This window comes from Amborella trichopoda, chromosome 5 (genome assembly GCF_054954075.1).
Source record: "Amborella trichopoda isolate Santa Cruz 75 chromosome 5, AtrichopodaSantaCruz75HAP2 v2.0, whole genome shotgun sequence".
Classification (NCBI taxonomy): domain Eukaryota; kingdom Viridiplantae; phylum Streptophyta; class Magnoliopsida; order Amborellales; family Amborellaceae; genus Amborella; species Amborella trichopoda.
Window position 1 is genome coordinate 4,888,456 of NC_142340.1, and position 144,179 is coordinate 5,032,634.

At 35.4% G+C, this 144,179-nt stretch overlaps 8 protein-coding genes across 28 annotated transcripts in view; 6 read left to right on the forward strand and 2 right to left on the reverse strand.

Moving 5' to 3' along the window:
* Positions 1-1,650: 1,650 nt before the first annotated feature.
* LOC18443464 (early nodulin-93) lies at positions 1,651-8,302 on the reverse strand. 2 transcript variants are annotated; one of them, XM_006853653.4, is made up of 4 exons: positions 7,990-8,302; positions 7,776-7,837; positions 6,838-6,913; positions 1,651-1,895 (listed from the first exon to the last, which is right to left on the reverse strand). In XM_006853653.4, exons 1-4 carry the CDS (start codon positions 8,120-8,122, stop codon positions 1,804-1,806), a joined length of 363 nt encoding a protein of 120 aa, XP_006853715.2. In that variant the 5' UTR covers positions 8,123-8,302; the 3' UTR covers positions 1,651-1,803. The 2 variants fall into 2 exon arrangements, with proteins under 2 accessions (XP_006853715.2, XP_088723164.1); XM_088867038.1 differs by lacking the exon at positions 1,651-1,895 and adding an exon at positions 5,447-5,713 and having other exon boundaries at positions 7,990-8,269.
* Positions 8,303-11,548: 3,246 nt separating this feature from the next.
* Positions 11,549-42,201, forward strand: TOC34 (translocon at the outer envelope membrane of chloroplasts 34). 7 transcript variants are annotated; one of them, XR_016055714.1, is made up of 8 exons: positions 11,549-11,668; positions 16,700-16,816; positions 19,150-19,257; positions 19,613-19,737; positions 20,005-20,269; positions 41,216-41,284; positions 41,398-41,786; positions 41,876-42,201. XR_016055714.1 is itself a non-coding variant. In XM_011628458.3 (8 exons), exons 2-8 carry the CDS (start codon positions 16,718-16,720, stop codon positions 41,984-41,986), a joined length of 939 nt encoding a protein of 312 aa, XP_011626760.1. In that variant the 5' UTR covers positions 11,549-11,668; positions 16,700-16,717; the 3' UTR covers positions 41,987-42,201. The 7 variants fall into 7 exon arrangements, 3 of the variants coding, with proteins under 3 accessions (XP_011626760.1, XP_006853716.1, XP_088723165.1); XR_016055716.1 differs by having other exon boundaries at positions 16,712-16,816; positions 37,545-41,284; positions 41,398-41,559; XR_016055715.1 differs by having other exon boundaries at positions 16,712-16,816; positions 41,134-41,284; positions 41,398-41,559.
* A 2,555-nt stretch (positions 42,202-44,756) lies between these two features.
* LOC18443466 (glucan endo-1,3-beta-glucosidase 13) lies at positions 44,757-61,714 on the forward strand. Of its 2 annotated transcripts, XR_016055712.1 has the most exons (5): positions 44,757-45,106; positions 58,284-59,555; positions 60,493-60,523; positions 60,668-60,976; positions 61,256-61,714. XR_016055712.1 is itself a non-coding variant. In XM_011628459.3 (4 exons), exons 1-4 carry the CDS (start codon positions 45,058-45,060, stop codon positions 60,789-60,791), a joined length of 1,476 nt encoding a protein of 491 aa, XP_011626761.1. In that variant the 5' UTR covers positions 44,757-45,057; the 3' UTR covers positions 60,792-61,248. The 2 variants fall into 2 exon arrangements, 1 of the variants encoding a protein (XP_011626761.1); XM_011628459.3 differs by lacking the exon at positions 61,256-61,714 and having other exon boundaries at positions 60,668-61,248.
* Positions 61,715-65,287: 3,573 nt separating this feature from the next.
* DER1 (DERLIN-1) lies at positions 65,288-81,063 on the forward strand. 12 transcript variants are annotated; one of them, XM_088867041.1, is made up of 8 exons: positions 65,288-65,614; positions 73,250-73,385; positions 74,883-74,956; positions 75,527-75,620; positions 77,061-77,189; positions 77,313-77,473; positions 77,924-78,062; positions 80,855-81,063. In XM_088867041.1, exons 1-7 carry the CDS (start codon positions 65,598-65,600, stop codon positions 78,033-78,035), a joined length of 723 nt encoding a protein of 240 aa, XP_088723167.1. In that variant the 5' UTR covers positions 65,288-65,597; the 3' UTR covers positions 78,036-78,062; positions 80,855-81,063. The 12 variants fall into 12 exon arrangements, with proteins under 12 accessions (XP_088723167.1, XP_088723168.1, XP_088723170.1 ...); XM_088867042.1 differs by having other exon boundaries at positions 80,872-81,063; XM_088867044.1 differs by lacking the exon at positions 80,855-81,063 and adding an exon at positions 78,855-79,292.
* Positions 81,064-85,787: 4,724 nt separating this feature from the next.
* Positions 85,788-88,623, forward strand: LOC18443468 (profilin-4). Its single transcript, XM_006853657.4, has 3 exons — positions 85,788-85,970; positions 87,032-87,169; positions 88,155-88,623. The coding sequence occupies exons 1-3, from the start codon at positions 85,848-85,850 to the stop codon at positions 88,287-88,289; spliced, it is 396 nt and encodes a 131-aa protein (XP_006853719.1). The 5' UTR covers positions 85,788-85,847; the 3' UTR covers positions 88,290-88,623.
* An 11,083-nt stretch (positions 88,624-99,706) lies between these two features.
* On the forward strand, positions 99,707-105,681 carry LOC18443469 (profilin). Its single transcript, XM_006853658.3, has 3 exons — positions 99,707-99,870; positions 100,946-101,083; positions 105,227-105,681. The coding sequence occupies exons 1-3, from the start codon at positions 99,748-99,750 to the stop codon at positions 105,359-105,361; spliced, it is 396 nt and encodes a 131-aa protein (XP_006853720.1). The 5' UTR covers positions 99,707-99,747; the 3' UTR covers positions 105,362-105,681.
* A 17,183-nt stretch (positions 105,682-122,864) lies between these two features.
* LOC18443471 (uncharacterized) lies at positions 122,865-127,974 on the forward strand. Its single transcript, XM_020672966.2, has 2 exons — positions 122,865-123,891; positions 126,549-127,974. Exons 1-2 carry the CDS (start codon positions 123,350-123,352, stop codon positions 127,543-127,545), a joined length of 1,539 nt encoding a protein of 512 aa, XP_020528625.1. The 5' UTR covers positions 122,865-123,349; the 3' UTR covers positions 127,546-127,974.
* Positions 127,975-128,516: 542 nt separating this feature from the next.
* Positions 128,517-144,179, reverse strand: part of LOC18443473 (putative glutamate carboxypeptidase LAMP1) — a 21,662-nt gene continuing 5,999 nt past the window's right edge. The window contains exons 3-12 of one of the 2 annotated variants that reach the window (XR_016055717.1): positions 143,114-143,195; positions 142,536-142,618; positions 141,813-141,965; positions 137,653-137,721; positions 136,807-136,894; positions 135,765-135,848; positions 133,261-133,349; positions 130,783-130,899; positions 129,969-130,112; positions 128,517-128,805 (exon numbers count right to left, since the gene is read on the reverse strand). Coding sequence is in view for 1 of the 2 variants with exons in the window: in XM_011628463.3 (XP_011626765.2) it covers positions 128,623-128,805; positions 129,969-130,112; positions 130,783-130,899; positions 133,261-133,349; positions 135,765-135,848; positions 136,807-136,894; positions 137,653-137,721; positions 141,813-141,965; positions 142,526-142,618; positions 143,114-143,195 (1,102 nt within the window). In the remaining variant the exon portion in view is untranslated. Of the gene's footprint in view, positions 128,806-129,968; positions 130,113-130,782; positions 130,900-133,260; positions 133,350-135,764; positions 135,849-136,806; positions 136,895-137,652; positions 137,722-141,812; positions 141,966-142,525; positions 142,619-143,113; positions 143,196-144,179 lie in introns of both variants that reach the window. The other variant, XM_011628463.3, reaches the window with a different exon arrangement.

Below are 144,179 nucleotides of genomic sequence, written 5' to 3' on the forward strand. Positions count from 1 at the left end.
AGTCCATAGGAACATGAGTGATTTGGGTCTTAAAAAGGATTTGGTTGGGTTTGGATTGATACCTCATTGGACTTTGGTTTGAAACATTGATTTAAACAAAGATGAGATTTGCATAAGGTGCCCACCTCATACTATACAAGGAAGGTGTACATCTAAATTTTAGAGGAAATATATGGTTCTGATGTAAAAAAACCTTATTATATCTTAAAACATGTGTTCAACCACACTCATTATAGGCAATGAATTCATGCAACAGTTGTATTATAATATGATGCAACAACCTTAAAAATCCATCTTCATGGTCATTTGTTTGATATAAATTTTAAAATATGCAGTTTTTTTATTTTAATGATAACGACAAAAAGGATAAAATTCAAAACACAACTTAGAAAGTATTTTTTTAACTCAATTAACATATGTCAATTCATTTTGGTGAGAAGCTTAGATCTAGACCTCAAAAGAATTTTTTTTCATTTCAAATTTTTTTGGATAGCTTTATTATTATTAGATGAATAATATTAAAAAATAAAAAAATGATTTTGAGTTTATAAAGGCTAAAATCTTGCAATTCACAAAATGAATGGTCTAAATTCATTTATAGAAAAGACTCATTTTGACCATATCTAGGACTCGAATTGAATTTTTTTATTTTTTTTGAGATTGATTATTGAGATGAAAAGAGTGCGTGTACAAACTTTGAAGTCATAAAAATACCACAAATATAGTTTTCTAGAAGTGTCGTTGCATTATTCTATGATACAACCGTTGCATTTGATCATTGCTCATTATAAAATCTCAAATTCCAAAAACATTACAAATCGATCAGATCTACAAAATATCAACTTGTTACAAGATACACCATTTTTAAAACTTAAAATTCTTTTTTTTTTTTTAATCTCCATATATCTCAAGGTTGAGATTACGATCAATTAGAAGGGTCTTCCACGTCCAAAAACTCTCAATCTCATAAAAACTTCCCTTCAAACAATCCTTTCATTTTCTAAATGCATTAAATCTTCTATGGTAAAGACAGAATCCGAACGTCTCAACCTCAAAACGACTTGTTGCATGACGACCAATTATAAATAGAAAAAGCAAAGCATCCCTACACCAGTGTTGAATGGCATGTGGACATCCACCGCCCATTCCCAACGACGGATGGTGGAGATTACTGGGGCTTACATCGTAAATAATGATCAGTTTTTACCTGGGGGAAGATGCTGGATGTGCCCCAAGTTGTAACATTGCCATGGACCACTGATATGGTACAGTGACTTCTCCAAAAATGACTATCATGCCCCCCAATATTCTGAACTAATAATTATTGTTGCAAAGAGGTGCACTTTTTAATGGGCTTGTACTATTACAAAGAGGTCACAATTACTCATAACAATTAGATGTCAAATTGGATTGTGTATCATGATGTTTGATAATTTTTTTCGGACTCCGATTCTGGTCATCGATATTCTCACAATCACCTAATTTGAAATCTAACAAGCAGGAGTAACTGTAACTACGTTGTATCAAAAGTAAATGGTCTTTTAAAAAATAGAGCGTGTATCCATCCCATAGTCCTCGGTGTGTGATTTAAATTTTTGCTCAATTATACGAAATTCACGTAGGGGTCCTTAAAACAGTTTAACCTGCTGATTTACCAGGAGCGAGAAAGCAACCTTTGGGATTTATTCGGCAATGGGTAACAGCTATCCATGTACAAAATTGATGAGAAAAAACAATAACATAAGGGAATTGATCCAAGCTTTTGCACAATCTCAACATTACAGTATGGGCCGAAATAATCATTTAAGTGGATCTATCATATTTGGCGATGCTGTTTCTCCTTGCACACTCCAATATGGTCTTATCAGCAGTAATGAAATACGCCGCAATAGAAGCTGCAAATCAAAAGAGGACAATACTTACCAAGAATGTATTCCGAAGGACGAAAAAAAAAAAAACTGAGAAGGTAGAAAAATGAATAGGTTTAATGGGCATTACCCACACACTTTGGCAAGTTATCGTGTTTTTTACTTCTAAAATTGACTTGGTTAGATGTTTACCATGAACAGGGACTCCAGATTCAGACAGCCAACTCGAGCAGGGGTAAGGCCAAGTTTTGAGCCAAGTCCTGATTTTATGACTTTGCCTTTACCTTATATAGCAAGTATGCACACTAGATCACTCCATTTTAAAAGTCTCCAATGCTAGATGAGTCTTGGTGGTTCATCATTGCCCTTACTTCATGGATTGACCGAATCCCTTAAGCTGCATAAACCATAGCCTGCAATCACACGGCGAAACCGTGTGGCTAATAAACCACCCTTTTGGAACCCAAACTTTACCATAGAATATGGTCACATGGCAACCCAATGTTTCGTCAAATTGAGTATCTCAAAAACATATTCTAGGTTTTCATATCATTCTTGAATGCCACCCACAAGCGACCCATCAGTAACATTCAAACAACCATATGTGACAATCCCAAATGCACACGAGGTGGAGAAGTCCATAAGCAAAGAGCAACACCCACAACCGGCTGGTATACCAGTAGGAGGACCTATAAGTAGCCACCAATGCCAACAACCTAGTTTAATTACAGGATCTGATGTACAACCAACAAATCCCACTAGTCTAACCTGTAAAACCGACTGACCTGTAACTCATGGCCAGCAACCTATTGATGCTTTCTGTAACGAGACTTCATCAATGTCTAAACAACTCAAGGAGGCCTTCCACTCAATAAATCATCGATGTACAGCACAAAAGAGTAAGTGCTTCGCGGACCTATTTGTTAACCAAGTGGAGCTTGGTCTTGTATAATTAATCATCCAAATAAGTTCAGATCAAGCTCCCCTACATATTGGGATCGAAACCCTAGATTTTAGGAAGCATGGGCTGCGATCCCTACCACCAAAAGTATCATGCTTGTCACAATCCTGCGTTCCCCGTCCAAATCCCAGTTCCAACAACTATGAAATATTTCCATTGGCTCCACCCAACTCATGCAGAAGTTGAGTAAGCAGAGGAATGCAGTGAAAAACTTTAGGGCTTAGGAAAATGCTCATATAGTCAATTTATGTAACTCGGGGTGGTGAGGAAGAACTCCTAGGAAGGAAGACAAAATTGCTTAGGGAAATCATGGGGGCTGGAGAACAATTCCATAAAAATTCGACGAGAACAATTATCACTCCAATACAACATGGTACAAGTGCAACCATATGAGAATGCTACAAAGTAGGTTCACAAAGTGTTTAGGGACTCAGCCGAGTTGACTCGGACAGGTAACTCAACCTCGGCCTATAACCGCGGTGAGTTCCAGTGCCCAACTAACTCTTGCTATAGATTCTTAAAAAATCATTAGTTTTGTTAAAGAAATCACTAATACATGATCTATAAAACAAGTTTTTATATGATTTTTATGCTTTTTATGATAATTTGAGAACTTTCTTATTATGTGATCCAAGTTTTTTTTTTCCTTAAATATTTCAAGGTAAAAAACAAAATTTTCAATAATCCACACTTTATATACTTTTTCATCTTACCTAGACTTTTCCTGATTTATATTGCTTATTACTTTTGCTGATTTTTAATTATTTTTTAACTCTTTTTTTTTAATCTTTTTTTTTTTTTTTAAATATCTTTTAGCGTATTTTGGGCTTTCAAAGGACTTGGCCACGTCCACTCGAATGCGTCTAAGTTACTAGGCTCGAGCATGATCCAAGTCTGAGGCTTGACCCGAGTTTCAAAATATCGGTTTAAAGTTTACAACATCACGAAGAAGTGATGCAAACACTCAAACTAGTCTTCTAAAAAAAACATTTTAAAAATGTGTAAGTACTAATCCAGCAATTCTTGGATGCTCGTTATCATTATGAGGATGGAATCACCCAGGGAGGGGCAAAGAAAATCGCTATGGTTGTGGCAAAAACCGATGGTGAAATGCCATGGGTCATGTCACCTAATGAGTTCAATTCACAGTAAAAACTAAAAAAGCACATGGATTCTTTCTGGATATCAATGACAACCCTATTCCATGGTTACAAGGCTATAGGTTAAATGGGTAGCTACTGCACAATCTTGAGTTTGTAGGTTCAAAACCTGTTTACCTATCCAAATAATAATAATAAATAAATAAAAGGAAAGGAAAATCCACCTTCAAAGTCTGTTATCCAAGAGGTTACTAACCATACTACAAGAAAATGGAACTATGGCAACACACAGATAAATGTGACATTCTCGATTTTGCAATGTAATAAAAAGAAGAAGACAACACAAGTGACAATAAGCATGTAAATAGAATGTCGTGCACACACTATATGCATCACCAGTTAGAATATTATTTTTTCTGCAATCAATACTTTTAGATCATTGTTAAATCAAGATATACCTATATATAAATGAATCCTATGATCAATTAGATCATAAATACCTTTTCGTTAACTGACTTTGTTGAATGAGGATGTAATGGATGTAGCTCACATGTGGAAGTTACAATAACAGGAAAGACTTTCATAGCCAAACCAATCTGCAGGACCTCATTGCATTAAATAAATCATCTTATTGGCTTCCTTTAAACAACCTACAAGAAAACTCAAGTGCAGTTCACTAATGTCTCATCTGAAACATGCGTGGGGAACTTTGTGCCAACATAGTGGATTCCCTTTTATCCCAATTGCACCTTCTCCACTCCTCAAAAGTCACCGCTATATAACCGTATGATGCTAAACAGAAACATGTCACTAAAGGAACCAACACCAAATTCATGCTTAAGACCCCTTTCAGGCACAGACCGTATCCTTGACCCTCTAATGAGGGACTTCACATGCTTGAGAGGTATTCAACCCCTGGACACTAAAACTCCCCTCTCACAAGTGCCCATGAATTATTCTTATCTTCAGGCATTCAGGCCTCATTTGGACCCCTTAATAGCCATATTTAACAAAAAGCTGACATTTTCTCCAAAAGAGCCAAATTTAACAAATAACCCTGCCTAACTATATAGGCAATCCTAAATAACTGCAGTCTTAAGCGATCATAGTCACACCAAAGAAGTCCAACTCTGGAGGAATGGAGGACAAGCATGTTTTTGTGTACTGTAGTTTTACGAGAGTCTAAGCTGTGTTTTGGGAAACAGGGGGGGGGGGGGGGTGGTTACAAGTAATATAGTCTTTCCCCGTAGATTATGACGAACGACACTGCGACGCCGGCGAATCTTAAATGGGTACAAGAAAAAAACAGTGGTGTTGCTGAAGAAAAGTATGCCCAAATGAGGCCTCACTCACAACCATTATTCTTCCACTAAAAAATTCATTGGCTCTCTCTAACAGACAAAAACCTCAAAAGAATCATGATTATGATATATTATGGGAGTACCTTTACTTGGATATTTATCAGGCAGATGTAGTCAAAAAAAGATATTAGCAGCCTACTTAACAAACCAACCAAATAGCGTGATACTTCCACTTCAATATATTCTCAACTTTACCAACGGTCCATGGATGGTTGGAGACTTGGAATAGACAATCAAACTAAACTAGCATACCAATAAGTACATTTTTTTCTAATGGAGGAAGTACCAACAAGTACAAACTGCAATCGCTCTTTCACAGAGGCCAACTACGCATATCTCAGGGAAGAACTCCAGGGGTTTGAACACTACCAAGGTTCTTCACTTATTAGATGCTTTGCGTTGCACATTTGAAGCTACTTACGACTGCAGTGATAGCATTAAGGAACAGGAGTAAGAAACATAACATCTTTGACAATATCAGACTCAAGCCTTTACTCTCTTGGTAACCCAAAAACCTTGATACCTAATATGCAAAACCATGGTTGTAAGATTGCTTTAACTTTGGTCGAAGCGGCCAAAGTCTTTGTCTAGAAACCAAAGAAAGTGAACACCACCCGATATTTCCAAAATTTTGTGGAAATATTGGTAATATTTTAAAATTATCTCAAAATATAGCCAATATTTCAGAAATAACATAGAATTCTTAGAAGAATACGAACTTAATCATAGTTTTTTTAATTCTTAGAAAGTGAAAAACAGAAGCCTTTCCTCAATTGTCCAAAGAGCCAAAGCAATGCTCTTCCCCTGGCAAATACAAAGAGGACTCAAAAGCAAATCTAACAACATTATGCAAAACAATGATCAAACTCGGCTTGACAACATAGCAGAACTCAAGTGAAGTAAACACTAGGCGTTTCCAGGTTTGATCTAGATAAGAACCAAACTAACAAAACATGCTCAACAAAATATATTCATGCAACCCCCACTTATTTGATGGGATATAAAAGATACAAATCATATATATGAAGTGCTAACAAAAAGCCACTTCTGCCAAAAACACGTTAAACCAATACAAAAGCAAAGTTTCTATACTCAAATACAAACCATGTTACCATGGAAACTTCCCTTAACAAAATGAATGCTTTCTAGACCATTATTTGAAAACTCGAGCAAGATCAGGTGGACTAGTCCGAGCCATTCATGCTTGGCGCCCTACTAAGACTTGAACCAAACATACAGGAACCGACCAAATAATCATTTAATGTTTTTTAGTTTTTATTTTTTTATTTATTTTTGGCTTGGACACTGCCGAGTCTTGATAGACTTGGACAAGTCTGTCGAACCTGATATGGGTTTGGGATCATGGCAATTCTCAACCTGAGTCCTTGTTACCAACTATTGCATTGGACAATGGTTCGATATTCTAGCAGATTTGCTATCAAGCAGGAAAGATATAAAAACCAGAGCAAGGAGAAAAGACGCATAAACTGCGGTAATCAATAGAGGAACAAATCACACAGATTAATCAACACACATTTTTAAAATACCTGCTGATATGATTAGTGCTTGTGCTGTATAGTTGAGATTAGCCTTTGCCCAAGGAATAACGCGTACACCAATCAACTGTCGATATCCAAAACAAATACCAAAAAATAATAATTAATGTAGAGGAATACACGTTCCCTATAAACTAATTCTAAAAAAAAATGGACTCATAGGGAAATTGGCTTGATCACAAGAAAAGTCGAATGACCAAGTCTTTAAACAGAAGCGAAAAGATTATTTTCTGGCAAGTTCAGAAAACATCAATGGGAAAATATTACGACCCAATTTGGGATTACCTCAGGCTTTTAAATTACGCAGCCCAAGTATTCAAGTCTTTAAACCTTGTTTGAAACATCAATATTCTCTTACCTTTTTTTGTTAAGTAATGAAAAACTGATTTTTACAATTAAAAAGCCCATAACTGAACAGAAAAATGAATAACCATGTGGGAAAATCAATATCACAGTCACTATGAAATGAAAAGCGAAAAAAGGATAAGTCTTGTCAAATATTTGCAGTAAATGAAAGGGTATGGATGAGTATTTGATCTTCTCGACAAAGAACCATCTTACTTTTTCCTTGTTGACAATTAAAACCAAGCTAGATAGTACATAACATTCCCAACTCCTGCTTTTCCCCTTTGTTTCATCTACGATATGTATAGCATTAACTCGAAATTTACACGATTGAAACAAATAACAAGTTCAATTACAGAGACAAATTATTAAGCAGCGAGAAACATTCAAGCCATTTTGTTAGCGATATAGAGCATGAGAATGAGCATGGTGAGGATTCCCATTGTTTATTAAAGAGCTCAAAATTCACAAATTACTCGGCATCATTACCCCTAAAAGGTTTAAAGCAAAAATAATCTCATACCAGGAAGAAAACCCACATCATAGGTAATAAGAAGAAAATAAGATATGAGAGAGTAACATACAGTTGGAACTGCACTTGCTACACAAGCAATGGAAGCTGCCTTGATCCCAGCACGAACCCCTTCTGAAAATCGAAAAAAAAATCCCATAAATTAAAAAACAACAGAAAGGGAAAAATGAAATGGTCATTTTGATCAAGTGTTCCGGAGAGAGAAATAAAAGATGAATTGATTTAAGAGAGAGCAGGGATTGAAAGAGCAGGAGTGGAGGGTTCACCTTCTGTGCATCGCTTCGAATTCAAGGCTCTCTGCTCTGCTAATGTGAGAGTGGATGGCTCCTGAGGAGAAGCGATCACAAATGACTCTCTTCGCCTTCTCCAAGCGTCTCTCATATCGGAAGGAAGACCCATCTCTCTCTCTCTCTCTCTCTCTCTCTCTCTAAAAATAGTAATGAGGCGCCCCCTGCTCTCTCTAAATCGCGGCGGGCACTACTTAAGGCTGCTGCCACATCTCAACTTCAAAAAGAGGCGTGCGCCAAGCTCTCTCTCTCTCTCTTCAAAAGAGGCGTGCGCCAATCTCTCTCTCTCTTCAAAAGAGGCGGCCCCAACCAAGCGCAACCGCAACCGCAACCGCAACCGCAACCGTGGCAGCAGGGCCAGCACTTGTCTCGATCTTCAAGTGTGCGATAAATCTAGGGGTGGCTACGAGTCGGGCAAGACCCGGACCCGGACCCGGACCCGGACCCCGACTCGGACCGGGACTTGCACTCGGTTCAGGTTTTAGATTCGAACTTGACTTTTTGGGTAAAAAAATTGGACTCATATCCAGATCCATTGGTTCTTAGGTCTGGTCGGGTCCATTGCCATCCTACGACTATAATTTTTCTTTTTTCCTTTTTTACTATCATATACTTATATTCTTGGCAACATTTAGAGTATTACATGACATTTATAAATACCCACGTATACCCACATTTCTTATTGTTTTAACTAATAACGGGATATTCCTGAGAAGCAAAAGTATTGGCCGCATTTATGAATACCCACATAACCTATACCCATATTATTTGGGTCAGGTTCAGCTGGATCAGGACTCGAATAGTATTTGGGTCCAAGTATTGGATCCAGACCTGACATTTTGAGTCCAAAATTTAGACTCATATCTGGACCCGAAATCAACTTTACCAATGGTGTTGGGTCCGGTCAGGTCCATTGCGACCCCTAAAAAAACAGAGGATGTTCCTTATAGTGCGCAAAAAGGCCTTCTGTGATCTCCGCTTTGTGACCATCCAATCAATTGATGGATGGTGATGGGAGCGATAGGAGAGAGTGGGACCCATCAATCCAGCTATACCGTGTTCGCTTAGGGCCAGACTCTCCATCACCCATCTGTCAAACAAATGCACGAGGACCCTTCTGGCTATGGTTTTCGTATGGTCATGTGCAGTACGCTGTAATTTACACAAATCTAATGAAGGATTAACTTTTCTGGCATGGGTTAGGCTGTTGAGATCGAATAAGACCATTTATCTATGATACAAGAAGATTCTCATCGAATGTGTAATTTGATGGCTTGGGGTATATCATGAAGCTTGATAAATTTTCTTTTGGACTTTAAATTTAGCCAATGACACCCTCAACAACTTGATTTTACATCCAATAGCTATAAGCAGCTATGACTTTCTTGTACCAAAAATAAATGATCTATGATCTTATTAAATATTTACCCCTAATTTTCTGGATATTTAAGAGGGGATTGGGTCTTCTACCAAATACAACTCAAGACATTCTATTATAATGTCCTACCACACGGACCACCTAGCTTTGAGCATACTCATGAGATTGGATATTTATTTGGAGATATTTACGTACAAAATAAAAATAAGAGTGGGTATCAGAAAATGTTATTGCACTTTTTGACAATTTAGAATGAGGACAAGTTTATATAGAACCGAGGCTATAAATAATCAAATTAGAGCCTACCTCAACAAATTTACTAGAAGAGATTGTTTTGATGCTTAAATATCCTCAAATTAATCATCTCAGCACCAAGATACGAGGACATGAGAAAAAAATGGATTTCAAGTTTTGGAAATAGTATATTTTATAATTTATTTTTAGGTCTTCAATATTCCCAAGTTTTCATAGATCTTGCGATCTACACTATTTTTTAAGCTTCAAACTTTATAAATAAGTATGAAAATATATTTTAAGACTATTATAAAGATTTATAGTGTTGAAACAACATTTCTCGACAAATATTTGAAAGTTGGCTCTAATTTGATTATTTAGAGCCTAGGCTCTATACAAACCGCACCCTTTAGAATGTGATGTGAAGAGTTTATTAACTTCGATTTTAAATTTAATTTTCATTTTCACCCCAATGAAATTGCACCCTAATAAAGTTGGAAGGCTAGTTGGATGATACAATTGTGAGACTAACTTTGCTTTATGGGATAATATTGTATGGTCAATAAACAACATATCCATAAGATGAGTGTAGTTGAGATGATGAAATTAAAATCAATAAGTGGCAAGACAGGAAGGGATAAAATTAAGAATAAGCACACTTGGGAGAACATAGGTGTAGTTTCAATAATCAATAAGATGAGAGAAAATAAACTTAGGTGGGTTAGGAATGTCAATTAGGGGATTTCCCACCTGTTTTGCGATGGAAATGTCAGATAGGTGGGTGATTTTTTTTTAAAAAAATAGGAGCAGCGGCGTGGGGGTGGTCTCTATGTAATATTTGCAAAATGGTGAAACATTTTGTGACAAGGGAGAAAAAGTGTATCTATTTAAATTTTGGGTGTGGTTTGTATAGAGCCTAGGCTCTAAATAATCAAATTAGAGCCTACTTTCAAGTAGTATCGAGAAATATGGTTTCAATATTGGAAATCTTTTCGAGATGATGAATTTGATGATATCTGGGCATAAAAACAACTGATTTTAGTGAGATTTTTGAGATAGGCTCAAATTTGATTGTTTAGAGTCGGGCTCTATATAAATATTTCCCTTAATTTTTTGTTCCAAATGATAGTTTTTATGAGTCCATGTAGAAATGAGTGGACTCTTAAAATTTTATTTTTGAGATGGATTTCCGAACCCAGTTTTTAAGGACAAGTAATCTCTAACACGAAGATGATGAATATAAATAAATTTCAAGAAATAAAAATAATGATTTTATGAAGAAAACATTTGGACCGATAGTTTCAATTGTTTTTAGATGGAGTACCTTTTGCATCGATCTTAAAGATGGATGCTTATATTGTAGAAATGTGGTCCAATCCGCGTGAAACAAATCTCCTTTTAAATTTTTGTTCCAAATCTCCAAAAACTTAGCAAAGGGTGACGAAATGGGTGCGGTTTGTATAGAATCGAGGCTATAAACAATCAATTAGAGCCCACTTTCAAATAGTACCACGAAATAATGTTTCAACACTGAAAATCTTTGTGATATTTTTTAAATATATTTTCCATATTTAATTATAAAATTGTAAGCTTAAAAACAATGTAGATTGAGTAGATTTATAAAAACTTGAAAATATTGAAGATTGACGGTCAAAAAATGTATTACAAGATGCACTATTTTCAAAACCCGAAATCTATTTTTTTTCTCATGTCCATGTATCTTGATATAGAGATGATCAATTTGAAGATATTTGAGCATCAAAACAACCTCTTTTAATGAAAATTTGGAGGTGGGCTGTAATTTGATTGTTTAGAGCCCCGGCTCTATATGAACTTCTTCCTGAAGAAACTTATGGCCTTATCCACACGGGCAAAGCATTCGTACAACCCGCCGCTTCAAACATCCCTCAGACCTTTTGCGAGCACGAGCGGTTTGAGCATCGAACTTTGTTACTTTCGCATCTCTCAAGTGAGAGAAAAGAGAGAGTCAGAGAGAGAGAGTTAGAGGAACTAAGGTTTGGCGCTCTTGTTGCAGTGGTTTTCGAGGTAAGCTTTAATTTTTCTGAGAGGTTATTTAGGCTTCTAGGGTTTGTTTTCATGTTGAGATTCTTGTTCATTTTGATTAGGATTTGACTGTGGTTTTCTTTGGCTTTTGGGGCATTTTTGTGATTTGGGGCATATTGCAGGTATCTTTGATGGTTTCAATTATTTTATTTTTGAATCAAGGTTTGACCTTTCTTAGTTTTCAGGGGCTAATGATGTTTTTGTTAGTTATTGGTTCTTTCTCCCTGTTAAAATTTTCCACATTTATGTAGGATTTCAGGTTCTGTGTTGCTATGTTTATCTTGGGTGCCTTAGTTTATCAGGGTTTCAGGCTTGTAGCCATTTTATAGTCTTCAAGAGTAGTGAATTTTATATGAGGACACGGTTTTGGTGAGTTAGCCGACTCACCAATTTAGGTGGTGGCCTTATGCATCCAACGTCCATCTCTAAGGTGGATTTAAAAAATGGTGCCTCAAATAAAAATCAAACTGGATGAAGGAAAAAAAAAGAACTCTTCTTATTTTTCAATGAATATCCAGATTCATGATCATTGTCGTGGTTGAGATTGAAAAAGACCTAAAATTTTGGTTCCGCAGTCCGCCTTAATATGGATTTTGGAGGGGGGATGTACATAAGTAGGCAAATTGGCTGACTCACCAAATACCTTTCGTCTATATAATGTACATTATCTGTTTATGTTAGGTTATTTTATTTTATTTTGTTTTCCTTTTCTATTCTAGTTTCAAGTTTTTTGGCATTTATTTTGTTTATCACCTTTTTCTTCTTCCTTTCCTTTCTTTATCTTTTTCTCAGGTTCATGGGTATGGATATTTGTTTTTGTGGGCTTTGAGCTTATTGTTGATGCAAGTGAATCAGACGGCTTCTTATTTTAATGGTTGGATGAATGGGTTTCTTTCTGTGGGTTTCATGGTCCTAGCTATTTTCAAGATTCTTCTATTTGTGTTTAGGATGATGTGAATTGTGTGCCTTTGTAGTTTGTGCATGTCCTCATACTTGATTTTTCTTGCATTCCTTTTCCTTTAGGGACCGTTTATGGATGTTTTATTGTTACAATTCGAATTACAACTTGTTATTTTGTGGTATGATGGTGGTGGTGATAGTGATGGTATGATGGTGGTGGAGCTGGTAGAGTGATGATGATGATGGTAGTGCTATGGTGGTGGTGGCAGCGGTGTAGTTGACAGTGTTGGAGCGGTGTTGGAGGTGGTGGTGGTAGTGGTGATGACAGAGTGGGTGGTGGAGTAGTGGTAGCTAGGCGATGGCAGTGGGTCTGTGGTTGTGGTGTTGCAATGGTGATGTGAGAGAGAGTAGTTTTGCAAAAATTCAATTTGGGAGCCAATTGCAGTTGGGAATCCATTTAGATTTGTGAATCAGACATCTCATGAGGTCAAATTGCTTGTGACAAATTTTCAGAGAGGGTCCACGTTGCACTTTGGCTATGAAATCAAATGGTGCCTTAAGGATTTCAAGCATTGGCTTTTCTCGACAGGGGCTCTGTTGTATTTGTTCTAATTCCTTGGTTTCGAAAGACGCCTGGATTTTGGTATTGCAATGTTTATTTTTTCATGTATCTTAATGTGTTTTAGGCTCTTTACTTGTGTTTCCTTGAGCCCTTTCTTTTTTGTTGGCTTTTGCTGCATTTGATGGCTACGAGTAATGATGGTAGTCTTCTATGTGGTCATGATATAATTAATCATCACATCCTAGTTTCTTAGGAGGAATGTTTTGAATTTTGTTTAGGATGCAGTTTCTATGAGTCCACGCACTCACATGTAGAAATGCGGGCCCCTTAATAATTTATTTTGAAATAGAATTTAATACTAATTTTTAGGGAATATATAATCTTTAATATATTGATTATGAATATGTAAAAATAAATAAATTTTTAAAGCTAGAAATGATATTTTTTGGAGAAAATATTTGAACTGTTGATTTTATTTTTTCTTTTGGGGTGTAGATCTGCACTTTCTTTGGTGGATGGTGTAGATCTCCACGCCCGCATAGTAACAAGTACGGGCTTGGACGCACTAAACAATTCTCCTTTTGTTTACTGTCTGTTTCTTTTTATCTTTCTCATACTCCTAAACAGTTTTGTGTTTGGGCAAGTTATGAGTGTTGAGTCATCTGCATTTTAACTTCAAATTTATCATTTTAGTTGAATTTGACTCTAGTGATAATCAATTTTGTAACGTCAATTAATTTAACCCAGGCATTCCCCAATTAGTCTCCCACAATGCCTTTCTTCTTCGAAATAGAAATGCTCTTCTACCCAATGGTCCTTTAGAGGTTTTAAGAACAATGAATTTTACTTGTTTTTCCTCTATGACTAGAACTTTATGAACTTTGTTTTGTGCCCAATAAAGATATTTCATATGCAATAAGTTCTCTTATATTTTATCTTTCAATACCTAGTAACCTTTACTACTCTATCACATGTACCAATGAGTGTTTGAAGCCTGTTGATCCAGATTGGGAATTATTTATTTGGATCGGTTATTTGGATAAGGAATCAGTCTTGGACGAACTAGTTCTTAGTTGGAACCAGGACTCGGTTCGGTTTGAACTGACTCGCAGGGTTCCCTTTGGGTATCAGGTGATCTAGTTAGAGAACTGGTTGATCCGGCCAATTGCTTGGTTCCCTAACATTGTATTTTTATTAATATTTATTTTTAAATTTTTTTATCTATTGATTTTCACACTGGAACATCGGTCAGATCACTGATCCGGATCGGCAATGCGCCGATGCGAACCGGTTTCTTGGGTGACCAGTACGCCTTGCCAATTCGGATTTTAGAAAATTGGTACCAATAACTAATGATGTTCCATACTCAATATTTCAGAATCTCTAGTTTCTAATAATTTATGTAAGATCATGAAAACAAAGAGGTAAATTATTAGAGTTGTGTTGTAAGTTTCTTTTTACTTGTGTAGTTTCTTAAGTCATGTAGTATAAAAAATACAACTATGAGGAAAATAACGAAGAAGAATTGTATTTGAGGTTCTTAGAGATAAATTGCAATTTACCTCTTATCAAGAGAGATGAAAATATCCGAGAGGATGGTTCCTAGATTATATATACTCTTTAAGGTTGGGAGCAAGATTGCCAAAAGCATGGGTTTGAGATCCCTAAAGGTCAAGATCAAGATCCCCAAGAGGTTGGGATCAAGATTCCTGATATTTGGGGATCGTGATCCCTAATATATGCATTATACAGATGACACTCCCAACCATAAGGTTCTTATAGCCGTTGACAATCCACAACTCCTGATCTCAACCCCACTCCCGATCTCAACAACTATGCTTTTCACCGAAACTCAATACAACAACTCTGTCTCCTAAACTCAATTCAATTTTCTGTATTTACAAAGAGCAATATATTTATTTATGAGAAAAAAAAAAACCGAATAGCTAAGCTGATTCTCTTTTGCTAAACATTAGCCATGACAAAAATACCTTTTAAGTTCTCTACAACAACGACATAGAAAACCCTAAAATATCTACAAAAAAGAAAAAATAAAATTGCCCCTAATTTCAAACTTCTTGAAACCTAAAAATAAACTCTAACAACATCATAACCCAATCTATCAGAAACAGGAGCATGAGGGAAAGAAATTAACAATTCATGGTAGAAATTTGTTTTTCATGTCCTTTGAGCCTATCTGCTTTAGTTTACCTCATAATTCCAGTAATTTGGCTTGAGTTGCAATAGCATATTGTTGAATTCCTCCATTCTTGATAGGTTAGGTAGCCACAATGTTCTTATACTTCTAGCTGTAGGACGTGAATTGGATGTTGTTTAGAAAACCAAGTTGTGCATTTGTTCCATGGCTAAAGCACCTCATTATGTTGACCTGGAATCATCTCAAAGCATTTTTGGTGCATCCCAAGATCAATTTGGAAAAAAAATATATTTTAAGCCGAGTATGGAGATATCTAGCATCCATAAATCGGAGAGAAAAGATGATAAAAGAGTCATGGGTCCACATAATCATCCTTATTAGGTGTTTGACATGTAGAGCCAAATGAGCAAGTTCTATTGGTCCGCCTAATCTTTTTCAATTATTATGTTTGTGGTGGTTTTGTAATTTTTACAATATTTTAGTGGTTTCTCTTGCCCATATGAAGAATTGTTTCTAATATCTATTGGTGTTAAGTTTCATGCTACATTGTTTGAGCTATTTGACTTTTATTTCCTCTTTACATACTCCAAATAACATGCCAGCTATAACATAGTGATCAATGCAAACTGCACATTAATCCGTACAACCATACTGAACATGCAATCATTAGATCGTCACCGTCTATTCAAGGAATTGAGGACGGTGAGGAAGGGAAGTGAAGCTGTCTATTCAAGGAATTGAGAATGGTGAGCAAAGGAATTGAAACTATGCTGGTGTCATATTTTCTCATCATAACCATCTACCCTATGATTGGACAGCAATAAATCTGATGACAAAATATTTATTGTGATCGTATATAGCATAGTATATACACTAAGAGGGGGCACTAAGGACTATTATAAGTCCCTCTTTATTATCAAGAAAACCCACTATATCCACTCTGTGTAGAGGGAAGTAATGAGTCAATGAGGCTTTGTGAGTGAATGCCCAAACCCTAATTGGTTGTCCATTTTCCTCAAAAGCTTCATACTTTTTTGAGTTGGGGTTTCTTGAGTTTACTTTACAAAAGAGCATGAAGCACTCTCTTACATATGCTCGAGTCTAATGTGCTTTATCCTTTAAGTTTGGGATTTTTGTTATGTTTTTATTTGTTGTTACTGAAGTGAATTTACTTTGTTCTCCCACATGTTTTCTCTCTCTTTTTGCTGAATTCAACTTACTTTGGTTCCAACCACTTCTAGGGTTTTTTTTGTTTAGTTGCTGATATTACTGAAATGCAGTGTCTTTGGTTCCACAAAATTCTAGGACTTCTATTTCAATACTTTTCTGGGGTTTGTTAGCTCTTTCTTGTATTTTTTTTTCATGTATTCAAGGGATTGTACTTGATATGCAGTCTCTCTTTTAGGACACTATGGCTGCCCAACTTATCAGAGAATGGTCTGGAATTCAACAGTTTCCTACTGCTACGCAAACCAAATTATTGGAATTATTGGGTAAACTAAAGGAGGAGGTAAGCCTGAAGGACTAGGATCAAACTTTTGTCATGAATTGTTAATTTCTTCAATCATGCTCCACTATTTAATGGATTAGGGTTATGATGTGCTTATGGTTTATTTTTAGGTTTTTAGAAGTTTGAAATTCGGATCAACTTGGTTTTTATTTTATAGAGATTTTAGGGGTATTTGTGTCTTTTGTTGTTGTTGAGATTAAGGGTATGGCTAATGTTTGGCAAGTTGAGAGTCAAGTTAGCTATTATTGTTGTGCGCTTTGTTAAGTACAGAGAAGTTGAATTGAGTTTAGGTAAAAATTGTTTTTGGGTTGGACTCTCCTTTGTACACCTAGAGGGGGTCAAATTTCTTGATTTGGAGTGGAATCTCTATTTTTTGATGAATTTTTCTATTTTCTCTCTTTTTCCTACATTAAATACTGCCAATTGGCTGCTCTTAGTCAATTGGGTGAGAGACCTTGATGCTGCTATTGAGGAATTACCATGTGGAGGTGTTGGGCTTCTTGAAGTTCCGTAACCACCACAATAATCTGAGTGATTCACACAACTGTCTAAGCTTCATTGATTGAATACCACTAAATAAAATTGATGAATTTGAGTGAGCCTTCTTATTCTGCCTACTGACCTATTGGGATAGTAGCCTTTGTCCCTTGCCTGCCCTTTCTAAGAGATCTTGTTCGACTACAGGAGCAAGGAAGGGGAAGGGGTTCTTGCAGTTGTTGTGCCCACTGAGTGATATTTGTTGCACCCACTGAGAGAGAGAGAGAGAGAGAGAGAGAGAGAGAGAGAGAGAGAGAGAGAGAGAGAGAGAGAGAGAGAGAGAGAGAGAGAGAGAGAGAGAGAGTATACGCTCTCTCAAAGGTTTGTAAGAGAGAGAGAGAGTGAGAGAGAGTATACCCTCTCTCAAAGGTTTGTAAGGGAGTCTTAACTCAAATTTGAGTGATTTAAGCCTTTCTTTGCAAGGGAGTCCACTCCAAAAAGTCTTTTTAGGAGACCTTAAGTCAATTCATCTGCTCTGTTTTTATAGAGCACGACACATCTTATAAGTAAACATCCCTAATAACTAGAATCTCTAGAAACCTAATCACTAAGACAATGTAGCCGTTCATCTTGCCAAATATTAGCCATGTCAAATATATAAAATCATCACAACAACAAAAGACACAAATATCCCTAAAATCTCTTTAGATAAAATGACAATGGGCCATAATGTCCAACTTCTAGAAGCCTAAAAATAAGTGGTAACTACATAATTCTCCCAATTTGAGAGAAGCTTGACCTCTTGTATGATTTGTTCACCACTTCCATTAGAGGCCCCCATAGTCTTTTGTGATGGGGGCCCACCTTTCATCATCTTCTCCACTTAAATTGTTCAACTATAGAAAACTTAATGTGGAATTTGCAGCAAAACATTGTAATATCAAGCATTTCTTGATTTTTCTTTCTCCTAGGGTTGTAATTTATGTGAAACAGCTGTTGTTTATTTTTCTTCATAGTCATTGAAATTTGTGGTGGTTTTGGGTTGATTTTGTAGTTGACATTTGATGCTTGTCTGACAGGATTATGCCCAACCTCTTTTCCACAAAGATTATTATCTAATCATTCCAACGGCTAATTTAGTTTGTCGATCACTCCTCGGAGTTTGCTACTTAGTTATTCTCTTTCAAACTCTCCATGGCTTGATTCAAATTCTTCTTGAGTTGTTGAATTGGATTCTCCCAAATCGTTGCAACATATCATTTGTTGCAGGAGTGGTTTCTTGTGAGATCTTGATGTAGGGATCTTTTTGTTGGTCTAATACCTAGATAGAATATGGAGAGAAAATAGAAGATAAAGAAAGATGAGAGAATAAAGCCGGTCTCTAACGTGTGTAAGGGTGTCCAAAAATTCTGAGAAATTTGATCCTCTATAGGTTTGCAAGGGAGTCCAACCACCCCAAGAGAACTTTTCAAAGGCCTCAACTCAGTTCTACGTCTCTATATCCATAAAGCACAATACATTCATTTATATGAAGAAAAGAACTGTGTTAGCTAATTTGACTCTAAAGAAACATGGTTGCCATTAAATCTTAGCCCTCCATTTTGTCAAACATTAGCCATGACAAAAATCGCCCAAAAATCTCTACAACATCAAATGGCACGAATACCTGTTTTATCTCTACAAACAAAAAAGACCAATAAGACTCTAATTTCAAACTTCTAGAGAACTAAAAGTTAACCCTATCTGTATCAGGTTAGGATTTACAAGATTTGAGGAGTCATGCATGACTGGAATGGCTTTTTGCTTGTAATTTTGTTTGAAAACATAGTTCTTGACTTTGTGATTTGCCATCATAGAATGTGAGCACAGTGACCATCCTTGTAATGGGAAAGGGGGGCGTTGGAAAGTCTTCAACTGTGAACTCTCTCTTGGGAGAGCGGGTGGCTGCAGTTAGTGCTTTCCAGGTTTGTTATTTTAGTGACCCATTTCTTTATTGATTTGCTATCTTGGATAGCTTTGTCCTATTGTTATTTGCATTCGATTCTCTCTGGGAATTACTTGATGAGTTGCCTTCATTTATGGGAAGTACATCATGCACCAGTAATTTATGATGTATTGATCAGAAGGCTGGATGCTGGAGATGGACTGTAGTTTCCGGTGATGGACATTCACTTGGAACAGTTCATCACTAACATCCATCATCGAAAGCAGGTGTGTTAATTAGAAAAGAAAATGGTTCGATTAAGTAGAGATTAGCATGTTGAAGGGCTTCTTATTATTTTTTTTCTTTATTTTTTTTCATTGATGTATGTTGTGCAGTCTGAAGCAATGCGTCCTATAATTTGTTCACGTGCAAGAGCCGGTTTCACACTAAATATTATAGATACTCCAGGGCTTGTAGAAGGTGGGTTTGTCAATGAACACGCCCTTGAAATCATAAAACGGTAATTTAGTTAGTTCTTCTCTGCGTCTTTCTTTATTTTGATTCGTTAGATCGTTTTTGTAACAGTTAGCAGGGACGATACAATGCGCCCTTTGTTCTTTTGGGCTGCATCTATTAATTGTTTGTTAAATTATCTTCAAATAATTTATTACTTGCTTCACAAAAGTAAAATATGGGTGATTCATATCTATGCCAATGGGTTTGACATTAGATAACTACGAGTTTATTTTGTGGGGAACTTGAAACGTAGGTGGTGCTTGCTTGACAGGTTCCTTTTGAACAAGACGATTGATATCCTGCTATATGTGGACCGTTTAGATGGGTATCGGGTTGATAACTTGGACAGACAGGTCATCAAAGCTATCACTGATAGTTTTGGGAAAGGTATATGGCAGAGGGGATTGGTAGTTCTTACGCATGCTCAATTGTCACCCCCAGACGGATTGAGTTATGATGAATTTTTCTCGAGAAGATCAGAAGCTCTTTTGAAAGTTGTTAGATTGGGTGGTCAAATAAGGAGACAAGAACTTGAGGTGATTATTCTTACTTCTTTGGGTAATTTAATAATTGTGCTTACACTGTTGTTTTATGATTGTTGCTAAGTTTTTCTATTTTTTAATCTTTGAAAATATTTTACTTTGGTTTGGAATCTCTTGTAACTGCTAGCTTTCTCAAACAACAATAAAATGAGAATGCATTATCATGTTTGAAATTTTGACATTTTTTTTAATCTAATTTTATCTTCACCCTAATGGCCTTAAGAAAATGATTATTTGTCTTTGTTAAAATAGTAGTCTTGCATCAGAAACAAATGCATCGGAAACAAATTAAAATATAAGTCAGTCTTGTTATTTGTTTCATAAGAAGCCAAACACTATAATCTTATTTTATAATCCAGGCACTATAATTTTTGTTCACTATGGCACTATGGAGACCCAATAACTTTATATAGTTCTGATCAATTGAGTTCTTGTTTTCATGAACCGCTCATTAGCCATCCATTTCAGTTCTTAATCAAAGGCCTGTTTAATATTATCATCTTCAACATCATCACTATACCAATCTCCTCTGTGGATGTTCTCCTTTTCAGTTCCTGATTATTCTTTTCAACACCCATTCAGTGTTTCTTATCCAGTAATTTTTTATTTTTAAAGACATGGTAACATAGGAATGGAACTTGAGACGTTAGGCTATGAAAACCCAGCCTCTACCGTCTTGACCCAAGCCCAATTCTTTGTTTCTTATCCTATATTTGTATTATCAGGAGATGACTATTGTTTTAATAATGTCTGTGTGACCAATGTCTGTGCAACCCATTTGCTCATCAAGTCTGAAGTAATTTTCTTGATGAGCTCAATTGATGCTCATGTGCCTCCCAAATTTTTTTTGGGGGGGAAGTGAAATAGTACATTTTTCCCATAAAATACTGGTGCCTTAAATGATTGCTTCTCATCATGGAGAAATGATGAAAGATACTCCAACTGCTGCAAATTGACTGTGCATAATTCGGTTTGAATAACTGGGAATCCTGGCCATATCTGTTGTAGGTGGCATCTTCCGGAATGATGATGTTAGGGATCTAAAGGTCTTTAAGCTGCTGGACTTTTGCAACTTATGTTTTAAGATTGCAGTACGTATACTATAGGACTTCAAAGTCATCTTTTGGCTTTGACCGGACCTTTGTGGTTAATATGAGAGTTGTGTTTCAATGGAGGATATAGCAACCTTGATAGAAGAGATTCATGATTTAGCTACTTGGTGGTGGTTTCCTTTCATCATTTACTAAGTGATACCCACGAGGCTATGATTCCCTGGCTAAAGGACTTGGGTAAAGAGGTTCTTTTATCTCGGGAACGACCTCCCACTGCCTTGAAAATTGGTCTGGAATTCTGTAAATGTCTCCTTTTTAAGTATTGCATCACTATCCCAACATGGCGCGCACATCTTCAAAAGTTGGAGTCGATGGAAGAGTGAATGGCAGGGTTGGCTTTAGATTACAATCTAAAATCCAACTGCTTAAGGCCTCTCTCAAAAGCTGGAGTCAATCTCTCCCTGGTAACTATTCCCATATTAAGTCAAACCTCCTGAACACCTTACTTGAACTAGATTGTCTTGAAGAATCCTGGCCCCTGTCTCCCAGTGAACTTGATCTCAGAATTCAAACTAAGCTAGATTACCTCTCTACCCTCAAAAAAGAAGAGCTATTTTGGTACCAACGTTGTAGAATCAATTGGCTTAAAGTGGGGGACCTTAACACCCGCTTCTTTCATCGAATTGCTAACTGGTGTAGGAGGGAAAACACTATCTCGACTATCAAGGTCAACAACTTGTACCTAGACCGACCTGAAGAAGTTGAGTCTGCTATCCTAGCCTTTTTTCAAAATCTTTATTCTGACCCTAATAAGCAGCGGCCAGCCATGACAAACTTAGACTTCCTCACTCTCTCGGCAGAGCAGGCTGCTTGGTTTGAGCGGCCTTTCCGAAGATGAAATTTTAAAAGCCCTGGATGACCTGGCTAAGGACAAAGCTCCTGGTCTCGATGGGTTCCCAGTGGTCCCCCTTCAAAATTTTCTGGAGTACCTTCCGCCCAGATTTCCTTAATTTTTTCAATGAATTCTTCCATCGGGTCATACTGAATAAGTCTATTAATGCCACCTTCATTACCCTGGTACCCAAAATAGAAGGAGCTGAGGAACTTACGGACTTTCGTCCTATTAGCCTACTCAATTCTTCCTACAAAATTCTGTGTAAGGTGCTGGCGACAAGATTGCAGCAGGTTTTCCCTACTGTCGTCTCTTCCTCGCAATCAGCGTTCATCAAGAATTGGCAGATCCTCGACGGAGCTCTGATTGCTTATGAATGTATCCACTCAAGACACTTATCCAAAAGACCGGGGCTGATCTTCAAGATTTATTGGGAGAAAGACTATGACCACGTCAATTGGGCACTCCTGGATGAGACGATGTTTAGAATGAGTTTCAGTTATTGATGGAGATTGTGGATAAGAGGCTGTTACTCTCGCCCTTTCTTCTCGATCCTCATTAATGGAACTCCGAAGGGTTTCTTCCAGTCTTCAAGAGGACTGTGACAAGGAGATCCCCTTTCCCTTTCCTTTTTGTCATTTTGGTGGACGTTTCAGCCGATCCCTAGCCTGTGTTTACCAAGCTGGTCTTCTTATTGGCTTCCGCACTTCGAGACGGGGGCCAATTGTGTTGCATTTGCAATATGCAGACGACACATTGGTTTTTCTCGATGCCTCACAGTCGGAGTAGATAACCTGAGACTGTTCCTCAAGTGTTTCCAGTTGGCTGCGGGTTTTAAGGTAAATATGGAGAAGTTTAAGATGATGGGGATAGCTTTAACTAATAACCAGGTTAGAGAGCTCATTCCTTCTTGGGAATGTAAAGTTGAAGACCTCCCAACAACCTATCTTGGCCTTCCTCTTGGCCTAGGAAAACCGAAGAAAAGACTTTGGTCTCACATCATTGACAAGGTTGATAGAAGATTGGCAGGATGGAAAGGGAGATTTCTCTCTCAGGCAGGGAGAGTCACCCTCATCAAAGCGACACTCTCCATTGCGCCGGTATATCTCATGTCGTTGTTTCAAATGCCAGCCTCAGTGGCTAATCGACTCGACCACTCATGAGGAACTTCCTCTGGTCAGGACAGGCAGATAAGACTAAGTTCCACCTGGTTTCCTGGGACAAAGTCTGTCTACCCAAAAAACAGGGAGGGCTGGGTATCAGAGTGTTAAGAAAGCAAAACCTTACCCTACTAGGTAAATGGTGGTGGCGTCTAGCCACCCAAACTGAATCTCTATGGGCAAGGGTGCTCCGCAGCAAGTCATATTTGGATTCCTGAGAAGAAACAATGGACTAATGCGTCAGGGGCGTGGAGATCCTTTCTTTCCTCCCTTGCATTGTTCAAAACATTTATCAGGTTCCACCCTAGAGAAGGCAGAAGAGTCCTTTTTTGGTCTGACCTCTGAATTGGCCACGCACCGCTAAGGGAATACTTCCCTTCTCTCTATGCTTTAACATCCAAGAGAGATTCCTCTATTGATGATGAACTTAGACCGCATGGTGGAAGGAGACAATGGCAACCCTTTTTTAGAAGGAATCTTACTGAGGAAGAATTATTTCAGTTCCTTTCTCTCTCGTCTTTGCTGTGCGGTACCTTTACTCCAGTCTAGGGAAGTGACAAGCTCGTTTGGTCCCTAGTTCCGTCAGGAGATTTTTCGGTGTCATCCTTTTACAAGGCCTTATTGCAACCCTCCCCCTACTTTCCCTCTCAATCCTACCTCCATTCTTTCTCAGGTTTGGCATTCTTTAGCCCCCCCAAAGGTGCAAACTTTTAATTGGTTAGCTGCTTCTCATAAGGCACTAACTATTGATCACCTGCAATGAAAAGGGATCCCCATTCCCAACAGGTGTAGCTTGTGCTTAAGCGAGGAGTCCAATTTTCACCTTTTCATCCTTTGTAAGGATGAAAAGGTAGCACATGACCTTTGGGGGTGTGTGTTACAACTCTTTGGGGGTGGACTGGGTGATTCCACAATCGATCAAGGACCTAATTGCCCTGAACACCTACTCCCAGTGGCCGAAAGCAGGAAAAATTCTATGGAAAGCTTCCGTGGCAGCAACTATCTAGACCTTATGGAAAGAAAGGAATGCCAGAATTTTTAGGGGACAAGTAACTCTGGTTCCATCGCTTTTTCAAAAAGTTACATCCTTGGTAACTTGGTAACTTTTTGGGTGACAAGCAATGATCATTTTAATGGAATACCAGCACACTCCATCCTACCTCAATGGAGGAACATCCTACTTCACAGGCCCCATAAGAACAAGAAAATCGTGGCCACTTGGAAACCAACCCCCCAAGGAGCAGTCAAACTTAATTTTGATGGCTGCACCTTAGGTAATCAAGGACATGCCGGGATAGGAGGTGTATTTCACGACCACCAACACAGTGCCCTCTTCACTTACTCAGAGTACATTGGGGTGCAAGATTCAAAACATGCTGAATCTTTTGCGCTACTCAAAGGGCTGCAAAGTTTTGAAGCTCTTGGGGACAGCATCTTATTGTGGAGGGTGACGCCCAAAATATTATCACTTGGGCCTCCAGGGAAGTGTCGCCCCCCTGTTACCTCTTATCTGTTTTTGACGAGATTCAACATATTTGCAGGGGTATGCACGTCTCATGGAAGCATACACCGAGGGCGTCAAATGCCTTCGCGGACCTTTTGGCTAAGGACAGAGCTAAAGCCCACGAGGACGATTAGATCTGGCCTGCTACACGTTTTTACAGGCCTTACACTGTGCAGCATCTTTTTGTTAGTAAAATGTCTGTGGACAGTGTAGGGGGACTATTATAACCCCGTTTTCAGGTACTTTGTATATGATTATCCCTTACCTCTTTTTTGTAACTGGTAAGGGGGCAGTCTGTGTCGCACATTTTGTATAGGGCCAGTGGGCCTATTCTTTTTTGTAGAGAGTCTCGCCCACCAGGGGACTCTCATTAACTATATTATTAATAAAAATTTTGTTAGCACTCGGAAAAAAAAAAAAAAAAAAAAGGCATGACTTATTCCCGCATTATGTGATTCTCTTTTTTTGTTTTGGCTACTGGCATTATCAGAAAAAGAAAAAAAAAAATCTATTATTCTGTTGTGGTATTAATTCTTCATGCTAATTCTTTGGGAGGCTGCATGCTTCTCCAACAGAGAGTCCCACTCTTAACTAACTTCATATGGGGAGTCACATCCCCCATGGTCTCTTAAGATGATCCAGTTAGGAATGACCCCTTGATCATGTGATATAGGATATTTTCTCTATTTTTTTGCACATGATTTTGCCTTTGGTTAAAGTTTAAACTATTGAGGAGAAGGAAACACTTGAGTTAATCGATGCTGCATTCTTTTGCTTTCTTGACCAATTTAGATAATCAACTTGCTAGTTTTATCCATCACCGACATGTCTTCTTTGAGGTTAAATATCACTTTTTTGATTGATAGGCGACTTTTCTATTGACAGGCAAAAATTGGGTTATTGTATTTTAATACTAGCCCAAGTGATGTACTAACTAATAGTTCATAAGCCTTAAAGCTGTTCCATGACTTCCATTTGAATTGGTTGAGACTGAACTAAGCCTTAAAGCTGTTCCATTACTTCCATCTGAATTGGTCGAGATGTGAACAGTCTCTCCTTTATGCTAGATCCTTGATGGGATTCTTTGTGATCTTTCTTTTGTTTCATTTTATAGCCATAGAAGGCTATGGCGAGAGATTTATGGCATTTGGTTAGTCTGTTCTCTAGTAAACCATCCTGCATCAATCTCATATAACCCTGATGAAGTACGCAAGCCCTATTGAAGTACCAAAGGTGCACTCCGCCTGGATACTTATTGGGCTTGTGCACTATGCATTTGAACATACCATTTCAATGAAATATGTGTTTTATGTTATTCGTAGCGCATTATCTTCTAAGCTCATCTCGTATGTAATTTTTCGGTGTGGTCTTAAAATGTTATATTTTGAACCTGCAACAAAGTAAAAAGATAAATATGCTATTGGACCAAGCTAAGGGATACAACTGGACTTATTCGGGCAGCCTTTTACAAATTAGTAGCCATATATTTATTTATGGGGATAATCGAACTTATGGATTGTGGAGCAATTGCTGGCTGGGAGAAGGATCACCTATTTCCTGACTTTTCTTACTGGCACAGACTTGAACCGCACAATATCAGACAACCTCTAATCACTATGCTCACCTTGTTTCAGAGTTTTCTCAACAAAACTGAGATACAAGTGTTTTGGAATTCCTATTTATGTCAGGGCTACATTGTACCTGGTTTTGGCTGTGAGAAAATCTTGTGGACACCCATCTTCTTTGGTTGTGTTCTTTCTATAAGGTAATTGAAGGCATGAAACATTCCTCCTGGTTTTCCGCTGTCCTTCCAAGATCTCAATCTGTAACTGGTTAGCTATCTGTAAGATAATCCTTACGACCATTGACCAGCTGCAAAGAGACGTTCTTCAGATGGTGAATAGATGCATTCCGTGCAGATAAATTCTACTGCACTCTGTGCTCACTAGTCGTCTTTGGAGTTACCTCCTTTCCCTCTTTGGGGTTGCATGGGTGTTGCCTGAAACTAGTCAGTGCTTGTTCTAGGTGTATCCCTCCCGACCTTACTCCCAGGCAGGCTCATTGTTCGGAAGTCCTTCACTTTTGCGATCACTTGGAATATTGGGCTCAAGCTTGATAGGTGTAGATACTGGTCACTTAGGTACAACACTTTTAACAATTTTACAAGCCCAAGTACAGACCACAGTTTCATCGAAATAAATTCACCTCTCACTCATACAACTCTCTTTTAAACAAATTATAACTAGATAAGAATATCATTAACACCTCTTTACATTGGCAAAACTATTTACAATGTCATATAAACTTGACAATAAAACACAGCCAAATTTGGCCTTATACAATTCTCATAGAGTTATATTAAACATGACTAACTCAAAATTGCAATCTGATTTTATGTATGCTTCAACAAATGGGTGCTTAGGAGACGATCCATAGGAACCAAACTAATCATCCAAAATTGCAACCTAATTTTACATGTACTTCAACGAATGTGTGCTTAGGAGACAAGCCATAGGAAACCAGTTATCATGGCATTTGCCCGGTGTTACCTTTCGTGACTTATCACACCCAACACCGGATTTCCAAACTGATAGCACTATAATATCGGCTCTATCATCTCATAGTAATGGAAAGCATAAAGAAGCTTCAAATGCATCAAATAACATCACATAAAATGAATGATTTGCAGTGGTAAAATGAAATTTAGTTCGTGGTGCCGAATTGCAAGACAATTTTGTTGTAAAACAATGGAGCAGCGAAGGGGGTTATGGGGGCATAGTAATGTCTTGAAAAGACAAGGTAAAGGCACCATGAGAGTAAGTATTCTTTGCTGTAAATGCACTTTTACTACAGCATGTGAAGCTTTAGGTGGAATGTAGAAGCTTGAAGAAGAAGCCAATGAAGGTTGGTGAAACAAAGGGTTGAAGGAGAACTTGAAGCCCTAAGCCATGGTGTAGAGAATTGGTCTTTCTCTCTGTAGGATGCACCACCTTTATCTCTTTCTCACTCTATGAAGTGTGGCTATTGCATGCCACCATTATCTCTCTATGAAGTGTGACTATGGTGTCCCAAACCTATCTAACTCTCTCTCTTTCCCCATCATTTGGCTAGAGGCTCTAGGTTCTTTTAGAGCCATTTATCTAGAACTCCTATAAGGTGAGATAGGCTTGATTCTATCCATTCAATCCCTCATTGGCTATCACAGACAAGAGTTGGGATTTAACATCATTCTCCCTTAGTTAATTCAAATCCCAATTTTCCTCTTAACTTTCAAATTAAAAAATTTCCAATCAAGTAAAATTAAATCTAACCAAGTTTTGATTAAATTCAAATTAATTTACTTAATTGCTTATGGTTCTGATCAAATTGTGTGAGAGAAATAGTGTTAGATTGAGGACTTGTGAGTTTCTCTCACCATCAGATGGGGAATCATGAATTTAAAGAAATCATGCCAAGTGTATTTTACAAATGACCAAAAGCCATAAGGTTTAGAGTAAATATCAAACCCTTATACCCTTTCTAGAACACTCATATGTACATCCTATAACTCATAGAAAATTAAGATATCTTAGAAATTCAAGCAGCCAAACAAAGAAGTAAGATGCTCCTCCATGTGATTTCACATGATCACATCATAGGGTTGATGTCACCGTGATGTCCCCCATGTGGGGGAGCATCCCCCTTTCCAATGTGTGGCATGGGTGTTTTAAAGACGTGTCCTTTTGCATTTGTGTAGGCCTATTAGCCACTTAGGCCCCACATGTGTGCATGAGTCACATGTGCTATTCTTATGTGGAATTTCTAAGAAACAAATATATTTCTTTATAAAAATGCTATAACTAAAATTATTTAAATTCACAAAAATACGCAAATTATTTTTAAACATTCTCTCTCAAAACAAATCAATTTAAGCCTTTAATTGAGTTTTTTAGAACAAAATTAGCTCCTATGGATTTGACAGTGCATAATACCAAAGCACTCCACTTTGGCTGATCCTGAAATCCCCAACCATTTCTCAAACTGACCCAATGGATCCATGACTCACTGTACAAGCCCTCAAAATTCCAAGTGGGAGATGCTGGAAGTTTGTGGCCTTTCAAGGCCTTGATACCATTGCTGTTATAGTTCTTGACTCAAGTAGAAGTTTGGGACTCGAGTAACTCCCCGGGTTTTACGGTCTGGGATCGGGGGTTTGGTGCCTCATAGAGTCACTAAAACCTCAGATCCACTGAGCATTGGCATATAGCCATGTTTTAGTTATGAGGGTTAGTGGTTATCCCTTGGTTGAGCTTGATAGTAACCCAGTGGGCGCATTTTAGCTAGTGCATGTGACGATATGGGTTTCGACTATGGTTTGTGTGTTAGCCCTGTGTGGATAGGCAAGGCCAAGACAAGGGCCCAATCCTCAACAATGGCCAACACACAACATGTGCATGTGATAGCTGGTTTTGGAAAGTCACCCCATGCATGTGCTTGAGAGAGGAACCCCTGCACCCCCAGAATGGTGCACATGTTACTTGTCCATGAGGGGATCTGCTTAAATTATGGGATTCCATCATCTATCGATAGACGTTGATGAGCCAAGCATGAGCCTCTGCTTGAGATAATGGGTTATGGGTCCATTCAATCCATTTGAAAAAATGATTTGGGATTTGGGGATGATCCAAAGAGTGCCTTGGTATTATCCACTGTTGAATCCATAGGTGTACAATTTCCTTGCAAAAGATTTTACTAAACATCCAAGTTGATTTGTTTTGATAGAGAATGTTTAAAAATGGTTTTTCTAAATTTTACTAATCTATTTTTGGCATTTTTATATAGAAATAGATTTGTTTTTAATAAATTCTATATAAACAACACATTTGAGCCATGCACACAAGTGGGGCTCACACATGTGTAGAAAGGCACATGAAATTACATGCGTCTTTTGCCCATATACACCACACATGGGTGGGGGGGCATTCCCACATGGGTGACATCATGGTGATGTCATCCCCATGATGCCTCCATGTGACATCACATGGAGGAGCATCATGCTCCTTTGTTTGGTTCCTTGAATTTGTAAGAGGTCTTAGTTTTCCATGATTTATGTGTTGTGCATATGGGATTGTTTTTAAAAGGGGTACTAGGGTTTGATATTTACCCTAGGGATTTTGGTTATTTGTAAAATATATTTTGCAAGATTTAATTCTGCCATGGCCAGTCTTAACTCTCAAGCCGACCACGCTGGTCCCAAGCCCGGATAAAGGAGGAGGGTTGTCCTAGGTAGGGCAGCCAACACAAAACTTTGCCACATGAATACTGGACCTATAACCAAACCCAAAAAGTTGGAATAAGGCTCAAATGATGATTATTACTTTTTGCATGAGTTCCTTAAGGACCTGTTTGATAACTGGAAGGTAAATGTTCTCTGGAAATTGGTAGTTCTTTTTTGTTGGGAAGAAAGAAGTTACTGTAAGAAGTTCTGGGTTTCTGTGTTTGATAACCTGCTGGAATATTAAGTTCTAAGTACTTGTGTTTGATAACGTGCTGGAAGATTGGGAAGTTCCGAGTATCTGTGTTTGATTAGCTGTAGAAGTTATATACAAGATGTGAAATTTTAAGGTTGAGACCAAGAGATTATTTATTTATTTATTAATTTGTTAGTTTTTTCTTTTTTGGGATAAAATATCAATTGAAAGTAAAGTAGGTTGGAGAGAGAGAGAGAGAGAGAGAGAGAGAGAGAGAGATTAATTGATGAGTGAGAGAAGCGTCCTAGAGAGAGAAGCCTTGAATTTTGGATGGGGGGCCATAGTTCCTAGAAAGATATATATATTTGTACAATTGAAGCAGATGTTGCTTGATAAAGTTCATTGCACTTCAAAATTCAAACAGTCTCTTGACAATGTCGAGCACAATCTTAATTAAGTATCAAATTTAATATTTTACAGGTTCATGAGATGTTGCATGAAAATGAAAAAGACAAATACAAGAAGAACATTAGTTACACAGAAAATACAAACTATGTCTTAGGTGGCTGAGGTCAACAATGCCGGCTTGTTCTACCGCCATTGGTTCATTAATTTTTTGGTCGTGTTCTTGTGATACTTGTGGGCGACTCCACTGTGGTGCATGTCGGCGTCTCAAATTTGCCATGTAGTTGACGTCTGCTATATACTGATCACACCACTGAAGAATTTATAGTTTTCATTCTGACACCGAGGACATTTAGCTCATATGCATCGATAGAATAATCTATTTGGGTTGTCTCTGGTATTTGATGTATATATAGCATAATCAACATTTAGTTTTGAAACCTAGAAAAAACCAAGCAAAATATACAAAATGAAAGCAAATAATAGCATCTAGCAAGAGAACTTGTAAATGGAAAGTATCGAACCACAAAAAGGATTTCAAAGCAGAATGCATAGAAAAAGACTTATCAAACCTGAAATTCAGAAATTCAAAATAAAAACCCCGCAAACCATCACAAACATGTGGGTTCATTGAGACTAACAAAAAATAGAAAACAGTGAAAATATAACTGATTATGGTAAAGATAAACAAAACAAAATAAATTTACAGTTTATTTTCTATCGCATTGCTATTCCATTAGAAACCAAAATATTGCTCAAATAAATCAAACGAAATAAATTTACAGTTTGTTCCCTATCATATGGCTACTCCATTTTTTATAGAACAAAAGCAAAATATTGCTCATATAAACCAAACAAAAAACATAATAAAAAATGATAACAAAAAAAAACAGTATAGAGCCACATAACAACCAAAAAGCATAATAAAAAATAATAAAATACAAGTAAAATCTTGATTTAAGTTTAAAAAAATAAAAACCTCATTCACTACCATAGATCGAGCTTTAAGAACTTCAAATCATTACATGATTTCCAAATAAAAAATAAAAAACAAATGTAATGGAATAAATATGGAAATGTAGCAAATAAAGTACAATGTACCAAAAATACACTAGTTAGGGATATATCTTTAGGAAAAGATAAACTTGGTTTAAATATGTTTGCATTGATAAATTTTTTAGGACAGGAAAATATGTTGCAGTGACATAAAAAATGGAGACTTGAGAAAGGAAAAGTATCACACCAAAAGCCCCCAAATATGGCAGAAAATTGCAGAGAGGGTTTCTACATAAAAAATCATTGTAATAGCCGAAAATGGCAAAGAGGGATTCTACATAAAAAATCACTGTAATGGCCAAAAATGGCAGAGGGTTTGCACATAAAAAATTATAAACGATGATGAAAAAAAAATGACGGAATTTTTACCTAGAAAATAACCAGAGAGAGAAAACCGGGTGACAGAAAAAAGGGACAGAGAAAACCAATGCAGAGAGAAATAACCAGAGTGAGTGAAATCATGGGAGATAAAAAAAACTAGATAGATCGAAAAAACTATGAGAAAGAAAAACCATAGAGTGAGAAAAATCAGGGCTTCTGAGATGTACCTTGTTGTGACGAGGCTTTGGTGAGGTTGCTTGTCGACAAAGAGGGAAGTGGCAGGGAAGCGACGAGGATGGTCTCTCGTCTCTGTGGTTTTCGTCTTTGCGGCTAGGGTTGGGTCTGCAGTTAGGGTTTCATCGGTGAGAAGTTCTTCATGAGGCTTCAAGCCTTTTTCATCAGGGACAAAGTTCCTTTTTTTCATCGGCATAAAGTTTATTTTTTAAGTTGTGTAAAAATACATAACTTTTTCTAAGCCTAAAGGGGGAATTTCTACAGTACTAAGAAGTTCTCATAATAAATTTACACTTTTTTTATCAAACGTAAAACTTCTACAGTACGGGTAAGTTTGATATTCTAGTAAGCAACTTAGGGGGTGATTGAAGTCGCTTAGTAGAAGATCGAACTTACCTGTTACTGTAGAAGTTTTATGTTTGATAAAAAAGTGTAAGTTTGTTATGAAAACTTCTTAGTACTGTAGAAGTTCCCCCTCAGGCTCAGAAAAAATTATGTGTTTTTATACGGAACTTAAAAAAGGAACTTTATGCCGATGATAAAAGGGAACTTTGTCCCCAATGAAAAAGGCTTGAAGCCTCGTGAAGAACTTCTCACCGATGAAACCCTAGCCGTAGACCCAACCCTAGCCGCAGAGATGAAAACCATAGAGACGAGAGTCCATAGACCATCCTCGCCACTTCCCTGCCACTTCCCTTTTCGCTGACGAGCCTCCTCACAACAAGGTACATGTTAGAAGCCCAGATTTTTTCTCACTCTATGGTTTTTCTTTCTTATAGTTTTTTTCATCTCTTTGTTTTGTGATCTCCCATGATTTTCACTTTCTGGTTATTTCTCTCCGCATTGGTTTTTTCTCTCTCCCTTGGTTTTTTTCTCTCTCTGTGGTTTTTTTTAAGTAAAAATTCTGTCATTTTTGTTTCAGCATCGTTTATAATTTTTTATGTACAAACCCTCTCTGCCATTTTCAGCCATTACAATGATTTTTTATTTACAATCCCTCTCTACCATTTTCGGCCATTACAATGATTTTTTATGTGGAAACCCTCTCTGCCATTTTCAGCTATATTTGGGGGTTTCTGGTGTAATACTTTTCCTTTCTCAAGTTTCCATTTTTTATCTCTGCAACATATTTTTCTATCTTAAAAAATTTATCAATGCAAACATATTTAAACTAGGTTTATCTTTTCTTGAGGATATATCCCTAACTAGTGTGTTTTTGATACATTGTACTTTATTTGCTGCATTTCTATATTTATTCCATTGCATTTGTTTTTTATTTTTTATTAGGAAATCGAGTAATGATTTGAAGTTCTTAAGGCTCGATCTATGGTAGTGAATGAGGTTTTTATTTATTTTTAACTTAAATTGGGATTTTACTTTTATTTTTTCTATTTTTTACTATGCTTTTTAGTTGTTATGTGGCTCTATACTATTTTTTATGGTTATCATTTCTTATTATGTTTCTTGTTTGGTTTATATGAGCAATATTTTGCTTTCGTTCAATAAAAAATGGACTAAATATGATAGGGAACAAACTGTAAATTTATTTTGTTTAGTTTATAGAAGCAATATTTTGGTTTCTAATGGAATAGCAATGTGATAGAAAAAAACTGTAAATTTATTTTGTTTGTTTGTCTTTACTGTAATTAGTTATGTCTTCATTGTTTTTTATTTTTCGGTAGTCTCAGTGAACCCACATGATGGTTTGTGGGGTTTTTATTTTGGATTTCTGAATTTCAGGTTTGATAAGTTTTGTTCTATGCATTTTGCTTCGAAATCCTTCTTATGGTTCGATACTTTGCATTTACAAATTCTCTTGCTATTAATTGCTTTCATTTTGTATGGTTTAAGGGATATTTTGCTTGGTTTTTTCTACATTTCAGAACTTAATGTGGATTGTGCTATATATATATATATCAACTACCAGCGACAACCCAAATAGACTATTCTATCGATGTATACAAGCTAGATGTGCTTGGTGTCAGGATGAAAACTGTAAATTCTTTCAGTGGTGTGATCAGTATATAATAAAATATCAACTACGTGGCAAATTTGAGACGTCGAAATGCTCCACAGTGGAGTCGCCCACAATGGCAGTACAACAAGCTGGCATTTTTTACCTCAGCCTCCTAAGACCTATTTTGCATTTCCTATGTGTATCTAATGTTCTCTTTCTTGTATTTGTCTTTGTCATTTTCATGCAACATCTCGTGAACCTATAAGATATTGGATTTGGTACTTAATTGAGGTTGTGCTTTACATTGTCTAGAGACTGTTTGAATTTTGAAGTGCAATGAAGTTTATCATGCAACATCTTGTTGTACAAATATATATATATCTCTCTCTAGGAACTATGGTCCCCTATCAATCCAAGGCTTCTCTCTCTCTATCTCTATATCTCTCTCTCTCTCTCAATCCATCCTTATTTACTTTCAATTGATATTTTATCCCAAAAAAGAATTAAATAATTTATAGGTCTCAACCTTAAGATTTCACATCTTGCCTACAACTTCTACAACTAATCAAACACAGATACCCAGAACTTATTAAACTTCCAACACGTTATCAAACACAAGTACTTAAATTTTACTTAACGTTCCAGAAAGTTATCAAACACTGAAACTTAGAACTTCTTTAACATTCTAGCAGGTTATCAAACATAGAAACCCAATTTATTTTTTCTTCTCAGCAAAGATGAACTTCCAATTTCCAGGGAATATTACTTTCTAGTTATCAAACATGCCCTAAATGTATGGATTCACCATGTGATGGTGAGAGAAACTCCTAAGTTCTTAATCTAAGACTTAGAGAAGGAAGAACTAAATCAAGGAGGGGCACACTCTTCTCTACATTATTTACTCTCATGTAATTTGATCAAAACCTTGGGCAATTAAGTAAGTGATGATTACTTTGAAATTGCTTAAAATTTGGATGGATTTTAATTTCACTTGGTGGGAAATTTTGAATTTGAAAATTGGGGGGAAATTTGGATTTGAGTTGACAATGGGATCATCCTTATCATCATCATTAGAGGCTTTTCCCCTATTATTTGGGGTGAACTCCACGAATTCTGGTTTGCCATTTTGCTCTATCAAGGGCCATCTCCTCAGTGAGGTCATAAGTCCCTATATCTTTTTTCACTACTTCCAAATGTTTCCTTTTGGGCCCCCGTGCCCTTTTCGAGCCTTCCATTGGAACCAACTCGCACCTAACAAGTGCTATATTGGGTCTGCGCTGCACATGGCTAGCCAACATAAATTGTCTTTCTCTCATGTTATCGCCTGTTGGAGCCACACATAAGTTCTCCCAAATGTAATCATTTTGAATTCTATCGCTTCTTGTCTTGCCACTCATCCATCTCAACATCCTCATCTTAGCTGCATTCATCCTATGGGTATGTTGTTTCTTAACCGCTCAACATTCCATCCCATAAAGCAAACCTGGTCTTACAACTGTGTAGTAGAATTTCCCCTTCAGCTTTATTGGTATGCGGTGATCACAAAAAACTCTTGTTGCACATCTCCATTCTTTCCACCCAACTCTAATTCTATGCGTGACATCTTTCTCAATCTCTCTATTTTCCTGGATTATCGACCCAAGGTATCGAAAGTTTGCGGTTTTTTGTATTTTTTGGTGATCAAGCTTAACTACTTCTTTGTCTCTACTCCTATTATTGCTAAACTTGCATTCAATATACTCTGTCTTAATCCAACTAATTTTAAAACCTTTATATTCTAGAACATCCCTCCAAAGTTCTTACTTTGATTTGACCAAGGGATAATGGTGTTAAATCCCAACCCTTGATTGTGATAGCCAACAATGGATTGGATGGCTAGACTCTGGCATTTCTTACCCTGTAGGATTCATAGATTAATAGCTTTAAATGACTCTCCCAAATGAAGCTTCTGGACCCTCTAGGCAAAGCCTATCAATAGGAGTCATCCCCCCCATATCACTTCATTTGAATCCATTGTAGAGAGTGTGTCAAACTAAAGAGAGTGGTTTGGCCTAGTGAGAGAGAGAGTTAGATAGAGAATGTGACATGCTATAGCCACACTTCATAGAAAGAAAGGGTGGCAAGCTATATTCAGACTTTATAGAGAGAGAAGGGTGACACATGATAGAGAGAAGACGAGCCAATTCTTTACACCATGGCCTAGAGCTTCAAGTTCCACTTCATCCTTTTGCTTCACCAACCTTCATGTGCTTCTTCTTCAAGCTTCTACACTCCATCTAAAGCGTCATATGTTGCTTAAAAGTGCATTTACAGCAGGGTATACTTACTCTCCAAGTGCCTCTTACTTTATCTTTTCGAGCCCTCACTATACCCTCGTGATCCCCTTTCATGAAGATGTGTATTGGAAACAAAGATCTCGAGTTATGTGGCTTAATGAAGGGGATTTAAACGCTCGATTCTTCCATATAACTGCTAATGCAAGGAAAAGAGTGAATAGTCTTAAAGGTCTAAAAATTGAAGGGGTTATAGATGATGACCCAATTGGTATGGAAAATGCTATTATCAAGCATTTTCAATATGCATGCACAGCTGGAGTGGTTCCACTGTTTAATATCTCCTATTAGGGTAGGGACGTGGGTCTGGAATTCGGCACCACGAACTCAGTTTTTTTTCCTATTTTACTACTATAAATTAGTCTCATATGTAATGTTATCTGATGCATTTGAAGCTTCTTTATGCTTCCTATTACTATGAGGTGATAGAGCTTAGTTCATAGTGCTATTGGTTTGGAATTCTGGTGTGAGGTATGATAAGTCCCGGAAGGTAATTCTTAGCATCTTGCATGATGGTATGGCTTCCTATAACTTCTGTCTCCTAAGCACAAATTTGTTAAAGTATATGTAAAATGAGATTGCAATTTTGATTTGTAAAAGTTCATGCAAGTATTTGATGTAATTCTATGAGAATTGTATAAGGAATTTGTCTAAGGGTTGTATTGTCCAAGTTTATATGCAATCTCATTTTGTCAAAGTGAAAGGAACTGATTTTGTCAATGTTAAGGAGGTGTTAATGATCTTCTTATCTTGCTGTAATTTCTTTAAAAGAGAGTTGTATGAGTGAGAGGTGAATGTATTTTTATGAAATTATCTATGGAAATTGTAGTGTATACTTGTCCCATGTAAATTTTTTGAAGTGTTGTACCTAAGCGACTGGTAACTACATCTATCAAGCATAACAGGAGAGTTTTTGAAGGACAGGACAATTGATGCATTCAAAGAGAATATCAAAACGGTGGTGATTGAATGGGTGAGACAGCAGAAAGAGTTCCACAGCTATGCTACAACTCGCTTCCTACTATGGACTGGTACCTCAAGATCATCTGAAATACTTGTGGCTAGATCTTCTCACTGGTCGCTAGCGGAATTGGACTGTATCAAGTCGAACATCGATGGGTGCTCCTGAGGGGATTTTAGGTCACACAAGGTGCCACCTTTTTGTCTTTTGTCCCCAGGTCCAGTAGAGACCGAGACGTCGACCAAGGCCGAGGTGCTAGCTTTATTGCAAGCTCTCAAACTGTTCAATCACCAACCAGGCACCAGGTTTGTGGTTGAAGGAGACCTTGTCAACTCCATAATTTGGACGAATCGAACATCCACCTGCCCCTGGCGTCTTGGACAAAACATATGTTCGACCAAAATTTTCAACTCTGGGGAATCATCCAACCCTCTGTGCAAAGCCTTCCACGTGCTGGACAGCCTCACCAAACAGGAGGCTCCCAAGCCCGCATCAGTCATTGACTGCCCTTAGGGGTGGTTTACTTATTTTAGTGCATATTAGATAGGGGGATATTTTTCCCAAATTTTGTTCATGCCCCACAATTGTTTACAAATCAGGCCCCCAGGGTTGAGTCTACTTAACTATAAATAGGTAAGCATATATATATGGAAAAAGTTTATATAGAGCCGAGGCTCTAAACAATCAAATTTGAGCCTAGCTCAAAAAATTCACTAGAAGAGATTGTTTTGATGCCCAAATATCATCAAATTGATCATCTCGGCATCAAGATGCATAGACATAAGAAAAAAATGGATTTCAAGTTTTGGAAATAGTGTATTTTGTAACGTATTTTGGACCGTCAATATTCAATATTTTTAAGTTTTCATGGATCTATCGATCTACACTATTTTTTAAGCGTTAAACTTTATAAATAAAAATTAAAATATATTTTAAGAAGCCTATCACAAAGATTTCCAGTATTGAAACCTCATTTCTTGACACTATTTGAAGGTAGGCTAGGCTCTATACTAACCGCACCCTATATATATATATATATCGCGTGCAGATTTGCAATCGGTTCTAATTAAAAAAGGAGTATTAAGAATATCACTTTGGAATTTAGTGAAACAATGAACAATAGCTAGGATTTCCTTTTTTACAGTAGAATAGTTCTGTTGAGTACTATTCCATGCTTTAGAAGTAAACCGAACTAATTGTTCATTCTCGTTGACTTTTTGTTTTAATATGCCACCTAGTCCGAGCTCAGAAGCATCACGTTCAATGATCTTAACAGCATTTGGATCACAAAGAACTAAGCAAGGGAGTTCTTTTGCTTTGCTCTTAAGTATTTTAATAGCATTTGTATGCTGATCAGTCCATTTAGGAGGATTCTTTTTAAGTCTCTCATATAAAGGTTTAACGATAAGAGCTAGATCTTTTATAAAATCGGCGATGTAATTTAAACATCCTAAAAATCTTTGTAATTCTGTTTTATTAAGAATTACATCAGGAAATTTAGTTGAAAATTCAATTGCTCTATATATTGGGACAATGGTTCCTTGAAATATATTGTGACCTAAAAATTATTAAATGACGAACACAATGGGAACACAACGGTAGTAGGAACTATTGCCATGAATGAGAGCGGAGGTGATAGATACATTCGTAGGATTAGGATATCGGAAGTGAAAGAAGCTTTGCAGAGGATGTAGATAGGAAACACTTTCGGACCAGATGGTATCCTGATAGAGGTTTGAAAGTGTATGGGGGAGATTGACATTGACTGGCTGATCAAGCTGTTCAACAAGGTGTCGAGAACAAAGAAAATGCCAAGCGAATGGAGAAAAAGTACTATGGAGGAAAAGTATTGTGCGAACTATCTATGAGCCATAATATGAAGCTGTGGAAGAGAGTGGTTGAGCAGCGACTAAGGCATGAAACGAGTGTATCATAAAAGCAATTAGGTCTTATACTAGGGAGGTCAACAATTGAGGCTATTTTCCTTCCTAGGTAACTGATTGAGAAGTTTAGGGTGAATGAAAAAGACCTCCACATGGTCTTTATTGATCTAGAGAAAACTTATGATAAAGTACCTCGAGATTTAATTTAGTGAGTGTTGGAAAAGAATGGAGTCTATATCGACTTGGTGAGAGATATGTATGAGGGAGTGCTAACTAGTATGCAAACGACTAGTAGAGAGACGAGTGAGTTTTCAGACAATAGGTTTACATTAGGGATCAATATTGAGCTCATACCTCTTTGTCTTAATTATGGACGACTTAACTTGGTACTTACAAGATGAGGTACCGTGGTGTATATTGTTCGCGGACGACATAGTTTTGATTGATGAGACCCGAAGCGGCATCAACACAAATTTAGAACTTTGGAGGGATGCTTTAGAATCTAAATGTTTTAAAATTAGGCAAACTAAGACAAATTATATAGAATGCAATTTTGGTAACGATAGGATTAGAGAAGAGGAAACCGTTAAGATTATCGATCAAGAAATATCAAAGAAAGCGCACTTTCAATATCTTGGGTCGATAATCGAGGGAAATGAAGAGGTTGAGGAAGATGTCACACTTAGAATTTGAGCTGGGTGGGCGAAGTGGAGATGTTGAGTTTAATATGATCGTTGTATACCAGTGAAGCTGAAGAGGAAGTTCTTTAGGACAACTGTGACACCAACTTTGCTTCATGGGATTGAATGTTGGGCGGTCGAGAAACAACATGCTCATAGGATGAGTGTAGCTGAAATAAGGTTGTTGAGATGGATAAGTGGCAAGACAAGAAGGGATAGAATTCGAAATGAATATATTCGGGAGAACTTAGGTGTGGCTCCAATAGGTGATAAGATGAAGAAAAATAGACTTAAGTGGGCTGGCCATGTGCAGCATAGATCCAATACAACACATATTAGGAGGTGCGAATTGGTTCAAGTGGAAGGCTAAAAAAGCGCAAGGGGTAAGCCCAAAAGGATATAGTTGGAAGTAGTGAGAAATACATGGTTCTTATAGTTTCACTAAGGGTATGGCCTTGATAGAACAAAATGACAGACCATGATTCGTGTAGCCGATCCCAAATAGTTGAGAAAAGGCTCTAATGATGATGACGACGACGTTGGATTGTTTCTTATTAATATTTAGAATTACAGATATTAATATAGGAAAAGAACTATGCTTCTCGCAAAATTTGTTTCACTGCAAGTAATTGAGAGCATTTGAAGTAACTAATAGGTGTGCCAGTGTTTTGATATTGTTTAACACATCATGTTTATAGACTTGATTGATGTTGTGCATAAACTAATCAATGGGGGTCCTTGACGTTTTCATGTATCATCGAATGACTGACTGATATCCGTATAGACTGTTTAACATTGCCTAGAATTGATCACCCTTTAATCTGTTGAACCATTGGATATTTGCTTCCAAGATTTTAAAAGGCTGTTGGTTCCATTTAAGAGCCAGTGCTTCAAAACAGTTTGCAACTACTCATTGACCACTTCTCTTTCTGTGGAATTCTTTTGTTACTCATCTTTGGATGTATAAAAGGTGGAGCACAAAGAAAAAACCGACCTCTTCGTAATCATCCTCTTTTGCGTTGTCATCTGATGGTCTTTTCATAATGTGCTAGGCTCGTCCAGTTCCATTTGTTTTGGTCGAAAACAGTGGAAGATGCAACACGAATGACATTGGTGAAAAGGTACATTAAATTTGCTATAACTATGTATTCGACATTCCTTCTAGAATCCTTTGAAATTGTAGTATGCAAAAGTTTGAAGATTCGATTGAATAACTGATGTTGTTAATGGACAGATCCTTCCAAATGGTACTGCATGGCTTCCTGAACTTGTTAAAACCATTACTGAGGTGGTCTTAAATGGCAGCAAACCTATTTTGGTTGACCAGAAATTAATTGAAGGACCCGATCCAAATAGTAAGGGCAGGTTCCTCATACCCTTCATTCTTGCCTTCCAGGTAAGATATCTTGTGTTCATCTCTGTATGCTGCTAATATTGCAGCCACATTCTGTAGTTTATATTTTTGGTACCGTATAGATGTTAATTTTTTAATTGGGAAGTACATAATGTTCTAATATATGGTACACTACTGCCATTTACCACCCATTCTGGTGCCGTACGGTGGAGATTTAACTATAGTTTTCCTCTGGTGGAGTTATCTCCACTGCCCAACATCAGGAATAGGTAGTAGCATATGCTCCCATGGTGTATCATATACATATGTCAAAGTTATGGTATTTTTTATTTCATGGATAACATGTTCATCTTTACAGTATTTCCTTGTGGTGAAGCCGATTAAGGGTGCCATCAAGGGTGACATTGCTCGGGAGAGTAAACCGCTTTGGGAGCTCCGAGATTTGGGTTTGGCAAAGCGGCAGTTTTGATAATTTAGCAGTCTCTGTTTATGGAGACTCTCTCTCTCTCTCTCTCTCTCTCTCTCTCTCTCTCTTGTGTTGTCACTTGCTTACGCATTTCCGGCCACTAGAATTTTTGGGATAGAGTGTAGTCGTGCATGTGTGATAGGTGAACTTTTGATTATGTTTCCCTGCACTTTGTTGCGAAGTTTTCAATGCATTTATCTCAAAGAGGGGTCCTGCCATCTCCATATTTATTATTTTTTAATTTTTTATTTTTATTTTTTATTTTTTATTTTTCCAAGTGTCTTCATGGTTTTCTTATATTATGTATTTTGTGCTTATGAAATGCTTTGGATTTTGCTGCTGAAATTTCTGCTAGAATGTTTTGCATGACTTCCATGTACCGGCCAGATGTAATGTGGGCACTGTCTTCATTTTGGAGAAAAATTTAAGGGTCTGTTTGCTTCCTTGAAGAAAAATCTCCTGAAATTCTAAAGAGAGGGATGATTGATGGTTCGCAGGAGAGAAGCTATAGTGCTTGTAGGGGGAGGAGAGTTGGGGGTGAAGGAAATTGACATTTAGAGAATAAATTTCCACCTATTTATTTAGGTGGAAGAACTTTTTACCAGAAATGAGGTGAAAATCAAGAGGACCGGAAGATTTCTCCCCCCTATGTGAGCTCAAATCCATCGCATCATTTGAGATTGCCTCATCTAGAAGAATATCCTAGAAATTGATTTTCAAGGATCCAAACAGGTGTTGAGAGAAAAGTGAAGTTCGATGGCACATTCTTTACAAATGTAGGGAAACACGAAATAATACGAGGGGAAATATATCACAATGCCACAAGAAATGAGAAATTTAATATTTTATCTCTATCTCTTTATTAATTTTAAAAAAGACCTTGAAAACTTGCCTGGTTTCCGGTTGAAATTGTTGTAAATGGGCATAATGTGGAATAGTACATCTCCCATGGGATGTCAGCATTAAAAAAACAAAGAAAGAAAAAAAAAAGTTCGTGGGTATTTTGATATCCCACACTCATATGTGTAGGACTCTTAATGATCATCATTAAATTTGATGTAGATTTTTAGGAAAGTTAAGTCTCGCATTTATATGATAATTTTTTTAAAACTATGTGTTAAATTTAATGGTGATTTTTTAAGGTTTTACATACATAGGTATGGGAGGGTTTCATATGATCATTATTATTTTGATATTTTTATAATGATATATAATCCTTGGATTATAGATCTAATCTAAATCTTGCGTTATGTATTTAATTTTAGGATCTTATTGTTTCTTAGGGTTTTTTCTTTCTTTGAGCTTGGTCTTGAGGTTAAAGAGGTCATATCCCATAATTTTGGGGTCTTAAAAGTGCTGCTAGATTGGATTTTACTTGAAGCAGTGAATGGGGAAAACATTGGAGCCTAGAAATCTTTTGAGCATGGTTATAGGATACCATATGATCTATCTTTGTCCACTCAATTGGTTTTGTAGCAGAGAGTTTGGTTTTTCACTTATAGGTATTAGTGTGGAGTTAAGTTACTTGCGAACCGTGGGAAATTTAAATAGAGTAATGATCTTATGAGACTTTTCTACATCCATACGTGTAGGATCTTAAAAGATCATCATTAAATTTAGTACAAATTTCTAAAAAAGTTATCATATAGGTGCCAGACTTGATTTTTTTAGAGATCTGCGTTAAATTTAATAGTGATCTTTTGAGGTCTTACATACGTTGGTGTGTCAGAGTTTCATAATATCATTATTTTTATAAAGTATATGTTGTTTCAATATTAAATTTTTTTATGATGGCAGCTTAAAAATTTATTTTCATCTCTAATAATAAATATATGTTGCGCTTCGACTTGATCGGTATCTCCAATAAAATTTAAATTTTAAAAATAATATAAATCGAACAGATCTATGAACAATTGAAAATATTACAAATTGACGGTCTAGATGATACATTGCAAGTTATATTTTAATTTTATTTATTTCCTTGCATCGGATTAAGCTCTAATTTTAAGATTCCATACTTCTCACCATTTCATATTTGTAAATTCCAAACTAAGTCCTTTTAAAATAAGTAGATTGACCAAACTACCCTTAATTTTTTTAAATCTGTTAGAGCATTTTGATTATTTTTATTTTAATTAATTACATTTTTAATATTTTAATAAGTAATTCATAAATGAGAAGTATGGATATCTAAATTTTGAACTAAATTAAATAATATAAAAAGGATAATAAATTAAAATACTACAATTGCTATAAAGAGGTGTAAAATATAAAATATATGTATCTATGCTTTAATTTGAAAAATAAAAAAGGTTTTCTTTGTTAATTTCCCTTTCAATTAAGATGACTATCGCATCAGACAATCTAAATAACTTGTAAATGAAAGTTTTTTATTTTAAAATATTATTTTAAAAATCTGTGTTAAATTTAATGGTGATTTTTTAAAATTTTATAAACATAAATGTGAGAGAATCTAATAGAGTCATTATTTTTTTTTATAATATTGGAAGTGGGGCCGTGATTTTTAATAAGGCGGTGGACTAGTGAAAGAACAATTGGCCGAATTAACCCAAAGTTCAAAATATTACCGTTGTTTCAACAGACATCCTCAGGCGCGGGAATCGAGAAGTTCTATCAAATCCAATTTAATAAGCCCGCTAAATTCCACGCGAAACCCAATGCCCCTGTCCGTACTTTCTCTCTCTTCGAAACGGGTGGTCTAGAGAGCGAAATACTCTGATTTTAAAAACACAGAAGCAAGCACAAAAAAATTGTAAAAAAAGTAAGAGAGAGAGACAAAAGGTTGTTCCTGATGGTTTCATCTGGCAAGGCGCTTGGGCCTTTGAATTCTAGATAGAGAAACCTCTCCACGGTGAGAAACTACAGTGGATACTGCATGCCAGTCACTGATGATAAAGTTAGAGTGAGAGAGAAAGTTCTGTAATGATGGAGGAGTTGTAGAGTGAGAAAGCTTGGCTAGCGGAGAGAATTGACTGTTTAGAGAGAGTGAGAGAGAGAGAAGGATTGAGGAGTACTTAGTTCGCGATCTTTTGCTGAGGCCTTCTTCATTGTCGATGGGATTCGTCTCTGCAATTTCTCTTCTTGTGCTCGCTTTCTTTGCAGGTCAGTGAAATATCACATTTCGAAGTAGTGTTGGACTCTTGATTTTTTGTACAGTGAAATGCTATGTTTAGTCTTTAACTTTTAAATTCTTTGCTTATTTGCAATAACTGTGGAAGAAGCCACAAATCCTTTCTAGACTGTTTCTTTTGGAGTTTGAACTACTGTAATGTGTTTTGGTGCAGTATTTTTCATGAGGTAAATGCTTGTTCTTTGACCTTTTGAAACATTTGCACATTTCTCGCTTCTTTTTGCTCAGTGGATTTTGGTAAGATTTCAAGTTTAGGGATTCCTGGTTGAATGAATAAAATGCTCGATATTCTTAGTGGATTGCTGTTTTTCTTTTCAGTTATTTTTGTACATTAATGGAGACAATTTTGTACTGTAATACAGGAATCATGTGCTTCCCAGTTGCGATATTAAGATACTTGGCTGTGTTCTTTTGAAGAACTGTATTTTATTTGTCCTCTTTTACTGTCCTTTTTTTACATTTAATGGCGATATTGCTAGATTCAAGTTGTAGATAAACATGAAATCATTGATGTATTAGTCTAAAACGTTGCAAGTATTTTTGGTCGAGTCTTTAATTTTAAAAGAAAATATAACGAGATATTATTATGTACTAGTTATCGTTTTCTTGATGGTTCATTTAATGCCAACTACTTCTGGGCTTATCACCACGAGAATTCATTGTTCCATTAGTTCAACAATTGTAACTTGTAACTAATTCTACAATTAAGAATTCACTAATGTGGAATCCATTATCCACAACATAGACCAATAAACCAGCTGGAGAGAGAGAGAGAGAGAGAGAGAGAGAGAGAACCAACTTACAAATGGAACGGAGAGAGATTTGGCTGGTCTCTGCACATGTGAAATTAAAAATCTCTGACAATTTGGAAGCTGAGGCGCTATCTAAGACAGCATCGCTCTTAATGCTGCTAGGGAGAAAACCGATTATTATTTAGTGGAATGCCATGCAAATTTGGATAAGCCCAAAAATTGCAAGTTGGCTTCTTTCTCTAGATCTTTTCTTTTCAATACGCTTGAAAATATGTCTGATACGTGTTGATTTCTTTGCCCCTTCTACGGTTAAGTCCCCAAATTTGGAGCCCTTCCTTATCTTTTGTTCTCCTTCAATAGAGGTGTCATTTGCCTGCTTCTTTACTTCTCAATTAATAAGCCAATAATTTTGGCATATTATCCATCCTTTAAAGATGCCCTGCTGTATTTTTTTATCCTCCTCCTTCCATATCTTGTTGAAACCTATGCTTTCAATATTATTGCATTCATAGTCAGGACGGAGGAGCATGGAAGGGCTGTATGATATGCCATTGTTGGAATATGTCGGATGATCCATTCTAAGGATAAACAGATGTTAGTGAAGGAAAGGATGAGAGGAAGATGCATTATATAATGCCCTGGCACAGATAAAGATGAAAACTATTGGAGATGAATTATGTGGAAATATCTCCTTATTTGAGCCCGCAATTCAATCTCCTTTTTGGAAACTAGGAACAATATTGTGGAGAATTGCTTGAATGGAGACGATACTAATACCATCGTAGGAGAATGATGAGAAAGGATGGGAGATTAATAGCATTTTTGTCATGTTATTTGTGTATGGAGGAGGCCACTGTGTGAAGGAAACATGGGACCAAATTAAATGGTGTTTTATGAGTTTCCTGAATTTTTCTTTGTATAGAATGAGCACATGGATTGGGTGGCAGCAGCAGAGAAATCGGTTGCTAGGCTGAGTGAAAGCCACATAGTTGCCCCTTCACTTGGGACCATTGAACTTTTTTGCAATCTGGTTTCTTCAGGAGTATTGGGGTGTTCAGGGATAAAAACGATAGTGTTGTAGATGTCTTCTTTAGTCCCTCGACTTATGACTGACAGGATTCAAAATTGTTCAAGATTTCTTTCTCCTCATCTCTTCTTGCTGAAGGTGGCTCAATGAATATAATATGTTGGGCCCCCTATCCATTGCTCTTGGCAGATGTTAAGGAGGAAATAAATTCGCATGCTGATTCTAATTGTTGCATGTTCGTGTGCTCTTCAGTGATGGCCTTGCAAAGAACAGAGAGGGAATGGGCTTCAGCTTCCTGCATGTGTACACGGTTACCCCTTTTCTCTATCCCTTTTCCTCTCTCTCTATACTCATCTCTCTTTATGAAATAGCAGTGGAGCCGCTCTCACTTCTCGCTCTCCTCCGAGCATATGTTTGTCTCTAATTCGCTCCCTCCATACCCATATGGTGTGCACTAATCCTTTAGGAGCATCTGATTTTGAACTCTTTCCCTCATCCAAATTGTAGTTTTTCTTTTCACTTTTAGTAATATCAAACTAAAGAACCCATTTAGTAACCCATGCAACCTCTATAATTTCCAAAAACATAAGCAGCAGTTATTCATTACCATTAACCAATTTATAGAGAGAAATAGTTCTTTTGTGCATCACGGGGATTCTCCAGGCTAGTAAAGGCTTCAATTTTGATACTTTTCTTCTTTCTGTCATAGTCCTTACCCTAGCCATGGACATGGCTGTGTCAAATTAATTGAGGTCTGCCATTCTTGATAGTGCTTGCTACATTCTCATGAATTTCATGTAATTTCCACAAAACCAGGGTGTTTTGATTCAGAGGGTTTTCCCTTTGTTATCAATAGACACCCAAAACCCAAACTTTAATAGTGAGAAAGTGCATAGATGAAAGGGATTGTATACAAAGAGACCGTTTACCTTTTTTACTAGGAGGTCACAATTATTCTTACTCATTAGATGTCAAATTGGATGGCTTGGGTTGTGTCACAAAGTCTGAGAAATGTTTTTTTAGAACTGTGATTCTATTCAATGACACTCTTACAACCACCTGGACACTTCAAAAATGATAGTTGTATTGTTTGGAAATGCTTAAATAAACATTAGACTCCAAATGATTAAACCAGAGAACAACACACTCGGGGCCAAATTCACTCGTGCATTCCATATCATAGAAACACAGGTTTTTATATTATATACTGGGGACTGAACAATTCCATTGGTTTAATCCTCTGTTACAATTTATATCAGCCTAAAATAGGCCAAATATCCTTGATTTGGGCCTTGAAACCTATACATACAATTCTAAGAAATAAAATATACAGACACACTTGTTTCTCTCTCAAATACGTTTCACGCACTGCGTATATAGTCACTTTCTATCTCTCACGCTAAACACAGTGATTCAATCCAATGGAATTCAACCCAACAGAATCGAACTCGACAAAATCGCACCCTTCTCTAATCAAGAGATGGGTTTATATAGACTTGTTAACTGATAATCACACAATCTTCAACTGATAAAAACATGGAATCATATCCTTCAATTTGCATCTTTATCTTCATGCTGACAATCATCTTGATCTTTATCTTCACGCTGATCTACATCTTCATAATCATGAAGTGATAAGCACAAAATTGCAATCTTCGCATATCCTTTGATCATGCGTCTTTATCTTTACAATCCAATCTTCAAAGTGGTAATCATATATTTCAAATCTACATACAGGCGTCCTTTATGATAATCACATACTTCAATAAATATTCACCTTCATTTTGAATTCGCAGATTCCAAATTCAGCAGGAACATTGCATGAGCAAAATTAGGGATTTTGTTATCTTTTTGTCACCCGTCAGTTACACTTCTGAAACGCTGCTCTAATATGTCTTCATAATTCTTCAATCTCTTTCTGATGACAAATCCTTTAAACATGAAATTTGGAGAGATAACATAATGGTCCAAGTCTCGATTCAAATCGATCATAAATGAGAGAGATATCATCCATCAAAGTTACCTTGTTTGTGCTGGAAATGTGATAGGGCATCGAGTCAAGATTCCAGCGGTCCTGGTCCCATGAGAAAATTCTTCATATCCAGAGAGAAATCTCAATTTTATGTGACCAGGGTTATCCTGGTTGTTTTAGACGGCACGTAAAGCTTTTAGGGCTTTAACTGCCAGGGAATCCGGATGATGGGTTAATCCACTTCTGAAGGATATGAAACTTCAAGGGGAGGGATATCATGCCTTGAATATGATTCCTTGAAAGTGTCGGCTCAATCCAAAACACAAAGTTTTGGGGCATCGGTCAAGGCATATCTTAATTGACGGTGGATACGAACACTGGGTTAAGCCAACTCCGAATTATTTCCCAATTTGTATTATACTTGGACTTAGAATTAGAAGCATACAAGCCTTCATGATATATGTATCCTTAAGGATACACCTGATCATGATATCATATTGTGAGGTTTTCTTATACCCGGTCTGTCAAGTACCATATCCTTAACTAACGATGGATTAATAGAGACATATTGTATCTCATCAAAACTCCTCCAATTATCATTTGGAGAAGCATATATGGGCCATGAGAGTATATGTATCTCAGAGTTTTGTCTCAAATTGAAACGTCTTCATGATCATTTATCAGTGATCGTAAGTCCCGATGCATATGTGTAACTGACAATGGATTAAGAAAATATATATCATATCGCATTAGATTCCTCCACATATCACATGGAGAGGCATATCGGGGCCTTAGGAGTATGTATGTGTATCCCAGAACTTGTCTCACATTGAGATGGTTTTCATATCTTTTATCATTAATAGTTAGTCATTAGTATCATATATTTATCGGTCGTAAGTCAAAACATATAGGGGCTGACTGACGAGTCAACACCCTGAAGGCATATTGGGGCTTTCGTATGATGAATCCTGGTCATATCATATCTTTCATATCATATCATATCATCTTATATCATATCAGGGGGCATATCTTAGCAGGTATTATAAAGAACCTTGCTGATATCTTATACACCGTCTGTCAAGACAGTTATCCAGCGTTCATCAAAGACTTCACTCTATAATGACATCTTCAACCTATCGAGCGTTCATAAGAACGTACTTTAGTCTCATATGGCTACTAGAAGCACATTCAACAACTCAAGCATATCTCCAAGGTCTTAAGCTTGTCAAGCTTACATATCCCATTCATTGTTAAGACATTTATCTGGTGTTTGTCAAAATGTATTTGACAATACACCCAACACCACCCATTTTGAAATCTAAGGGACAAGAGTGATTGGGACCTCCTTGTCCAAAAGGTAAACGGTCTCTATATTTTTCCTTGATGAAAACCCAAAAACTTTTATTTTTGGAAGTAATCCGTAAGATTCAAAAGTAGAGTGATAGACCACCCCACATTGGGTGGCGGTTTCCACTAAAATCTGTCTAACATATTAGTTCATTGTGAAAACTAATATTAACACGTTGAAAAATTATTTTCAATTAAAACTACATTGGAATTATCCATCAAATCAGAAGAGAATCACATTGCGATCTTTTTAAGCAGTTTTAGCCCCAACTTTGATTTATACAAGATGCAACGTTTGCTGGTAAAGTTGACTTAAGGATATAACTTAGTTTAATTAAATTGCATGTAATTTATTTGCTAATCTACATTATTTCTGAATAAGGAAACACATGATGTATTGTTCCCAAATATAAATAAATTATAAAATGATAATTATTGTGAAGCATAAATAAAATATGAACTAAAAAGTGTCTTTACCTTTTGAAATGTAATACATTATTACCTTTTGAATTGTCTAAACAAAAGTGAGGTGCATTAGGGAAATACTTTGACTCACACCAACCCTTATTATTAACCTCAATACATTTTTGCCATGTTAATATTAGTAAATCCATTAATTAATAATTGATTATTAAATGATGTGAATTTTGGAGACACTTGATGGTACTATAGAAGCACCCACACCCCCTGTGTTAAAAAACTCACCCACCCAGCCACCTGGGCAGCCAAGAGGCGTTATCGTCTTGCCCTGGGGTTCTATGTCTTCGGACTTGGCTCCTACTGCCCGGGTGCTTGCCCTGGGCCCTTTGGGCGAGCGAAAAATGGACATGCCCGAAGGGATTTTTAGTTATTCTTCCCCTTGAAAGGGGAGAAACAGGTTATGGGGGGTATTTTGGTCCCTCAAAACCCCAGTGAGTGATTTTCCTCCCAAAAGCACATTTTTAGCTTGAATCAATTTTTTTTTTGAAAATCGATTTCCAACACGAAGTTTTCGAAATTGTGTGAAATCGGAAGGCATTCGACACAGGTCTTTTTGGAGACCAAAGAGGTGGCAAAAGACAGAGGTTTTGGCTTCTCAAAGTAAACGAGTGAAGCCTACTTCGATTGGGTTTGAAAAGGTCAATAAATTTAAATATTTATGTTTAAGGTTTCATTTTTTTACTTTGCTATTTTTTGTGAATATAATAAATTTATGGCTATGTTTGACTATATTTATGGCTGTGTTTGGAAAATACAATTCTATGTATGGTTATGTTTATACTTTATAATGCAAAATCATAGATTTATAACTACTTAAAAAAAAATCATGAATTTATAAAAACCCCCAACCGCCACCCCCCCTTTTACATAATGGCTGCTAGTGTTTTAAAATGCGTGATGCGGTCCCGTGGGTGCATCACCCCGATGCGGTCAATAAATATAAAAAAAATTAAAAAAATCTCAAAAAATTGGTTAATTCGTGGAAAAAATATGGAGGTGATTTATGTGATAGTAGGTATCTAATTTATTCATTAGCTCCAATATTATCAGTTGTTGGAGACTCTAAATCACATTACAAAAGAAATTAGAAATAGAAACTGGAAACTGGAAACTTGAAACTTGAAACTAACTTTATAAAAGACATTAGAACTTAGAAGACATCATATTAACAAACTTCTTCAAAACAATGCCCGAGTTAATCTTAATCGACACCCAATCAACATTTAGAGCAAATTGACAATTTTTTTTTAGAAGGAATTTCTTTCCAGGGTTTTAATACCTCCTAAAACCCTTTTTCCCCCTTTTCAGGACCGGAAATGACAAAAATACTCATGCTCATGGGTACTATTTTCACCCACAAGCTATGCGGTGCTTATGCGCTATGTGCTTCTACGGCTACATATGCAGTTGGATGCGGTGCATATGCGGACGCATCCCACCAAAGCGCATATGCGCCTCTATGTGATGCGCTTTAGGGCGCATAGAGCATTACATGGCCGCATTTTAAAGCAATGGTGGCCCGCCTAGCCGCCTAGGCAGTTGGGACCCCTAGCCGCTTGGGCAGCTGCCCCTATCTTTTTTAACATTGCCCACACCTATCAGTAACTTATGTACAGTTTAGCTATGTTAGAAAATTCCTAAATAAGTAATTGGTTATTAAATATGTTGAATGTTACAGGCACTCGATTGTACCATTGGGGCACCCAACTTGTCATGTAGCTGACTCATGCCTCTGATTTTTTGAAAACATCATCATTTACTCAAAAAATAGGTGTTACTTTACCTTTTTCTTTTATGTATTTTCAATTGTTTATCCGTTGTTTGGCTGCAAATGAAAATGAACATGCATGTTTAAAAAAATTACAGATGACCATTGTTGGATTTTCGCAAAGTACACTGAAATCATTTAGTGAATTTGGAGTAGTTTTGTGCCATTTTCCTTATTAGCTTTTGCAATATGGAAACTCTTTGAATTCCAAAGTCAAGCCTCAAATTGATAACCACCAAAATTGATGCAGGGAGAAAATAACACGGGAATAATAACAATAGAAAAAAAGTAAAGGTTGAGAGAATATACCCTCTCTCAAGGTCTACAAGGGAATCCACCCCAAAAATAATATCTCCACGAGACCAAATTTTATTGAACTCATTCACTGCTTTACAATGAAGGGAGATCTCCTTTAAATAGACCAAAAAAAAAAAGAAGATAAACAATAGCTAAGAAAAACCTCTCTATGCGGACTTTCCTATTTTATCTCTACTCCTTATTTTCTCTCTCTTAACCTATTTTCTCTGTCATCCCTATTTCTCTCTCTTAACCTCACTTACCAAAGAGATTTGCTTCTAAATAGATAGCCCATGTTTTATCCAAAGCCTCCCCCTAGAGGCAAAACGTTGCCTAATTGTTGAACAGATAAACCCCCTTTGGATTTAACCTTATCCTATTTATATTCTTATTTTTTAGAAACTAACCAACCCAATTGATCAATTCACGCACAAAATAAACTTATGCCCAACTAAATATTCCTGCGCACCTCCTAATCCTGAAATTAAAAGATAAAGTCAAAAATTAATAATAATAAAAAAACATTTCTTCTACATCATTCGCTCGGGGTTGAGAGAAGCTCAACATCGAGCTTGATTCGAAGTGAATCTCCTTCTTCATCACCATGGAGGATTGTTTCTTGAATTTCATCTTCTGGAACTTCTTCCTCTTCCTTAGCCAAGTGTACCTCCATCTTCTTTTTTGGGCATTCAAACGCACGTTGTCCTGGTTCGTTGCATCGATAACACAAACTTTGCCGTATGACACAAAACCTCCTTTTGGGTGTAAAATCGCTCATAGGTGCTCCCTTGGTATCTAGTTTCTACTCATAAAGCAAGTTGAAAAGCTTCACGTAAAATCCATGGTCGATGTAGAAAAACTTCATTCCTAATGGTAGGTTGAAGGCCATTTACATATTGAGCAATTTTTTGTCCTTCCGTCTCTTAGAGGTTACTTCGAGCAACTAATCGATAAAACTCTCTAGTATAATCTTCTACTTTTTTTTCATTCTGTAGAAGATTTTGGAGTTCTTGAAAGAAAATTTGCTCATGAAATATAATCTTTCAATTTCTTTTTCATCCTTTGCCAGTCAATGATTTTTCCTTTCGGGATTGTTAAACTTTTGCTCGCACCAGGCCGCAGCCCACCCGCGGAGCTTGGTAGCAACAAGTTTAACCTTACGTTCCTTTGGCAGTTCACTTCATTCAAAATAATTCTCAACTGCACTTAACCAATCAATAAAACCTTCGATCTTAATACCTAAATCTCGTGGCCGCTCTATAGGATGTGGTCAACACCCTGGGTTTGTCGTGGGACTACTGATGCAAGATCTATGTGGTTGCGAACACCTTCTTCACGAGGAACATTGTTCTCCAACCGTTGCAACCTCTGATCCAACGGTTGCATCCCTGTTATTCACGAGGAACATTGTTCTCCAACCGCTGCAACCTCTGATTCATCTCACGTACTTCAGTTCGAACATCCTCTAGGGCTGTAGTCAAATTTTCTATAGCTTGTCCCCAAAGATCATCCATAACAGGAGTAGGATTAGCTTGATCAGCTTTTGACGGCATTGTAAAACAAACCGGATCTATGGCTCTTACTCCTCTCTGTAGATCTAACTTGCTCTGATACCAATTGATGCAGAAAGAAAATAATACGAGAATAATAACAAGAGAACAAACGAAAAGATTGAGAGAATATACCCACTCTCAAGGTTTGCAAGGGAATCCACACAAAAAATAATCTCTTCACGAGACCAAATTTTACTGAACTCACTTACTGCTTTACAATGAAGATAGACTTAAAAAAAAGAAGATAAACAATAACTAAAAAAACCTCTCTCTGCAAGGACTTTCTTATTTTATCTCTCCTCCCCACCCTATTTTCTCTCTTATCGCTATTTTCTCTCTCTTAACCTCACGTACCAAAGAGATTTGCTTCTAAATAGATAGCCCGTGTTTTATCCAAAGCCTCCCCCTAGAGGCAAAGCATTGCCTTATTGTTGAACAGACAAACCCCTAGATTTAACCTTATCTTATTTATATTCCTATTTTTTAGAATCTAGCCAACCCAATTGATCAATATCAATTCATGCACAAAATAAACTCATGCTCACCTAATTATCCCTGTGCACCTTCTATTCTTGAAATTAAAAGATAAACTCAAAAATTAATAATAATAATGATAAAAAAATTTCTTCTGCATAAAATCCACTGAAATTCTACTAAAACAAAGTATCCCAAAATTTCGATAATTTAGAAAACTTTTGGTTTAATGTTACCAATGTCAAGCCCTAAATCGTAGTTCATTGGTATCCATGTTGAAATTTTACATAAACAAAACATCTTGAATTTCAGTGAAATAGAAAATTTTGGCGTACTATTCCCAAAGGCGTGCTCCAAACTGAAGCTCAATTCACTGAAACTTTGTCAACATAACAAAATTTTAATGATAAGAAATACGTGGGAAATGAAGTTGTAATCAAATGAAAGGGTTCCAATGATTGTGCTGATGAAAAGCGTTTCAGATGATTGAAAAAAAGGGCTCTAGAAAGGAATTGGGCTTGGGTTAAGACGGTAGCAGTTGGGTTTTCATAGCTCTACGTATCAAGATCCATTCCTACGTAACTTTGTCAAAAAAAAAAATGAAGAAGAAGAGAAGGGCTCTGGAATCCTTCTTATTATTCTCATAATTACACAAACTCTAATTGAAACAGTAACCACTATAATGCCCACCTTTATGTTTGCTCTTCCCTTTCCTTGATGTTGCAACCCTTGGAGAGAGGTTCTTAGATATACAAGCAAAAGATGAGACATGACCTTAAATATACAGAAGTTTGAGACGAATGTTGCTGTCCATAAATTAATTTTGAGATATTTATTTTGAGAGAGTCACAGCTTTGACAACACCCCCGCTCCCCCCCCCCCCACCCAACCAAAAAAAAAAAAACATAAAAACAAAAACATCAATACACAAGTTACTTGTGTTTATATTGATCCCAGAGTCTCATGTCTGCAATTTCTCTTATTTCTTGAGTTTTTTTAATACCCTTGTGATCACGGATCAGAGGTGTTCCATTCTTTGTATTGGATGTAAACAGAACAAGTTGCTTACTAGTGCATGGAACTCTTACTGAACCCTTGTTTTAATGAAAAGCTCTTGGTTATTATGCAATCTTGAGTGAATTTGTTTGCTGATCCATGCATTTTCTTGTCTATTTGTTTGGAGTCATAGCTCTCTCTTCAGGTTTTCCCTTAGTCTTTAGGTTATGAGCTGTTTTATTTAACTAATAGCTGTTAAAAAGAGAGGAAAGTTCTATTGTATTGGGTAAAGAGTTTCTATATTACTGTCAAAGTCATTCTAGTTATGTTGAAATGGTGATATCCAAAATCACCCACAGAAGGAAATCCCATATTAGTGGGATTGGGATGGATATTGATAAGTTTCCTAAAGGAAATAGAAATCCAAAAAGGTTAGGATTTGGAGATGTATCTCTTGCTTCTTGAGATATATGTAACATCTATAGGAAGCTTAATATTTGATGTGGATTCCTAAACTTATATCTATGTGATGCAAGTGTAGAGAATTTGTGTACTCTATTTGGGTCACCATATGGGAAAGGTGACTTCCTCTAGAGAAAGAGAGGCAGGGGCCTCCTGTGCATGAGAGACAAGACCTCCCCTTAGAGAGAAGAGAGCTTCCCATAGAGAGAATCGCCACATATGTGCCTATTGTAGATTGAGAGGCTGGTTTCTTGTAGAGACGCGGTTCCCATAAAGATTTTGGGTGGTTTCCCTTTTTAGTGAGAGAAAGTCTCGGTTGCTTCTAAGGTTCTCCTCCTAGACAGTGGTTTAGCTGTGGAATGGAGATGATCTCTTCCTGAACAATGGTTTAGCTGTGGAATAGAGATGAGAGATCGGGAGTGGTGTCTGTCGGAAGAGCAGGTCTAAAATAGTTTACTCGACTGGGTTTTGTCTTGGATTAGAGAGGTAACTTTCTGTCGCAAAATCTGTGATATAACTTTTATTGATATAGTGGATTTCAGTTTGCTGTGCCCGTGGATGTAGCCTCTTGGGTGAACCACGCAAATCTTTGTATTCTTGTAGTGTGTGTGTTTCATGTTTTATTTCTCGTATTATGGCTCGTGCTTTCGCCTCTTTTGTTTCTAGCTGGATAAGTACACGATCTTGGTAGGATCCAACTTTTGGATTCTTGTTTCCGTATCTAAGAGATCCTAACAAGTTAATGGGTAAAGGGGAGAGAGAGAGAGAGAGAGAGAGAGAGAGATGTATTGTAACTTGACAAAGTGTATACTAACTTTGTGGTATACACCACGCACTGTGGTGATTTTATACTGTTATGAACATTATACTTGTTATGAATATTAGTTTATGATATTAAAATTATGCATAATATTTTGTGCCTATATTACAGTTTATTGATACGATGTGTTATACTTTTATTGAAACAGAGTTATATCCTTGGTTCTGAACTGTTTTATTTAACTAATAACTGTTAAGAGAGATGAATGTTCTTTTGCATTGGGTAAAGGGTTTCGATATTACTGTAAAAGCCATTCTAGTTAATGGGTAAAGGGAGAGAGAGAGAGAGAGAGAGAGAGAGAGAGAGAGAGAGAGAGAGAGAGAGAAATGTACTGTAACTTGACAGAGTGTATGCTAACTAAGTGGTACACGACACACTCTGTGGTGATTTTATACTGTTATGAACATTATACTTGTTTCGAATACTAATGGTCTATTATGATATTAAAATTAAGCATAATATTTTGTGACTATATTACTGTTTATTGATATGATGGGCTATACTTTTATTGATATGTAGTGTCATGTTATGAAAGGGGGATGATTGTAAAAGATTTTTCATAAACTGAAATTGATTATTTACATCATCTGGTGGTGCAAGTGTGATGCAATAATAAATGAAAAAGTTTCATTTATTTATTAACATTTATGTCTTAAAATAAACTCTGCCATGGCCAGTCTCAAGCTGGTCATGCTGGTCCCAAGCCTGGGTAAAGGAGGAGGGTTGTGTTAGATAGCGCAGCCAGCTTAAAACTTTGCCACATCTTTTCATGAATCATCTTGAACCTATGAAGTTATTTGTCAAAAAAAAAAAAAAAAAAAAAGGAAGACAGATTAAATAGGTCTTTCTTTGTAACTGAAAACAGTCTTCATCATTAAACCTTGGACTATATGTGATTTATAAGGAATTTTCCTACTAGTCGGTGGCATTGGTACAAGGAATGGGTGTGTGATTAATTGGAAATGTGCTACAATCCAATTGGAAATGTTCTGATTAATTGGAATGTGCTATAATCCAATGAGTTTGTCACTCTCCATTTAACTGGAAGGTGATGACCTTAGTGGACAAGGGTAGTTAAACTGTAGAATTCAAAGTTGGTATTAGTACATACCATGGTCCATTGGATTAATTTATACTTATAATGTGCACCTAAAGTATTAAATTTATTTAAACATCATATCTGATTAACCTTCTATTGCAGAGTCTTCAGTAGCAAGCATTATAGGAATATGCTATGGACGCAATGGAGACGACCTCCCAACACCTGATAAAGCAGTTCAATTGATTCAAGGACACTCCATTAAATACGTTAGAATCTATGACTCCAATATCCAGGTCCTCAAGGCCTTTGCCAACACGGGCATTGAGCTCATGATAGGAATCCCAAATGCCGACTTACTTGCCTTCTCTCAATACCAATCAAATGCTGATACTTGGGTAAAGAACAACATCCTGCCTTACTACCCTTCCACAAAGATCACCTACATAACAGTAGGTGCAGAGGTCACTGAGAGCCCTGTAAATGTCTCTTCCCTTGTGGTACCAGCCATGACAAATGTTCATAATGCTCTTAGGAAAGCAGGCCTTAATAAAAGGATCAAAATCTCAACAACCCATTCTCTCGGAGTTCTGTCCCGTTCCTTTCCCCCTTCTGCTGGTGCCTTTGATCCCAAATTTGCCTCCTTTATAAAACCCTTGTTAGAATTCCTTGTCGAAAACCAGTCCCCATTCATGGTTGACTTATACCCCTACTATGCGTACAAGGACTCCCCCACCAATGTCACTTTAGACTATGCTCTATTCAATTCTACCTCTTCAGCTGTCATAGACCAGAATACTGGATTAATATACACCAACATGTTTGATGCTCAAATTGATGCTCTCTATTTTGCACTAACCGCTGTAAATTTCAACACTATACGTGTAATGGTTACTGAATCAGGGTGGCCAAATAAGGGTTCTTCAAAAGAAACAGCTGCCACCCCAGATAACGCCCAGACATATAATACAAATCTTATACGCCATGTGATCAATGATACAGGCACGCCACTAAAGCCTGGGGAAGAGATAGATGTGTATATTTTTTCTCTCTTCAATGAAAATAGAAAGCCTGGTTTGGACTCTGAGAGGAATTGGGGGGTGTTCTATCCTGGCCAGACCAGTGTCTATAATCTTGATTTTTCGGGGAGAGAGGGTGGTTTGGTGGTGAATGTGAGTGCTGGTGGTGGGAATGGCTCGTGGTGCATTGCTTCGCCAAATGCTTCAGAGAGAGATTTGAAGAATGCATTGGATTGGGCTTGTGGGTCGGGCAATGTGGATTGCTCGGCAATTCAGCCGAGTCAAGCTTGTTTCCAACCTGATACATTGGCATCTCATGCTTCCTATGCGTTCAATAGTTATTACCAGCAAAATGGGGCATCAACCATTGCTTGTGATTTTGGTGGTACCGGGATGATAACAACTAAGAACCCAAGTAAGACGCGCGCACACACACACACACTCTCTCTGTCTCTCTCTCTCTCTCTCTCTAAATATATATATATATATATATATATATATATATATATATATAGTTCGCATGTGTGTATTGAGCTCTGTAATGGACTTTTATTCAAACAAATCATGAATTTTTCAATAGACTATTTTTTAATAAATTCAAGTACAATGCTATGAGTGAGAATTGTCAGCTTTTAGATTTCCTGATGGAAGCATAGCTGCTTGATTTGCATTAAGCAATTCAGTAACCTTTGCAGGTTCTGAATACCATTGCTTCAAAACATAGGTCAAGTACGAAAATCCAGTATATTAATAGATGCAGTTTGGTAAGGCTGCACCTCAAATCCATGCCGGGAAAAAGCAAATCTGCCACTGGAAAACCTTGTCACGGTTTACAATTTCATTTTTGCCTTGGACCATGGAATTTGAAGCTCTAAAAATTGTGTAGATATGGCGGATTTGTGAAAAATTGAACATTCCGGAAAAATTGTTGTAAGACGGTCATTTTAAGGCTTAAAATCCTTTTTTTCTTATTTTTTTTATTTAGCTTCATGATTGTCAAGGTAGAGTAGATGGACCAATTTGCAGGTTTTCCATTGCGAAAAGTATATTTCCTGGCTGGATTTGAGGTGCGGTAGTCTTGTGGCTTTAGAAAATGCTTTCTTTTATTAATAGGAATCGCACCAAATGAGTGTTTGATTGTGCGAGTTGTCAGATGGGAGGGTGCTGGATTCTCCAACTCGCTCATTTTTTCAAATATTTTATTCTATTGGCTTGGTAGAAACTGACATTGAACTTCATAAAAAAAAAAGGTTTGTTAGAAACTTAGAATGGGTATAGTCTTTAGAGTAGTCTCTTGGTTATTGATTGAATGGTTTTTGTGCCAACAGTCTAAGCTGAATTTTTATTTGCAGGTTATGATAACTGCCTCTATCAGTCGACAGGGTATGTCTCAAACTATATCCATTTGAATCTTGAAATCATCCCTGCTCTTTTTATTTCTTAATTGTTTACAGCTAGCCGGCGTCTTCACTTGCTCTTTCCCTTATTTGTCATTTTGAGTAACCATACTGAATCAACTATGTACAGTGGTTACCCTGCCAGTAATTCGACAGCAGCGACTCAAAGCTCTTCAGCTATATCCTATGCTCCCACGCCTTTTGGAATTTGGGCACTAATTCTGGTTTGTTTCCATATATTTAACATGGGATAGCCCAAAAAATTTGGCATTTCTATGGTGGCAACGACTCTCTCTCTCTCTCTCTCTCTCTCTCTCTCTCTTGTTGTACGTGTGCAGGAAATAGATGGAAAAGTATCCTCAGAAGAAAGTAGTCTTGCAACCCACATAATGGTCACAAATGGGCTAGGGTGTGTGTTAGACTTGTGTATTTTTGCTTGGTATGTCTATTTCCTGGATTTTGGTATGTATTATATCCTCTTGTTCCAAATGGTTAGAAAATTTGTTCCTTTTGTTTCCTACATGGAACTCATAAAATTTTGACAGCATTTGGGTGGTGGGAATGGCATTCAGGTCCTGACAAATATTGGGTGTACACTGTCAACCTTTACAATTTCTTGGGACCTTGTATGTCAAGTGGAGATATGTAGTTTGTATATACTATTAACTCATCCGCTAATACTTAATGATGATGAGCCATTTTCAACGGCGATGAACAGGTTTCAGCGGGTCTATGTCAATGACGCAGGTTCACAAGTTTCAAGGAATGCTTCACTCTATGGGCTTCACAAACTCTTTTCGCATCTCTGGATTCGCATCTCTGGGATCTATGGCATCTACACTTTCTAAAACAAGAGCACTTATGTTATATATATATGTGTCAAAAATATATGAGCGTAAGAAATGTTAATCTTAAAATTAACCATTTAGGAATGACATGTAGGCGCACCATTAAAAACTGGGGAAGAAAGATGAGAGGAAGTAAGACTTTATAGACAATAAGTACTTTTAGTAATGAGATTGAAAAAAGAAAAAGAAAAAAGGTTTGGACGAAGTGTACGAGTTTGCAAATGTTAGATGCGGGTGGTGTGCCGCGGTTGTTTAGGCATGTGTAAAGACCATGTTGCATGGGATGGCACTTGGGCCATGTATATTCAATCACTTGCTTCTTTACCGCAGTTTTACAGCATTGCCGGATATTTCCCTCTTCTCCAACTCAGCATTGCATTTTATCTTGCTTGTTCAAGTTTTACCCTGTTGTATGAACCATGCGGTATGAACATCAACAGAGAATCAACATGAGGTGAGGGGTTGGATGAGTGTTGCAAGTGTCTAGTCTAAAATGCTATGGAAGATGCTAGGGTGAGCACGTTAGCTCACAGAATAATATAAACCTAATGGTTCAGATTGAATCTGGGTCGATCTGGCGGTCGAGAGTGTATGAATTTTATAATATGTATATTTGGATTGCATATTGTGTTTTTAGATGGACTACCTATTTACATCTATCTTTAAGATGGATCATATGTATATTTGGATTGCATATTGTAGAAATGTGGTCTACCCCGCATGAAACAATTTTCCCTATCAAAATCTTCTAATTTTTCAATGTCCCTTTTTTTTAGAATAATTCAGTGGGGCAAGACAATAGAGTAATTCAGTGGGGAAGAAAACATTTCAGAGGGCAAGACAGTAGAGTAATTGAGTGGGGAAGAAAACATTATTTCTTCTTTTTTTTAGAATAATTCAGTGGGGAATAATTCAGTGAGCAAGACAGTAGAGTAATTCAGTGGGGAAGAAAACATTAATTTTCTTTTTTGAGAATAATTCAGTGGGGCAAGACAATAGAGTAATTCAGTGGGAAGAAAACATTATTTTTTCTTTTTTTTAGAATAATTCATTTTTTTAGAATAATTCAGTGGGGAATAATTCAGTGGGGCAAGACAATAGAGTAATTCAGTGGGAAGAAAACATTATAATTCAGTGGGGCAACACAGTAGAGTAATTAAGTGGGGAAGAAAACAGTATTTTTTCTTTGTTTTTAGAATAATTCAGTGGGGCAAGACAATGGGGCAAGACAATAGAGTAATTCAGTGGGGAAGAAAACATTATTTTTCCTTTTTTTTAGAATAATTCAGTGTGGCAAGACGATAGAGTAATTCAGTGGGGCAATTCAGTTGGCCAAGACAGTAGGGTAATTAAGTGGGGAAGAAAACATTTGGAACAGTTTAGGAATTAGCTTTTTTTAAGGTGTTAGTAACATATAGTCTCAATGGAAATATGGTCTCAATGGAAATGGAAACCACAATGTGATGACTAGGGTATGGGGATGCTACCACCACAATCCTATCCCATTTTCTAACATTAAGCTGATATTTATATATTGAATAGAGTAATGACACTATGAGACCCTCATATACCTATGTGAGTAGGACCCAAAGATCACAATTAAATTTTGACACTTATCACATGAGTGTGAGACTTGGAAGAATGGATTTATTGATAACTTTCCATCTTTGTGACTATTACTAATAGCCGTTGGACTTTTCCATCAAGATTATCTACTTTTAAGCGTATGAGTAGCTTTATTACCTTTCTAAATATGAAGGAATTTTAAACGTTCCTAATTATTAAGATATTACTTTTTTTAATATTAAGAAATTTGAATTATAAATTTTTATGGAATTGTATATTATAAGATCATTTGCTTATGATACATAAAGGTCAGAATTTTACTATTGGGTTTGAAATCCTATAGATTGATACGTGTCGTAATAAAAAAAAATTGTTTTAGACTTGGTGTCTAGTTAATAATCTATCCCCAGCTATACCATCTCACATCTAACTGTCACAATATTCTAAATGTTATTCTGAAAATATTTAGAGAAATTTGAAGTAATTTTGCTGTGTTAATCTAGAAAAAAGAGCATTTGAAAATAAGTAGTACATTTTCCACAACTTTTTGTATCTTTTAGGTTATGAATCTACAATACTTTTAAATTGTGAAGTAATAATTCAAAATATTTAATGTTGATGTTAAAAAGGAATTTGTGATATTTTAAATTTTAGTAAGCTTTTATCTTCTACATAATATATAGCCCTAATTTGAATGCCCTATGCTACATTGACAGAATTTTTTTTTAAAATAATATAAATTTGTGATTGAAATCGAAAATTCCGGAAGGTTTAACATCCATCTTATGGGTGAAATGATTACGACGTGTTTGATTTCTAAAAGATTTGATTTCTAAAAGATGTGGTTTTGAAAACCGTTTCTTCAAGGGAAGTGGATACCCCAAGTTCCGGGGCTATAGAACCGAGTGTATCGACTTTTTAGCCTTAAATATAAGGTAAGTGGATGCGTGGTATCTACTTCACTGCAAAACTTCCAAGTTATCAAAAATAGAAGTGCCATAGTACTGAAAGAAGCAGTTTCAAAACTCGCCCATATAGTTGACTTCCTAAAGGAAGCCGGAAGACATAATTTTGAAAACACGCACTTCCAAAGGGAAAGGTTTTCTTTATACTTAACCTTGAGCTACTGATCGAGCTTTGTATGTCCCATATTTAGCTTAATTTATATACGCCTATTGTGTCATCATTCCCAAATGGTCGATCTTGTGGCTCCCAAACTGTTTGTTAGGTGATAAGATCTCAACGATTTGAGGCAATTGGAGAGAGAGATAGGGAGAGAGAGAGATGTCTCGTAGTCTAGGGAGAGTTGTCTTATAGTCTAGAGAGAGAGATGTTTTGTAGTCTAGAGAGATTTTTTGAGTAAGTCTAGAAAGAGATATAAGTTGCCTCGTAAGAGAGAATTGTCTCGTAGTCTAGAGAGAGATACATTGTCTCGTAAAAGAGAGAAGTTATGTCGTAGTCAATTGTGAATGTGTTTTAATTTCATTTGAATGTGTTTTGTTTTAATAATGTTTTATATGTTTTTTGTATTTTAGTAGAATTATATATATATATATTGACTGCCTAAGACTTGTTCGATTAGAATGATTGAATCGGCCGATTTACTGATTATGCTGGCTAAATCACTTTCCAACTTATGTCCGGATAACTGTTCCGGTTCAAAGGTGGGTCGGAGCCCAAGAGAGACAGAGTCGAAGGCAAAGGAAAAGCCTAGTTGGGTGACTTTGTCATTGCGTGGAAGAAAAGCTAAAACATTTTATACTGTATGAATTTACTCCCTCGGGGTAAAACAAAAATTCATAACTTAGGCAAGTGGAGCGAACTTTCAAATAATATCAGGAAATGGGATTTTAATACTGAAAATTTATGTGATAGTCTTAACATATATATCCATAAAAACCTAAATTTTTTTAAAATTAATGGCCCAAAAATCTACACTATTTCTAAACTGTGAAATCCTTTTTTTTTTTTTTTTCGTGCCGATGTATCTTGATGCGGAGATCAATTTGAGGATATTTGCGCACCAAACCAACTTCTTCTGGTGAAAATTTTGTGGTACTTTTTAATTTGATTGTTTAGAGCCTTGGCTCTATATAAGCTTTTTCGAACCTCAAATTCATTTTTTTAAATAATTTAGTAATACCTAGTTAGTTCTCAAAATGTCACTAGGTCTTTTAAGTGAAGGAGTAGTTGAACAGTGTACTCCGGTAGGGCCATAAAGATACAAAGTTCAGAAGTTCTTTTAGGATCCTAATCTGTGAAGTTTCAAAAAAACCTGAAATTCATTTTTTTAAATAATTATCTATAATTCTTAGGTAGTTTCCAAAATATCAGTTAGGTCGGTAGATAAACAGTGTACTCCCTTGGGGCCATAGGGATGGTGGTGGACATAGCGGATCCCGACATAAGTTTCATTCATATCCACGTCATTACCTCACTCCATCACAGTCCAACCCGTTGCTTGGACGGTGGAAAACACGGTTTACAATATAACAAGTTGTAGAAGTAACTAGAAATTTGTAGACAATCCCATTTAATAATTTGTTGACTTAGGAGAGAGAGAGAGAGAGAGAGAGAGGGAGAGAGAGAGCTGGTTCATTTAGAGTGAGAGAGAGCTCTTGTTCATTTGATCACTGCACTGTGCAAATGGCCACACCTGGAGAGTGAGTATTTTTCTTTCAATTTTTCCTTTTTTTTTCCCGCACTACATTTTTTTTTTAAAAATATTATCCCTCTCTACATATATGCTTACATTATGCGTGCTTATTTTACATATTTCCAATGCCAATATGCGTATTACGATCAAGGTTAGTTATTTTCTTCGAATCCTGCCCTAATTTTCACAGGGCTTTTGCAAATGGGTTTATATGGGTTTTTTGTTTGGATCAGAACACCCTAGATTTTATGATTTCCAAATATGCTGTTTTCTGGCTCCGAACTCATATTTGTGGTGTTGTCTTAATTGGTTCATGATTCTAGACATTAAACAATGGAATTTGACTTTATGCAATGTTCATGTTCACCAGAATTTGGACAATGTTTTTTTTTCGAGTTGGGTTTTTTATTTTGTATCTGCAAACCCTAGAACACATTTTGCAGTGTTGTCTTAGTAGCTGTTGTCTGATTTATCTGCTTTTCCCTGGCTTCCTTATTTTTTTTTTGGAATTTGTTATTGAATTTGAACACTCAAATCTCATCACTGATCGCTGTCTTTATAGTATCTGATACTTAATTCCAACTTTTTGTTCTTCAATCATAACTAGTACGTTTGGCTTGAAGATAACTTTGTGGTTGTGATGCTAACTTCTTGCTCTGATATTGGGATGAAATAGAGACTGACAATGATCAATTTTAAGCTTGTAGTTTTCCTCGTGAAGTTGGGCAACCCTTGATGGTGTTAATAGCTCTTCATACTTGGTTATTATGTTTAATTTTGAGATAACTATTTGAAAAGGAAAATCGATTTTTATGCCTCCTAATGTCAAGTGGTTATCATTAGGAGGCATTAAAATTGATTTCCCTTACAAGTGCCCATTTTTTGGAAGGAATAAGTGTTGAAACCCACAACCCAAGTTGACACAAGCGCATTCGAGTGAAGCAAAACACTTTGTAGTTCAGTTGGATGCAGCTTGTTTTACTGGAACACTTTGTCTTACAATTTTTTGATCACATTTGAGTTCCAGCTTAGAGAAGGAGTATTAAAATAAATTCAGGATTTGGTAGATCTGAAGTGTAGTTTCCACTGCTGCAATTGTATCTCATGTTAATTTGTTGAAAAAATTGACTATTGACCCATTTCCCCTTGCGTAAATAAGTGCTAAAGATCATTTTGACAGTCTTTGACTTTGTAACTTCTTTATAAAATTGAATCACTTAAACCAGATGTCTTTTTTATATTCATCTCATTGACTCATTCTCCATATTGAGTATGTCAATTATCATTTCACTTGATCGATATAATATCCATACTATCCTCAGGTGTTGTTGCTTGCATGGTTGGCCTTACAGTGCATGCATATGATCTGTATATCTTAGCTTTTGTGTGTGTGTGTGTGTATCAAAGAGTAAATTCTAACTTGGCTTGGGACTCAGCCGAGTGCGAAGCGAAGTGGACAAACAACATGCTTACTCTGAGTTCAAATTGAAAAATCAAAGATTTAAAACACTCGAAACAACTTATCAAAAAAAAAAAAAATTCCGTGAGAAATAAGAAAGATTAAGGAAAAAGAAGAGAAAATTCCTACCTAAATGTTTAGAATTCTTACTTCTAAGAATGAGCCAACTTTTTATTTTCTTTCTTTCTCAATGCAATTGAAAATGAAATCCTTGTTCATCTGGTTCTCTCAGTTTTTTGACTTTTTTTGAGAAAAGTTCAACATCTTGGTTTTTTAACTTTTTTTTTAGAATGGCCAACTGTTTTTAACTTGTTTTTATTAACATTTTTTTAACTTAAACATCTCGATTATATACAACTTCAATTTCCTTATAAGACATTTCTCATTCTGGAATGCTATCCGTGAATCAAAAACCTGAACCATTCATATCATTACAAGCCACTCCAAACTCAAATTTCAACCGAGACAGGCACGGAGTTCAAACTTTACATCCAATGTGAGCAATGTTCGAAAAGTCGTCCACCCGACTGCCAAGGTGGACTTTTGGATAAAACGCGTAGGTGTTTTTAAAGCGGACACTATTAGGTGGTCAGAACTAGGCGCCTAGGTGTCCAAGGAGCCCAACTAGGCGGCTGAAAAGATGGGAAAGGCGGCCTGCATGAGTTTGGCGGAAAACAAATTCAAGAAGGGGCAAAATATGTCATTTTACCCCCTTAAAAGGGGGGATAATGGTTTGGGGGGCCATTCTTGCCCCCAAGACCAATTTTAGTGAACTTTAGAGTGAGAAACAAATTGAAAAAAAACTAGATTTGAAGATTTTTTGAGAGATCGAAATTTTTTTCGAAATTGTCGATCACAATGTTCAATGATATTCATCCCCAATCTTTTTGAGGCTTATAGGGGTTATAAAAGCGGAGATTTGGGATCCCAAACATTTTAGTTTGACCCAAAATCGAGTCCACTTCAAGAAGGTTGGTATATTTGTTTTCATTAGGTTTTTGTATTTTTTTTCTTCAATGTCTAGTGATGTTATTATTTGCTATTTGTATTTTTTTCCCCTTAATGCCTAATGATGTTATTATTTGCTATTTGTATTTCAATAGCTTTCATTTTCAATAGCTTTCATTTACAGTCTAAAGGTGTAATGTTTAGGTTTGATATGTGCTTCCGGCATCTTAACAATATATTATATACAAAACGTACTTATTAAATAATAAAAGAGACAATATTATATATAATAAAAGGGGGGGAGGTGTGGGGGATCCAAATTTTTTTTTAAAAAACAAAAACCGGTTGCTTGCCTAGGTGGCCTAGCACCTACCTCCCCCCCCCCCCGACTGCCTAGGTGGCCACCTCTGACTTCTTAAACATTGAATGTGAGCATTGAGGGGGATCAAAATGATTGTATTTGTTGCTTTGCTCGTCATAATCATAGGATCCATTAATGTAATTTGGAAAATTTTGCATCTTGCATGTCAAAGTTACCATCAGTGGCCGAGCTACAATCTCCTCATCTCTCAACCTTTTCGCCTGTCAAGATTGTCATTAACATTTGACTTCCCATGGTCATTTTTAGATCCTTATACGTACCTCCTCTCCATGTTGCTTTTCTTCAAAGTTGCCTCATATGTTACTTATATTATGAAGTCTCCTTTTAACTTTACCACTTTGAATTCTCAAATCCTCCTTTCTTCTTTGTTATCGCAGATAAAACTATTAGCAAATCCTAGTTCTTCTCATAGTCTTTTATCCTTCTCTGAATACATCTGTTTTACCTGTTTGTAGTCCTCTTTGCGTTAGGGTCCCTACATTTATAGTGGTATTAGGAGTTTTTGAAGGCTGGAAAAGTAATTTTCAAATGCTTGGAAAAGGGCTTATGTGACACCATAACTAAAAAGGAATAAAAATGTGACGGGCTTGCTAGTCATTGAAGACTATCATAAGACATGGGGCTTGCTAACGCATGAGTGATCACCGGCAGCCAACAACTAGCAATACAGCCGCATTCTAGAGAGAGAAATAATGGACAAAAGAAATTGCAAGAAAAAGGGCACAAACACAAGGATCTGAGACCTCCACTACCCACCACAAGAGAAAACAAGGAGAAAGAATCTCTCTCTCTCTCTACGTTAATTGATTTTCTTATTCACCAAAAACAATAACCACCCATAGTTGTTGTAAACGCTTGGGAATCAGAATCGTTTTAGGAATCGTAATCGCGGAATCATCGCCAGCTAGACGATTCTTGTCTTTGTAATCATTGTCGCGGGGAATGAGATTTCTAGTTTTTGAGAATTGTGTTTCGACCGAAATAGATCCAAGTTTCATCCACATATGGAATCGAGATTCTGTCCTTGGAATTGAGATTCCCATCCTCCTAGAATCGACACTCCAGGAGTCAAGATTCTTTAATATGTGGAATCGAGTTTTCGACATCTATGAATTGAGTTTCTGACATATATGGAACAAAGATATGTTGTTGTTTCGAATCGTGATTCTAACATATTTGGAGTCAAGTTTCTAAAGTATATGGATCAGAGATCCATGCAGTTTGAGACTGAGATTTACAATAATATGGACTATGGAATGCGTTTGACGACCTTATCAGGAATCAAGATTTCATTTTTATGGAGAAGGAAGCCCCAAGCGCATCTTGAGCGTTATCAACTTTAGAACCTATATTGGATGTCTCTTATTAGAAGGTTTCCCAAATTTTAAAGTGATTGTGTTGACTATTGAACTTATGGTCATTATATACAAAAGATAAGTATTTCTAAATTGTGATTTTGACTTCATTATTATAAAGACAAAATAGTATTATGTCTACGCCATGGTTTTACTTTTAATTATATGTGTCGTATTTACTAATTATATTTTAAATTTAAAGTAAAAGCCGTCTCGGGTGGCACAAGTAAAATAATGAAAACCTGCAACCACTAGAAGCATGCAAAAGAAGATTTCCACTCCAATTTCCTTTAGGAAGTGCACAACCCTCATAGACATTGGACATTATGTACTTTGAATTGGGTTTTTTTTTTTTTATGCTTCGAATTTATTTATTTTTTAATCAAGATTTAATCCTCGCGGGAATCTAGATTCAATATATTTGGGAACGTCTACCCACCATTAATGGGTTCAAGTTTTTAAAGATGTGTTGGATCGAGATTCCGAAATTAAGGAATCGAGTTTCTTTTGTTCTAATGAATGGTTTCTAAAGATGTGTTGAATCGAGATTTCGAAATTAAGGAATTGAGTTCCTTGGTTCCGAAAAACGGTTTATAAAGATGTGTTGAATTGAGATTCTGAAATTAAGGAATGGAGTTTCTTTGGTTTCAAAAAATGATTTCCGTGGAGATTCCTTAACAAAAACGTGAAATCGGGTCTCGAAACCAGAATGACGAGGTCAGTGGTGAGATTCCGGTAACTATGTAACCACCTCATTAGATTGAACGATTTGCTTTTATAACTACCATCTTATTTCTAGAAGATTTCCCTTCAAAAAATAAACAGACCTTTTCTTTTCCTAATGTATAGCTTAAAACTAACGTCCTTATCCCAAGATAAGAGAACTACTCATTCAAAATAAATATGAACTCCTATTGATGTTGAACTCATCCTATCTTTTAAAGTAAGCTCCCTAAAACAACTCTAAAAGATTTTTTCTAAAATATTTAGTAGAATCGGATTCTTAAAATGAACAAACCTCCTAAAAAAAAGGGACTCATAAAGATAATAAGAAAACAACTCAACTTAAAATAAATAAATAAATATTTACAAAAAAGATAAAAAACGATGATAAATCCTCGCTAACGTTTCTTCTTTCAATCCTGATATGATCGCTCCAAATACCCCAGCATGGTTTTATCACCTGCAAAAAAAACTATGGATGCTTCTATTGTTGCGAAAATCTATTTCAAGCAGATTGTTTGACTACATGGCATTTTGAAGTTAATCTCTTTCAACAAAGATGCAAAATTCATGAGACATTTTTGGAGATCTCTATAGGAATTGATGGGAATTGAGTTATGTTTTAGCAGCTGTTATCATTCACAAACTGATGGTCTGACAGAGGTAGTAAATCAAATTTTGGGAAATTTATTGCATAGTTTGGCATGAAACAAGCTGAAGCATTGGGATTTGGTTCTATCTCCAGCTGAATTTGCTTTCAGCAAGTCCCAGAATCGAACTACTCAGAAAAGCCCTCTTGAAGTTGTCTATGGATATAATCCAACAACGTGCTAGATTTCCCAGACCTTATGGAGGGAAATTTAGTGGCAGGGTGGAAGACTTAGTTGACCAACTTAAAGGTATTCAGAGGAGGTTAAGAAGCTGTTGTAGATAAGCATCATTGCCAGCGAGTATTCGAAGTTGGAGATTATGTTTGGGCTACATTGACCAAAGAGAGGTATCCTGTTGGAGAATTTAACAAGCTCAACAATTGAAAGACTAGACTGTGCGAGATTTTGAAGAAGATCAATGACAGTGCCAGTCAGTTAAAACTACCAAGCCATATGAAGAATTTTGATGTTTCCAATGTCAAGCACTTAATTCTTTATATGGAAGATACCTCTAGTGACGAAGAGCTTAACTTGAGGGCGAGTTCTCTCCAACCAAGAGAGGATGCTGCAGTTGAGACGATCGCACTAAAGTATGTAGAGCAATCAGATTGGGATCGAAGGAAGAGGCGTTAGCAAGGAATTATCATTGATTTTTTTTATTTCTAGTAAATCTCTATTTTATTTTTCTTTATGAGTCCCTTTTTTCTTTTAGGAGGTTTATCCATTTTACGAGTTAGTTTCTAGTACGCCTTTTTGAGAAAATCTTTTAGAGTTGTTTTACTGTAAAAGATATGATGAGTTTAACATGAATAGGAGTGCATTTTTATTTTGAATGAGTTGTTTTCTTATCTTTGGATAAAGACGTTAGTTTTAAGCTATCTATTTGGGTAATAAGGGGTTGTTTATATTTAGAAGGGAATCTTTTAGAAATCAGGTGGAGTTATAAAAGCAAATTGTTCATTCTAATGAGATGGTTATTCTTTTCAGAGAATAAGAAAAACAATCAATGTAGAGAGAGAGAGAGACAGGACACCTTCAAAGAGAGAGAGAGAGAGAGAGAGAGAGAGAGAGACTTCTTTCTCCTTGTTTTCTCCTATGGTGTGTGGTAGAGGCCATGGATCCTTGCGTTTGTGCCATTTTTCGTGTGATTTCTTCTCTGCCCATTTGTTCTCTCTCAATAACGCGGTTGTGTTGCTGGTTGTTGGCTGCCGCTGATCACAGTTGTGTCACTTGTGTTAGTCTTATGTGAAAAAAAAGATTATGTGAAAGAAAAAGACATTGTCCTTTGAAGACTCACCCCAATTTTTACATTATGAATTTGAAGGGCTTTCTAGATACCTAAAAAGAAGGATCTACCTCATATTTTGCTCTCATGTGCTTAAGAACTTTGGAAGTGCCTGAATCAAGTCAACTTGGATGCATCCAGGTTCAATAAATGTTCTTTTTAAGCATTGTCCAGGGACTGTGTGCGTGTGTTCTTGCATATATGTGGATTATGGCCATTTTGGACTTGGAATGGAGATTAATGGAGCCCTTTGGTCTTACCCATAGATTTATGCATGAACAAATAAAAAGCATGCAACGTAGACTTAGGCGGTCTTGACATGTGCAATGTCGACTTAGAACAACACCAGTTAGGAGGGTTGATTTAGTTCAAGTGGAAAGTTCTAAGAAGGCAAATGAAAAGGCCCCAAAGGACACGGATGGAAGTAGTGAGAAAATATATGATGACTTATGGTCTAACTGAGAGTATGACCCTTGATAGAGCGAACTGGTGGAACGTAATTCGTGTAGCCGACCTCAAATATTTAGCATAAGGCTCAAATGATGATGATTTTTCTTATTAAGCAAATGTAATGTCACTGGCTGCATTTTTGCAATGCCCTGAGATTTTTTCCCTTTTCCATCGAAATATGTAATTGCGATAGTTAATAGTCCTCAAATATCTACAAATGATTAAATTTGGAAGTTCCGGCGCTAGATCTATATAATGTGTGCATACTCATAACTTCTGCTCTCTCTCTCTCTCTGTTTTTCTTTTTTTTTTTTTTTCTTTTTCTAGGTATACCTTAATAAATTGCTGATTTGTGATATTCCTTTTTTTTTTGGCTTCACTTTGGTGCAGGTTCTACAGATCCCTTCCACCTGTAAGCAAGGCTTATGGAACTATCTGCTTGTTAACAACTACTGCAGTTCAATTGGGGTTGATTGATCTTGACTATATAGTGTTAATCCCTAATCGAGTTTTCCGAAATTTCCAGGTAATTCTTTTCGTATTTATGAGTTTATTTTTTCAGGTCCTAATTCATATCATGGCCAAATCATTTAGGACTGGATACAACCCTGGCTTGGCCTGGACAGGGCCGAAGAGGCCCTAATTGGGCCATGGCCTGGCCCAGCTCGAGGGCCACATGTTGTGGCCTAGGCCCTAGTTCTTCAAGTCGGCCCCTCTGCCCCTGGCCCTTTGCCATCCCTAAAATAGTTAATTTTTTTAGTTGCTTCCCACAGGTTGCTTCTTCTGTCTAGTTTTCATTTTGGGGAATTTTCTACTTTAATGAACATTGTACCTGAAGATCATGAATACAAATTTTGTGACATGTGTATTTTGCCAGACATTTTTAAATTTATGTAACTTCAAATTATATACTCCTAGATTTTGGCAAAAGCTTCAAATCTCCGACTCTCTCTTGATCTCTCATGTAGTTTCTGCATAAATGTTCATTGTAATTTGCTCTTTTGAATTGCAGTGATCCTTATCTTGACAAATAGAGTCATATGAATATGCTCTTTGTCGGTGGAAGTTGTTAGTAATTGTTTCTTTCAGTGGGGAACTTTTTAATTTGTATATTTTTTGTTGTTTTTTGGGAGGAGTTAGAAGTTTTCTCGTACTAGTACAAACGGTTGGAAACCTATTTTAATGACAGATCTTCAGGAAACTTGTGATGCTATGAATTTTGGATGATGGGTACCGTTGATGTAACCTTTGCAGCTTGGTCCTTAGTCAGGGAATAATGAACCTTCTAATTAAAGCCCATCCAAGTACCCGTTATGTTAAAAAAGTAGTAAAACTATTATTTAAAATGAACTATTTGAAGAGAAAAGTTCGACAAGAATATATTTAAAGAAATCAACAAGCGATAGTATTAGCCGTCGTAATGTTATGAATGCATCTTTATATTGAAATAAGCAAGAGATGAGTGTTTTTCCATGAAATATCAGGTACAAATAATACTGTTGCCCGTGCATGGCGTGCTTACTGTGGTGATGGTGAGCTTCATTGTCTAGTATAAAGAGTAAAAGGTTCTATGAAGAGATTCTTATTTGCTTCCATAAAACAAGCACACTGTTCTGATTGTGAAGCATTAGATGGTAATGAGTGTATTGTTATTTAGATTTAGCTATTCTAGTGCCTTAGCTTTTAACCTGTTTTTGGACAACATTAAAAAACAAAAACATACATATGATTTTATGCTGTGGATTAGGTGAAGTTTGATGACTAATGTGAACAGTTAAAATGTTGTGCCATAATTATCACTAGAAGATTATAATATTTGAGTTGTGGCATAGGGTTTGCTGGTAGTTAAGATGACTCCGTGGCCTGAGATGAATGGGGATATAACAAAACCATAATCCATACTAACACTGTGTTAGTATGGCCTGTCCATATTGATTCCATTCCCTTATTTTGGTTCCATATTTATTTACTCGGAATAGTCATCAATTTCTTCATGCTCCTTATAATCTTGGAAGTTATGCAGATATGGAGGCTCATTACAAACTTTTTCTTCCTCGGCAACTTCTCTATAAATTTTGGGATTCGCCTTTTAATGATGTAAGTTCTTTTCTTTCCATTTCCACTAACCATTAATGGTTATTAAGACCTTACATCATCAATAGTGATGTAATTGTAAGTTCTAATTCAAATGAACTCCACTGAAAAGTTTTTAGGAGCACCCTTACCCTGAGGACGTTTGTCTAGTCTAAAAAATTAATGCTAGAATGTTTTTGGTTTTGAAATAGATTTTGTGACAACCACTCATTTGGCGAACTTGATGTAACAAAATTGTAACAGATGGTTCTGTAAAAAGGAAAATAAAATTTAATTCCTGGATTGTGGCTCGGGGATTAAAGTTTCCAGGATTTAAAGAAATGAACTCCCTCCCACCCGTGTGCTGTTGGGCTGACCTCTGTCTTGCAGCTCTTGCTACCCCCCTCTCTCTCTCTCTCTTTTGTGTACCTATAAGCACGAGAGAAACATGAGACCCGTGTCCTTCTCTACATAGAGAATTACAGAACAATTGAGTGAATAGGCGCGCATAGATATCTATGCCTCGCCATTAGTCTAGGATTTTTTTAGTTCTTCTTTGCACATGTTTTTTATACCGTGATTTGAACTCTGTAGAGCAAGATATGGGGTGCAATTAGAGAGAGGACCATTTGACAGGCGTACGGCTGACTTCCTATGGATGATGCTCTTTGGGAGTTTCTCATTATTGGTTTGTTCCAAACCTTGCTTATCCCTTTTGTATATCGTCTTTTTTAAAATTTAAGTGTCATATTAAATCATTCCTAAGTTTATTTTAGGTAATCAGTTTTTAATTAAGAAAACAAATATTGTTGACATTCAAATATTTTATCCAAATAGGCCCCTAATAAAAGAAACCTCTGTGGGAGACAAAAATTAAGACGAGTGTCAATTACCTGTTGAATTTGCTAGAATTTAAGACCTGATTTTTTCTATGATTATTGGTGTTCGTATAGTCTGGTGCTCTCTCTCTCTCTCTCTCTCTCTCTATATATATATATATATATATATATATATATATATATATATATATATATATATATATATATAAAGAGAAAAGCTCCTGTCAGCCCATGGTCTAATGGAACAGTATAAGTCCAACAATCCAGATTGAATCTGGGCTGATCCAATGATCACAATTGTATTTCGTAATTGAATTTTAATTTTGTTTCTACAAATCCAAATCACTTGAAATTTGTAGCGTCTATTCTTCAAAAATATTAGAATCCAATAAAAATATCAAAAAAAAAATTCGCATAAAATAAATTGACCAAAATATCCCTGAAATGTTTCAGGGGTATTTTGGTCAATTTATTTTATGCGAATTATTTTTTAAATATTTTTATTAGGTGCGCCTTGATGAGAAGAGTTGATACTCCATATATATAAGAGTTGATACTCCATATATATATATATATATATATATATATAAAGGGCAATGATTTCATGCAACTGTTGTATAGTAATATTATGCAATAATTTTAGAAAACCATCTTATGGCCATTTGTTTGATCCAAATTTTGAAATGTACACTCTTTTCATTCTAATGAACAATTACAAAAAAAGAAAAAAATTGAAAACACAATCTAGAAAGTATTTTTTTAGCCCAATTAACATAGGCGCCGTTCATTTTGGTGAGATGCTTAGATCTAGGCCTTAGATGGATTTTTTCGTTTTCAATTTTTTTCGATGGCTTTATTATCATTAGATGAATAATGTTAAAAAAGAAAAAAATGATTTTGAGTTTATAAAGGCTAAGATCTTGAAATTCACAAAATGAATGGTCTATATTCGTTTTTTGAGGGGACTCATTTTGACCATATTTAGGGTTTAAATTGAACTTTTTTTTTTTTTTTTTGGTTATTGATTATTGAGATGAAGAGAGTGTGTGTGCAAAATTTGGAGTCATACAAGTATCACAAACATGGTTTTCTAGAAGTATTGTTGCATTATACTATAATACAACCAATTGCATTATACTATAATACAACCATTGCATTGGATCATTGCTCATATATAAAACATGTAACATTCTGGTCCATGAGCTTTTACGCTGTTGATTGTAGCCTTGCATATCTGTTGCATTACTGCATTTAGTAATATTAGAAATTCTTTGCTTCTTTCTTTGTAGATTTTATCTCTCATTCCTCCATTAAACTCGCTTTGCCTTGGAATCTCCTCGGTCTTCATGCTTGTCTATGTTTGGAGTAGAGAGTTTCCCAATGCTCAAATCAACATTTATGGCCTCGTGCAATTGAGGGTAAACTTTTGCCTATTATTTTTATGAAACCTTACTGGATTTATTCTTTTCTTCTGGTTTTGTGGATTTGCTTTTATTTGATCGCATTGATGATTCTCAAGATCTTTGTGCTCGCATTACTAGGCTTTCTATCTTCCTTGGGCAATACTTGTATTGGATGTAATATTTGGCTCACCATTGCTTCCGGACCTCATGGGGATTGTAGCTGGGCATCTTTATTACTTTTTGGCGGTGTTGCATCCTCTTGCGGGTGGAAGGAACATACTGAAGACTCCAGTTTGGGTGTATCCTTTCGACTTCTCTGTCTCTCCATTTTTCCTACTTGCATATTAACAGTTAAGTAGTTTGGAATGTTCCATTACAATTTAGATTTCTTGCAGCAATTGAGCAATTTGTGTCATGCAAATTGGATCATAGAATCCTTTATGGGTTTCTCTTCCCATTTGACTTGCCTTTTGTTCTCTCTTACTGAATTTTTCATTAGTCTTATATCATTAGATTAGAAACTTTGGTTTCTTTGGAGTTATCTACATTGTATGTGATTATCTTCTTACAGTCTTTGCCTTCCAACTTTTGATCATTGTGTGTTATCTGAAAGGTTATATTTTATGCATTGTGGGGCTTTCTTTTTTTTTGTGTGTGTGTGGAGAGAGAGAGAGATTTGTGTTTCCTTGGTGATCATTCTCGAATTTGGTTCTTTGCTGAGCTTTGTCAAGGCCTTGACTGTTGTTCAGGCATAAGTTGGCACGCTCTTTATGGGTGCTTGGACCTCAGGTTAATGCACCTGCAGAGCAAAGCCCTACAACTGGAGCATTTAGAGGGAGAAGTTACAGGCTTAATAGATGATTGATAATGCTGAAATCCCTTTCATGCGTAAGTTTCCTACTACCCAACAAAACGTTTTTTGCCAGATCTGGCATGACACTATGGAGGAAATGTGCTCATGTGTCTTGCATGAAGAAATACTCTTAATACACAGTTGATTCCCAAATTGGGAAAAGAGTTAGAGATTAAGCAACGGTTCTTTGTATCTTTTGGGTCAGTTTTCTCTATTTTCTTTTCTTTTCTTTTCTCATGTAACTTACCTGCGTACCTGACACGAAACTGGTTGGAGCATTTTTGGCAATTGCCTTTTAATTGGAAAGTTGTTCATGCTTAGATGCAGTGATGGTTTCAAATCTTTTTTTCCCCCGCATTTGACTCTTATGAGGAATATTTGCATTTCAATGTATAGTTTTGGACTTTTCAGGGGCAGGCATTGCTTAGACTGGGGATTGTCCATTGAAATAAATCAAAACCAAATCTTAATGTTGATAGACAGCTATATTCCCCATCGTAAAGAATGATTGAGAAGAAAGGGAAAAAGGCTGCAACTAGTTTCTTTGATTTGAGCTCTAATTCAAATCTTTATGTTGACAGGCAGCAACTATTTCTCTGAAATTGAGACGTTTATATCTATTGGTTGTTTACAGTTGGCTGATAAATGGTAGCAAGCACAGGTTAATGTGTTAAATATTGCTTGTATATTGCACCAAACTAACACACTGAATAAAACTCATCCTAAGTCAGAAAAACTACTTGAATTGGACTCATTGTGACTTTTATAGATGATAAACTTGCGAGTTTTATTTTATTTTATTTTATTTTTTTGCCGCTTTCAAATAGTTGAAAAAAGACTATGATGATGAAAAAGATGATGTAAGAGGAAGACGTCATCAATCAGAGATATTTAGTACTGGTCCTGCACATAGGAGAACTCCAAAGGGAGGAGGTCGTCATTCCCCACAAACCTGCTTTCTGGGAGGAGATCGTGGCCTTACCTAGGTTTGCACAAGGCACCACCTACTGAAGGGTAGCAACCAGGCATGGCCAGCCTGTGAGCTTTCTGGCTGGGTTGGCTTTTGGGCCTGTTCTAGGTCACATAATAAGGCATGTGGGCCAGGTCTGGTTGGGTCAATAGTTCCACGGTCCGGATATATATATATATATATATATAATATGAGGAACGATTCTGTGTATTAAAATTACAGTGTTATAGCATATAAGATTTGATTCTGTATACTAAAATTACAGTGTGTTATATATAAGATTTTTTATTTTGAAGAGCAAGTTATATGTAAGATTTTTCTGCCCTTTCTTTTAAATGAAGGGCAGGAAAAAAAAGAAAAAGAAATGTGATCTTTTCAAGGTGGCAGAGAAAGAAAGGGTAAAAAAGTCAATGGTAATTAAACATAAAACTCGTAACTAAGGCTCTGCAAGTCACCAGGGCTTAGATTTTTAGTTTTCTAGAATTGAGATGCATTCTAACACGGTGTATTTAAATTTTAAAATACCTAGGATTATTGCCTATATACAATATATATGTGTATAGTTTTTTTTCTTTTCTCTTACATTATGGCTCGAGCCCGGCCAGTAACTTCTAGGTTCAGGCCCAGCTCGGGTCTCAATTCCTATTGATTTGGGTTGGCTAAGGCTGGGGCCCGCCCTGAATCCACATGGCCCAAAGACATAAATTTGGGCCCTTGGCCTCAGGCTAGGTATGACTCATCCCAAGCCCAACTCTGTTGCAGCGCTACTGAGGGGGTTGAGTCAATCAAACAACGGAAGGAGCTGCTGGAGTGGTGTTCACAGCAGGCTCAAGGTACCCCAACAGAAGACCATTGAGGCTTGGTCTTTGCTGAAAGGTCTTAGGCTATTGCCAAACTTCATGCCATCATCATGGGAGACTCTTGATTGTGATCCAGTGGAGCATCGGCAGAGAGTTTTGCTAATGGCAACTGAAGCTAGTTATCAAGATTTGACTAGACAAACTGGTTCAATTGGTCTAAAAATGTTGAGTTTGATAAAAAAAAATCGATTAAAATCAATATTTGACCTGTATTAAGTGGTCAGCCTAGCTGCTTTATTATATTTATACAACAAGTAACTAAACCCTTAGAATCTCGTTCCTTTTGTAATAACCCTTCCCTCCTGTTTTCTATCGAGTGGCATAAAAAAAGCTATAAAAGTTTCACCCAGCCCCCTAACTTCATCCCTCCATTGATTTTATTTATTTTTTCTTTTAAATGACTTTATATCATTTTGTTAACCCGTATAAGTCCTTTCTCTCTCCTCTTTTAACCTGTAACCTTCCTCATTCAGCCCACTGTTGCTATATCTCTCTGCCCTTTCGGGCTAGCCAGTAAACACTTTCTAAATACTACAATAAGCATATAAAAATAGATTTTTACTATATAATGGTGGGTGCGTGTGCGCATGTGTGAGAGAAACATCGTGTAATGCTGGAGAGGGGATGAGAGAGAGATTGTATAATGTGCAGAGCAGATTGAAACAAAGATAATTCCATGGTTAAATGAGGGAGATTAGAAGAGTGAATGTGTAGTGTGTCCTCTTCTGGTTTAGGCCACAAAATTAGGGAGCAATTGAGCGGTGAATTGCATCTTGTTTTAAATGCTGAGATTTTCATATGCATTTGCAGAATGAGCTGTTGCTGAAGCGAAGCTCTTGTAGCCTACCCATTTACAGATTTTGGTTAGAGAGATAAAATTGTTGTGTTTCAACTATAGAGAGAGACTTAATTTAACTTGTAATTAGATTGGTTTTAATTGAACCAAACCCCGAACCTATTTGATAGTTGTTTGATTTTGATAACATGATGCTCGTAGGTTATACACTCTTGCAGGGAAAGCAATGGGCCGGCCAAAGAGGGCGTGATGAAATCTTCCATTCAGTGTTACAAAGTTTTCGTTTTTACAGTCTTCAAGTAAATAGGCTCACAATTCTGTAAATGAAAAGGTGTACATCAATCTTGATATGGCAATGGAAGTTACTCCTAACCATCAAATGGAAAAGAAAGAAAAATCTCTATGTGGTATATGAATGGTCTTTACCCTTTACTGCTGATTCAGATCCCTATTATAAGCAATTTGCATTTTTAAAGGGAATTTTATAGAAGACTTGAATATTTAACATCTCATGTGTATCATATGATCTAATTCCCAATCCTTGAGCAAATTTTAAATGCCATCAAATGACGCATCATTATGGATTTTGAAACTTATCAACTTACACCTAAGATAAAAGTGTAATGTTGGTTTATCTTTTAAAAGGGATTTAATAAATTAAACTTCCTTTTTTGAAAAAAAATTAGCAAAAAAAAATTAAACAGTCCCGAGTCTTTCCATGTGGGCTGTTTAACTGTGTGAGTGAAAGATTTTTTAAGCCTATAAATTATTTCTTATTTTATTTCAAAATTATGTGGTCCATGCATCTTTATAGACACTCTCAATAAAAATAAAGAAGTTATTTAAAATAAAAATTGATCAAAATACCATTGAAACATTTATGAAGATATTTTACTCAAAGAATTGTATCCTATGAGACCGTCTACCGTTCTCATAAGGAGGTCACAAGTACCTTTAGTGATCCAATTCTATATTGAAGATCTGTCATGAAGTTCAAGAATTTTTTTTTGAATTTTTGACCTTTTTAATAGAAATCTGAAATTCAATAGAAAAAGTGATTGTGAGCTCTTTATATCAAAAGTAAGTCTCTTTGTATACTTTTCCTTTAATCAATCACTTATTTAGAGTTATTTTTTTTATTTTTATGAGATGCGCCGGTGGTAGATGCATGGATGCCCCATTGTTACGTCTAAAAAAAATTCAAAATTAAAAATAAAATTAATTTGTGGCTATCCCAAATTCAATATGAAGTGTCCAGTTGGTGGACCCTTCAAGTGGATGCTACTGCAGATCATTAAAGAAAGCATTGTTCTAAAACCCAGCAAATGCCTATCTCTGGATGGGGAATATGCCAAGATCGAACCGGTTTCGGGATGGTTTTGCTCCCCGGTTGTCTCGGTCTCATAAATCTCTATTTTAATTTTAATGTCTGTTAGGTCTCCCAATTAAGGTACGCGAATGTCATTTTGATAGTTCTCATGGGGAGTAGGATAAATTTCCCAGTCCCTGAGCCACAAAAATCTTAATTACAATTCTCCTCTTTTAATAGTAAAGAGTATGACGATTCATTTGTCGTCCAAATCGCGTTGAACGCAATAAAGAAGGCGATTTCCCAAAGGACTCGCCGAGTTTCATGGGGAAAACACAACATGGAGAAATCCCTATTTATTCACCCTTCATTTATTCTCTTCTAAACATTATGCAGTTTAGCTGCTAACTTTTTATTGTTGTGTTCACATATTTTAGACGGCAATCACTATTGTCCTTTGTGAGCATGTTATAGGCTAAACTCAAAGTTCAAAAATAAAAATTTCAAACTTCATGACGCAATTCCAAACCATCCAATTTGATATCTAATGGTTAAGAATATTTTGACTTCATTATAAGAAACATAGATGGTCTTTATAGTATACAATTCCTTAAGATAAAAGCAAAAATGTTATGAAAATGTAAATAATGAGATCGTTTACTTTTTGATAAATGTGGTCACAATCATTGTTGATCGATAGATAAAAAATTGGTTAGTTGAAGATGTATCATTGTATAGGCAAAAATCCAAAACAAAATTTCTAGAATGTTGTGACACACTTTCATCATTAGATTTTACATCCAATAGTTAAAAATAATTGTGACCTCCCTTAACAATCAATAATAATAAAAAAAAAATTGTCTTTACACTTTATCAATACGGATGGGACACCCTCATGGGGAAAAATACTCGTTGAACCTTCCAATTCCCTAAAAAGCAGTCTCTCTCTCTCTCTCTCTCTCTCTTCCTCTTCATGGAACCGGACCTATCAAACCCTTAGCGGCTACCCTTAAGAAGTTTTGTTCGAAAAGCATATATTGTCATGTGGGAGTATATACTGTACATTTAGTCTCTGGGTAAAAGAGCTACTAGGGAGATTTGTTTTCGTCTAAACTTTGGGATCCACTTGATAATCACTACATGATTATCTTTAAAATATAAAATTTATATTTTGAGTTCTGATTTCATCCACTAGAAAATTGGAAGTCTCCATTTAATATTGGGTTGTTAAGTTAGTGGGCAGGTTGAAGAGGTTACATCTCAAATTTGGGGTCATAACCATACTCCATATTGAGTTTTGCCCGAAGAAATTAATATTAGAGAATATTCTCCCCCACATGAGCATGAAACCTTTTGGTAAAAAAATTAATACTTTAATCTCATGCCTCTTCAATTTTGACTTGTCTAACTTATTTTTAAAAGTAAGGTTGCATTAATCTTAGGGGTGGCAATGGATTTGGGACCCGACGGGAATACCTAAACTTGGGTTTGGGTATGGGTCTATATTTTGGACCCGAATACTACCCGGATCTAGGTCTAGCTGGATCCGATCCGTACCCGTAGTCATATGGTATATGATGGCAATCATGTGCGGCGCTCGCTAGGTGTTCATATTTTCACAATATTGGCATCATTTACAATATTATTGGCAAAAAGAAGCTCATAGTCATAGGTTGCAATGGATCTGACCAGACCCGGGACCCGACAGGTCTAGGTATAGGTCCAAATTTTGGACCCGAATACTATTTGGGTCTAGGTCCATGTCCAACCGGACCTAACCTATTGCCACCCCTAATTAATATGTGCCATTTATTTTATTTGAACAATATAGATTAGACACTGTTTCAAAAGGCATGCCATTTTTTTGAAATGACCTTAAAATACATGTTAAATCTATACCATCTAACTAAAATTGGAGTTGTAATCTATACCACCAAACTAAAATTGGAGCTGTCGTACAACATAACCTTAGCTCTACAAGAAAAGTTCCATATTTATACAAATTGCACCCTTTATTCCAATGATCTGCATCTTGAGGAAAAAGCTTATATAAGGTGTCAACATTATATAGTCGAAATAAGTGCACCTTAAAATCCATCATATGGTGTTGTTCCGACGTTGAAAGATCTTACAATTGATCATCTGGATCTATATATAAAAGATTTTAAATTTTAAAAATAGTGCATACTAAAACCCACTAAATAGACTGTCAATCTTCAAAATTTTGAGTTCCTGTAGATAAGCTCGTTCTAAATCTATTTTGAAGCTTTAAATTTCATAATTACATGTGAAAATAGACATTTAGACCATTGTAAATGTCTTCAACACTCAAACTACATCTTCTAGCAAGATTTAGAAGTGTACTTTATCATAGTTATCAAGATAGGGCCAAACCAAATAGTTTGGATGGTTGGACTGCCGACCGGTGCCTTAGATGGACTGGTCTAGAGAAGAAACAGGGTTGGCCATAAAGCGGTCAAAACTATATTTGACTGGTTTTGACCGATCCGACCATGTGGTTTTGATAATTTTCTGGCCAAACAAAGTGGGCAATTTTTTTATTTTTAGGATATACAATGAGATCATTTATCTTTGGTACACGGATGTCACAATTACTTACAACCATCTGATGTGAAATCTAATAGCTTGGGTGTATCACAAAGTTTGAAAAAATTTCTTTTGAACTTAGAGTCTGGTCAATAGAATAAATGCAGCTACCCAACTTTACATCCAATGGTCAAAGATTAATTGTGACCATTTTGTACGAAAGATAAATGGTCTCATTGTATACTCTTTCTTTTTATATATAATATAGTATATATTTTGAAAGGAAAACGTTTTTAAAAGATTGCAACCTTAAAATGTAGAATTAAGGTGCATCTCAAAAATCCATCATAAAAGGTTATTTTGATGTTGGAAAACTTTCTAATCGATCATTTCGACATCGAGATATATGAATATGAAAAGAAAAAAAAAAAAAATTTTGGGTAAGTAGGAAAAATGACTTTGAGTGCTAAAAATACTGTACCATGCAACATATTATCTAGACCGTCCATTTTTAAGATTTTCAAGTATTTATAGATCTACTTGATTTGAACCATTTTTGGAGTTTAAGATTTTATAATTAGAGATGAAAATGGATTCTCAAGCCATCCTATGAATATGTGACACGAAAAACCTTAATTTGATTGTTTGAGATTGCAGCCTTATATAAACCATACCTATTTATTTTTTGTTAATAGTTTGAAAACTAGTTCAATCCCATGATTAGACCAATTTGCTGGACCAAACCTCTCACCAGATGATGGCCGGTCTAATCCTAATACTGCACCTTATTTTAGTTGTTTAAGGTTCATACCAAATTGCACTTCAATCTTAACACTTGGGTTCATGGGAATGTACATTCTACAAAAGATGATCTCTCTCTCGTCACACAGCAGAAGGCATAGATCATTCCAGCACCAAATCTTTGCCATCCATTAATGTATCGTAAAGCCAAAACTCTCCCTGTGATATGGATGTGTTACCATGATGCTATACTCAACGTATCCGGATCGTCCATTCACGTTCAGCTCTGCATACCAACGGTCCAGATTCCCTAACCTAGTAACGAATTTTCTAAGATTTTGGCCTAATTTTCGGGAAGTAAATTGGTTTTATTTAGTCTACTCAGGCATTAGAGGAAATAACAGGGGTACCATGGTCATTTCCCAAAATGATCGCGGGTTATAACGGTCTTTTTTCGCGGGGAACTTCCAACGCATTCTCTTCTCTCTCAATCTCATCCTTCCTTTTAAAAGTTTGCAGAAGAGCCTACATTTTTTTGAAGCGTTTAGAGAGAGAGAGAGAGCGAATTCTAGAGAGAGAAGATCTTAGAGAGAGAAAATGTCGTGGCAAGCATATGTTGATGACCATCTGATGTGCGACATCGATGGCCATCGTCTCACAGCGGCTGCAATCCTTGGCCTTGATGGCAATGTTTGGGCTCAAAGCCAGTCTTTCCCTGAGGTACTCTCTCTCTCTCTCTAAATATCATTTAATTCAATAATCTGAATTTGGGTTCCTCTGTTTTTTATTGATCTTTTAAGAAATTCAAATCGTTCGAATTTTGATTCATGCTTAATTTTTGGATGGATCTTGGCATCTAGCTTTTCCAATTTGGATAGATGCAATTCTTATAAATTTCTTTGAATTTTTACCAATTCTTTTGTGATTTATCTCTATAATGTACATTATACAATGTACAATGTACATTGTCCATTGTCATGATCTGCTTCGGGTTTTGCTAGTTCTGGTCTAATCTGTATCATTCATTTGATCGATTGATGTTGATGTGATCTGATTTTGGAACGTTATGTCAATTATTCGGTATTGAATTACAATGACTGGATCTGATTTGGGTTATTGATTTCAAAATGGAGATGATATTTGCATTTGATTTCCGAGTCTTGGATTGATTTGATGGTCTGGTACATTGTATTTGAATGTTGAACTTTGAAGGTTCTAATTCCACAATTTGGGTCTTTATGTTGTTGAAATTTCAAGTTATTTATGAATGCTTCACATTGGGATTGGATTGATTTATGTTATTGTTAAGCCTCTATATTGATTGGTGCCTTGAATTGTGGTTCAATTATTTGTTTATATTTTGGCTTTTAATTTATTTTCCACAATCCGCATATGCTACACAGGGTGGCTCATTTAGAATTTGATTCTATCAGTAGATCATTTAGTTGTTAGGACTATTAGATGGTATTGACTGATAATGTGATGACTTATTGGCTTTTTTGGAGCCTCATGAAGCTTTGCTTGTGTTTGTTTGTGTGTTTTGTAAACTTCATCCTCTAATTTTAATCAATCTCATGCCTATTTCTAAGAAGAAAATTTAACAGAATGGATCTTGTTCTGGACAATAACAATCTTGATGATCAAGTTGAATCGTGATTTCTTTTCATAATACGAATGTGAAGTCCTTTTCAAAATGTGATTGTTCTGATTGTATATCGAATTATATGATCCATCTTGATGGCTTTTTCCTCGAAGACTTAATTTTTGTTATCGGTGTGTAGCTTAAGCCTGACGAGATTAAAGGCATCATTAACGACTTCGATGAGCCTGGATCCCTTGCCCCAACTGGCTTGTACCTTGGAGCCGCAAAGTATATGGTGATTCAGGGCGAGCCTGGAGCTGTAATTCGAGGAAAGAAGGTGATGACCTTGTATCTTACACATAATATGCCAAATGAATTTCTCTTATACAAATACAGCAAAGAGAAGCCATTTAAATTGTCTGAAAATCTTGTCCAAATCAATTGCATTAAATTTTGTTGGGAAAACTCCTTGCTTTCATGCGGCTAATGATCTTTGAAAATTTCAGTCCCCTTGTTTGATTATTAACTAAAGATAAAAAATGTAGGAGTAAGGAGATAAAGAAAAAGTAATACTTGATCCTGATCAAGGCTTGAAAAATGCAACACAATGACAGATACATTAAGAGTCTGATGAAGTTCTGTAATAGGAAATTTCTTTTGTTGGTTATTGTTTATTTAGGAGTTCTGAATTTTGGTACTTCGAGATTTGTTTGACATTCAATCATATTGCTGAATGGGCTTATGAGGTGCTTCGGAAAACTAGAACATTGCTCACTAAGTAGAAGATAACTCCCTTGTTGCTGCCTTGGAGAATGCCTTTGTGTTATTACTATCAGATATATTACTAAGCATGCATTTGCCTCATGGAAGATACTTTCTCTTTCCTCTTTTCTATAAGTTCACTTCTTCTGTTTTATTAGTTCTTTTTTCTCGGTAAAAATAATGATCCAAATTTATCTATAATTTCAAATTGATTTATCTATGGCTTGAACACTTTCCTGTCCTCAAACCTTTTAAAAAGTTGTATTGCCAATTGTCCCAGCTGTGACCTCCTAACAGCAACATTATGATGTCCTCCACTTAGTGATCCTTTCTGGTCCATCCATGCTTGTCAGACAATTTTGATTGCTTTGTTTCTCTTTCCTCTTTTTGCGTCGCTATACTGTTTTCATTGCTCTGTTTCTCTCTTTTCCTTTCTTTTTTTTTCTTTTTCTTTTCTTTTCTTTTATTGGGTCCATACCTGCCTTAACTACTATGACAGCATTGTCTCACTATTTCTTTTTTCTTGAAACCTTTTCATCGACTTTCATTTCTTTTCACAGGGCTCTGGTGGTGTAACTATCAAGAAAACAACCCAAGCTCTGATCATTGGCATCTATGATGAACCATTGACCCCAGGACAATGCAACATGGTGGTTGAAAGGCTTGGAGATTACCTCGTTGATCAGAGCTATTAATTCTTTACATCTAGCAAGTCTATCCTTTTTCTTCCTTTTCCCTTTTATTGCTCATTTGTTGCCTTAATTCATGGTTCTTTGGGCTGTAATCTTTGATTTGAGTTTGTGGGTTTGCCGATTTTCCGGCTATGGAGTCATTCGATGAAATAATTCAGGTGAGAGATTATAGGGATCTTTTGTGAAGACAATGATTGTTTTACTGGTGTGGAGGGCTATATGATTTCCTAACAAGTTCAGATATTCTACAGTTGTGTATTCCCTATGGTTTTCAAGGGGGACTTCTGTTTTTTTGGGTAATTCAGTGGAGAAGGCAAGTCCTACCCGTTTTTTCAAATAGTTCAGGAGTTAATTTTTTGAAGGTGTTTGTGGGTGTGGGGGTGCTACCACTGCGACCCCAACCCCTTTCAAGGGGGATTTTCCTTTGAGAGAGTTCTTGATGTTCCATGGAATTTGTGCATGTTGGTCTTCTTCATTGTTCCCTGTCAAACTTTTGATCTTTGATCTGCTTTTTACAATCTTCACCATCTATTTAAATGAATGGATCTAGTAATGTCCTGCAAAATCATAAAGGAATTTTGGAAAAAGATGCATGGGAGTAATATATGCATAATGTGCAGTTGTAACAAATAACTCTTTAACTTATTAGAATCTTACAAAACCATATAAAACTTATGAAAATAGATGAATGGAATTAAAACATAGGGTGGTGGTTCACTTATAGGTTTATGTAGTGTTTAAAAAATCAGTGATCCAGACTCGGAATTGCCATTCCGAAACTGGAATTAGTCCATATCCGCCCAGTACCTTGTTGGAACCAAGAATAATCCGGCTCCTATGGACTTGCCCGGTGTTGTCAGAGGGAATGGGGTGAGTCTGTTAGGAACTGGGTGATCCAAATAGGCAGGATCTCCCACTTGTTACTTTTTTTATTTTTTATTTTTTTTCAAATAATTATGTATTTTCATGTATTGATTTCTCACATTGTAGAATTGTTCCAATTTGTCGATCTAGACCGGTTTTCTAGCCGACAGACCAATCCAGTTTTTCAGACAATTTATGCATGCATATTGTTACCTGAATGGTTGGCCATATTTGTGACCCTAAGATTTTCACAGATTATCTCTGATTCATTCCTGGGTCATTTTCACACAAAAAGAGCCCAAAATTTTTCCAGATATTTTCCATTAAAATGCAGGGAATAGAAAGTATTGGATTAAATGCATGGTCTAGATACAGGATTGGAGGGATTTTGATTTGGGGCATTTTTTGCTCTCTCTCTCATATGATCTTAGAGTGATAAATGTGATTTTAGAGTTGGGGCATGAGGAGTTTGACCTGCTGCTCCAAATGAACAATTTGGACATGCGGGGAATTAGAATAGTACAAACCTAACCCTGTTACCTACATCAACATACATATGGCACTCTTGAGGGTAATTCTCTATTGGAAAATGTTTATATAAGGTTGCAACCTTGTAGTGCAGAGAAAAGTATTGCATCATGGGAGAACCCTCTAAAGGACCATTTTTACATTGAGATGTATGGACATGAAGGAAAAAAATAATTTTAAGTCTAAAAAACAATGCATATTGTGACAAGTTATTTGGATTGCCCTAGTGTTTCTTGATCTATTCGATCTATACTATTTTTGATATTTTAAATTTTATAACTGACAATAAAAAGCCACCGAAACGACATCTCCAAGTAAATTTTAAACGCGTGCCTTTTGTCTATATTATAAGGAGCAACCTTATACAAAACCTCACCCTTCTCAATGTATTTTCTAATGCAAAACAGTTTCTCGATCGTTCCCCAAATATTTGGGCTTACATAATATGCAACCATACACACAATGAAACATATCGACCAAAGAAAGAAATGCATATGAGACAGAAAACGACATGGTTATATATTAAGAGTGAGAAATAAGTGCACAGGATATATAAAAATATCAATTGCGGAAAGGATGAATTCTCTGAGTTGTTTGAAGAAGACTTGGCATCTAAAATATCTCAACTCCTCCAATGGCTGTTATTATCTTTTGGCTCCACCTTATTCCCTGTCACTTGTGGACCTTTGCCTTTGATTCTTGTGGGATCTACATTTATGTGGATGTTATTTATTGGAGTTTTCTATTTCTTTGTTTTCTTTTTTTTTTTTTGGTAAACTTATCAAAATACAGAGATGAATTATTTAATATTTTACTTATATGGTTTGATTTAATTCAAAATACCCAGCTCAAGATTATGCGTGGCAATAGATTGCAAATGTGTAAAATGTTAAATAGTACATATCGGATATGTTGATAAATTTTCCTTTCTTTTCTCTTTGGTAAATTTATCAAAATACCTATTAGAGATAGACTATTTTATATTTTACCCATATAGTTATTTTAATTTCAAAACACCCATCGAAAAACACAAGATTATTAGTCGGATAGGGTTGGCAAAGGGCCTGGTGAAAAAAATTAAAAAATAAAAGGAATTGTAAAGGCAAATGAGGGTCGGGCTAGGCTGGGCTCGGCCGGCCCTATCATGGCCCTGGCCTAGGTCCCCCAGCTCTTGGGCCTTGGTAGCCAGGCCATGGACCAAACCCTCATGCCACATTTTGTGGCCTAGGTCAGTTTTTTAAGGTCGGGTCAGCTAGGCAGGGCTTGGCATAGTGCATCTCTCGTATATAGTTTCACCTTTTTTTTTTTTTTTTATGAGAATAGATCTTTTCTTCATGCATTTTTGTTATTTATCTATTTCCGAAAACAAATTTGAAAGAATTAGATCTTCCGCGAATTGAATATCAACTCCATAGCTCTACTACTATCAAACAGAGTTTCCACAAAATGGTACTGATTTCTCTAGCGGAGCGTTGTAGAGCTCATTTCTTATAAATTGGGTGGAGCCGCTTTCCCATTCCACAAACATTGAAAGCAGCTAATTGCATTGAAATGTCCTTCTCAGAGACATTTCTTAAATTTTAACCCAAACAAACATGCCCTTACTACTTACATGCATATATACTTGGGCAAATAGACTTGAACAAACTTATCTTTAAATAGACAATTTACAGGATAGTCGTATACTCGTATTTCATTTTTGAAATTCAAAAATACTTTTATATATTTCGTATTTTACTTGAGTCTCACTTTTTTAAAGCATATAAGACATTTTATTTTTATCTTTTTTCTTATACATCGGATTGAGCTCGAAGTTGGTAACCGGTAGTTCTCACAATTACAGAACTATAAAAATATGGGTGTGGTTTCTATAAGGCCGCAACCTTAAACAATCCAATTAAGGCGCACCTCTAAATTTTATGATAACATGTAATTTTAGTGTAAAAATTCTTAGGATTATCTGAAAATCTATTTTTATATCTAATTATAACACTTTAAACTTTTAAAGTGGTTAAAATCAATTAGATCGATAAATATATAAAAAACTTGAAAATGGATGATTTAGATAATGTGTTGCAAGATGCACTATTTCTAAAACTCAAAATAAATTTTTTTTTTCATATTTATACATCTCAATGTCGAGATGATCAATTAGAGGGTTTTTCAACATTAAAACAACCTTTTCCGATAGATTTTTGAGGTGCATCTGTGATTCTACATTTCAAGGTTGCAACCTTATATAAACTTTTTTCTAAAAATATTAAGAAAATAATTAAAAATATCAAATTACCCCTAAATTTTATAGGGGTATATTGCTTATTCATTATTTTTAAATATTTTTAATAGTTGTTTGATGGTGAAACGTATGAACATGCAAAATTTTTGCTTAATCCGATATATAAAAAATGAGATAAAATTAAAATAACTTTATGCTATTAAGAGTGGAACATTTTGGGACAAAAAGAAAATGGGACTTGAGTGTAAAATATATAAAACTATTTTTAAGTTTAAAAATAAAACATGATTTTTTTGTAAACTTCCCTAAATATTTTCAGAGTAGCTTTTGTTGGATTCTATTCAATTAGCATCAGAAATGTATGCTTTTTTAGCCTGATGTCAAAACATATAGGACCCTCTTTTGATCGAAGTTAGAGGCTATTATGCTTCATTAAGAGCCCTATTTTCTGGTCTTTTGTTAATAGATTTTTTGGTCCTTTGTGAGAAGTGTCGTTATTTTATAATCTGATTTCTAAATCAGAATTTTTCAACCTTTTACTTTGCCAAAAGAGGGCCCTAATGGACCAAATTTTAGATACAGTTGTACATCATTTGACCAGCTTAACCGATAAAAAAGAAAATTCATTTAATTAGTAATTTGGTTTTTGGCAACAAAAGAGAGAGGGATTGTATACATTGAAGATTACTTATCTTCGGTGCTGGGAGATCACAATTATTTATAACCATTCAATGTGAAATCTGATAGTTTGGGTGCGTCACAAAGTTTGAAAAAAATTCTTTTGAACTTTGAGCTTGGTCAATGAAATAAATGTAACCACCCAATTTCACATCCAATTGTCAAGATTAATTGTGATTACCTTGTATTAAAAGTACATGGTCTCATTGATCAAGAAAACGTGAGCGATATAAATATGTGATTAGCACATAAAACCATGACTTAAAACTTTAGGTATAGGAAACATATTTTAAGTGGAGTATCTTTTTAAAAACTATTCTAAAAATAATAATAAAAATCTCAAATTACCCTTATTAAGAGTTGAAAACCCTTAACAAGTATGGTCGTTTTAGTAATTTGACCCACCTAAAAAGTACCGACCAAATAACAATGAGAATATTTGTGCTTGTTTGGAGCCTGTTAAATTGCTAAAATACCCCTTATTCAGGGTTCTCTCTCAATCTAGAATCATAAGGGTTTTTTTTTTTTTTTGCATAACTATGAATGAAACTTACATTAAAAAATAACTTATGAATATTAATTTCGATCTTTTTACTCTCGTTATGAATTTATAAGGAGTTTTGACACTTAAATGGTATATGTTTTTTTTGTTGGGTAGTTCAGTTGTAGGAATCAAACTTGAGATGTAGTATTGCTTGTTACCATTTAGGCCCAAGTCAATTTCTAATGATATTTTTCCTTCGATGAAAAGAGGCTTTCGAGTAGATATTTGCTTACTGTAAGACTATTAATTTTTTGGTACGAGAAAGTTGCTAGCGTTTTTAACTGTTGGATGTGAAATCCAATAGCTAAGGGTTTTATCACACAATTCGAAAGATTTTATTTTGATTTTCATGCCCAATCAATCAACACCCCTAGATACCCAATATTACATCTAATAGTCAATAATGGCAGTGATATGCCAAAAATGAATAGTCTTATTATATATATTTTTATAATAAATTCAGCTTCTCCTGAGGACAAATTCTCGGTTGACTAAGCTCACCTTTTAATCTTGACCATCTATCCCATCTTTAATTTAATGGATGAGAAAATAGGACCGTACACCATCCCTTCTTTAAGAAATTTCCTTCCTTCTTTGGCAAAATTTCCTTCTTTGGCAATTAAAGTATTAAAAGAAGACAATTATAGTATTTCATTCTAACATCCACATGAATTTCCCAATATAATCCAAAAAACTTCATAATCTTGCAGCAGTATACTGTTCATGTACTCCCTCGGATAAAACCTCATTTTACGAATATTTTTTTACATCCCAAAATTAATATCTAGACCCAAAAACCGACCTCGAAGAAAATAATAATAATAACCCACACTCTATGTGTGCCTTGAAAAAATGGCATCTAAGAATGCAGCGTGTCTAATTTTTGGAGGAAACATCTAGAGGACTCAAAGTCTTTCTGTTTTTCTTAGAAGATAATCATATTTATTTATTTAGATAGATCCTAAAATTTTGAATCCGAAAGATCCCTCGAAGTAGCTATTTTGCCTAAGTGCGTTATTTTATAGCATGCTTTTGCGAGAATATGCGATACACGATCGATAAGCCAAAAGATTTCATAATTTAAGACAATATACATTTATTTGAATTTCCTCATCGAAAACCTCTATATTTTGAAAGGGGGTATAGCATCCACATGAACACTCCAATAAGCCAAAAAGAGTTTCTTCTTTTATTTTTATATATTATTTAAAAATATTTAAGTAAGCCAAAAAACCCTTAAAAAAATATAAACGTATTTTGGTCCATCTTTTTTTCAAAATATTTTTTGTCCATTTTTATTTTGGCTCACTGTAAAAAAATTTAACTATACCCTAAATTTTAAATAAATATTATTTTTTAAATAAAATAAAAATAAATGACGAAACTCTCTTGTAACCATTGGATGTAGCCATGTTTAATTCAAGTCAAAGCTTACGCACATAAAACTTTCCCATTCTAAAAATACCAAGATCGTGTAACCCCAAGACACATAATGGACAGATTAGCCGATCTAGTCTAGTCTTAATAGCTAGGATTGGAAGTAACCCCAAGACACATAACAATGATGGAATGGACCTGGTTTCTATGCAGCCAAACCCGCATACGTAGAAATGCGGGGCTCTTAATAAATTTATTTTTGAGATGGATTTTAAGACTTAATTTTTAAGGATATGTAATCTCTAACATGAAGATCATGAATATGAAAAAATAAATAAATTTTAAAAATTAGAAATAATAATTCTACCAAAAAACCATTTGGATCATTAGTTTCCATTGTTTTTAGATTGAACACCTACTTACATCCATCTTTAAGATGAATGCTTTACATTTTTTGGGCCGCACATGTAGAAATGCGGTCCAGCCTGCATGAAACAAGTTTCCTTCACATTTTATGCCTACTCGAAAAAAATAAGATCAATCACATATCTGCATTCAAGTGAAACCCAAAACCTATTTTTTATTTTGAAAAATATTGACCCCATAATTCTAAAGTGTATTCCAAAATCTTAGATTCAAATAATATGAATAAAAACACATTTTCTTGAGGGAGTAAATGCATAAATTGCTCTTTGCGGGAAGTATCATGTAAGAATATCGAGTTATATTATATATAATATAATATGCTATAAGGTATTTTATATATTTTATTAATGTATATTTATATTATACATAACATATAATATAATATTTATTACAATATACTATAAGATATTTATATATTATATAATATATAGTATAATATAAGATATTTATATATTATCTATATAATATTTATATTATTATTTATTATATTATATATAATATTTTTTTGATAAAGTAAATATATTATTTATACTATAATAATATAAATATTAGATATAATATTAATATATATTTAATATAATAAATATATATTATGTTTATATATTATTTATAATATAATAAATATATTATATATATATAATAGTTGGTATAATATAAAATATTATATTAATATTAATATAATAAATATATATCAAGGTTATATATTATTTATAATATAATAATATATTATATATTTATATATATATTTATTTTATTAATATAAATTATATAATATAATATTATAAAATATTATATTATATTAATAAAATATTACATTATATTATATTAATAATCCTAATTTTATATATTTATATTATGCATAGTAAATAACATTCAACAAAAAAATTTATGAAAGATTTAGTTTTAACACTCATTAAAAACTTATTCTTTCACTTTTTAACAAAAGATTGGGAACTTTTGTTGAAAGATTAATTTTCGAAATTTAGATGGAAAGTGTGATACAAACAGATAGCTTTTTTAAAATCTGAAAAAATACTTTCAGAATGACAAACATGCTAACGTAACGTGATAAAATTTCCCAAAAAATGTCCTCAAATAACTATTTTGTTTACAAGAGTTATTATACAGTGTGCTCTCTCAGGAGCATTCTATGACGAAGTCGGTATGGATAACGATTAGGGCATATAAAAGAGCTGGTTGCGGAATGCATGACGACATTCTCTTTGACCATAATGGGTGCGTGTCTCCACAAAGACCTAGGGCCTGGGGTACGACTCTCCAGGATACGGCTATCCAAGAATTAGGGCATGTTTGGGTACCTGGATTGGACTCTTCTAGTTAAAGTTTGGATAGCACATTCGCGGGTGGATAATTAAATCCGGTTAATCCATATTTTTAGTTCAAAGGAAATTATCACAACTAGCTTAATGACTCAAATTGAATCTATGTCGATCTAATAGTTACAATTTTGTTTTATATTTAAATTTTAATTTATTTTTTATATATCTAAATAACTTACAATTATATACGTGTTATTAAAAAAATGAGATAATCTAATAAAAATATCAAAAAAAATAATTTATATTAAAAAATTAACCAAAATGCCCCTGAAACGTTTCGGAGGTATTTTGGTCAATTTATTTATTACGAATTATTTTTAAAATATTTTTATTAGGTGCACCTTGATGAGAAGAATGGATCCCTAAATTTCAAGTTATTTGGATTTATATAAAAAAAATTAAAATTCCAACACAAATTGAGTTCGTGACCGTTAGATCGGTCTAGATTTAATCTAGACCGTCGGATTCATATATCATATGAGCTAGTGGGCTAATCTCAATATTTTCCATATAAAAATTATATAATATATATACCATAATATAATATGTAATCTAATTATTTTATTAATGTTTATTTCTCCAACCCCTAAAGAGAAAGCAATTTTGTTACATAATATAATATAATGTTTTTAGAATATATCATAATGATATTTTTATATCATATATGATACAAATAATATAAAGATTATATATAGTGTATATAATTTTATAATATATATATATATATATATATATATATATATATATATATATATATGTAACATATAGTAGTACATAAATATCATATATTATATAATAAAATTATATTAATAAAATAAATATAAATATATAATACATATAATATAATATAATACAAATTATATCATATATAATTTGTACTATTATATATTTATCTTATAGTTAGTATATTATATATATCATATTTTATTATATATTTATAATTTATTTATGTATTGTATTAAAACATTAATAATATAATATATAGCATTAACATGTCAAATATTATATATATTATACATAATAAATATATATTAAAAATAATACAATTACATTAATAATATAAAGAGAAATGATCATATAGCACTCTCCCCCACCAATATGTAGGATCCCAAAAGATCACCATTAAATTTGGTACGGATCTATAAAAGTTAAGTCCTACACCCAGGTGATAACTTTTTTAAAGATCTGTGCCAACCCATGTGATAACTTTTTTAGAGATCTGTGCCAACTTTATTGATGATTCTTTGGAGTTCTACACACATGGGTGGGGGAGGGTCCTATAAGATCATTACTCATAAAGTAGATATTAATTTATGACATATAATAAAATATAATATAATACAAATTCTATTATATATATATGTAATATTATTATACATTTATATTATATTGTATTATATTATATAATATTATATATTCTATATTATGATATTATATATTTTTTCTAATGTTAGATACTATAGTATAACATAAAATAATATATTAATTGTTGTAGTTAATAAATAATATTGAAGTTTGGAATCAATAGGAGAAGTTAATCCCTATAAAATAAATATAGAGTAATAATATAAAAACTACAATTGAATATCTATGGATTTACATCTTCCAGGCAATCCAAACAGTGGACATGCATATCCCATGTTTCTTCTTAAATAATATCCAAACGGCAAACACCCCTATCCAGGGACAAACCAATTCTAGAAGAAGCCTGCTCCCAAGATAGGCTTCTCTAGGTGCCCAAACCAGCGCTAAACAATTGAAGAGAATGGTAAAAGAAAGAATCCTATAAGGAAAGTGAGATATAGTCGAATATAACCTCAATTATTATTTACAAAATAAATAGGTTTTGCTTATTTTTTCATTTTTTGGCTTTATAATAAAAATTATTTTAAAAATAAGTAAAGCAAATAGTATGCCCTTTTCAGATCATTTACTCCCTCATGTAGAAAATATATTGGACAACATTTGGGATTGTACATAATGAGACCATTTACTTTTGATCCAAAGATGTCACATTTACTTACAACTATTCCATGTGAATTTTGATAGATTGGGTTTGTCCCAAAGTTTGAGAAAATTTATTTTGATATTTAAATTTGGTCAAAGGAATAAATGCAACCACTAAACTTCACATCCAATGGTCAAGATTAGTTGTGATCATATTGTACCAAAGGTAAATAGTCTCATTGTGTACTTTTCCTTTTAAATGTAGTCTATTGTTTTAAGAAAAGGAACCGTATAGAATGAGGCCATTTACTTTGATACAAGGTGGTCTGATGTGAAATTTGATAGGTTGGATATGTCACAAAGTTCGAAAAAATTTTATTTGAAGTTTGACCTTGATCGATGGAATAATTGCCACCACTCAATTTCACATCCAACTGTCAATATTAATGTGATTACTTTGTACCAACGGTAAATGGATTTTGAGCTATTAACACTTAGATCATGCGGTTTGAAATTGGATGACAAATTTTTTTAGGCTGATAGAGTATGTGGTTGAATTAACCCGTTTTTTGGAATTAGTCACAAGATACATTTTCAAAATTTGGGGTCTTAAAAATATACCAAGCATAGTTTTCGCCTGAGGTAGCAAACAAGCATTTTGTTCGTGCAAGAGCATAAAATCAGTCTATCAAAACAGCGTTTATGTTAAAAAAGAGAAAGGAAAGTGACGTTTACGTGACAAATGAAACAGAGAAATGGCAATGTAGGCTAGTGGCGCGGCCCGGTTCCTGGTCTAAGTGCTGGGCCGGGATTGGACAGAGGGCCCTGATGGCTAGGATAGGGCTTGGGCCGGGCCATGGTCAGGTCCTCTTTGGCGCGGTCTGCACCAGGCCCTGGTTTGCCTTCAAGGGAACAAGGCTCTATTAGGACTGGTTGGCTTGAATTGTAGGGGTGGGAATGATTCGAGTGGCCTGAGCTGGTGAACTTGGCCCTAAAGAACTAGGGCTTGGGCCACAAAATGTGCTATGAGGGCTCGGCCAAGGCCAAGCAACTATGGCCCTAAGTTAGGGTCTGGCCAGGCCTGGCCTATGGCGGGTTGAGCTTGGCCCGACCTGGGCTGTCTCTGATAGGGCTTGGGCTAAAGCATCTTTAGCTCAGTCGGAGCCGGCCCTATAAACAGTAGAGCCGGGTCTCTTCGGTCCTTCGCGAGCTCTTGCCCGTTGGGAGTTACAGTAGCATTTTAGTCATTTTGATTGGGAGTTCTCGAAAATTCGAAATGAAAAGAGGCCACATAAAGGAGGGGAGAAACTCGATAAGTCTAACGGGTGTCAGGGGTAGTTTCGGTATCAAGCTATTTCACCACTGGTTTAAATAGCGGCGGATGTGAGGGGCCTTTACGAAATCCGGCTGATTGGGTGGTGAGTAAAGGCGGAATAGTGTTCCATTTCTTGCCTTCACTGGCTTGCAGGGGCTAAACTTTGAAGAACTTCTAGAGAGAGAGAGAGAGTGAGAGTTGTAAAGATGTCGTGGCAGGCGTACGTTGATGAGCACTTGATGTGTGAGATCGACGGCCAGCGCCTCTCGGCAGCTGCCATCATCGGCCAAGATGGCAGCGTCTGGGCTCAGAGCGATAACTTCCCTCAGGTATTCCTTTCTCTCTTCCCCCTTTCTGGTTTCGATTGAATCTGTTTCAGATGTGTTTTCCTTTTCTCTTTTGCTTTTGAATCCGATCTGTAATAACTACTGTTATGATTATCCATGGGGAAGATCCTGTTCGATCTATGTATATTTGATGGGATTAATATGAGGTGGTGTTTTATTTGATTATTAGTTTTATGACCTGTGATCTGATTTTTTGTTATTGCTATTTTTCCACGGAATTTTGATTTGATATTGGTTGCAGTTTAGTAGTTATTTTACCAATTTTTTGATTTGATCTTGGTTGCAGTTTAGTGTCTATTTTGCCAATTTCTTGATTTGATCTTGGTTGCATTTTGGTGTTTATTTTTGTCCAATTTCTTGATTTGATATTGGTTGCAGTTTTATTGTCTATCTATTCCCTTTTTTACCCCTTGTGAAGACCGCATTTTTCTAACCTTTCCATTTTTATTTATTTTCTGGATGTTGAATAGCTTGATATGGGTGTGAACTTGACATTGTTGTTGTTTTTAAAAAGATTTTCTGTTAAATTTGCAAATTTGAGTTCATGAGCAATCTACTGTGGTTTTTTAACTGATGCTTTATTCTTAGTTTATCTGATATTCTGAGAGTTTGTAGTGATATTTGATGGATCTGATGGGATGTGGTTGAAGTCTTGTTTTGATGCAAACTCTCTCTCTCTCTGATCATCCAAATTTTGATCCTCTATATCTTTGTCAACCTGCTCAATGCATTACTTGATTAGATCTTAGTTTTCAGTTTGAACTAGTGAAGATCAGTTTGGGTCTACTGGGTTTTTTGCTTGATATAAAGTGGTAAGGTTCGTTTCCCATTTTTTGAATTGTTTTTTTTTTTTTTTTGAGGAAAAGGTTAACATTTGTATTAAATAGAAGATTATAAATTTTTTTTTTTTTTGAATTGTTTGATCAATAGAGAACATCATTTATGGATTCTATTAAAAGTGGCCTTGTTCTTATGGTTACATTGGCTAATTTTTTTTTTTCCCTGTTTATGTTGTTTGATATATATTTCTCATTTATCTTTTTCTATTTGATTATAGTTTAAACCTGATGAGATCAATGGCATCATGAATGACTTCAATGAACCTGGATCCCTTGCCCCTACTGGCCTATACCTTGGAAGTACAAAATATATGGTTATTCAGGGTGAGCCAGGTGCAGTTATCCGAGGAAAGAAGGTAAGATTTCCTTCTGTTTCCGATTTGATTTTTTACTGTTAGTATCTTTAAAGTCTTTCTCGCTCTAACTTGAAGATGGGTGGAAAGAGAAACATCTTAGGTTTCCACATTGGTTTCTCACCCATCTTCACTGTTCGTCTGGAAAATTCTGAACTCTAATTGATTGTGGGTCACAAGAGAATTCATCTCAAGTTAACTTATTAGTCTATATTAGTTTTGTTAAGTTTTCTCGGATAAGCATTCTGTCTAATTTGAATATTAGTAAAAAGATAATTGTATTTGATGCACTCTACCAACTTGTCTGCTGTCATTGAGATGTAAAAAAATTTATATTCATAATTTTCTTATTTAAAAATACAAGAATCATATTGGTTTAGTTCACTTAAACTTTGTAGATTTGATGCGGGGAGAAAGTGTGAAAACTTAGTAGTTGTAGACTTGATGTACGAAAGAAGTGTTATTGCTGCATGCTATTATTTTATTGAATAGTAAGAGATGGTGAATCATCTTCTCCGTTTGTGTCTCTCTAACAAACATTAGTAACAGTGTTTAATTATAGTAAGAGTTACTTTACAGTCATCATTCGTAAACATTAGTAGCTGCTAGGCTGGGAATGCATGTTTTCCAGGCTGGGAATGCATTTGTATATAATTTATTATATCTCAACTTCAAAATGCTTCTCAATCTCCCATTTGAGCTCCTCTCTCTCTCTCTCTCTCTCTCTTCACACACACACGCACATATAGACGTGCATAATATGTTCGAATGTTCGATTTTTCTTCTTTCTTTTTGGTCTCTTTGATTATTTGTTGATTCCTTTTTAGTTGGATTTTATTTTGGGATCCCTGGTTCTTGGAGTGTTCGAAAGTTAAAAGTCTCATATTAAAATTTACAGAATTCTATTCCATCAATTATGACTGGGCCATATACCCAGCAGCTTCTTTCTTTTCCGGATGCTTTCATTAGTGTTAACAATAGCATGAAAATCTAAAAAACTTAGCTGCTAATGGGTATACTGGTAATGGTTATGGATCATTAATTGAGCCGTATGGTGTAGAGTTGATACTTTATATTGTCGGTTTTGTATACAATGAGACCATTTATCTTTATTACATGGAGGCCACAATTGGTCCTAGCCATTAGATATTAATTTGGATGGCTTGAGTCGAGTAAATGACACTCACAACCACTTGATTTGAAATCTGATGGACAAGAGTGTGCTCGTGCCCTCCTTGTATCAAAAGTAAATGCTCTCTTTGTATACTTTTCCTATTTTGTCATTACAATTCAGTATGGGTGATATTAATTCTTCTCTAATTGAAAATCATATTACTTCAATCTGCATTGTGAATATCCGTAAGAGTTTTTTGGGTTTGGGAGAGTATTTGGTTTCATTTTATTTGTACAAATTCCATGAATGTGAATATTGTTGCTTGAAGTGTAAGCAGCTCCTTTTTTTTTCCCCCAATTACTTTCCATTCTCCATTGTTTGGAAAACCTGAAAGGCTTCTCTGGAGGTGGCTAAATGGCATCTATTACCTGGCCAATCTGAAGTGGGCCCTTAAAGCACACTTTACAGAACATTGGCCTTGCCTAACTGTGATTCTTATTCTTTAAATGCTGGAATTTATTATGTATGTGTGAATTGTGGTGACAATTTCTCACTCGATAAAATATTGACTGAAATTTGGCTTGAACTGATATGCTTTCTTTAAATAAACCATGCTTCATATTTCTCTATAGGAAAAATATCTCTATACCTCCAATTTTTAAGTTTCATTTCACGATAGACTTAAGGTGTAGAATTGTAGATTTTATTTCTTCGAACCCCTTGAGCTAATTTGAACTTATTTTCTCAGGCCAAACAAATCTAAAATGACATATCTTTTCTAAAAGCATCGTCTCAAACTTCTCTCTCTCTCACCGCACCCCTTTTCCCTCTCTGTCTTTGCCATCTCCCTCCCCTCATTCTCTCTCCCACTGCTCTCTCTCTTCATGTTTCCCATCTCTCTCCCCTCATTCTCTCTCCTACTGCTCTCTCTTCGGATCCTCACCATTAGAGCTTGCATTCTCTTTCCTCTTCACATAGACACCATCACCAACTGAGACTAGGGCAGAGAACAAAAAATACAGAGAAAACATAGAAACAGCACCCATGTAATTTATTCGATGACAACTTTTGCACCACAATCCTTCAATTTCTCGATAATCTGTTCGGCCTCTTCCTTGGAAACCCCTCTTTTGATAACAAAAGGGATTTTCGCTACCAAATGCTTAGCTTCTTTAAGGCCCAAATCAGTAAATGACCTAACTTCTCTGATGACCTTGATCTTCGAGGCAGCTTCATAGCTCTTAAGCCTCAATTCAAAAACAGTTTTTTCTGGCTTCTTCCCCTCTTCCTTGGCTGCACTCCCTGAACCCATATCAGGCATAGCAGGAAGACCCATTCCAGCTTTCATCATGCCAATAACTGGCATCTCTGTCATTCGAAGCTTTTTCATCATGATTCAGAGAGCTCTGAAACCTCAAGCAATGTGAGACCAGATATTTCATCAACGAGCCTAAAATCTCTTTCATTCCAAGCTTTTTCATCATGATTTCAGAGAGCTCTGAAACCTCAAACAATGTGAGACCAGATATTTCATCAACGAGCCTAAAAACCCTATCAGTGGGTGGGCCTCTATGCTCGGTGGGGTCAAAATTTTCTGGATCATAATCAGCTGGGAGTTGTCTCTGGGCTATTATCACCTCTTCTTCGTCTTCCTCTTCCTTTAATGGAGCACTGCTATAATGCATGACCTGATCAGTGGGTGGGCCTCTATGCTCGGTGGGGTCAAAATTTTCTGGATCATAATCAGCTGGGAGTCGTCTCTGGGCTATTATCACCTCTTCTTCGTCTTTCTCTTCCTTTAATGGAGCACTGCTATAATGCATGACCTGATCAGACCTTACCCACTTTGAAGTCATGGGAGTGAACTTACCAGCATTCCTGCAAAACCGATTTGAGAATTGACACCCAAATCTTGAAATCAAACTCATCCTGGGTTGGATTGCTTATAAATCCCAAAAATCACAGGTTCAATGGTGAATAAGTGATTCTTGTTCTGTTTAAAATGCTGCGAAATGTAAATGAGTGGTCTGCAAATCCAGTGTGAAGAGATAAATCAAGAGACGTAATGGTTTAACTCCACTGAAGGAGAGAGAGAGGGGCAATGGGGAAAACGATAGCAGGCAGCCATGGTATATAAGTGAAGAGAGAAGTTTGGGGTCTATAAATGAAGAGAGAGAAAGTATTGGGTTTAGAAAGACAAGTCTTTTTCACATTTGTTTAGGTTAAAAAATAGGTTTAAAGTGGCCAAGGGTTAGGAGATATTTTTTAAAACTTTGGGTTTATCAAGAAATGAAATTTAAAAATAGAGGATATGGAGATATTTTACCCTTCTCTATATGATTAGTTTGATTTGTGGTCACAATTGTATATCTTTTTTGGATCCTTAACCAATTTGCTCCCCTCTCATCATGATCCCTCCTGTGTAGATTGTTTATAACCAATATGCTCCTGTTATTATGTTCAAAATGAACTTGCCTCTGTCATTTGTTCACACATTTTGGTATGACTATCTTATTGTTACTGAAAGTTTATTGTGTCCTTGAATGTGTGAATCCACCTTGGCCATGAATGGAAGCTTTTGTAGGGTATGAAACACATCCGAAGTCACTGGGAATATTTTCCGGCCTTAGATTCATCTGTATTCTGCTCCAGAAATAGTGCAGATTTGATGATCTTTGAAGAATTAAAATGAATGGTGTAAAGAGACAAAAAGATTAAAATAAATGGTATAAAGAGAAAAAAAGATTCAGAACAATTCAGATACATTGAAGTTCAATATTTGGTTTTATTTAGATTTATAATTACCATGGTGGAGATCACTGACTTGTGAATTTTAGATCCAAAATCGATCTCACAAGATAGATTTAGGAGGGGGCTGATGCCCCAAATACTGCTTGGTAAAAAGATAAAATTTGTATGTGTTTCTCATGCATGTATCTGCATGAATATCTGTTAATAATGATGAGTTATTTTGTACCCTTCCCCTTCTCTCTCTCTCTCTTATTTTTAAACTGTTGGGATGTGTACAACAGGGATCAGGTGGTGTTACTGTCAAGAAAACCAACCAGGCCTTGATCTTAGGCATCTATGATGAACCCATGACCCCAGGCCAATGCAACATGATCGTCGAGAGGCTTGGTGACTACCTCATCGACCAGGGCCTTTAGTTCTTTAGTACGCGTGTTTCTACTTTGGTTCTCTTTTGGGGCTGTAATTCTCTCTGGTATTTGATTGCTTCTTCCTTATAGCCGTGAAACTGGCACTGGAGTTGTGTTTCAGAGAATAATTAATTTGGAGGTCTCACATAGGGAACACTATTTGAGGACAAGGTATTTGTTGGTGTGAAGGGTATTTCAATATTTTCTCTTCCTTCTCTGTTTTCATATATTTCCTGGCATATTTGTGTATTGCTGATCCCTTTAGATGGGGAATGTGATTTTCAAATGAGAGATATATCTAGAGGTTTTGGGTGTTTGAAGCCTGTTCATATATTGTCTTTTATTGCTCTCTCCACTTGTGTTACTTCTTTTCCCAATCTTTGATGCATAATCCAGACCTTAAGTATCCATGGTTTAACATTTAAATCATGAATTCAGAGAAGGGGCGGGGTATTTGGTTTCACAGACCATCTTTTCATTGGCCTGGGATCTTGGAAATCTATGTTCCCTTTGCCATTTTTTTTGAACATCTTGTTAGATGCCAATATGTTTTTTGTTTTGGGTCCACTTGTGATTCAAAACGCCGAGATTAGGATTTGAAAGTGCTGTTCTGGACTGGGAATTGATGGGGACCAAATTGCTGTTGGCCAAGTATCAGGAATTAGTTTGAGTCCATGCGAGATTGCTGGTTCCTGTGAGAGAATCAGCGATCTAGGGGACCGGCAATCCGGAGTGGCTGAATTTGCCCGGGTCCCATGTTTCTATTATATTTTGTTTTATTTTTTTCTTTTTTTTTGGGGTGATTCTCACCTCGGAGAATTGGTCCAGATCGGTTTCCCATATTGATTTGTCCAAAAATAAAATAAATATCGGTCTCATATCAGGACCTATACATGGATTTGAATAGTGTTCGGTTTCAAGATTTGGACTCAGACCCAACTTGTTATGTCCAATATTTGGATACAAATGGGGTCTACCTTGTGGGTCCTAGGTTGCGTTTGGGTTTATTGGCGCCTCTAACCTCATTGAAAGTAGGATATTTGATGGAGCAAAAGAGTGGATTAGGATTTGTATAGTTGACTTTAAATAATTGACTTTAAATGATATTTGATAGAGAAAAAAAAACGGATTAGGATTTGTATAGTTGATTTTAATTATGATGATGATGATGATGATGGGTTTTGATGTACATTGGCCTTTGTAAACCTCAAAGTCACTGGTACATACGATTGACCGGACTGGATTGAGATCCCAATTGAGCCTACCATTTTCTTGAAAGAGAGATTGGGCTCAATAACGATTTCCTTGTTTCTTGTTTCGTGGTGTGGTATATTGCCGCACTGTACAGATTTAGTTTGTTTTCATAAACGAAAAATTTGAGACGTCAAATTAATGCTAATCCCTGATCAGTACACCCCTTTTGACTTAGAAACAGCTACCCAGGCCCTTTTTCTGTTTCTTGAGGGCTTTGATTTGAAGTAATGGAAGAATGCTTCTTTGCCCTTTACTTGGGCCGTAGCAAAAGATTAAATTCAAAGTTGAAATGCTGTTATCGCTCAAAAAAAGTAATGTTGTTGTATGGATATTAGGGTATTGTTGGATTCTCGGGAACCCTTAATTTGCGGAACCGGAAATCCTAAGTATTGGCATCTCACCTAAGATCGTGTACATAATTGACTAAATGCGAAATAGATGAATACATTTATAAATCGAGTGTAAGAAATAAAGTAAAATTAAAAAAGTACACCACAATAACATGTGATTTATGTGGTTTACCATGTAGGGCTACATCTACGGCTTCAGCAACTAGAATTCTACCAGCACAATGAAGATTACATTTTTAGGTTACAAGAGATATAGCTTTCTCTAAACATTGGTAAAAAACCATTACCTATCTTCCATTCTAAACTTGCTCTTCACCCTGGAGGGTTACATCTATGGCCTCGACAACTAGAATTCCACTAGCACAATGAAGATTACATTTTTGGGTTACAAGAGATATAGCTCTCTCTAAACATTGGTAAAAAACCATTACCGATCTTCCATTCTAAACTTGCTCTTCACCCTGTAGGGTTACATCTATGGCCTCAACAACTAGAATTCCATTAGCACAATGAATATTACATTTTTGGGTTACAAAAGATATAGCTCTCTCTAAACATCGGTAAACAATCATTACCGATCTTCCCTTCTGAACATGCTTTCTCAATTGAACAACATGGCTGATCAATATCTTCTTTTGCGTTGCAATACAACTATCGGAAAGATAACATTCAGAGCAACCGATAGGCTTTCTCTCTCTAAAAGTGAAAACCAACCCAAAATTGACTTTCTTTATTTCAAAGTAAAAATTAACTAACCAAAAACTCATAAGAACACCGTCTTTTTTGGAGATCAGATCTCTCTTGGAGACCTATCTCTATCTTAGAGATCCCTTCCCATAACCTCCAAAAGGGTGACCCTAAAAAGGATGGTATTATATCTTTCTTGATTATTTTTTATAGAGATTACCTTTAGCTTCTTTTTTGCTCCACAATAAAACCCTTTTCTTTTTACTATAATACTTTTAATCTTTTAGTGAAACTCTTTTTACTATAATACTTTTAACTTTTTTAATGAAAACCTGGGTAGGGTGATTTTGACTATCGCCAAACCTAGCACATACACACAAACAAAGAATGTTAGGGAACTTTCTGTGTGCCTCTACTAGGCACCGATGAAGTTATGAGTTTTTTTTTTTTTCTTGTTAACAGAGTTCGTTAACAATAATAAAGTTTCACGAGTGGTATACAAGGGAGAAAGAAGAGAAATAACAAGCGGTAAAAGAAAACATACAAAGAAGGACAAAAAATCAGGAGTCAGGAAGAGGCAAAAGGTGGGCTGCCATCAAGGTTTTCACCCGTCCCTGTGCAGGAGAAAACCATCTAGTATCTCTCTTCTGCTGTAGAGTCTTGAATTGTACCTGTTCATGGATATTCCTTCAATTTCTTTCCTTCCAAATGTGTCAAATGGTTGTAACCACATCCATACACCATAACCGTGCACCATGCTTGGTGAAGCGGGCGGAAGAGTGACCAGTTTCTTGCCCAACAAGAGACCTTGGAGTAGCCCATCCCAAACAAAATTTTCTTAACATCCAGTGGCATAGCGAGAGCGCAATGTAAAAATAAGCGATAATCAGTCTTATCGTTCCCTTTGCAAATGAGATTTACATTTGTAGTAACGCTTCAATTGTAGACAGAAAGCCACATGAACATTCTCTCCCTCAATTGCACCTTAAACTTCCATACCAACATTAGATGGCAAGAAATATCGATCATCATTCAGTAGAGCATATGCGGACTTAACAGAGTTGCACATGTACATTCGTTCGTTGCTCAAACTAGTTTGCAACATGATCGTTCACTCTTTTGTATCTCAAAGTAATCTCCCAACAAGTGTTTAGAGCTTCGCCTGTGATTAAGTCTCTGACACTACTGTTCTTGCTGCTGGAACTGTATTTTCAGTGGAGCATTCCCTAACCACTTTGTATGCCAAAATTGTGTATTGCCACCATCTCCGATCGCCATTCTGCTATAACAGAGGAAAATGTTTCTGCGTTTGTCAATGTCCCCCCATACATAGGGGGAGGAGGTGTTTGGGCTCAATTTTTTGATTAGATCTTTACTTGGCGCTTAGCACCATCATCCATTGATTATCCTCATTGTCTACCATTCTCTATCATCATTTTGTAAGTAAAGCATCATTGAACTTGGCTAGATGTCTAATACCCAGGCCACCTTCTTTCTTAGGTAAACAAATAATTTTCCAACCGACAATGGCATATTTCTTCCTTTCATTTGATCCACTCCACAGGAAATTGTTCATTAGAGCTTCCCACTTTCTGGTAATTTGCCCATTAGCTTTTATAAGGGACATATGATAGCTGGGAAGCTTGGCATTCACCAAGATTAATCTACATTAAGTAGATAGGAATCTGGTTTTCTAGGAGTCAAGCTTGTATTGAAATCTTTCCATACCTCTCTTGTTGGTTTTGATGCACACAGTGACAGGCCCAAATACCTAAAAAGAAAGACTGCTACTTACACAACCCAACCACTATGCTCATTCATGTGCCTGTATCTCCTTGGGATTGACCCTTGTAAATTTAGTTTTCCTAACTTTAATGTTGGGTGCTCCTATGAGGGAGAGGCACTCCCTAACATTAGGGAGATGTATAAACACAACCAATTGGGTTATTGGAGTTGATAACTATACGTGTGTTTTCGATAATCTAAACTTCACAACCCTTCAAGTTAAAGGTTTATTTGTGGGGCAATTTTGTAAATATTATTATATTTGTCATCTCTATAAAGGGGTAAAGTTGAAATTTTAATTAAAGTACAATAACACTATACCAATAAAGTTATAGGACACTAACTTCTAAAATGTCATTGTATTTTTATGAAAATTTCAAATTTACCATTGCTTAATAGTAAATTTACCTATTTAAATAAATTTTTAATAAAAAACTAACGATTGTTTTGATAAATACACCCATCACAACCCCTTCTAACTTGAACTTTTGTATTTTGGGGGGTCGTTAACTCTAGACAAATCATATATATATATATATATATATGAGAAAATATGAGATTAGCTCACTAGCTCATATGAATATATGAGCCCAACGTTTTAGATTGAATCTGGGCCGATCTGCTGATCACAGATGTCCGGTAGTGTTTGAATTTTAGTTTTTTTTCTACACATCCAAATAACATGAAAATTTAACCGTGTGTCCATAAAAAATAGGTGAATCTTCGAAAAATATCAAAAAAAATATTTTATATGAAAAAATTGACCAAAATACCCCCAAAATGTTCTAGGCGGAATTTTGGTCATTTTCTTTTCGCAGATAATATTTTTTATATTTTTATTAGGTGCATCTTGATAAGAAGAGCACACACTTAAAATTTTAAGTGATTTGGATCTGTGAAAAAAAAAGAAATTTCAAGCATTATCGGATATTTGTGATCGTCAGATCGGCCCAGATTCAATCTGAACCGTTAGGCTCATATGTTCATATGAGCTACTGGGCTAATCCCATCTTTTTCCTATATATATATATATATATGTGAAAAAAACTGGGATTAACCTACTAGCTCATATGAACATATGAGCCCAACGGCCCAGATTGAATGTGGGTCGATCTGACGATTGGGCTCATATGTTCATATGAGCCTAATCCTAGTTTTTTCCTATATGTATATATAAATAAGGTGTTTGTGATCAAAGATTCTATCTTTATCTTTATGTGTTAGAGAGAGAGCAAATTACATGAAAAGATAAACCTCATGTGAAGAGTTATAGGCTTATTAAAAAGAAAAATCTTCATATAGGCTCTACATCAGATAAAAGTTAAATATTTCATCTTTATCTTTCTTAGAGAGATAATGAACAAATCAAAAGCTTACACAAAAGAGTCTAACCTGAGGGGGGGGCGGGCGGGGGGGGGGGGGGGGGGGGGGGGGGGGCCTTAGTTCCTCTTGTGTGTATCTAACAAAAGTCTCTTAGTTCCTCTTGTGTGTATCTAACAAAAGTCTCTTCTTATTAGTAGGAACCTTTCCATTGTAGAAAAAAGAAAATATAGTGATTATTCTCTTCGAGAAAAGAAGAAAGAGAGAGAAATGTGGGGGAGCAAGTAACTATCTTGTTAAACCTTTTCCTTGTAGAGAGAGAAAAAGAGAGAAACGAGAAGGAACGAGAAATAACGTTTATGTAGGTTTATCATAGTGTTTTTTAGAGAGAGAAAAACATATGATAGAGATAAACTCAATAGAAAGAAAGCCTTTGAGAGAGGGAAAAATATAAGAGAACGAAAAACGTAGAGAGAAAACCCCTCTAAAAGAAGTCAGGGAGCCCAATAAAGCTTGTATCTTGGAAGAACTTGTAACCATTATTTTTTTTATCAGTGGATGTTGCTTTTTGTTGTGAATGTAGTTTGAAAAAGTGAATTACATATAATCTCAGTGCCAATAAGTTGTTTATTTGCTTTAATATACGATTTCTACTTATACACACACAAACATATATTGCTTTGGTGTATTTTGTATCCATAAATTTAGATTCCGCTTCGCACATCCATATTCGTGCGTGAAGGCTCAAACGGGTGAGCCCAACACTTGAGATCAATTCATAGCATATGATAAATAGCCAAAATGTTTAATCTCAAAGAGGGAGGCATAACAAAAAGGTATTGCATCGTGAGTATATTGTAGATGAGATATCATTGGGCCACTGGGAGAGGAAAGAAAGACATTGAGTGAGCCCATTGAGTGATCCATTAGCCTTAGGACCTTTGACCAGTCACCTGGCTTTCGGATTTGTAGTTCACTTCAAGAACTTGTATCATCAAGTGTAAGATTAATTTGAAATGAATATATTTTGGAATCCCTTTGTCCAAATCATTTACAAGGCAATTTCTAACTGGTTACAAAGTCTATGATAGACTTAGTGGCACCTTAAATTATCGGTATGGAATTATGGTCTACTATAGCCTAGGTAAATCATAATTAGCAAATAAGAGAATAACAATATATTGGGAAACTAATTAATGTAAATTTTTGGTCTATATATCGAAGGCGGAAAATCGGGGCAAATTATACATACGTCAAAACTTAGGGGAGTAAACAAATCTTGAGTATATCAGATTTTGCTAAAGAAACTAGCGAAGAAACACGATTGCCATGAGGACATATAAAATAGTTACAATTTGCAGAGGGAGGGTACAAGAATTTCATAGTGGTTTATAAATCATTAACAATAGTTTTATTGTGTGGGTTGTTAGCATTTAGTGTTTTGCTTGACAATTTTTTTGTCTTAAATTTTCCCTAAACACAAAAAATATACAATGAATTTATTGGGAAACTAATACTAAACAAAATAGTCACATTAGTAAATAACAAGAATGGTAACCTCATTTATGGGGTCGCATTTGATAAAAAAGGGGTCTCATTATCAGATTGCACATATCTCATAAAACTTATGTAGACTAAAAGAAATTATTAGAACCTAATTTGTACAAAAAATCTACGTAAGCAGACCAACTGCTAGAATCCAATCTTCGATTGTGAAAGTCGTGATTGAGTCATTTTCTCTCTTTTTTTATGTATTTATTTATTATTATTATTTTCGTTAACTAAAATTCTCATGGCGTTACAAAGGAAATAACAAAAGAGAGAACAACGAAGGGAGAGAAGAAAAAAGAGGAGAATAAGAAAAAAAGAAGAAAAAGGAGGGAGGCAGGGGGAGAACAGAGAGACTATGGAGGGAGCCGAGCTAGAGCATCTACATCATCATTTTTCTCCCAATTGACGTGGCAAAATAGGGTTTCTTTGCTAAAAATAACAATCCGAATCTCATCCATAATTGAAGTCTATTGCTAGGGGTCGATTGAGGGTGGATGCACCAAATTAATCATATTCCTTTACTGCTCTTATTCCGTTTCATTAATGTCACAATAAGGTAATTAGCTATTGTAGGTATAGATGGTCTCACTAAGATGATTTTTAAGGATGCTGCCAAAGCTAGTAGCTTCATGAGCATGTGGTCTCACACTACTATCAAAATTCAGTTTAAGTCAACCTGTCGAGGTAGGAGACCAGCAAAAGGATCTCATGGCCCTTTTGGGGCACAACAACAGTAGATCCAAAAACTGTGTAGAGCAAACCTGTTTGTGATAACACCTAAAATTCAAGAGAACGTGAGCCCATTGAACCACCCCCCTCTAAATAACTTGTCGAATATGCTCAAAGTCATGTGCTTTCCCACCAAACTTTGGAATTCCGTTCCTTCCATAGAAACTACAGAATAGCTGCCACGAGAATATGCCACAGATGGGTACCAGTCGAGGGGAATGATGGATAAAGAATCAAGGCAAAGAATTACTGTACTTTCTTGGGCATAATCCATTTCCAATTGGAGATTTTAGTGGCCCAATTCTTGAATGGGTTCATAAAAGGGCAATATAGGAAAGGGTGACTACAGTCCTCAGTGTCGATTTTGGAAAAAATACAAATGTTAACCAGTACCTTACCCCTCTTCCTTAATTGACCCCCAATTAAGACTCTTTCTTATTCTGAGAGCCATAAGAAGGGCCTAACTCACTTCGGTACTTTGACAGACCAAACCTTAATATTACAATTATTGGTATCCAAGATTATGTCATTGTTCTCCTCTATGTCATGGTGTTCTTGGTTGAAAAGATAGCAAGTTTTTTCATTAGGCGACTCTTCCCGTTCCTAACAATTTTTGTAGGATATGTTATCTTGCATAGTGACTATTCTTCCACAAAAAAGGCTTAAAAATGTTACGATTATACAGAGAAGCATGTAATTCTTTCTCGCGATATTATTTTTCAAGATAATGAACATTATTTTCCTCAATCCCAAAATGATGAGGAAAATAAGCTTTAGGGGGAGAATTATATTATTCCTCTAATCGCCAGTGAAGACTATGTTAAAACCGAGAACAAAGATGGAAGACACATTCAAGAAGAAGAACAACCCCAAGCCACCGCCCCTTATACAACAGCTCCTCAAGTGACTCCTCCTATGGTGCCCAATATTGATTCTAATTGCCATCGTCGCACCATTCGACCTCCAAGTAGGTTTCAAGATTTTCAAACTTATCAAGTTTCTTCAAAATATCCTATTTAAAAGGTTTTAGATTATTCAAGAATATCTAAAGAACATTATTGTTACCTTAGCTCTATTTCTGCCTATCAGGAACTTATTAGCTTTGAAGATGCCTTTTCACATCCTGAGTGGAAAAAGGCAATGAAAGAAGAGCTCATTGCTTTTGATAAAAATCACAAGGAAAAAAAATTGTTGGGAATAAATAGATATATGAAATAAAGTATGGTACAATTGAGAGATACAAAGCACGGGTGGTTGTTAAGGAGTTTACTCAAACGTATAGAGGATTACAATGAAACATTCACTCTTGTTGTTAAAACGAATACTGTCAGAGTTCTGTTCTCCATTGCAGCCAACCTTGATTGGCCATTGTACCAACTTGATGTTAAAAATACATTTCTTCAAAGGGATATTGAAGAAGAAGTTTACATGAAAATTCCCCAAGGTCATCCAACTGAAAACTCAAATATGGTTTGCAAGTTAAGAAAAACTATCTACGGCTTGAAGCAATCGCCAAGAGTCTGGTATACCAGATTGAGCTATGCACTTATTTCTCAATGTTTCTCTAGGAGCATTGCTGACTCTTCTACATTTATAAATACTGGAAAACAAGGTAAAGTTGTTATTCTTGTTTATGTGGATGACATCATAATCACTGGAAGTGATGTTCAAGGAATTTCTCTCATTAAGAAATATCTTCATCGTGTCTTTGATCTAAAAGATTTAGGGAAATTAAAGTATTTTTTGGGTATTGAAGTTGTATACTAAAAAAAAAGCACTTTCCTATTTTAAAGAAAATATACTTTGGATTTGCTAAAAGAAACTGGCAAATTAGGCGCTTGTCCTATTGAAACACCAGTTGAAATAAATCAGAAATTAACTCTTGATGATAAAGAACAAATCAAAGATATTTCAAGATATTAACGACTTGTGGGAAAATTAATTTATCTAACTATCAATAGACCAGACATCACTCATGCTATGAGTCTAGTCAGTCAATTCATGCATGTACATAAGATTTAAAAGTTCTTTAGGAAATGGAATTTTAATGAAGAAAAATGACCATACTACTATTATGGGATATTGTGATGCTGATTTGGGCAGGAGATCTTTCTGATTGAAAATCCACTACGAGATTCTGTACTTTTGTTGGAGGAAATTTATTCACTTGGAACAGTAAAAAACAAAATGTTGTAGCTAGATCTAGTGTTAAAGCTGAATACATGGGTATGACTTCTGCAACATGTGAACTCATTTGGCTTAAGGCTCTTCTTCAGAATCTTGGTTTAAAAAACTCCATTAAGCTCTATTGTGATAATCAAGCCGCTATTCACATAGCATCAAACTCCGTGTTTCATGAACGACCTAAGCATAGTGAGATTGATTGTTATTTCATCAGAGAAAATGTTCAAGACAAGATCATTTAAACTCCTTGCATCAACTTGCAGATATTTTTACAAAATCCATTGAGAAGGAGAAATTTAAAGAAATTCTTAACAAGTTAGGTGCTTTCAATCTTTTCGCACCAACTTGAGGAGGAGTGTTGGAATAATTGGCTGTAACCATGTTGACAAGTTGTATATATCGGTTACCTCAAAATCTAGGATTTACCTTTATCACCTCTATCACTTTCTCTCGTATCTCTGTTTTGAAGGTGTGATATAATGTATGGGAAACAATGAGTTAAATAAAAAACAATCTCCCTACTTGTGGATGTAGGCAAATATGCCGAACCTATGCCGAACCACGTAATTCTTTTCTTGTTCTTATCTTTATCAACAACAAGTTTCTTTACAAAGTTTTGAAACATATAAATTATATAAATTCCATAAAAAATTAGTTTTTGAATTTTTTTAAAATTTAAAATTTCTAGAGGATTTTACAGATTCAAAGGTTTTTCTAAACAATCAAATAAAATGTATATAATAAGACTATTGACTTTTGGTACAAGGACATCATAATCAACGTGGACTATTGTGTGAAATCGGGTGATTGGAAGTGTCATTGATTAGGCACTGAGCCGAAAACAAAAATTTTCAAATGTTGTGACACATTTCCATTTTATAAATGATTATGACCTCTTTGTTTTTTTGGATATTTGAGCGATAGGAATCAATCTTGAGATGCATCATTCCCAACTTCAACTACTAAATAAATGATTATAACCTCCTTGTAACAAAAATAAATGATCTTATAGAAATTTATATGTGCCACTAGGTCTAAGGAATATTTATAGGGATTATATACAATGATACAAGGCGGTCACAATTACTCACAACCATTCGATGTGAAATTTGATAGCTTGGATGTGTCACAAAGTTTGAGAAAAATTCTTTTGACATTTGAGCTTGGTCAATGGAATAATTGCAGCTAGCCAATTTCACATCGAATGGTCAAGATTAATGTGACAACCTTGTACCAGAGGTAAATGGTCTCACTCTATACTTTCTCATATTTACATGCAACTCTCTCCCAGCTGTCAGATCTGAATGAATGGTTGTGATACCTTCAGTATAATAACACAAGTGAGTATCGACCGCTTGGTCTAGATCTAACGCCTCAAAGTATTTTATTTTTAATTTTTTTCTAAAAATCAGAGAAACATGAAATTTGGTGTATGTGATCATTTTAATGGGTCACATCTAAACAAATATTTTTATAAAAATGAATTACCAAATTGCCCCTAAATTTTAAGGGGTACTTTAGATGTTTTATTTTTTTAAAATAATTTTTAATATTATTATAGATGTGAGCCTATGAGAGGATTGGACGTTCCAAATTTGATGTCGATATAATTTGTATAATTTTTTTTTTTAAATAGTGTTTATGCTTGATATTGTATTTAGAGCATAGTTAGCAAGTCGGGGGGTAATGAAATATTGGCAGACCAAAACATTGACAACAAATCAATTTTATTTCAAAAAGTCGGAGGAAAAAAACGGATCGCTAAAAAATAAGGTAAGCCATAGAATCGTGAATATTTTGGATTTGGTTAAAAAAAATGTAGTGAAAAAATTGGATATGTAATGATGATAAAATATAGGATTACTATTTGCAGCTATTGTATAGATATACTAAAGCCACTAAATAATAATTTTATGACCTTACTAGTGTCATTAGAATAATACTTAACAATTTTTTGTTGAAACTTTAAATAAATCCAGCAACAGCTTATTTTATTGCGAGCGAAACAACAACAACAATAGTAGATTTATTGCGAGCGAAACAACAACAACAATAGTAAACACAAGAACTAATTGGTAAATAACAAGAACTCTGAACTAAGGTATAGGATTATTTCTAAAAAAAAAAACAAAACAAAAAATACTCTCAATATAGGGTTGCAGCTAATTAAAAAAAACTCAAAAACCCAAATAGTAAAATTGTGGTCCATCCAAAATGCTATGTTGTATACCAATAAAATATAAAAATAAAAAATAAAAAATAAAAAATAAAAAATAAAAAATAAAACTAATAAAACTAATCAAACTTCTTTATGCATAAAAAAAACCAAAATGCTCAAGAAAATTTGAATAGCTACCTAAATCTTTAGTATCATTGAATCTCTCTCTCTTGCTCTTTACAAGGGTGCTATGGGTTTAAAGAAAAAAAAAAAAAATAGATTTTTCATTAGGATATACAATTGTTTAATTACTTTTTTTTTGAGGAATATATTGCTTATATTTTTTGTACACTTTTTTTAAGGTAACTCGTTGGTGAAATTTTTGATAGATTTTTTTTTGTTAAATTAAGGTTCTTGATTTACTCCCGCTGTTAATGTATTTAACTTTAAATCAAGATTCAATAATATTAAGTTAATGAAGAAATAAAATGATAGGGAAGAAGTTTGTTTGAAAAGTTTTTTTGAAATTTTTTTTGAAAAAAGATAAAATACGGATTTAAATCGGTTCTATTAAAAATTCATGATTTTTTTAAGATCTTTTGAAAAAATCGAATTTCTATTGAAAAAAATGTGTTTTAATCAGCGACTTGCTAACTATGATTTAGAGCCATCTCAATTGTTCATCCAGATCGGACGGCTTGGAAAGAGGTTTCTTATATAAATCCTCCCTAGCTAGTGGCATATAGAAAGCTGTCCTTTTAATGAAACAAAATACTTGCGAAATATAAGATGGGGATGTCTACTTTTTGATGTGGCTTATAGAGCCCATATGAATAAGGCTTATGGATCCGGTTTCGGCTTGGATCCTGCCCATTGTCACCCCTACATATGAATTGAACAAATGAAAATGTTAAAGACTTCAGAAAGCTAAGTTTTTTGATTCTTTTTTTACATGGACATGACGCATGGTGTGGTCACATACTCCCTTCCAAGTTTGTACACAAGGGTAAAGCCACTCCTACCGATCTTTTTTGGGTCCCTCCTGTCAGTTGTTAAATCCATTTGAATATCGTTGCATTGTGTACGGATCATGCTTTGCACGGCAGAAGACAAACTCAGGTGGATTTTTTGGATTTGAAATTTTGGAATTCATTTTGAAATCAGAAAATGAATACCTTCAAATAGAAATTGTTTGAATAAGGCTTCAACTTTACATTATAGACTTCATATACGCCTAAAAAATTTGCTCGAAATTATTGGTCGGTTGCTAGAAGACCTTCCAATTGATCATCCCGACTTCGTGATGTATGGATATTTTAAAAAAAGATTTCGACTCTGAAAAATAGTAATTTTATATGTCTTATAACGTCTACACCATCAATTTTCAAGATTTTCAAATTGTTTCTAGATCTAGTCGATCTATAATATTTTTGGAGCTTCAAATTTCATATTTAAAGGTAAAAATAGATTTTAGGGTCACTGTAGAAAAGGCTCACACTTTGAATAGCAAGGAGAACCAAGGTATTTCCTTCTGCACTCGTATATTGTCCTGGTACTAAATAGACATATTTATCATTCTTTAATCAATGGTGGACACAAGCAACCCAAAGTCTGGTTGGAAGTAGGCTCCGAAGTTGGAATTTAGGGTTAAATTTGAATTTCACCGAACGAAAATGAAATTTGGACCTTCAAATTAAGCATCAATGAAAAGCAATGATGAAACCCTAATTTAGCAAAGAAGCAACACTAATTTTGTTTGGGGAAGATGAGCAACACTTGGTGAATAAAATGCAAGCACCAACTTGGCATGGAAAGGGGGGCATGATTTGTTTTTCAAAGTGAGGAGTGCTCCAAAAATTAAAGATTTATTCCAAAGCATAAAGATTAGCATGCAATTGTGTCTCTCATAATCTTTGGTATATTGAGTGGGTGTGTCTTTAGGAGACAAAGATGTAACACCCAAGCTTGAGTTGTCTCCAAAAACACCTCATATGCATTCCATGTATTCCTTTATGCACCGAGACAGAGCATCCAACTCCTCGTACATCAATTTTGTTGCCATTACTTAATGTTATTCATCAAGAAATGTGTTTTTTTGGTTTTCTTGGGTGGGTGGGTTGGCTCGGGACCCAAGGGGTAGACTCGATCTGGGTCTGGGTATGGGTCCAAAAGTGGATTTGGCGGCTCTGTTCCGGGTCTAAATCTTGGACCCGAATACTATTCGGGTCCAGATCCAGTAATATTTATTGGGTCCCAATATGTGAAATATATTTAAATTTAGTTAAATACATAGATATTTTAATTTTTGGATCGGATCTAAGTTCCATACTGTATTTCCAGGTCCAAGTTTGGTGAATTTGGGTACAATCGGGTCGGGGCGCCATCCCTAGGGGGAGGGAGGAAAATTGAGGATGGTTGGCCACCAATGCTTCCATGGCCAGTATATATCTTTACATTTTAAGAGAGAGAGCGCATCCAACTCATTACTTTTGTTACCATTTGTTAACCAGAGTGGGAGGAAAGAGGAAAATGGAGGAAAGTTGGCCACCAAATGCTTCCATGGCCAACATATATTTATGTATTAAGAGAGAGAGATGGGAAAATTGGCCACCAAATTCATCCATGGAAAACAAATGAACTCTTTACCAAACTCTTAAACTCTACCCCACTGCTTTGGCAAAGGCAGTCCAGCAGGAGGACTCATCCTTCCTATATTTTATACCACTATTCCTTTCCATACATATGTTTGTGCAATATTTTAATGTTTTTCTAGATTTAAAAATCCCTAAATTTGTTCATTGACAACTCTTTTCTAATCATTGGCATCCATACCAAACAAAGGAAGATAAAAATCTCATTTGTTGTCCAAAATCTAAATTATGTCTTGAAATAAAAAAATACTGCTATAATTATACAAAGCAAAATAAAAGGAAATCTCCATGCTTTTGTGGATTCCAACCATTTTGGACCTTTTTTAAAATGACACTCATGCCTCTCTCTTCAAGGTGTGACAGGTATGCCAATTTTTAAAATTCTGAGGAAAGAAATTTGTAAAAGTGGTGTTGTTTTCTTCTTATTTTTGATGTAATTTCTGTTGAAGTTTTAAAAGAGACAATTTATACCAAATAGAAAATTAACGTAACAATAAAAGTAGTCTTTCAAGACTCAGCCGAGTCCAATCGGACTCTACCTCAAACAATTTTTTACATTTTTTATTTCTAAATTTTCTTTCACATATGCACTACTCGGCTTAGTCCACCCAAATGTATATTTGGCCTAAATCGAGCTAAAAAATATTGAATAAAAGTATAAACAATAATTCATAAATAAAATTTTTAAAAAACTACAAGCTATGAATTTATGATAAAACGTTATTTATTTATTTATTTATATTAATTGTGGGGAAAATTGGAAAAGGAGATATAGAGGAATCTCATAAATTTTCTTTTTTGGGTAGATTAGGCCATTAATAGTCGGATTCGAACTAGGGATTCACAGTGTTGCAAAATCCAAGCATAGCGCTCTAAGCAATCAAGCCAGGGATCCTGACGGCACTCTACATTTATGTACCAATATTTTTAATGAAAATAATCGCGCATTTGATTTCGGGAAGTTTTGGTTTTAAAAACTGCGTCTTTGTAACACTTTTGTGTTTTTATACAAGGAAGTTTTATAGTCAAGTGGATATATTTAATATAAAAACATGGAGTGTAAAAGACATTGGAACTTGGGGTATGCACTTCCATGGAAGATGTAATTTCCATGTTTTCTATTTAAGGTAAAAAGTGGATACCGCCAAAACCAGGTTTTCTACAAATTAAATACGCCCTAAATGTCTCAAGGTTAGTTATCAAACGATACCTAAATGTTTCAAGTATAGTTATCAAACAATATCAGACTCCTTGATCCGACCGATTAGACTGTTGACTAGTGCCTTGAGATTTTTTGGTTTAAAACAAAATTGGTTTCATTGAAAACGAGCCAAAATAAGTGTTTGATCAATTTTGGTCTCTTGGACCATTTGGATTTGAGTGGTTCGATTGTATAAACAAAATTGAAAAACTTCCCCTTATGGTTTGATGGCCGGTCTGATCTTGACAACTATGATATCCTTGATAACTATAATATCTTTTTCTTTTTTGACATGGTTACATAGGAATGGAACTTTTGGGCTTTGAAAAACTAGTTTCTACTGTCTTGACCATAGTTAGCAATCAGGGGATTATTAATAAATCGGCTCACCATGAAATTGGAAACTAACCGTTTTTTTTTTTAAAATGTCGGATAAAAAAAATGGTTAAAAATATGGATCGGCAAAAATACTTAAGGTAAAGAGATCGTGAATATATTGGACTAGGCTCAACAAATCGGATATATTTAAAATATTAGAAATTTTAAAACTATATATATATATATATATATATATATATATATATATATATATCATTCAGCATAGAAAAAATTATTAGTAGTGGGGAGTAATGCTTTCACTCTATATATATCACCCAATATAAAAATGACCTCCCTATAAATATAAATTTTAAATATTCAATGTGATATATCTCTAAATCATAAGATGATTATCTATTCTATTCGTCAAGATAAGTATTGGGTAGGTGAATTCAATTTTCATCTTTTTAAAAATAAATTGTCTACCCTATACTTGCTAACTATAGTCTACCCATAACCACCCGAAAAAATACGCACCATATCCATAGCAGAGAACCATCAGAGTATATTAATAGGAAATATTTTTTGACACGATTTTTTCAAATTTTGAAAAGTCGCGTTTTAAACTCCTTACTAGCGTATTTTTACCGATCTATTGAAAAATCACATATTAAATCGTTTTTAAAAAAAAAACACCATTTTTTTTGAAAAAGTCGTTATTAAATCGGCAACTTGCTAACTATGGTCTTGACCCAAGCACGTTTCTATGTATAGTCCTCAAGTCAGGCTATACATATGGAAAAAAAAAAGTCATGTAAATCTAATGTTTTCTTGTTTAAAAGTGCGGATAACAATGAGCGATTCCCAACTCAAACGGGCAGGCATGGTACATGTTTTTAGAGGTTAAATTTTATTATATTACAAAATTAGTCAAAACGATTATAAATTTACCAGAAGATTTATCGGTTCTGTTTTAGATACCAAATTCAGATTTTATAATTTCAAGTAAACTAAATTCTTAACTAAATTTTTATTTCAGAAATTATCCATACATTTGCTAGAAAGACAGCGAAGTCCCTCGATTTTCCCCACTCATAGTCTTTGAGAGCGAAGGCTGCATTTGGTATATTATGTAAAGCATTCGGGCTAGTTTAGTCATTTAGGGATCTTATGTTTACGTAATCATCTCGGTTAGGGGAAAAGCTCCAACGTATGCCACGTCATAAGGTGGCGGCCCCACATGAACCCATTCCACGTCACGTCCAGCCTGTCAACAGGCTAGCTCCCGGGGCCCATCACTCCAACCTTTCTTATTAACGTTCTCGTCCTCATTAACCCTACGCTACAAATAACCCCGATCACCGGCGACTTTTCCGGCGAATGTTCACCGGAAATTAACCTCGTCTGCAACTTTCCGGCGAAACTTTCAGTCACCTTGAAGCCTCGTGGATACTTTTCTGCGATAATTCATGTTTATTCCAGGGCCTCTGCAACTTTTTCCGTTAAATGAACCCAACAGAAGGCTTTGTTTCTTTTCCTCTGCAACTTATTTGGCCAATAAAGATGATCTCAATTCTTAATACACCTTGAGTGAAACTCTCTTTCTGAGCTCAATTCAAAGTGAACAAGTAAACCCTAGCTTCTTACTAGGTCTCTGCAACACTTTCAAGTGAAGAAAAACCCTAATCTCACTAACCCCCAATCTTTTCCCCAACTCATAGAAAACCAATCATTAATTTTGGTTCCTTCCTATTTCTCGATCCAACTTTTTCAGGCAAATTTTCGGTCCAATTATAGGCCGAAAACACCATGGACCCGTGCCCCTTCGTCAAGATCCTGGTACAAAACCTAGCCCTCAAAATCCCAACCTCAAATCGAAAACACCATTGCTTCTGCGAAATCAAGCTCCTCAAATTCCCAATACAGAGCGCCCCAATTCCCATAATTTCGAACAATTGCCATGCTCCGGAAAGTAAATTTCCAGCGGCCGGTTTCTCTCTTTCTGGCGAGAATCTCCAGATACTCGCCGGAAAATCCAAGCCAGGCGTTTCCATAAAGGTTTACATGACAAGCGAGTCTCGCACGTGTGGGATGACGACGAGAAGGCTCTTGGGTAAAGTAAGGGTTGGACTCGAGCCAACTGATCCGAGTCAATTTGTGATTCGGAGCGGGTGGATCGACTTAGCCTCGGCTCGGCTCCATTTGGTGGTTCGAGTTGAGCCCGACCCGAGATTCGTGTTCGAGTTTGGTGGGGAGCCAGAGTGTAGTCCGGTTGTGTATCAAATACAAGGGAGCAGAAAGCAGCCTGTTTTTAGTTGCAAGTTTTCTGCCGATCGTTATTCGAGATCACGGTAAGTTTCAATTTTAGTTTCATTATTAGTTTTTTCTTTCATTTTTATGAAATTTTACAAAAAGTTATGTTTTATTTTTGAAAGAATTTAACTTATCACACTCAAGTCTCATTTTTGAGGAGTGTATGATATATCTTAATTCTATTTTTAATAATAAATTAAAATTTGGGGTATTTTTGAATTTTTTGCATCACGCATGAAGAAATATATAAAACAAACACTTCACATTTGGTAATATTATTTATTTTATTTGTTAATATTTTTATAGATATATGATAATGAGAAGTATGGACCCTCAAATTTAAACGAACAAAAATAAACATAAAAGATATAGTTTTTATGTATCTCAATATGACATGTAACATCTCCACACCCATGATCTATTTAATGGAATTTTATATATTTCTTAAGGAATATATGATCTCTATGGAGGAGATCATTAATATAAAAAAAATTTAAAGACTCAATATTGTAATGTTTTGATGAAAAAGTTTAAGCCCTTGGTCCTTTTTATGTTTGTTTAGACAGGCCACAACTTTACACTTATCTTTAAGATGGATGTTTGATGCGTCGAAGCAGATGTAGGATTGCATGCGCCATGAAATATTTTTGAATTCTAAAAACTGATGGGACTTTTATGTAGATTTCCCTATTTTCTATAGGATAAAAAATGTAGAAAATATGGATTTGACTTAGCCAATGCAAGTTTTCTTATTCCCTCTCTATTATATTTTTTCGAAAGGTTCCAGTAATTTTTTCAGAAATGTAAGTTTTTTTTTAAAAAATATATAAAAGACAACAACAAGGTCACAATCATTCGTTAGATTTTAAATATGGTCGTTCCAAGTATGTTTTGTTTTTTATTTCTTTAGTTATTTTTCTATGTAAACGACAAGTAACTTTTCTCTCTCTAAGATTTTCTCACTCTTTAAGGTTTTCATTTGGTGGGGTCCTAAAAGTTGGCCGATTTCATATTTTTGTCGTGGGGGAAAAAAAAGAATGAGAAAACTAACCAAATGGGAGGAACAGGTCAAGGTGCCATTTTTGCTTTTTTTGGTAAACTAGAAATTTTTAATAGTTAACAAAAATATTTATTAACAATATAACCGTTATGGCGTGAGACATCAACTACAGAATGCATTAATTTTTTCTAACTGTTAATAGAATGTCATTATTTTTTTTATAAAAATATAATAGAATATCATTATTTTTTTTATAAAAATATCTATTTTAATTTTCTAAATGAAAAAACAATACCTCTACTTGAAAAATTTTGTATTACAATTCAAAAGTATTGGTATAGCCTAACAGAAAAAACCCTTTCTCCAAATACATTGTACCTGATGCCCAAATTGTTTAAGCTAATACAATTGCGCTTGAACAATTGAGAGAGAGAGAGAGAGAGAGAGAGCTATAATGCAGAAAGCGAGAATCTCTATATGACGAGCATAGTAGCAAACAGTGAGTCAAGAACATGGATTATTTAGTGAGAAAAGGCAAAGGGATTTAAAAGTAGTTATTATTACATATGAACCACCCTAATCTATAGATTTTGAAAGTCAAGGAAGGAAACTCTCAGTCTCGGGGTATGGAAATATTAAAGTTTTTTACCCCTAATGATTCCGCATGATTTCTTGGTTCCTTCACAATTGCACCCACTTTGTTTCGATCTCTCTGTTTCCCAAAATCTGAATGTTTACTTGTCTGTTAATTTTCTTCATGACTTTTTTTTTTTCCATTTAATTCTAATTTAATTACGAACATAATAAAAAGGAAAATATAAAATGGGGCAACTTTGAGTGAAAATTACGAAGGTTGGTCATCCTATTTTTTTCATTTTTTTTTAAAATTGTTTTTTTTTTAATTTTAATTTTCTTTGTTAGTAGGCAAGTATCTTATTGTGTGGGGCATGCCAACTCCCAAAATAGGGTGGCATCCTCGCCTTATTTTTTAGCAAAAAAATAAGCTAATGCTGTCCGAGGATGTCAACTTTGGACCACCCTTATGAGCACCAAAGAAGGCAATCCGAAAATGGGCAGCTTGAACCACCTTTGCATGCTTAACAAAGGCAGTCTTTGCAGTCCAAAGATGCGAACCTCATACTGCTTTGAAGAGCACCACATAAGGCGGTCGGATGATGCTAACATCAGACCGATTGGGTATTATCTTAAATATTAGGTGACAGTCCTACTATCGAAAAAACTAAAAAAGAAAAAAAAGTGAGCCGAAGATAGTATTTTCAGACCGATAGATAATTTTGAAAAAAAAATAAAAAATCTCAAGTTGACCGAGCCTCTGAATAATTTTAAACTTGTTTTGTATTTTAGTAAATTTTTTTATGTCCGTACATATTCACTTGAGGTTTTTTTTTTTTTGGCTGATTAATCATGCATGATATTACTCTCTCTCTCTCTCTCTCTCTTTTCTCCTTTGCTAGTTAAACCATTAAAATTGTTTCGTTCTCTTATCAATAATGCTCACGGCAACTCCTCTCTCTCTCTTTTCTCTTCTGCTAGTTAAACCATTAAAATTGTTTCGTTGTCTCTGATCACTAATGCTCAAGGCAACTCCTCTCTCTCTTTCACTCTTTCTCACTCACAAATTCACAGTTCCCTTTTTCTTGTTAATCATCTAGTTATTTGCCCAATTCAATGCAGCTCCTGCTCCACGCAATGTGATGGAACAAGAGACAACAAAACCAAGAGAAGGTGGCTAAGCTGGGGTGGAGAGAGAGAGAGAAGAGGAAGAGAGAGAAAAGGGTGGATGGTGATCATCCATGATCTCTCTGGCTCTCCTGTTGCTGCTGCCTCCATGATCACTCCATTTGTGGCCTCACCAGGCTCAAACCATGTTGGACCCTCGAACCCGGGCTCATGGTTGATCCTTAGGCCCGGGCTCGACGGACATTGGCAGCCATGGGGTAAGCTCGAGGCTTGGCGTGAACCCAGACCTGTTGAGTCCCTAGGCTATCGTTTCGCTCTGGTCTCTTCGTTTTTGGATTCGAACAGCTCGATCCCTATGGTCGAATCATCTCTTTGCCTAAAAAAAGGTGGCAAATTTGTAATCGACACTGGATTGAGAGAGAAATCCTCAACAATGAGAGAGATTCATGGAGGAGTGAGAGAGAAGCCTAAGAGCATGAGAGAGAAAAGAGGGTCCACTAGAGTGAGTTCTCCGAGCATGAGAGAGAATGTTTTGAGTGTGAATTCTGGGGTAATGAGAGAGAGATCTTGGTCGAGGAGAGAAAGTGCTCCCGCTGCGGTGGAGGATTGTGCAGGGATGAGAGAGAAGCCTCAGTTGAAGAGAGGGAAATCCTTGAGCTTTGGGGTCTTGAGAGAGAAAAGTTGGTCGATGACAGAGAGGTCTCTGAGTTATGGGGGTATGAGAGAGAAAGATCAGTCGATGAGAGAGAATTCTCTGAGCTGGGAGGAGGATTCTAGGGGAATGATAGAGAGACCCCTGGTTTACGAGACGGGGTTTGTCATGGGATCGACGGTGGGCGGGGGCCCTGTGGTGCATGTGGGGTTGAAGCATGTGATGTGTGTGTCTGATGCTGCGGTTTTCATAGCTTTATCGGCGGCGATCGATCTCAGCGTCGAGGCATGCCGGCTCTTCTCTCAAAAGCTCAGGAAGGATCTTTGCCAGTTTCAGTAAGAGAGATAAAAGACCAGTTCCATAATGTGAGAGAGAAGATCAGTTCTTGACCTCGAGATTATGAACTGAATGCTTTCATGGAGTTTTGGTCCTCCAGCATATGTCAAGGCAGAAGATGTAGAGATAGAAAGGAGCAGTTTTGTAGATCTTGAGTGAGAAGAAGCAAGAAAGTGATGGGCTTATTCATTTGGTGCAAATCCATTGTTTTGATAATGGATTTATTTTGTGTGTATATCATTTGTTTGACAAGAATGTGGGAGATTTTGGGGCTTTTTTGCCTTTTGCTTTTTATCCCTGGCCAGAGGAGAATTTAAGTTTTCATTTTACTTTTTTGGGGTTTGTTCTCTTCTTTACTTGATGACCTCACAAATTTGTTTACTTTGGAGGGGAGGCATGGCCTGCTTTAAATATTTGATTGAATTAGTGCAATGTTTTTTATTTTTTTATTTTTTAGCATAATTCAGTAAAGTATTACTGGGATGGTGTTAGCAGTGAGAATAAAAACCACAATATGGTGACTAGAGTGTGAGGTGCTACCGCTACGAACCCAACCCCTTTCTCTGAATTAGTGCAATGTTGCTTCTCAAAATATGCATATTGAATTGGAGTTTCACCATTTTCACATATTTGTTGGTTTGGCTAGAGTATCTAGAGGAAGTTTGGTTCTTTATTTATTTCTCTTAACGGCGGTTCGGGTGGGCCGGCCCTAAAAAGTTATGGCATCGGCTATAAAATGTGGCTGAGGGTCGGGATAGGTTTAAGCTGGCCCTGTTCGGCCCAGCTTGACATTTTATTTTTATTTTTATGAAGTACATTTAGTCTAGGCCTGGCCCCTTGCCAGCCCTAATTGTCTCTTGAGGGACGTGATTATCATTATAATTTACAAGCATGTGATGCCTTGCCATTGATTGAAGGGTCACATGCCCTTCTTTTATGAGATAGAGAGAGACTATTCTCAGTTAATCAGTTAATGTCATCTGAGAAAATTAACCCTTCAATCAAGCTGAACATTTATACAAGCAAAGAAGTTTCACATATACATAACTTCAATAACAAAACCCACTCTTGCTTGTTATCCTATGTGAAATCACCTCTGAGAACCAGTGAGGCCTGAGACACAACTCTAGAGGCCCTCCAAATTTGGTGTTGAACAAAAGCCCATGACTCTCTTGTGCTTGAGCTTCTTCCCTCCTCAATGGCGTCCTCTATTCCCGGGAATGACCTAGACCCATAATCATTGTGTTTTGAAGGCCCATAAACCTACAATCAAATTAACCACATATGCAACTGAGATGAAGAAATGCTTATTTTCATTTTGATTGGTTTTTCAATCTAAAAATCCAGGGGATTTGTTATTTTTTGATAAATGCAACACTTCTATGTGGCACCGCCACATATACAAGTATATGTAACTATTGTTCATGGCATCTAATTTAAATAGATGGTTGAGATAGCTTCAATAATACGTTAGAAAGAGATAGTAGAAATACCCACGGTAACAATGTAAGGAAAATTGTTTCATGCGGGCTGGACTGCATTTCAACAATATTTAGTCTAGAGGTATAAAGCATCTATCTTAAAGTTGGATGCAAATAGGTTGTTCATCTAAAAAACAATTGTAACTAACAGTCCAAATGTTTTCTTAATATAACTATTATTTATAGTTTTCAATTAAATTTTTTTTTTTTTTTTTCTTATTTGTGATCTCCATGGTAAAGATAGTATCTTCTCTAAAAATTATAATCAAATTATATTTTAAAAAATATTTATTGCCAAGCCTGTATTTCTATAACATGTGGGCTTGCTGCATAGAAACCGTGTCCATAATGTATGCCTAACACTATTTTATTTTTAATTTTTTTTATAAATCATTTTGACATGAAAATTAAGATGTGGCCACTCCTTATATAAGCGTACCTAATAAAATAAAAATATAGGTTAGATAAAACAAATAACCAAAATATCCTTGCAAGTTACATAGGTATTCAGTCATTTGGCAGAAATAAATTTTCCCATGTGAAAAAGAGCCCAACTCAAATTTCATGCTAAAATAATTTATAAAAATTTAATGTTCTTTGATTCTTTCTGTCAAGATCTGACATTTAGAGCCGAAATTGTTACATTAGGACTAAAGCTATCTCATAGTTTTATTTAGATCAGATGATTGATAACAACATTTTTTATATGTGCATGTTGTAATGGTCATAAGTTTTATATGTGGGTGGTGGGATGGAGCCATATAAAACAGTTATGCTTTTGTAAGTATGGGTGGGTTAACATCAAATGATAATATCAGTAGGATGAATTAGAAGTATTGTGTAGTTTAGAGGTCCTGTTTTGATTGCCCACAAAAAGAGAGTGTTTCTTCTCTCCAGAAACATAGATTTGCAGTGTAAGAATTCATTTGTTATTTTGGAGCTTACCAAGTGCTTGTGCCATGATCTTCCAAAGAGACCATCCGGGTCTGCGAAAGCTCGTTCTGCCATCATTAATCGATCGTTAAGATCCCGAACCAGCAATGCATTCTCTTTCCTGAATCTGGATGCCCATCCGTCTTCCTCTAGTGCCTAGATTCACCATTAGCACGATGCATCATCACTCACATACTCTCTTTCTCTCTCACTCACACATATAATAATTTTGTTTTGTTCATTACCCTCTCACACACATGTATGTGCATGCACATGCACGTGTGTCAGCACGAGTGAGATCCCTCTAACACAAACACCTCTTTCACACATCAGCACACACATACACCAGAGAGAGAGAGATCCTGGATTATTGATTGAGGTCAATAATGGTTGGTCTTGGATTTGGGTTGCTAGTGAACAAAAAAAGCACTTCTATGTATGCCCACAACTCCAAGGAAAACTACCATTTAAAGGGTGCAATTACATTAAGTATTAATAATTTTGGGAGGTATTGGCATAAACATGTGTTAATATAAGATCCCACCATACTACCAATTCTTTCAAAAATTGAAATTGGTTTTTTTTTCCAATAAAAACAGGGAAATCTATCAAAGTACACCTTAGCTTTAAACTATTTAACATTTTATACTTTTTCTACTATTTCAGGTCAAAATCATGTGTAATCTGATGGGCATTTTGCAATTAATTCAAAACATATAGTTAAAATGTTAAATAATTAATACGTTAGGTGTATTTTGACAAATTTCTCGGCCATTTTTGTCCATGGATGAAGCCTGAAAATGTTGTAGAAAAAGCTAAAATATACCTTTCTTTCCCTCATTATTTTGCCTGCGGCCTTCTCAAGCTCCTTGATGGAGTTATATAATGGAGAGAAGTTTAGGGATTTATCCAGTCCTTGTGTTTCTAGTGCCTTTGTACTTAACTGCAAAAAATTCCCTTTCAAATCACAACTTATTCAACAAAAGCACACTTACAAAAAAAAAAAAAAAAAAAGCATATAAATGTATTACTATCATAAATATCGTTATCATTGAGGCTTATCCTAACTATTTAGAAACCAAATGCATTAGCACCTATTGCATCGCTCCGAAATGAAGCCTTAAATTATTAATCATTTTTGGACACTTATATTCAATGTATTTATAAAGGGTGCAAGCAACTTGTCGTGAGGTCATAAAATATGTCGGTCTCCATATAACACTGAATCCCACAATATTTTAAAAGACAATTTATATGTAAAATTGACATAGGAAGTTACATATAACTATAATCTTAGACAAACCTAGAGTTTTTATTTTACAAAATTCTTAGTTTTTTCTATCCAATGAGAGAATATCACTTAACTTTGAATTTAATGCTTAAGCTTGGGCCTGTTCGGATGCAGGGAATAACTCATGGCACCAAATTGGGTTATGGGTTGTTGGCGATGGAGGCATGACATATTTCCGTAGTCATGCTTCCACCGATAAATGTTGCTGCAAATATCGGCCCCATACCGAGCATTGGATAGAATGGGGGTCTGCATAATGCTGCCTTATGGGATTTTATATACGATCCAATAGGAACTTAAATTGAAAGTATAGATGCCAGTGCTAAGTACTAAGCCAGGACAGAGATTTTGGGAAGGGAACGAATTAGATTACAATGTGGAAAAATTTTAGATAAATGAAGAGAGGAAATAGAAGAGATCCAAAAATGAGATATCAGATGTTCTTAAATCAGAAGTAAAAATTAATGAACTCAATGGTGCTACTTACTTATCAATTACTGAATGCGAGTGCATCACTTATCCATTTCAGATAATCATCGTAATGCATTAAATTTTTTTCTATGTCAATAGTTTCGCTAACATGACCCAGTCGATCAGATGAGAGAATGTATATTTAGGTGGGCTGGTCATATGAAGTGCAGATTCAATACAACACCCATTAAGAGATACGAATTAGTTCAAGTAGAATGCTAAAAAATGGGAAAGGATCGGTCCAAAAGGATGTGGTCGGAAGTAATCAAATAAGATATATGGATTTATGGCCTCACTGAAGATAGGCCCTTGATAGAACATAATGGCCGACCATGATTCGTGTACACTTATCCCAAATAATTAGAAAAAAGGTTCTAATGATGAAGAGTTTCCATATCTCCGAATTGCATCTTGAGATGAGGTACTTTGTATCCCGAGTATTGGTTTCATAATATACACATCATTTGTGTGGTACATGTTTTTGTGCAGATATGAATGTCTACAAGATTATAGGAATTGTGATCTATCAATCCCTTTTCATGAATTTCAATAAAGGTATAGAAAGTGCCACATTAGAGCACATGTAAATTCTTACGTGGTTATCACGAGGCAATGACATGTACTTAGATCCAATTCGAACTTCAATAAGTGTAACACTAGAAAGAAAACCTAGGACAATGCCATGTAGTTAGATCCAATTAGAACTTCAATAGGTGTAACACTAGAAAGAAAACCTTGCAGTATTTGGTTAACATTACATAAAAAAATGTTATTTATTGTATACAAAGTTTATTTCATATCTAATGACTAGAAATGCCTGGATGACCTTGTGGGCTATTAGAAAGTAATGACAAATGATCTCAGAACATGGAATTAAAAATTAGGTGACAACTTGTGGTCTCATTTCCTACTTATAAGGGAGTTAAGCTAAGGGTTATATTTCGATTAAATCTCATCTAGAAATTTCATTTACAAGTTCGGTGGCAACTTTCTTGTCTTATTTCCTACATACAGAGTTTTTTTCATTTTTCTAGACCTCCAATGATTTCTAGTACATATTTTATGTTCTTTCCTATTTTTAATTATTTTTTAAAAAATTATTTTAAATTTTTTTTTTTTCCTTTTTCAATTTATTGTGCAAGACTCCTACCAATTCACTCGGTCCCTTGGCCAAGACAAGTTTTTGAACATTGGTGCATTTTTTTAGGGTGAGTAAAATTTATCTTAAAAAGGGTTAAGTCAGTGAGGATTTGGGCTTCTACCCTTTGATGAGAATGAAGTTAGAGACTTCAGACAGTACTATGGCCAAGGCCCCAGCCTATTCTTGATTGATGTATATATATTTAAGTGAACTTTTGAATTTATAAGGAATATGGTTGGGGCATCAGTGTTACGTGGGCCTATACCCAATATAACCATTCCCACCGTTAACAAGTCAAAAAAACAAAGAAAAAGAAGAAAAAGACAAACCTAATTATTGTGTACACATACATGTTAGTTTGAAAAGAAGTTAAAATGAAAATAATGGTATGTGATATTTACGTGGAGCTCAGAAGCATATGCTGAGTAATTAAATGGCAAGAACTCCTCATCCGCCAGCCTAAGTGCAACCAATCCCCATATGCTGCCCACTGTGACACAAATTTGATAAGGGTTAATCCAATTTTTGACAAATTTCTCGATCCAAATTCATTGGACATGAAATTTCTTGACGCAAATTCTCACAAACATAAACATCGTAAGTCAAACTTTTGTATTCTATCTATTTATAAGTACATCGAGTATTTGGATAAATATATTAGTACATCGAGTATTTGGATAAATTTCCTCTTTTAATAACCTCGAAGTTTCTTAATTGAAATTTCAATATCACATAAACAGTGTTTAGAAACTCCGTGGCGCCTTGGACTTGGTCCTGGCCCGAGCCGAGTTAATCGTGCGAGTGCAAGTGGACTCGCTCGTGAATATGGCAAAAAAAGCCCTAGCAAAACAGAAAATAACAGAACTTGCTAAAAAGTTAAACAAATATATTACAAATCAAATTAAACCAAAAACATTACAAATCAAATTAAACCAAAAACAACAGAAAACGTTTTCTGAAAAAATATATTAAACATAGATTTATAAAAAATAAATTATAAGCATTTTACAAAAACCCAGAAAAAGAGGAAAGAATAAACATAGGGCATAGGACAAGGAAAATCCAAATATATAAATATACATTAATTCACCCCTTAATATAATTTTTATGACTTCTTTTAGTTTTTTAACTCAACTCGAGTTGTTTTTGAGCACTTAGCTCAGCAAGAGGTTCTCTCCGAATCGAATCAGCGGAATTTGTAAACACTCCAACTAATTTCTTTTCTAATCCAAATTCCAACCAACATAGATATTTTAAATCCAAAATTTGAAAACCCAAAACTTAATTGTTGCAATCAATGAAATTATTGATATATTCACATGGGAAAGGGGCTGGGATTGTGGCTATATATATATATAAAAGAAAAAAGATGGCATAGGCCTACTAGCCTATAACGATAAATGAGCCCAACGGTCCAGATTAATATGGATCGATCCAATGATCATGATTGTATTTGGTATTTTAATTTTAATTTTTTTTTCTATAAATCTAAATAATTTGAAATTTTGAAAGTGTGTTCTCTACAAATAGGAGAATTTAGTAAATATCCAAATAATAATTTGCAAAAAATATATTGATCTAAATACCGTTGAAATTTTTAAGGGTATTTTGGTCAATTTATTTGAAAATTATTTTTTAAACACCTTTATTAGATACGCCTTATTGAAAATAATATATACCTAAAATTTCATGCGATTTGGGTTTGTAGAAACAAAATTAAAATTAAAACACGAAATGAGGTTATGACAATCAGATCAGCTCATATTCAATCTGGACCGTTGGGTTCATATGTAGCTGTAGGCTAATGGGCCTATGCCAGCTTTTTTCATATATATATATATATATATATATATATATATATATATATATATATATATATATATATATATATATATATATATATATATATATATATATATATATATATATATATACGGTGTGGTTTATATAGAGCCAAGGCTCTAAACAATCAAATTAGAGTCTACCTTTAACAAATCTTATACCTATACTCAACTATTATATGTTAGAATACTCACAATATTGAGCATTTTATAATTATACTCAACAAATTTTGAACATTTATATCATTGTTTAATATATGGAACAGTTTTTTAGTTAAAGTATTTTTTATCATTAAGAGGAGTGTGACATCATTCATATGAAATGTGACATCACCCATATGAAGCATACCAGTGACATTTAATGTTTCATATGGATGATGTCACACCAAAAATACTATTACTAAAATTATATTGTATAAGTGTTTAAAACTTGTTGAATGCAATTATAAAATGCGTATATATATATATATATATATATATATATATATATATATATATATATATATATATATATATATATATATTATGGAAGAAGATTTCCTAAACTACTAGCTATAATGAATAATATGTGCTTCTAGCTCCTAGCCATCATATCTTCATCATGCAATTCAAAATTTATATCACCATCTAAATTTTAATCTTTTTTCTAGAAATCATATCGTAATGAAAATTTGGACATGTGTACTAAAAAATAGGGTGCACAATAAAAAAAAAAAAGAAAAATATTTCCTAAAATATAAAATAATTGAAATACCCCTGAAAAATGGGGGGGGGGGGGGGGGGGGTAATTTGGTTATTTTAAATTATTGAAAGTAATTATTTTATATTTTTATATAGTACACAATAGTATTAGATATATACCTCCAAAATTTTATTTTAATCTAATATATACAAAATTAAAATTAAAATTAAAACATTGATATGAATTTTAAACTACCTGGTGAAAAATCTGACGGCTGAAAACTAATAGCTTTTACAATTCACTATAGCCGGTAGCTTAAGAAATCTTTGTGTGTAATTGTGTATTTACATTAACAAGAAAGATGATGCTTTTATTTAAGTACCTGCTACGTTCCTTTGAAATGAGGGATCACCAAATTTTTTCATCCATACGAAGTTGTCATACAAAGAATGATAAACCGGGAAAGCTGCATTGAAAGCAAAAGTAAAGTATGACATGAGTATCACTTCTTATCATCATCATTTGAGTCATATCCCGACTATCTAGAATCACCACACGAATCCTGTTTTATTGTATCACTTCTCTTGACAACAAACAACGCTCTAGTGTTCTTTTACTCTTGATAAAATTTGTCATTAATCAAACGGGAATAGTTCAAGCACAAATCTCATTAAGGGTATGTTTGGTTCACCAGAGATCTCTCTCGACAAGAAAGATTTCTCATAAATCGGTTTCATACCTTGGAATTATAAAACTACGTTCACAAAAAATATGGCTATAATATATGGAAAGTTGTATAATTAGATCATTTACTTTTGGTATAAAAAAGCTATAGTCTTTCTTGTCTGTTGAATTTCAAATCGGGTGGTTGTGACTATCCCATTGATTAGGTTCAAAATTCAAAGAAATTTTTTTCTAACTTTATGACAGTCACTAAGGCGTCCAATTCGAAATCAAATGGCTAGGGTATTCTACCTTTATTAATAGTCTCACGCATAAAACAGAACTCGGAAAACAGTTTGGTAAACAAACATCTCTCTCCTAGAGATAGATTCTTGAACTGAAGGTACCCTAGGGGATTTTCTAGAGTATTTTAATTTGGGATTGTGTATAACGAGACGATTTACCTCTGATACAAAGAGGTCACATTTACTTACAACCATCAAATGTGAAAGTTGATAGTTTGGATGTGTCACAAAGGTTGAGAAAAATTTCTTTTGAAGTTTGAGCTTGGTCAATGGAATAAAAACAACCATCTAATTTCACATCCAATAGTCAAGGTTAATTGTGACCGCTTTATACTAAAGATAAATGGTCACATCGTATAGTTTTCCTTTTTATTTTTTATTTACTAAACCAAACCAAAAATAGAGCCCAAGGGTACTTTGGTGACCATGCAATGCTATCCTTGTCATTTTATCTACCTCCTTTAAAGCCCATATCAACGGCTGGGATTCCAATGTGTTGAAGGAATGCTGCATAATCTGACCCTCCGCCTCCGAGTCTCCCTATCTAACAGCAAAAAAAAAAGAAAAGAAAGTGAAGCTAGCCAAATCTTTTCTAAAATGACTACAAATAAGGGGAATTTAGCAACAGTGTAGAGCACTTTTTGAGATGGTATGATGTGGATGTGGACGTCTAAGGGCATTCAAGCACCCCTCAACAACACTTCAGATTTAGGAGCATCAACAGGCCTAGGTTGGACCAGCTTTTACCATAGCCCGGCCTAATTTCCAGTAGGGCCAGATCGAGATTGGCCCGGCCCTGGCCCAAGCCTCCTTGGCCGTTGAAAAGATTCTTGTGTACCTAACAAAAACTCACATGATGCGGATGTCATACTTTTCTTTCATAATTTAAAAATAGGCGCAGTTAGCATGCGGCCAAGTTTGCACATGTACAAATACCAGTTCGGCAATAAATATATTTTTAAATATAATTTGATCTTAATTTTTAAAGAATATATAATTTTTAACATCGAGATCATGAATATGAATAAATAAAAAAAATTTAAAAACTTAAAATTATAATTATATTAAAAAAACATTTAGACCGTTAGTTACAATTGTTTTTAAATGGACCACCTATTCGCATCCATCTTGAAGATCGATGCTTTATACCTCTGGACCGCATATTGTACAAATACAATCCAGCCCCGCATGAAAGAATGGTTCTCTATAAAATGTCTTGTTCATTAGTGTTTTTATTGTTGCAATATACATAAAATACCAGTAGAGGTTTTTTCTAACATGTTAAAGACCAAAGTTGCATACCAAAGGAGGGTCACCAGACTCAATCCACGAATCGTAGACCGTTCTTGAGGAGTTGTCTGGATCTTTAACCTGTGAAGTAAAATCGGTTAGTGCTGAGAGAGAGAGAGAGAGAGAGAGAGAGAGAGAGAGACCCTAGTAAAGAGAGTTCCATGAACAAGTAGCTACTTCTAGACATCGGATTTACTAGTCTGAGAGTCAATAGGGGCCTTAACCTATCCGATCCTAAGAAAATATTGTATACGGCTTAAAAACTAGTCAAAATCTATATTTTAACCACTTTTGGCTGGTCATATAAGGCGGTTTTGACCAATTAAACAAATATGAAAATTTTATTTGTAGATATATTTCACATTTTATTACTATTGTCTATCTTTTTATTTGTCTAAAGGGTGTAGTTTCTATAAGGTTGCAACCTTAAACAATCCAATTAAGACACACCTTAAAATTTTATCATAACATGTAATTTTGTTGTAAAAAATTCTTAGTATTATCTTAAAATCTATTTTCATACCTAATTAGAAAATTTGAAAATCCAAAAATGGTTAAAATCAAGTAGATCTATAAATATATGAAAATCTTGAAAATGGACGGTCTAGATAATGTGTTGCAAGATGCACTATTTTCGGAACTCAAAAGCTTTTTTTTTTTTTTTCATATTCATACATCTCAATGTCGAGATAAATGATTAGAGGGTTTTTCCAACATTAAAACAACCTTTCCGATGGATTTTTGAAGTGCATCTGTGATTCTACATTTTAAGGTTGCAGCCTTATTAAAACTTTTCCCTTGTCTAAAAGTTCAGTTTAACCACTCAAACTGGTTTTTACTATACCAAACCCTTAGATTTTGGATGCAGGTCTGGTTATGATAATTTTGCTTTTCATAGACAAAAGTAGATCAAAATTTTGAAAAATTTGTCTATGGATCAAAGAATTGAATAATGAATATGTTTCTATTAACATACAAAAAAAATGAAAGAATAGGGAATATTTTTATTTTTCTTCTTCTTTTCACTCTTTTTTTTCTTTTATTTTTCTTTTATTTTGGCAAAAATCACTTACAAGTAGTCTTATTACAATACCTCTTGCTTCAAAGAAAATAAAACTATCAAATCTAAAATCTTAAAAACCTTGATGCCACTAAACCAATTTCTTTAAATAAAGAAAATATCTATAATTCTTATGCCTGAGAATATAAAGACAATATAATTAAATATGACAAGAAAAAAAAAGATGAGATTACCTCAACCGAGCTTATTACATCTCACACCGAGTCATCACCATCCGATGACACGGGATCAATGATCAACTCTCAACCGAGAAACAAGTTTAAGCCAAACCCTCTAATGAAACAATGAACCCCTTTATCACAAATCTCAAACCCTTAGGTAAATCTCCTTATCAACCTAGTTTGAGAGATATGCTTATATTTTCTACCACAACGTTAAAGTCTAAATCCCCAATGAGAGATGAGAGAGTATGAAAGAGTGGGGCGTGCTCCTTTGGGTCTCTTGAGAGAGAGAGAAACTTTCTTAAGAGTGAGAGAGATATTCTAAATGGGGCGTGTCTCTTTTGTGGGATATGCGAGAGAGATGAGAATTAGGTATAGGAGATAAAGTGTAGAAATTTGGATAGAGATCAATCTTTTTTTTATAGTGCTTGAACAATATTAGAGTTTCTTAGGGTTTTCCATGGCTTGTCTCTTCTTGTGAGATTGAATATGAACAATTGATCTTGGGTGACTTGTGGGGTGAGAAATTTGAGTCTTCTATTTCATAAATGAGTCATCAACATCATGGAAAGTGCTAGAACCTTTATCCCCCATTTTTAAACCATTTTCCCATCAATAGAAATTAAATAAAATAATTCTATTCATAATATAGTGCTTATTAAAATTATGCACAAGCCTTATCATGCTTTCCAAAAATCCTTTGAAAATTTTCTCAAGGTTAAATCTTTCCAAAACACTTTAAAGCTTTCTTTTCAAGCCAAAACTTGAACTAACACAATGAAAGTTTCATTAAGGTGGGGTGTGCCACCCTAGGTGGTACTTCATGGGACCCACCCACATGCAATAGTGGGCCCATTAACATATTGGGCCTCCCATGCAATATTAAAATTATCAAAATTAATTATATGATTTTTAAAAATCCATAAAATCAAATTTGAATATTTAAATCAATCTAAAATCAATATCTCCGTTTTTATAAATCTAAATTTCATAAATAAAATATCTATAGATCTAGAAAAATTCAAATAATAATTCTAAAAATCATATATCATTAAAACAAACATGATTAAATTCATTAGATGGGAAAATGATCCATATGGTCTAGGAATTAAATAAACTGAGGCATTCAACCTTCAATTGTAAACTACAGTCCACACTTGCTTTGTCAAACCGACCCAGTGTTTCTCATGACTCGCAGTCCACGGAGGGGCTTATTAGTGAGTTATCAAAGTCTGGCCGATGTGTCAAAGGGTCGTAATCTCAGTCTGTGAATTTCAAATTCTCCCCTAGAGACGTACCAAGGTCACCTAGACCTGATGCGACCACAACTCCTTTATCGTATAGGTGTATCTCTTGCGCATGCATAAGCTTCACCTTGAAAGGTGGTTTGCTTTCCCGAAACGACCATCATATATGCATGTTGTGTGATGGCTCAGGGATGAGGCTTAGGCCCCCGTCTCTGAAGGCCATTATTACACACAGTCGATCGGCTCACTCATCCGGGCATACTCTGACTTCATCAAGGGACGACTTATTAGAACCCTTATCAGATAGTTTTCTATGCCCAGGTAACATAAGTTTTTCCCGACCAACTAGCTTAACTCATCAAGCTCAGTCCGATATCTGCAAACATCGTTTGCTACTCCCATTGATTTTATGTTTCATTGTATGAAAATGTTTATCACAAGCACTCATAAGGCCTTTAATGGCCACAATCACCCCAACAACAAATGATTTGAAAGTAATTCCCTCCAAATGGCTTGGGCTTTGATTAATCTGTCCATCAAATTACAAGAAGGTAAAGAATTACCCATGTGGAACCTTTTAATTCTGAGATTGAGGCATAGGTTGCTGAGAAGTTAATAAATATAACTTTACGAAATGGCTTCACTTCTGAGGAAAATACATTCTAGGACTTGTCTAGTTTTCCCCCTTTTAACTTAATAATATAATCAAGAACCAAATTTCATATCTTTAAATATAAAATCCGTTTTTCTTATGGGATTATATATTACGATATTGTTTATTTTTAGTATAAGGAGGTCACAATCATTTTTAGCTATTGAATTTGAAATCTAATAGATGAAAGTGTGTCGCAACATTTGAGAAATATTATGCCTAAATGAAACATCCTCAACCACCCGATTTCATTCTAACTTCCTTATATTAAAAAGTACATGATCTCATTCTATTCGTTTCCTTTTCTTATTTATTAACACAACTATGTGTATAAAGTTTGACCAAACTTGAGTTATGTAATTCATGTTAAATTGCTTTTTTTAGTATGCAATTTGTGTTGAGCTATAGTTTAAATATAAGCAAAACATGTACATTGCATGAAATGCGAAATTTTTTTTTTTTTTTAAATCCTTTACACTTCAAAAAAAAAGAGAAATTAAAACATCTGCATGCACAATAAAGAGAAAAATTATTATAGAGAGCAATAAATCTAGACTCCTTTCAAAATATAAATTTATGATAATATTTTTTGAAATGCAATGATATGTAAAAATGGATATTAAAATACAGATGTGAGCTCATACATAAAATTGACGGTAAGTGAATGTGTGTGGGGGTATGTATGTGAAGTTATCTAACATGGATATATGTTTCTTTTGAATTTTGCTCGTATCGGCATACCAAAGACACCGAGGATATGACACCCATGTCCGATGCCTTAAAAAACCGAGACAATTCGTCTTAACCTTTTTATTTGAAATCTTGCTACAAGAATACTTGATCTTACCTAAAATCTCAACTGTCCATTCTTTAGGTGAAGTACAGATGTGTCCTGTCATAAAAGTAATTTTGAATTTGATTTTTTTGACACTAATATTTGTATCTAACATAGACGTATTATTTGTATCCTAGGTGTGAAAGGATTGATTTTGACATAGAAGAATTGTGAAATATAAAAGGAGAAACTCTACCTCTTGAGTGGCTTCTTTGAGTAGGTGATCAAGTTGAGGTGTGGCCGAGGCATGAAATCCTGCTCCTGAGACTGCAGTGTCGACATTTAGATATGCTACAACTTTTGAGCCCATCATCTCACTGTTCTCTTCTACCCATTCTGTGGATCCAATCTGCAACATGAACTCAATTCCACCCAATTACACATAAATAAAAAATAAAACCTTGAAAGAAAGTAATATGTTTCCCTCTCCCTACCCCAATTCCTAAGTTTTAAATATCCTTTCAAATTTTTTTTTGACCAACATTACTAAATTTTATTGATAGAAAAGATTGCATAGCCTGAATTGCATCATCTAATCTGCCCGAGAGTTGGCTTCCCTATAGATGTGGTGGAAGGAAATGGTGAAAGGCTTTGCCAAATCAAGAATATGAAGACACACTAATCTAAGCTCCCAAAGCACCTTTTGCTCCTTATTACACCGTTTAATCACATTCAAGGAATTTCACTCAACAACACAACAATTCTCCAATGATCTGCTTTCAAATTTTAGCCATACAAATTAAATTTTCACCTCTTTATCCTCGTTAAAAAGATTCTAAGAGCCTTTTTACCCCTTTATTGCCTAGTAAATATGATAGAAAGATGAGAAAAACGCGAAACCATCTCAAAACCTAGGAGATTACAAATGCACATACTCTAACAAAGAAGGAATAAAACTGAGCAAAGTACCAAACCATACTCCTCTGCATCCCAACTGCACAAAATGATGCTTCTTCTAGGCCTCCAGCCCCTCTTTTGTAATTTGGACAACCTCTGGGCTATCTGCCAAAAAAAAAAAAAAAAAAAATTGGAAGAAAAGAGCGACGGGATTAGGTGACTCCTCTTTATAGGCTGGTACAATATGGTCGTCATAAAACTCTCATCAATTGGATTGGACGGTGATGGAGGCAAGGGGTTCCACCATCTAAGTGTAATTAACTGAATTAGGAGAAATGTATCAAATTGCTTATTAGAGATGAAAAATTGAACACTTTACCCGTATATTTTGATTTAATTGCACTATATCCAAACAAAACACAGTGTCGCAATTGGGCAAATAGTTAAATACTTTCTCTTAGGGGTATTTTCACAAATTTCCCCTTAATTGTACATCCCTACTCTTCCTCCAGAACCACTCATCCCATTGAGTGGACGGGTGTCATTGCTGCTATCATGTTCATATGGATCATATTCTATATTTCTAAATTTATTACTATTTCTTAGGATTGCAGAAATCAAATTCATGGACAACATGAGCTCTATCTCTGTGATACAAACCTCTAGCATGGCAGCCGTTCCACTATTAGGATCGACGGCTCCAAAGATCCATGCATCGCGATGATTCCCCATCAATACGTACCTATGGACACCATAAACAATCCATTTTAGCGATTTAACGGCCGAGAATAACAAATATATCCAAAAAAATATATCCATAATAGCTCGAGAAAACTGAGCCAAATCTAATTCGAGTCCAGGGCTCAAACAGTCAGACTCGGGCTCTGATTCGCTGCAGTTACGAGTCCTTGTCCCTCAATCTGACTTGGCTAGTCCAAGTAAGTAAGACTGAAAATTTGCATTAAGAATTATTTAAGAAATTATGAGAAAAAGGGAGGCTGCGAATTCCAGGGAATAGTTACCGGGAGGGCCCAACTATGATGGCACTCCCTCTCTGGATCCCAACTCCGACGCTCCATAGTCGGGATCTCGACCGGAACTCGTTCCGTACTTTATGGGAGCTTGGTCCTATTTTTAGGATTCTTGATTCTGTTTACAACGGAGCTCGCTCCCGATACTGCACGAAACACGTTCCTTAAATTTTAGGACCTTGTTCCTGAATAAATTGGATCCCCGCTCTTAGAATTTTAGAAGCGTGATCCCTACATTTTTGGAACTCTATCCTTATTTTTCAGAATCATCCTAAAAGAAGCTTTTTAAATAAATTTAATTTTTAAAATAAAATAATTATATTTTAAGCCAAATTTTCATAAAAGTGGAGTTTTACTATGGGGGCATGAATTAATCATGCGCATAACGCGATCCTTCCTTGAATGGAGTTCGATCCTTTCCAAATATAAACACGGTCATTCTTAGATGGGGGTGTGATCCTGTTGTCGTTGGGAGCAAAATCATAATGAATATGGGAACACGATCCCATTTGACATGGAAAGTGTTCCCATTAAATAGGAATCTCGATCCCGATGTCTTGGGAACGTGCTCCCTGTTCATAGGGGATCTCCATCCGCTACTTTTACCTTCTCCAGAACTCGCTCCCCAAGCTCCGGAGCTTTGGGCTCCGAGAAGCGGAGCAGTTCCCGTTCCTGCTTCCAGTAACTATGTTATC

What these genes read in the sequence shown, in the direction of transcription:
- LOC18443464 (XM_006853653.4), bottom strand. Translation starts at nt 8,122, where the DNA reads ATGGGTCTTCCTTCCGATATGAGAGACGCTTGGAGAAGGCGAAGAGAG. An exon ending in TTCGAAGCGATGCACAGAAG is followed by an intron (nt 7,838 to 7,989) that starts GTGAACCCTCCA and finishes TTCGATTTTCAG; the next exon opens with AAGGGGTTCGTGCTGGGATC. An exon ending in TAGCAAGTGCAGTTCCAACT is followed by an intron (nt 6,914 to 7,775) that starts GTATGTTACTCT and finishes GGATATCGACAG; the next exon opens with TTGATTGGTGTACGCGTTAT.
- TOC34 (XM_011628458.3), top strand. Translation starts at nt 16,718, where the DNA reads ATGGCTGCCCAACTTATCAGAGAATGGTCTGGAATTCAACAGTTTCCT. An exon ending in TGGGTAAACTAAAGGAGGAG is followed by an intron (nt 16,817 to 19,149) that starts GTAAGCCTGAAG and finishes TTGCCATCATAG; the next exon opens with AATGTGAGCACAGTGACCAT. An exon ending in CTGCAGTTAGTGCTTTCCAG is followed by an intron (nt 19,258 to 19,612) that starts GTTTGTTATTTT and finishes TATGTTGTGCAG; the next exon opens with TCTGAAGCAATGCGTCCTAT.
- LOC18443466 (XM_011628459.3), top strand. Translation starts at nt 45,058, where the DNA reads ATGGGATTCGTCTCTGCAATTTCTCTTCTTGTGCTCGCTTTCTTTGCA. An exon ending in TGTGCTCGCTTTCTTTGCAG is followed by an intron (nt 45,107 to 58,283) that starts GTCAGTGAAATA and finishes CTTCTATTGCAG; the next exon opens with AGTCTTCAGTAGCAAGCATT. An exon ending in GATAACAACTAAGAACCCAA is followed by an intron (nt 59,556 to 60,492) that starts GTAAGACGCGCG and finishes TTTTATTTGCAG; the next exon opens with GTTATGATAACTGCCTCTAT.
- DER1 (XM_020673045.2), top strand. Translation starts at nt 65,733, where the DNA reads ATGCCAATATGCGTATTACGATCAAG. An exon ending in GAGTTTTCCGAAATTTCCAG is followed by an intron (nt 73,386 to 74,882) that starts GTAATTCTTTTC and finishes GAAGTTATGCAG; the next exon opens with ATATGGAGGCTCATTACAAA. An exon ending in TTGGGAGTTTCTCATTATTG is followed by an intron (nt 75,621 to 77,060) that starts GTTTGTTCCAAA and finishes CTTTCTTTGTAG; the next exon opens with ATTTTATCTCTCATTCCTCC.
- LOC18443468 (XM_006853657.4), top strand. Translation starts at nt 85,848, where the DNA reads ATGTCGTGGCAAGCATATGTTGATGACCATCTGATGTGCGACATCGAT. An exon ending in AAAGCCAGTCTTTCCCTGAG is followed by an intron (nt 85,971 to 87,031) that starts GTACTCTCTCTC and finishes ATCGGTGTGTAG; the next exon opens with CTTAAGCCTGACGAGATTAA. An exon ending in CTGTAATTCGAGGAAAGAAG is followed by an intron (nt 87,170 to 88,154) that starts GTGATGACCTTG and finishes TTCTTTTCACAG; the next exon opens with GGCTCTGGTGGTGTAACTAT.
- LOC18443469 (XM_006853658.3), top strand. Translation starts at nt 99,748, where the DNA reads ATGTCGTGGCAGGCGTACGTTGATGAGCACTTGATGTGTGAGATCGAC. An exon ending in AGAGCGATAACTTCCCTCAG is followed by an intron (nt 99,871 to 100,945) that starts GTATTCCTTTCT and finishes ATTTGATTATAG; the next exon opens with TTTAAACCTGATGAGATCAA. An exon ending in CAGTTATCCGAGGAAAGAAG is followed by an intron (nt 101,084 to 105,226) that starts GTAAGATTTCCT and finishes TGTGTACAACAG; the next exon opens with GGATCAGGTGGTGTTACTGT.
- LOC18443471 (XM_020672966.2), top strand. Translation starts at nt 123,350, where the DNA reads ATGGACCCGTGCCCCTTCGTCAAGATCCTGGTACAAAACCTAGCCCTC. An exon ending in GATCGTTATTCGAGATCACG is followed by an intron (nt 123,892 to 126,548) that starts GTAAGTTTCAAT and finishes AATTCAATGCAG; the next exon opens with CTCCTGCTCCACGCAATGTG.